This window comes from Toxotes jaculatrix, chromosome 14, assembly GCF_017976425.1.
Source record: "Toxotes jaculatrix isolate fToxJac2 chromosome 14, fToxJac2.pri, whole genome shotgun sequence".
In the NCBI taxonomy this organism is placed as follows: Eukaryota; Metazoa; Chordata; class Actinopteri; family Toxotidae; genus Toxotes; species Toxotes jaculatrix.
This window is the reverse complement of record NC_054407.1, coordinates 3,483,643-3,615,383: the sequence shown is the minus strand read 5'-3', so window position 1 is coordinate 3,615,383 and position 131,741 is coordinate 3,483,643. Positions and strand designations below refer to the sequence as shown.

General features: G+C 41.4%; 5 protein-coding genes across 7 annotated transcripts in view; 3 read left to right on the top strand and 2 right to left on the bottom strand.

Annotated features, from left to right (window-relative positions):
- Window positions 1-5,226: 5,226 nt before the first annotated feature.
- rab2a (RAB2A, member RAS oncogene family) lies at window positions 5,227-31,532 on the bottom strand. Its single transcript, XM_041055218.1, has 8 exons — window positions 31,333-31,532; window positions 20,802-20,873; window positions 20,475-20,542; window positions 17,762-17,844; window positions 16,212-16,304; window positions 15,313-15,424; window positions 9,895-9,963; window positions 5,227-7,262 (listed from the first exon to the last, which is right to left on the bottom strand). Exons 1-8 carry the CDS (start codon window positions 31,376-31,378, stop codon window positions 7,167-7,169), a joined length of 639 nt encoding a protein of 212 aa, XP_040911152.1. The 5' UTR covers window positions 31,379-31,532; the 3' UTR covers window positions 5,227-7,166.
- A 3,437-nt stretch (window positions 31,533-34,969) lies between these two features.
- ca8 (carbonic anhydrase VIII) lies at window positions 34,970-52,448 on the top strand. Its single transcript, XM_041056116.1, has 9 exons — window positions 34,970-35,307; window positions 40,200-40,391; window positions 40,600-40,724; window positions 41,934-42,029; window positions 43,389-43,451; window positions 43,602-43,650; window positions 43,945-44,057; window positions 48,027-48,221; window positions 51,223-52,448. Exons 1-8 carry the CDS (start codon window positions 35,154-35,156, stop codon window positions 48,159-48,161), a joined length of 927 nt encoding a protein of 308 aa, XP_040912050.1. The 5' UTR covers window positions 34,970-35,153; the 3' UTR covers window positions 48,162-48,221; window positions 51,223-52,448.
- A 21,226-nt stretch (window positions 52,449-73,674) lies between these two features.
- On the top strand, window positions 73,675-111,036 carry tox (thymocyte selection-associated high mobility group box). 2 transcript variants are annotated; one of them, XM_041056302.1, is made up of 11 exons: window positions 73,675-74,279; window positions 88,767-88,832; window positions 92,862-92,972; window positions 95,881-96,165; window positions 102,384-102,483; window positions 102,562-102,629; window positions 104,388-104,624; window positions 105,310-105,390; window positions 105,514-106,005; window positions 108,880-109,040; window positions 109,998-111,036. In XM_041056302.1, exons 1-11 carry the CDS (start codon window positions 74,175-74,177, stop codon window positions 110,032-110,034), a joined length of 1,743 nt encoding a protein of 580 aa, XP_040912236.1. In that variant the 5' UTR covers window positions 73,675-74,174; the 3' UTR covers window positions 110,035-111,036. The 2 variants fall into 2 exon arrangements, with proteins under 2 accessions (XP_040912236.1, XP_040912235.1); XM_041056301.1 differs by having other exon boundaries at window positions 102,384-102,629.
- A 12,283-nt stretch (window positions 111,037-123,319) lies between these two features.
- Window positions 123,320-127,115, bottom strand: cryz (crystallin, zeta (quinone reductase)). 2 transcript variants are annotated; one of them, XM_041055870.1, is made up of 8 exons: window positions 126,886-127,115; window positions 125,978-126,130; window positions 125,710-125,873; window positions 125,151-125,202; window positions 124,920-125,069; window positions 124,222-124,326; window positions 123,849-123,941; window positions 123,320-123,735 (listed from the first exon to the last, which is right to left on the bottom strand). In XM_041055870.1, the coding sequence occupies exons 1-8, from the start codon at window positions 126,991-126,993 to the stop codon at window positions 123,574-123,576; spliced, it is 987 nt and encodes a 328-aa protein (XP_040911804.1). In that variant the 5' UTR covers window positions 126,994-127,115; the 3' UTR covers window positions 123,320-123,573. The 2 variants fall into 2 exon arrangements, with proteins under 2 accessions (XP_040911804.1, XP_040911802.1); XM_041055868.1 differs by having other exon boundaries at window positions 123,849-123,944; window positions 124,225-124,326; window positions 126,886-127,114.
- A 625-nt stretch (window positions 127,116-127,740) lies between these two features.
- The window catches only part of dars2 (aspartyl-tRNA synthetase 2, mitochondrial), a 10,290-nt gene continuing 6,289 nt past the window's right edge, over window positions 127,741-131,741 (top strand). Inside the window, exons 1-10 of the mRNA XM_041055867.1 lie at window positions 127,741-128,215; window positions 128,933-129,032; window positions 129,235-129,301; window positions 129,484-129,585; window positions 129,882-129,977; window positions 130,097-130,220; window positions 130,388-130,434; window positions 130,609-130,715; window positions 131,309-131,378; window positions 131,501-131,680. Coding sequence (XP_040911801.1) covers window positions 128,041-128,215; window positions 128,933-129,032; window positions 129,235-129,301; window positions 129,484-129,585; window positions 129,882-129,977; window positions 130,097-130,220; window positions 130,388-130,434; window positions 130,609-130,715; window positions 131,309-131,378; window positions 131,501-131,680 — 1,068 coding nt within the window. The 5' untranslated portion in view covers window positions 127,741-128,040. The remainder of the gene's footprint in view (window positions 128,216-128,932; window positions 129,033-129,234; window positions 129,302-129,483; window positions 129,586-129,881; window positions 129,978-130,096; window positions 130,221-130,387; window positions 130,435-130,608; window positions 130,716-131,308; window positions 131,379-131,500; window positions 131,681-131,741) is intronic.

Here is a 131,741-nt window from a genome sequence, read left to right as displayed (position 1 = left end):
GTTCCACGACATTTCAGAGAAGTATACTAATTTTCACATTAAACTGACCACTATAGTTACTGGTTAACTTACAGTTTTTTTTAACACAAAAACATGTTAATCAGCCTGTAAAGTATGAAGCACGTAGATTAAACTAACCAACAGTATATGAAGTGAAAATTAGCTCCACAGCAAGCTACAACATTAAAATACTGCTTACATGTTAATGCAAAAGCATTATAATAAGGTGTATATATAATTATTTGCATTAACATATAATTTTGTACTAAACAAACACAAATGTCATGCCTGGAGCCTGGATGAAACGCCAATTACCACCGTCCAAAATCCGGGATAAGTTGTTTCCAGGTGTGGTGACAGCTGCTGCAGCCTCAGCGGAGAGAGGGACGGTAGTGACTTTGGCTTGTGCTCTTAAAGGGAACACAGTTCCACCACACTTTGTGTTCCCGCATGTCCACTTCAAAGATTCCTTCATTTGTGATAGCCCACCTGGAGGCAGTGGCACAGCAAGTGCATCTGGGTAGAGGCATGAAAAGGACTTTTTAGTGTTTCTAAAACACTTTCACCACCACACAAGAAGCTGTTTTCCTCTCCACTCTACTGCTGCTCAAACTCCAGCCTCTTGATGGGACTGTGACCTCTAAAGAGGGCTGTACACTCTAAGATGCAGTCAGGGGTTAGGTGCACTGGGCATCTGGCCAAGAGAGGGGAAAGAAGATAAAGAAAACAGAGGAGACAGATTCAGAGACAGAGGAAGACGTGTGCGATGGCGAGGAGGTCTGGAGAGTCTCTCTCAACCAAGAGTCTCACTATGCATGGGCTCAGTGCATGGACTCATCAGGCCTGCACTGATGGAGGTGACGTCTATATCTGCCACAACTGTGAGTCTGATTCAGACTAAACACACTCTCTCTCTGGCCTGTGCTGTGGTCTATTGCATCAAATTACTTGAAATGAAAAGTGAAAATGAAAAAAAAAAAAAAAAATTAAACTAAGCTTTGGCTGAATGTTGTTTCTGAGAAAACAACATTCTAGGCCCCCCTTTTTTTGGGTTACCACTCAAAAGTATGATTACACTGAGATTTTTTTTTGTCCTGTCTCACACTGAAACATGGTGAGATTCATTGTCTGACCTTTGCATGGTTGCCTCTGCACTAACAAAACAAATTCACTTAGATTTTCATAGATATGTCACATTGATTGTTAAACTGACCCCAGGTACAGGATATTCTGATATTCAGACATGTTTTAATGATGTGGGTAATAAGCTGACAGATGTGTGTTTAATACATTAAAATGATGTTGGTCTAATTTAGTAGTGGCAGAGTAAATGAGCAAAGCACAAAAAGTGTTGCAACTGTTCTCTGTCTGTAACACTGTTAGACAGGACATACCGCATGAGGAATACTTTTACTTCTGATATGTGAAATAAAATTTGCATATAATATTCATGTTCTTTTAAAGTGTTTTTCTCACTCTAGTTTACAATCTAAGTAGCTGGATAAGACCGTTTAATAAATTACTGGTTGTAGTCAATATTGTCTCCAGCTCAGATGTGATGGATGCTCATTTCTAACAAGCTACACAACAGCCACATTCATTCATGAGAGTTCATCTTGTGACTGAAGTCATCCAGTTATTGTTGTGATATTTCACTTAAAACCACAAACGTCAACCTCATGGTGATGGTACGGGAAAGGATCTACAGAGTCACTGGGGAACATAAACATCTCTACAAAATTTCCTGTTAATCCATTTAACAGCTGGTCCAGGCTGAAATATGTCAACAAAGTGGTGGATTGACCGGCACAGCCATTTCTGCAGCCACTATGCTAGCATGGCTAAACATCTCACCCCTGTACATGGTATCATGTTAAACAAAGCAACAGAGGTGGAGATGAAAAACAAACTTTTATCTGAGCTGATTAAGCTCTGTGAATATAACCAGGTGAGTGGGGATGAAGAAACATGTAGTCAGTTCCTGAGAATGCAGCAGACGACAAATTACTTGTCTTTTTAAGGTTTTTTTTCTCACTTTGCACCGTTTAACTGTCACAGCTCAGATAAACAGTGTTCTCAAACGCACCATTCAGAGACACTGTAAAAAAAAAAAAAAAAGTTCACACAGTTCACCTTTAGTTAAAGGTAATGCAGGCAAGGGCAGGTAAGGGAAATGTAGCGAGGTGTTTGGTGTAATAAATGGCAAAAGAAATACCGCCATAACTTCTCTGGACATCATGTAAGCTTCAAAGATGGAGTCACAAAGTCTTCACAGTGTGTTTATCAAACCTGACATTTTACAATTCTGACAACAGAGCAAGGTCAGAGCATTTCATTTTTCATTTGGACTAAAGGTGAGTTTCCCTGTATTAAATTCAGTGTAAGATGTGGTAAAGTCTTGGCGGTAAAAACAGTATAAAAGCTGTTCGTCCCTCCAGTAGAGTTGAGAGGCTTGGAGACATTTTTTACTGACAGTCAAACGATAGAAAATGGACAGTTTTCCGAGAACCAACGAAGCTAACTTCATATTACTAATTGTTTGATGATAATGGCTAGATACCACAAGAGATTTTTTTTGAGTATTCTTAGGGTTAAGATGCTTTAAATCCATGATGTTGAGATGGTCTTTAGGTTAGATAAGTGGTCTTGTGACGTGACAGTGTCTGATTAATGGAAGGAGCCACATAATCCCAACCTACTACCATACAGATGCTAACACTATCCCATTGGTAAATTTAGCTTCAATTAAAAACATAGACATTAAATTAATTGGTAGCACTTACTGGTATGCCACCCCTAACAAAAGGCTTATTTGCTGTAACTAATGGCTTCATTGCCAATAAATAATTTACTAATGTGTCATCCAGCATCAATTATATTGGTAAAGTCACTTGCAATTTTAAATGCAATGAGTCATTACTGCAGAGTTCAATAATCCATCATGTCTGATACCGTAAATGTTAATTCATTGTTAATACATGATTTCTAGTCCACATGCTCTGCGGGTTTATAGCTGTGCTGTGTGGAACAGGTCCAGCTGTGGCAGTGTCAGCTGGTCCCGCACTTTGTTCAGACTGAAATATCTCAACAAGCTTTAGATGGATTTCCCTGAAGGGTTGAACAGGTATTCATGCTTCCCAGACAATGACTGGCTTTGGTGATGCCGACTTTTCCTTCAGCTGCACCATGAGGTTCACATTCATGGCTTTGAGTGAAATGTCTCCACTGTTGGATGAATAGCCTTGACATTTGGTACAGACATTAATGTCCCCCCTCAGGGTGAGTCATAATCACTTTGGTGATGCTCTTATTTTTCATCTCGCACCATCACCGGGCCAAATTTTTAATTTCTCCAATTAATTCACACCTTGGTTTATGACAAAACTGATGACATTATTATGAGCCTCTGCGGCACGATCTGTATTAAAATGTTAGCATGCTAATAGGCCAAAATAAGATGGTGAACAAGCAGCAAGTCTACATACAGTGATGGAGGACTTCTTTTTAAGAACACCTGTACATCTGCTTATTAATGCAATATATCCAATCAACCAATCAGGTGGCAGCAGTGCAATGCATGAAATCATGCAGAACTCAAGTTGACTGTGCGAGGTTAAACCGTCCATTTTAAAGGACATTTTTCCTGATGAACTATGGGTAGCTAAAAAGCAGATGTTATACTGTTGAAGGATAAACACAAGGCAAAGGAATGTTTCTAAACCCAAGAGGCATTCTTGTAAATCTTGATCTTTAAAGAATTGGTAAATTCTTTTATAAATTAATTAATTATTAATCTTTATCAACTATTAAGCATTAATTGAAACTTATAAACCCTTTATAAAGTGTGCCATATTAGAAAGTAGTACCTAATTATCTTGACTCACTAGCTCCAGTGCTTCATGCTAACATGTTAGCATGTAATAGGCTTATAGTAGCCTCACAGCTAACTCTGTTCCATTCACTGATGTCCCAGAAATGCGGTGTATTCCTGTAAATGTAGGAATTTCATGTGGACTGTTGCTAAAAAAAAAAAAAGGGTCATGCACATACAGTGAACATGCAAACCCTCCCTGACTACTCATGAGTTACAAAATGTTTAATTCATTAAGCAGGCTCTCAGTCTGGCTGACCTTCATCGGGGAGTACAGTCTCCATGACTGCTTAAGGTCGAGCAGCACAGATCCAAGAGCGTGCAGGTCCCCCCGCCTGCTCATTTTAATGGATAAGTCAGACAGAGCAGAGCAGCATGTGGACCCATTATGATTGATTGATTTATAGACTGAAAAGTCAGCAGTGCGGGGCAGGCCCGGGTGGCAATAAACACGACAGAAAATACAAATGCAGCTTTTTTTTTTTTTTTTTTTTAAACACTGTATTTTTCCATCTCCACATAACCATCGAAATGACATGTTTAGAGTTTAGAATGTTTTATTATAGTTTATTGTGATAGCATTTTCATTTTTTCATTTTTTTATGTTTTATTTTTTCCAAAGAACAAACACAGCAAATAATGTCGAGGAGGAGAGGCAGGAAGAGAAGGGAAGAGCAAGAGAGGAGGGCCACATAGATAAGATAGATCAATCCATAGATAGATAGATAGATAGATAGATGCATCAGGTTTGGCTTGATCCTCCCCCTGTAATCCCTCTGGGTCCACACACACACACACACACACGCACACACACATACACACTTGCACTACATGTTGCTTTACAAAGAATAATCATCATCAGAATAAGATTAATAACTGTCTGAATATATCTAGGAATAGAAATTAAAAAGAAAAAAAATAAGAGAAGAACACACTGTCAAGGAAAACAGATTCACTCACACTGCTGTGAAATCCAAAAGCTCCCTACAGTTTTACAGTTAAGAGTTATCCTGGAGAGAAAACAGCTAGGATAGATAGATAGATAGAAATATATGTATGCATCATCTACGTATGCATGCATATACTGTATGCAGGCTGGGTGTGTGTGCGCATGGAGGAGATGGGAAGAAAACTTTGACGACGTGTGGGTTTGGATTCATCTGATATGCCGCAGTTCGTACTCAGAATTGAACGTAGGCCTGTTTCTATGACTTTACATGTCTCTCTAAGTGTGTTTCTATGTATGTGTAATGCATCGTCAGCTAGCTTGTTAGTGGTGAAATGCCTATCTGCAGATAAAGGGTCAGTTTGATTCATTTTGGAAGCTGTCCAAATCTCTCGGGGGGGGGGGGGTGGGTGGAGTTAAGGCAGACAGCTGATCTCAGGTCAGATCACAGGGGCTTAGTTGAATTTTTTGACTTTTTTTTTTTTCCTTTTTACTTTTTGGACAAAACACAGGTAAACAATAATTTGGCATTAAAAACAGGTACACAGCTAATATTACCACACAGTCTGAGAAAGAGAGAGAAGAAGGGGGGGGGGGGAGGGGTGAGAGGGAGGGATGAACCATAAGCAACTGAAGTAGTGAAATATGATCATAACTTTAAAATGGCGCCTATTACATCGTCGATCTGGAAGCAAAAAAGAAAACAATACGCTGCAGCAGTCGTTGACCAAGCTCTAAGCTGTATACATTATCTATCTGCCAGCTAATTCATGGTAAAAATATGAACTTGCTTAAAAGGAAGAAGCCTTGACATTTTCAGTTAGAGTCTGTTCTCCACCGGGGACCTTCAATGCCTCTGTACGGTCACGTTAACACCTTGTTATCATTCATTTTCATCATTTAAAAGAAAGGGCACCTCCAACCCTAATGTAACAGGGTGGCTCGGTACCTTTGGGTTTAAATGACAACTGTTAGAAATGGTAAAAAGCTGCTTGGAGGACCAAAACAAGCCCTGGTAAAGAAATAATTAGACCACAACAATGTGCCAAGCTCCAGCCTGAACAGCAGAAAAAAAAAATAATAAAAGCTACAGAAACCTGAAGAGCCATATATACACAGAAATATGCCTGATAAATACAGTTTACAAAAAAAAAAGGAGTTTTGATTTCCAATCTGTGTTCCTTTTTATTCATTAATTTCATAATGGCAGCCACTGCTCTCAACATCCCCTCATGTTTCTTTGACTGTCCTGCTTGTCTTTTGTATCATTTCTGAAAAGGATCTATTTTCACACTCAACAGTTTGGTCTTTTTATTCCCTCCCCAGAGACAATTTAAAACACTTTTTTTTTAAGCCACAACCAGTTTGTAGTGTTCATTAAATACAAATCATCCGCAACAAAAAAAAAAAAAAAAAGAGGACACAAAGACAGAGCAAGAACAAAGTAACATGATGAAAAATAGGGAAAGGACGCACAAAATGACACCATTTGCACATTCTTTCATGGACAGAAAACACAGAGTGACTTGAACGCCTCCTCCATCTTACAACCTGACATACTGGAATACCTATATCATCATACACACACAGGCACAGCATGAAAACTGACTCAACATGCAGAGACACGTCCTGCTGTCAACGTGCTGTGTAATTTCCTTTACAAACATGTACAAATGTGTGTACAGACACAACACAGCGCCTGCTTTATTCCATATCATCAGTTGCTCAGAGTGTGTTTAATCTCTCCCCACAATCCTGTCTCTGTCTGGACAAAGTCACCTCACCGTTACTGAAAATATAGTTGTCGTTTTGTTTTGTTTTTTATGATTTTGAGGTTCTGAATTATCCCAACATCATCCTCATGGATTAAGATACATCGATGCCTTTAAATAAAAAGATTAAAACCTGTTTATATAACCAAAACAAAAAAAAAAGTGAACTGTAAAACTTGAGAATTTAGTGGGCACATCTGCAGGTGAAGCTGACTCTATCCTCATAAGACTGCAGGAAGTCAGGCTGATTTATGAGAACACAGACTCTAGACCCCTAGGTATGGTCAAGAGACTTAGGAAAGACATGGCTGAAAGAGAGAGAGAAAAAGACACAGAGGGGGAGGGATGGATGATAGAATGGAGCGGGAGAGAGAGAGAGAGAGAGAGAGAGAGAGAGAGAGAGAGAGCGAGAGAGAGAGAGAGAGAGAGAAAGAGAGAGAGAGAGGTTAACAAACTGTTAGTGAGCCTGGACAGTTCTGTAGAAATGCAAGGAAGGGTCGGAGAGGGCGATGAGGAGGAGGAGGAGGAGGAGGAAGGGCTGGGGTTGAAGGAGGAGGAGGAGGTGTGTTTTGAGGCTTCAGCAGCAGCCCCCTCCAGCCTGTTGGCCTCCCTGGCTACCGGTCAGTGTGGAGTTGGTGGTAGGGTGCTGGGGTCCAATCTTAATACCATTAGCCTGTGTGACAGAGACAGACGGACAAAGAAAAGAGACAGAAACTGGTTAAAAAAAAAACCCAACAACAACCTCACAAATTAAAATGAAGTGAGGCGAACCTTGGCTCAGGACAGCACCATCTTAGAACAAACTGAACTCTTTTCAAAGGAACCGTTGAAGTTAGTGGATTCCACAAAGATCTTTCATGCAGGGAGTTTAAAACAGAGGAGACTAGCTGTGTCAGCTAATATGTTCTGCAGTATGAACTGCTCCACACCAGAGGCGGGCTAATTCGCTTTCTGACTGGCACTTAGCAAGTCAGTTAGCTGTGTGGCTACTGTGGCCGATTACAGCTTGTACGTTCCCATCTAGCCAGCATGTTACTGGATACCTTACTACGAGCAGGCAGACCTTTTCCACTACAGGAGCTTAATGATCTGGAACTTCAGGTGCAAGCATTGTTCTGGGCTCTGCTTTGTGTTCTGACTCTTACACCTTATATAGGCAGGAGTCATGAATAACGCCTCTTTGTTTTTGTTTTTTTTTACTTTTCATTGTTCTTTTTATGTAATTTGTATAATTTTTATTCCAAATAAATAAATAAACACAATAAAACTCAAGCTGCATTTACAAGGACAAGAAAAAAAAAATGGGATTAGAATCCCTGACTAATGAAAAACAGACTGAAGACTGCGTGTGTCATTGTTTTCATGGTGCCTGGCTCCTGCAGGGTCTTCTATTAGATCACATCATAGAGGAAGCAACAGGTGCTGCTGAGCTGCACAAAGGCAAAGGAAACACCAGCAGCACACAAGGACACGAGGAGAAAAAAAAAACAGAAAAGCACATATAAAAGAAGAGAAACAAAGAGAGAGAGAGAGGCAGGCAAGTGGGTGGTAGAGAGACACTGGTCTTTCAACTCTCTCTCCCCCTCGCTCGCCCCTTAAACAGGAGCTCTTCCTCTCTCTCTCTGTGTGTGTGTACTGCAGTGCTCACTTTCCCCTCTCTGAATTTCATCATCTCTCTCTCTCTCTCTCTCTTTCTGGCCACAGCACACTGTCAGCCTCACTCGCCCTCTCCCTCTGTATATATTTATCTCCCTCTCAGTGTAACTCCCCTGCCTTCTCTCAGTAGCAGCAGTGCCTCTGGGGAAACACTGTATGCCTTTAAATCACATTTATTGAGCTAAGGCCATGTGTGTGTCTGAGTATGTGTGTGTGTGTGAGTGTTTTCTCATAGTGGCTGCCAACATTTCTGGTGGGGCTTCCCTCCTCTCTCTCTCAGCCAGTCAGCTGATGTGGTTTGGCCTGCTGGCCGGCCCTCCCTCCGCCTCACTCTTACTAAGAACAGGAACAGTGGCTGGCTAACTCCAGTCCTGTCTGACTTACCATGAGTACTGTCTGTCTGTCTGTCTGTCTGGATCAAGGCTCAGATAGACTGTGAAACACAGGTGAACACAGGCAGATATACAGGCACACAGCTCTGTTTATAAACTCCATCAGCTGCCTGTGTGTGCTCTGTGTGTGTACGGGCTCACATTCTGGGCTGTGTGCAGACGGTCTGCGTGAACCACGACATCATTTTACATGACGCAGCTACACGGACGAGGAACAAATACTCAGTGATCAACAGGCTATCTGTTTGGACACTGCTGACTGGATAAGAGCTTTTAAAGAGGATAATCATCAGGGTGACTGGATGGTAAACTTTCAGTTCATCCACACTAAAGGCCACATCAGCCTAGACTCTTAAACTCTGAAAAACGGACATGGACAGGCCTGACTGTCTGTGTATAAGGACATATTGCACACATGTGGAAACATTTGTGTGTATGTGTGTGTGTGAGTGTGGACGAGGAGAACCGAGCTTTTTGGAAAACACCTGAATGCAGAGCCGTGATCAAATGACTAATTTGCAGCTCCTCAGCTGTTTCAAAGCTGAAACCAGAGATTTTCGCTGTGATGCACAGTTGTGTTGTTTGCTGACTAAAACAGGACAACAGGACAACAGATTCAGGCCCTCGTCTTTAAGAAAAGAACCTGAAAATGTTTGCATTTTGCAAATCTTAATCTGGAACTGGTCGGACCAACACTTATACTTGCTGACAGGCTGGGTGTCTTGGCTTTCCTGCCTGGATAACTGCTTCGCTAAGAAGAGAACCATCTGGTTGACTGGATAACAAACTTACTGAGTGGCTGAATAGGCAGCTTACAGACTGACTGGCTGACTTGTTTGTTTTCTTACCAAATGACTGAGACCTTGTGGGATGTGTGGAATTTATGAGCTGGCAGATGCTGAGAGAGAGAGAGAGAGAGAGAGAGAGAGAGAGAGAGAGAGAGAGACGGGAGGGGGGAGAGAGAAAGAGAGAGAAATAGTGTGGAGTGTGGAAAATAGAGCAGGTGAGAGGAGGTGCACAGGGAGTTTTGCTTGGCTGAAGTCAAAGGAAGCAGAAAGGAGGGTTTTTTTTCCCCTCTTTTTGAGGAGAGAGGGAGCGTGGCAAACCACACACACTGCTGGAAAAACAGCACTGAGGAGAAAGAGGAAAACAAAGGCTGGAAGAAGGGAGAAGATGGCCTAAAAAAAAAAAAAAAAAAAAGCTAGAATGGAGAGGTTTGGGGAGGAAGGAAAAAGGGAGGGGATCGGTGCATCTCACCTCATTGTTGATATCAAACACCCCCTCCTGGATCTTCTCATAGATCTCCTTGGCTGTGTTGATGAAAGCCTGAGATAGAGACAGGAAGGGAGGAAGACAGAGAAGAGTCAGTTCATATTTGTGAGCCGACTCCTGTAAATGAAACTGCTCAGCTTTTATGAAAATGTTTTTTTTTTCTTTTTTCAAAGAAAGAAGCCATGCATCATCACGTGCACGTTTCAAACACAACCAGGCTCTGACTCCCACAGTGGCTTCAGAAAGGTTCCACACCCCTTCACTTTAAACACACCTAACTTTATGTAGAGTTTATTTGAAGCAGATAAAACTGCTTTTCTGCATGTTTACACTAAATAACCACCAATGACAAACATGTTTTCAGAGGTTTTTGCACATCAACCATCCTGTTAGCTTAGTTTCCTTCAGATGTGTCTAGCCCATCTCCCTTTAGCTCTCCCTTTAGAGCTGAGTTGTACTGAAAAATGTATTTACCACACTGTAATATACCTGTGTCTGCTGTTTAAATATTAAATAATAATAATAAATAGTAATAGATCATTATTTCCAAAGCACTGTGTGAAATCTTCATATGTAAATAGTTAATGTAGTCACAATAGTGTATGGATTTCTGCAATCATGTCCATTTGACTTGAAGCTTTGACTGAGGAGACCAAAGTATTACTGGAACTGAAATGTTTTGGTATCATACCAGCAAGAATAACAGGTAGAATGTGAATCGTGATAACTTTGGTATCTGAGTCTGCTCATGACGAAGGGAACATGGATACGTATGTTAGATAACCATCGCTCTTGCATTTACTGTGAATAGAGGACATACTGGAAAGGTATGTGACAGTGAGACAGCAGTGTAATAGGGCCGTCCCCTAAAAGTCAATGAGTCAGGGCATCAGTCAAGTAGACACACAGTCCACACAGAGCAGTGCAGGAGCAACAGCACGACAGGCTGTAAACTTTACAAACCAAGTCTTGTCTTAAAATGATGAAACACTGACTGTGCGCTGACTGTGATGGAAACGGAGGGCAGCACATCACTGGACAGCGCGAGGCGGCGCAGCGTGACTCGTTTCTGTTGGCCGCTCTGATACTCTCGGCTCTGGTGTCCGGCTGACAGCGCTGTTTCATAACTGAGCTACGCCGAATTTTCCTTTCTCTGACTCGGGGCTGACACTAGTCTGCTTTCAGTGTATCGTTATTACTTGTACTAGTACATGTATTACTTATTACACGCATACATATACACCTTTTAAAATTTCACTTTTATTTTGACAAGCCCGTAATTGAGAAATGTCCTCTATCTTCTTGGAAATCCATCGCTCACTTAATGTGGAGCTGCAGGTGTTAAAATTCTGTCGAAGAAAACCACGGAGGATTTCTGCTAAATTGTATTCCTCTTCACTCTTCCTCAGTGACATCCCATTAATGTATACTGTCTCGTCCCATTATTCTGCTTCAAATAAATAAAAAAATAGATAAAGGACAGAGGATGCTCTGAAGATGCTGTTATGCTTGGACTTCAAGAGCTTTGAGAATAAAGAAATAGTCCCTTCCAAAGCTTTTACAAGTTGAGATGATTTAATTGAAGACCTTGTTAGAAGATGCACAGACCCTTTAGAACAGATCTACTTCTAGTCAACAATAGGATCTGAGCAGAACAGACACAGGGACCACACACACACACATACACACACAATATCTGTCTTCTCTCAACACAAGCACGCACACGGTTTATGGACAGCGAGTGAGGATCAAAGATGTCAGGATAAAGTGGAATTACACTCCCTGAGTAACTAGCCTATGACTGTGGTATCATTGCATCTGTCTCCAGGGACAGTCTCTTAATGATTGTGTCTCAAGGGTTTAAACTGGAGAGCAACCGGGATGATATCAACTCAGATCACACACAGTTCAGTGTAAGGAGGAACGATGTCAGAGCACATCTCAGACTTTTTAGGCCAAAAAAACATGTGTTCCTTAAGTGGAATCGTTTTGAACTGAATAAATGTCCTGAACTCATATGTGACACCCTGTCGGAAATAGACTCCTGTCCTGTTAATTCTGTCCTATTTCCTTCCTTCAACACATCACTGCATCCCTTGATCCTTCACATCCTCCTACATTTCCGTTTCTCAGTTAATTGAAATATTAAGTTCACGTGTGTGTGAGTTGTAAAAACGAACAGAAATGAAAGGAAAGGAGAGAAAACTGAAAAACAGAAGCAAAACATATGGAGAGAAAAGATCTAAGGTATACTAACAAGACGGAAAAAAAGAAGGAGAGGAGGAAAAAGAGAGTTGAGAACCAGAAAAAAGAAGAAAGAGGAGTAAAATGTAAAACAAAAAATCAGATCAGTGAAAAAATAAACAAGAACACTGTGGTGCAGAGGAGGTAAAATAAAAAAAAAGAGAAATAAAGAATCGAACAGAAATGAGTAGAGGCTGAGAACAGGATCCCAAGGAAGTAAGGAAAGAAGAAAGGATGAAGAGATGAGATGAGAAGATGCTTACAGGAATCTCTCTCTCTCTAAGGACCATCCCATCAGCCTAGTGTCCACCCACAGACCCTCACGACGAACCCAGCGCACTGATTGGCTGCCGGATGTCGCTGGAGGTAGGGTGGAGGTTATGAATATGTATGAACTATAACTGGTTGATATACTGCTGGAGAGAGGGAGATGATGGATAAGAGAGAGCAGGAGGAGGAGGGGAGGAAGAAACTGAGGGAAGAACGGGAGGGAGAACTGAATAGAAGAGGGCAGGAAGACACGGAGGAGAAAAGAGAGAAAGACACGCTGGCTAACAGGGTGGGAGGAAGATGGAGAATAGGAGGGGGGGGGGGGGTGAAGGAGGATGGGAGGGAGGTAAAGAGCAAATGATGGACGTCAAGGGACGAGGACGGATAGAGCGAGGAGAGATGAGGGGAAGGGAGGAGAGGAGCTGTATCAGGAGGATTCAGAGGACACTAATGAGACAAATTAATCATACCACACACACACACACACACACACACACACACACACACACACACACACACACACACACACACACACACACACCCCTCCCCCCTCATCTTAACCCCAGAGAGAGCTGTACTCAACAGGGGTAGGTGGGGGGTGTGTGTGTGTGTGTGATTTTGCATGATATAGGCCAGGCAAGAGGGTAGGGAAAAAACAGTGTAAAAACACACACACACACGCACACACACACACTCACACACACGTACATGCACACACACACGCACACACACACGTACACGTACACGCACACGCGCACGCGCACACACACACACGCACACACACACACACACACACACACACACACACACACTGTGGTGATCTTGGCTAGCATGCTGCGCTGTGTAGGATGGGATTATTTATGTGACTGGATAAGTGAGAAAGGGGTCCCCGAGGACAACGGCATGCATTCATTACACACAACAACACCAGGGGTGTGTCTCAGCGAGAGGCGGAGCAGTGTGCTCCCTCTGCTCACTGTGGGTCACGATGCTAATGTGACGCCGGTGAGGCTGGGGCTCCAGCAGGGTGAGCTGTGATGCTACAGGTAAACGGCCAAGTCAACAGGAGGTTTGCTCCAAGCGTGACGGTCCGTTCAGAGGGAACATACACACTTCATACACACAACGCAGAACACTACACCACAATAGGCAAGACAGCGAAAGCTACAAAAACAAGCTCTCTGTGCTCTCACGTCTGCTCTCTGTGACGTGGTGCTTGTCATCATGTGTACCGACTAATGCTTCATTCATAATACACACACAGTTTTCTGATTTCAGAAACAAACCTGTTATCAGGTCACTGAGTTTTGACGATGACAGGGAGCAGCTCAGTGGTGATAATGAGGAAGGCAGGGCCTCAGCTACCACTGAGGCAGGGCTCTGCAGGGTTCACCTCGTTAAATTTAAGACTTTTTCAGACCATTTTACAGAATCCCACAGAATGCAACTGAATTGGGCAAAATCTCACAATGTGACAGTATATAATAATGTAAATAATAAACACCTAATGATATAATTAATTAAATTGTCACATGGACCCAGATAGTAGCAAAAAAAAAAAAAATCGGCCAATGGGTTAACCAGTGAAAAATGATTCAACCATTTAAGCTCTTTTATCGACTCTTGCCCATTGTGAGATGATAAACTTTGTGCCCACTGTAGCTAGCAGGAGTGACAGTGTCGTCAAATTTCATTACCTACAGAGTAAATCTCATCAGCATCACTGAGCTAACTAGTTCCCACAATGTTTATACCAAGATCTAATAATGCTGGTGATTGGCTGTCTAATGTGACGTCACACAAACACCTCGTGGAAATCAGGTAGAAAAAACACCAGGTTACGCTCAGAGACACACGCGCGTGCGTGTTGATGTATTCTGAGAGGCTTGACTACAGTGTGTGTGTGTGTGTGCGCGTGTGTGTGTGTGTGTGGGGCACAGTAAATGTAAAAATATCTAAGCAATAAAGTGTGGCTCCACTTCATGAGGCTCAGTGTCAACAGTGTGCGATGCAGTACATTCAAAAAGGACAGTCATTTCTGCCAAGACCAGCGACACAACGGATGTGATGCAACACTTCAACGTGCATGAAATAATTTATAGAGCAGAAAGCTGCCCCGTGCTCGACCGCAAGACGTAACTGATCTCGTTCAGGAAGTGGTATTGAAGTCAAAGTACTGATACTGGTATCAAAAAGTTTTAAACAATACCCAGCATTAGAGCTAAATGCTAACACTGGCATGTTCACAAGCTCTAGATGACAGGGCCAATGACAGCTGATGTTTAGCAGGTGTAATGTTTACCATCTTAGCATGCTAACGTTTGATAATTAATACTGGACAAGCTGAAATTTGGACCTTATGTTGGCACTAGAGACACAGTCACTAGATCACTATTACTACACTCATATCAGTAGTGGATGAGAGTGACTGGAACTGACCCCATTCTGAATAAACAGCCCGTATGGGAGAATACATGGATCTAACTTAGTATCCATAACCCTCTTCAACAACTTCCTGAAGACAAAACACCATTACAGCCTCCAGAGGGCTTAAACACTTCCTGACATTAATCATTACATATTCAAAGATTTATTATAGGCTTCAGGGGATTCATTCTAAGCTTGCGTTGTGCTCTTAACAAATAGATGACTAACCCCAGTTACAGATGTCAACAGGCACTGTGACATGGCAGATAATATGTGTGAAATTCTGGTGTGGCCCTTCTTACGAGAAAAGATTTATATGTGTGGAAAAAGCTGTTAGTGTTAGCGGTGGCCTGCAGGAGCTTAAATTCAAGATATATTTTCTAACAACTTGTCACGTTTCAAATGAAGCCTGAATCAGAGTATCAAGGAAATTATTGTGTGTGTGTGTGTGAGTGGTATTACCTCCTCTACATTAGAGGCAGTCTTGGCTGAGGTCTCCATAAATATGAGGCCGTGTTCTCTGGCAAATGCTTCACCTTCTTCTTTCTTCACCTCTCTCCTTGACTCCAGGTCACTAAAACACACACATTTGTAGAAGAAGATAACTCAAGTCAGGGTCATTTAAATTTCTGTAATATAAATGACATTTTTTTTTTATCTGGTGCATTAAACCAGGATACAAGCTTCATTTCATCATGACATCAGTGGCAGCAGCAGCTAAAGATGACTCAGACTTTGTTGTTTTGACTACAGACCTATTTTCATGGGGCTCTGCCCTCTGCTGCAAGCTGGCTAACTGCTGCATGTAAAGTTAATATTGATGCTAACTAACTTTAACTAACCCTAAACACTGGTAGAGGCATGGGTCAACCTGAGAGCTGTGATATAGTTTTTCAATAATGCAGAATTAGTTTGAATCAAATATCAGTGAAGTTTGTATTGCATCAGTTATGTAACCTGAGGTAAAGTGAGAACTGTTAGTTCTGCCAATAACTCGCTGAGGTTTGTTGCAAAAGTGCAAAACTTCCTCATTTCACTTACTCACTTACAAGAATATGTATTTACCAAAATCAGAATTACAGTGACAGAGAGTAACCAGACACACTCACTTTTCGTACGCTGTCAATAACCTATAATGACAAAGCGACCGATACTGTGCTGCACAGCTTTGCGGCACAGCTGAGCTCCTTATTGAAATTCGATAAAATGATATATGTCGCTTAAATTACTGTGGAACTGTTTGATGTACTTTGAAAAACGTTGAATCATCTACACAAAATGGTCTTAAACGCCACTGACAGCTGCCACACACTGTTGATGGTACAGAGCAGGGTGCGGCCATCACTGTGTCATGATCTTACCTCTTGTTGCCAATGAGCATGATGACCATATTTGAGTTGGAATGTTGGCGAGCATCCTCTAACCAGGTCGTCAAGTGGTTGAATGTGTCCCTTCTGTTGAAACAAGAACAGATTTCTGGTTTCAGGCTGACGGCACTCACACTCATTGACATAATGCATTCCCAAGCCCCTCACCTTAACATTAATCATCACAACAAAATACCTATCCCCCACTCTAACCCTGAATTATAACCCTAAAACCAAGTCTTAAACCTCAAAAAAACGGTATCTATCTGTGGGGAATTTCCGTCCTCACTGTGACATGAGTCCCTGTGGGTTAGTATGAATTCAGGCTGAAGTCACCATTGTCCCTATTGGGATATAAAAACAAGACCTCATTGCTGTTATTACTATTTATGGTTGGGGCCTGAAATCTGCAGACCCCCAGATACCCAAACAGCTGAATTTTCACTTTTTATATGATCCAACATGCAATATAATATATTCTCATACTCAATGACACCTAATACAGAACAATCATGACTTGTTCTGTGATAGAAAAACACACCCAGGGGGTTAATAATAAAAACACTTGGAAGCACTGTGGCTGGTATGAACACACTCTAGGCTATAAGTTACAAATGTTATGAATCTCTGTCACAGTTAGCACAATGTTACTACAGTTCAGTGAAGTTTACAGTTGATGAGAATTATCACTGGCTTCTTCCTGTTCTACGCTTACTGCACTCAAGCTATGGGCCTAATGTCTAAAGTCCCTGAGGAACATGAACATACGCAAAAAAAATCTGTAGCCATCTTTTTTTCTTTTTTTTTTTTTAGCACAGGAGAAGCAGGTTGAGGAGACATTTTGACCCCATGGTAGTGTAGGACAAAAAGGTCATGGGGTCATGAAAATCATTCAGGATGGACGTCAGGGGACCACGAAGATCGATAACAAATTTCATGTCGATCTGGGCTGTGGACATCAATGTATTTTGCTCGTTGGATGGATGGAGAAACTGACCTGCTGCCAGTGGGGATTAAAACGAGAGGCAGAGAAGTGTCTGAGGTGACAAGCTGAGCAAGAGTTGGAGGATTAAACCACTGGTGCAGATTTTGTCCAGGGTGGTTTTTATTAGATATCCTAGCGACATGGCTCCAGGGATGGCAGTGTCAGTCTGCCCGGTGGTCAGACCACCACTCTGGTCCAGACTTTTTCCCAGACGGTCATGCAGCCCAGACAATGAAGCCTAATGACTTAATAATCCTCTGACTTCCTCTACTTCCTCCACCGCCAGGAGGTTCATATTTGTTGCTCTGAGTGAAATTTTTCTTTGGTGTGGATATATGCGGATTACTAAAATCTCGAAAAACTCCATGCAATATCTAATATAACCTCAAGCAGGAACTTTGCATAGATGTTAATGATACAAAAGGTGGAACTGGAGGTATCTCTAGGTTTTTAAGCCCTTGTCAGGACATAGTCTTATCATCCTAGCATCCTACTTTGCACTGTTCCTGAGCACCGCTTAGCTATTGAGTACGCAGGTGTCTGTCTGATTGGCTGTTACCTTGTGATGTCATAGACTAGCAGTGCTCCTGCAGCTCCTCTGTAGTAAGACCTGGTGATGGACCGGAACGACTCCTGACCAGCCTGCAGAAACACATACATATATTAATAAACAGAAATTGAAATCTGAATAATTGAAATGACCACGGAGAAGTGCTGATCCTTTGGTTTTCAGCCCTGGTCCTGCTGGAGTCTGAGTCTGGCTTGAAGGGCCTGATCTTTCAGTCTTATAGTACACTCTCGGTTATCTATGATTCCTGAACATGCAGTCCAGTCAGATACAGGTTCTGTACCAGTCCTGATTTTCTAGCAGAGTCCAGCTCCAGGTTTTCAGTCAGCTGGGGCGAGGACAGGACAGAGCACAGCCTGTAACTGGATACAATGGGTTCTCTCTTTCTTTCTCCATCTATCTGTCACAATTCCTTTCTTTCTCTCTGCTCATGTGTCTGCCCTCCCAGCTTCCCTATTTATAAACAACATGCTATAACATGTTACATGGATTAAACCTGTAGCATCATACATAAGTCTATTCAGCTCACCAGGTCACCTTGTACGCTCGCTCCCCTTTCTTTTATTACCCCTTCATTGTTTTACTTCCACCATCTCTTCCTTGCATCACTCATCTTTTCATTCTTTCCCTATAAATCCCTGGGCCTCCCCCCTTTCTATCACTCCTTTCACTATCTAGAATTTTTACCACACCCCTGCCACGTCCATTCATCCCCTGTCTGCAACCGATGTACTGTAACAATGTTGTCTGTGTTTCATCCAGCCCAGCGCGGAAAACAAAACAGCACTCTATCCTAGCAGCTGCAGCCCCGCTCTGCTCTGACCTCATCTGAGAAACCAGACAGACAGACAGTCAGTCAGAAACAGCCAGTCAGTGAATCACTCAGTGGACCAGGCTGCCAGTTCGTCACCCAGGAACCCAGGCTGCTGGTGAGTGAAGCAGTCAGTCGCTTAGTCAGACAACTAGTCAGCCAGTTAAAAACCTCATTTAAATGGTCAGTTAGTCAGCCAGAGGACCAGTCAGCCGGTCAGCCAGTGAACCAAACACCACATTAAATGGCCACCGGAACAGTCAGTCAGTCAGTCAGTCATTCGTGGGGCAGTCAACCAGCCAGTAATGCTATTAGTGAATAAATGATAAATAAGGGTGAAAAAGAGGGATCGCTGTGTCTGTCTGCCATCTGGCCAATGTGCTTGTGTGTAGAAACACACACACACACACACACACACACACTTATTCATATGGCATGTTCAGCCTACACAGTAATCCAACTGGTTTCTCTAAGAATTGGGTGGTGGTGGTGGTGGTGGTGGTGGTGGTGGTGTCTCAGTCACTGAGCCCTGCTGGTTGTCATTTTAACCATCTAACCTTTCAATATTTAATACCAGCAAGGTGAAGATGATTATCCAGCTGGCAGGACAGAAAACCTGCAGCAGTTTTGAGAAGCAGGACTGACATCAAGTGTTTGGGGCCTTCTTCTCTCATGCAGATTTTTCTCATGACTGTATGTGGTGCTGTGGCTCCATCTGCTGATCAGCTGGTTAACTGCACGCACACGACACCTTGCAAAGACATCTGTTCTCCAGGATAAATCCCAATGGCCAAAACGTCACATTCTTTTTCACTTTCTTCACCACTTGACTTGACCGACATTGAAAATGTCAAGGGAAGATGTAAAGTAGAATTCATACAAAGTTAGAAAAAGATCTTTTTTTTAATACCCATCGGTCTAAGACTTATTCTGCAGCATGGAAATTAGCCCAAACATACAGCCCTGAGTCATAAGGAACCATCTTCAGTGACAAGAAGAGTAAGGACTCTTGCAATAGAAGGTATAATCTCCACAGAGCCCTGTTCTCAGTCATAATTGAGTCCATCATGGGATTACATGATGAGAGAGAGAGACACAGAGACACTGAGATAGCCTAAATCCACAGAACTACTGTGGCAAGTTCTCCAAGATTCCTGGAACAACCTACCAACTGCCAAGAAGCTTGAAAATAACCTTGTGTAAGAGAACTGGTGCTGTTTTAAAGGCAGAGATTTATGTATTTTAATGTAATAAAAGCAAAAGAAATCTGATCACAAAAAAATCTGAAAAAGATAATCATCACAGACTTTAAGCTATAGGAACATTTTAACCTTTAATAAAGAATTTGTTTGGGGTTTACTTTCTAATCTAATGTGAGGACCACTATTATAAGTCTTTTTGTCATTTTATAATCCACCTCTATCTCTTACACTCATTCCAGATCCCTTGTTTATCAGTATTATTGTTAGGCTCAAATATTCATATTGAAACTCAGTACAGAATTCAGAGAGTCTGTACTAAACGGTGAGTCATGCACCGCCGTCCGTTAGGACTCAAAATCCTGCATTAGCTGAGACAGCACACACGGTGAGGATGGAAGTGAAAAGCTGGGTGAAGCTAACAGAGCAGGGAGATGGAGCAGTGGAGGAGGAGTGGGGCGATTTGCTTTTGAGTCTCATGCTGGCAGGAGGCTGTCCCTGCTACTGCTCCGCCACCAGGAGACGTTCAGGGGTAAAGGAGCAAAGCGTTGACGATCGGTGGTACCTGTCTGAAAACCCTGCAGCTGACCTATGGGCTACGGAGGAGGTGCGACAGGCGGTAATGCCATAGGAGGTCAACCCCTACCTGTACAATCAGCGTTATACAGTATGATATATACAGTAGGTATATTACCGTGTCCCAGATCTGCAGTTTGATCTGTTTGCCATCTATAGTGATCATCCTCGCTCCAAACTCCACACCTGGACACAAAGACAGAATGAGAGTTAGAGTGTGTTATTTGAAATGCTGGAATAATACAGCAACATCTAATTATTCATCGAACAACGATGTGTGATGTTTGTCCCAGCTGAGATACCATGAACTGTTCTGTGTCCTCAGCAGGTAGGAAGTAGTTTGGCCAAGATACACTTAGAGGAAGTGGTGCGTGTGTGTTTTGAAATATATTAATCATTTCTGAGGGTGTTGCATTAATGTTGTAATGATGCAGTGTGCTCTTACCAATGGTGAGGTCGTGAACTGGCTGAAACCTCTTGTCTGTGAACTGTAGTAATAGACATGACTTCCCCACACCTGAAAAACAAACACCCAACATTAAAGAGTATTACAGAGACACACACACACACACAAGCGTAAACACACTCCTGATTCATTTTCAAAGGGGTCACAAGTGCTGGGAATGAAACACCAACACACGCCAACATCATTGTAAAATCAATTAAATTTCCAGGCTCTGAGCTCCCACACAGCCCAGAGACACTCTGCTGTTTGTAAGTGACAACACTCTGCAGGAAGTTACAAATGTACAACAAGAATTATTGCCTTTTACACGTAATTAACTAAAAGTTTCATATGGGAATACTGGAGTGATCCCGTTCAAACAACCCCAGCAGGGAGCTTCCACACTACTTCTCCAACCTAGTGTGAGTCAGCTCAGTTAACTTGAACTAACTGTTAGGGAGCTAACTGACCAGCTGGCTTCTTTGGATATGAGAAGCCACTGTTGTTTTCCCAAAGGGCGCTGGTGAATCTGCTCATTACTAACACTGCTCTGAGTATGATGCAAGTCTCTCAGACGGACTAAAACTACAGCCATACCATGTGGTGGTGGTTTATTAGTTTTAGCTATTCCATTATAAAAAAAATACTGTGCTTCATTGGATTACAAAGTCAGAGGATGATGTCTGCAAACCGAATTACAGTCAAAAAACTTCAAAGCATTATGAAATTATGTGGAAATGCTATATGTCAACAGAGTCAACAGACTCCTGAGGCAGTAGATCAAAACTAGGAAGTTGTTATTTCCTTGACACGTACTAAAAACAAACACTTAGACATTAGAAACACAATGAACAGGTCTGATGCAGCAGCTCCACTGCAACTTGTTTTAACCTTAGTGTTTAGCCTTAGGCAGTGTATGCTGGCAAATTCTATACTGAACACCTATTAAAACATTTTCATTTTCAGGATGTATAATGCAATTACCCATATTTATGCTGAAATCTTACTTACTTTTTTAACAGATAAAAGATCCCTTCCTAATACAAATCCAACATAAGAGATGGGGAAACCTACAGTCTTGTACAAAGAGGGTTTCTAAAGCTCAGTCAGAAGCTATTTGGTTTCAGCACTTTAAATTAGCTTAATCAAGTGAGTATCCTCCAAAGTTACTATCTCGTTAGTGCAAAAGCAGCAGGGAGCGGAGCTGAAATGACCAGCTGAGTGACAGAAACTGGCAAATGCTTTGATAATGGATTACTTTTTGTCATTTGGTAAGCAAACATCAACACATTTTCTGGTCTCAGCTTCTAAAAGTGAGAATCTGCCCTTTTTCAGGTTTCAGGCGGCCGCCTTTGGGCCACGGCACGCTAAAAGCTCAGGTCTGGGAGAAGTTTGGAGAGGCTATGGAGAAGGATTTTTGGGCAGTCTCGAGGAAAAAAAAAAACACAAATGAGAGCTTAAACTGATAACTGGTTACAGCCATAGTAAGACGGTGTTGGCAGCACCTGAATTCATTTTGCACAACATGAAGACTGAGAATTTTGTCACCCATCTCCTACAGGAGACATGACTACAGAAAGCAATAACTGTGTTCATGCATATGTGGGCATGTGTGTGTTGTAAGGAGACAGAAAGCTGAACCTATCCTTTGGTAAACAATAGCTATAGAAGCAAGGATGCATCTATTTACACCACAAAAAGAGGTACTTCAACCCGAGGAAAAATAATAGACCAGTGATGAATTCAGCCTGTCATTGTATTTATCAGAGACTGCTGCTGAGCGCCCTGTATTCACCTCTGAGTCTAATGTACTGTAATGAGATATCTTGAGAAAGAATATTCCAGTTTCTACTTCAGAGAACATGTTTATTGTTTGTACAAACTGAAGTGAATCATCTTCACCTCAATCTCATATAAAAGTGCTTCAATTTTAAAGCTTTTAAGAAAGGCCAAGAGTGCCTCATAGACACAGCAAATTGCTATTTAATGCTTATTTTGCAGACCTGGATTGAGGGTGGGATGAACATTCAGAGACCTGAGGTTAGGGAGTGAATTTAAGTATGTGTGTGAGACGGAGAAGAGAAAAAAAGAGAAGAGGATGTAAATGAGATGGACAAAAAGAGAGACTGACAGAGATTCGACAAGGTGACAGAGAGGGACATGGTCTTCCTCCTTCATGGTTTCCAAGGGTTACCACTGCCAGGCAGTGGCGTTGCTAGGCAGGAACTGCGTGATGATGATCATAAGCGATGGATGGAAGGATGGAGGGATCAGGAGGAGGGCAGCTATGAAGGCGTGTTACAAACATGTCATTGTCACCTCCATCCATTCTGTGTGTGGGTCAACAGGCACCTGCTTACAAAACGCTCTTCTACTACCAACGTTCAACAGGAAACACAGGATATATTAAAGAATTTTCTTTGCACTTCCTATATTTTTCCAATTATCTAAATTAGTCAATACAATTAACTGATCATTCTAGCACAGCTTAACTTCCTATTTCTAGCCAAGACGTAACAGTGTGACGCCTGTGGTAAACAGCATGAGCACGCTATCTATAGCTAGCCCACAATCAAAGCCTGCTGTGCTTCAAATGGTGAGAATGGCTATAATCATAGTCAGAAATTAGAGGAGAACTGTGTGTGATATGTTACAGTCCAAGGTCTTTCCTACAGCTTCTACTTGAGGTAATAATACCTCACCATAGCAGAAGCACTTACCATGCAGAGGTAATGCAAAGTGTGGAAACAGCCGCTGGGCTATGAGAAAACAAAAAGCCAGCCAGGTGAATAGGTGGCTGGTTAGAGAACAGGTGACTAGAAGATTGACAGGTGGATTAATTTAGCTACTCTGGCTAAGGAAACACCAGATATATGATAAGATAAGATACACCTTTATTAGTCCCACAATGGGGAAATGACGTGCATACAGCTGCTACGTAACTTACTGGTATCAAAAGAGCAATGCTTGTTTTAATTACAAATTTCAGGGGAGAACGAGTCAGATGAAAAATTTAGGGCTGCAATTTAAGATTATTTTCAGTACTGACCAACCGACCAATATCACCATCCTGATAGCCCCCTAATGAGACCAACACCAATTCAAATGAATGTAGTGGTAATCAATAGTATTAAAAAAAGGACCAATTCCAAATTTAGATGGGCCACTTTAAACCCAGCAGTCAGAGGCCAAAACAAGCAGAAAGGGACTGTTCCATGTAGTTTTTAGAGAAGGCTGGAAAGTCACTGATAACAATTACTGAGGCACCAAATGAGCCTCATAATTTTCATTCATTGACTACATGCTGTTGGTTGTACTGCAGATGTGTTTGAGTGTTGAGAAGACCAATGAGATGCTGCACTGCTCTCTACAGGCAGTAACCTGAAGCTTAGCAAGGTCAGCAGATTGCACCGCAATCCCTACCGAGAAACCCAACAGGAAGTCTGTGCAGATTAATGGTCCTCGCACACTTACTACTACTGAGGTGCCTACAAGCATGGCAGCTGATCTCTAGCTATGGTACTCGAGCTGCCACGTGACAGCTGTCCCTGTGGCCACCAGTAGGGAACTACAAAAAAACACATCTTAGTGGGGCTTGCTGCATACCAGAGGTCTAAAACACTGGCAATGCAATAGTCACAATGCCCCTGGTGTGAGTCCAGCAGGGGGGTGTCTTTGTTGCATTTCCTTCCCCCTCCAATACCCTGATACCATCAGCCTTCTTTAAATGCACAGTAACACAATCTCGACCACAATATCACTGTGTAGGTAAAGCAGGTACCGCATAGTCGATGTGAGTCAGGTCATATGACGACTTCTGGGCCACACATACCACACTAGAGGCTCAGCTTAGATTTCTATTGGTTATTATTAGTGTAGTACTCTCAACAAACCACCTAACTACTCACAGTTTTGATTAACAACCTGGGTAATAAAGCTACGCCCATGACTTCATATTAATCTTGCCGAGTCGGGTTTACAAGACACTCATTTGTGCTGAAACATTCCTAAACAAAGTTAAAGATTAAACACTTGGCCAGGTTTTAAAGATAAACGTACTTGTGACACAGCTGAAAAAGATTAGTTGCTTATTCATTTAACTGACTGACAGAAACTTATTTTGATAATCAATTCCAAAGAATTGTGAGATTCCAGCTTCTTAAATGGGAGCATTTGCAGCTTGTCCGTGTTACATCATTGTAAACTGAATATACTTGGGTTTTGGGCTCTTATGCTGCAGATTAATCAGATGGAAATGAGAATAATCGTTAGTAGCAGCCCTGCTGCATGTGTATGTGTAAATGCCATCAAACACCGGTTTCCAGGATGATTTGCTCCACACACACTGTATTTCCCTTGACAACAGCTTTAACAAGTGGTTGTTGAAGTGCCATCACTACTTAAGAAGATAACAGCCAGAGACATTAAAATGAATGTATCAACAGTCCATTAGGAATACTAATGTCCATGGAAAGTGTAATTTTCTACAGATTTTCATCACACCACCACTGGACTGTAGGCTGGTGGGGATCCCTGTTGTGAAACTTCAGTTTTTTAATACAACAGTTTTAATGCTGAATATTTAATTTAAAGATGTTTAAGTATTGTTTTTATAGTTGCAATAACCTTTACATTTTTTGTAAAAAAAAAGAAATTCATCACTTGTGTGATCCACAATGTACCTCAAAGTTCTTAAAAATGGGGTTAAAGCAGACAGTATCTGAAAGTTCACCGGCCGTACAGGCAGTGTTTCATAGAACACAGTCTATTTTTGGAGGTTTAAGCATGCACAGAGACTATAATTTTCTGTTCACAGTCAGTCAATCTTTCTGCCAAACAGATCTGTGGACAGGCTGGCTTGAGGCCACTGGCTAAAGAGAAAATCCAACCTAACAATTACCCAATAATTATTTCCTGAAATTTTTCCAGTGACGTTTTGAGCTATAGGTCTGAAGAAGAGCATACAGCTCGAAACGACGCTGTGGATGCCTCATTAAACTGCGTCAGAGGGAGCTACAGTGAACAGACCTTCCTTTTCCTTTTTTTTTTTTTTTTTTTTTTTTACATTGTCATAATGACTTGCTAGCCCAAGGCCAACTGACGTCAGGACACGATCAGTATCCTAGCAACATGACTCTGCTGTAACCTTAAAACCCAACTGTCAGGGGCCGAGAGTGCAGTGCACCCCAAGAAGTTAGCATACTAGCAAAAAAGTCAAAACAGATGGATAAAAGATAAACGGTTCAAACATCCTGCCTCTGTTACTTGAAGTGGCAGTAGTATGAATGAAAACTTAACTGAACCGACTAAAAAAAAAAAAAGAAACTCGAGACTGTGACAAAAAAAAAGAAGACAATTCCAGGATAACTCTACCTGGTATGGTTTTACATGAGCCGCTACGGATCCATCGCAGCCGCTAAGGTTTCTCCACAGATATTGTTCAACAACTCCGTGAAGCCAGTCCATTTAGAGAGACACCTGATCACCAAGCATCCTGGCTGAATTGGTAAGAGTGATGCATTTCTCCAAAGAAAATTAGCAGACGTCAAATCAAGCATGTTGGTCAAGCAGTCCCATGTGTACTGTGTGGATGTATATATGGATGCATGGAGCAGTAACAATGACAGGTAGGGGGGGGTGTGGCCTGCTCAGATGTGTGAAAAAGGTAAACCCTGACATCCAGTGGACACACTGCAATATTCAGCATGAAGCTCTGGCCAGTGAGAGAGAAGTGCTATTGGGAACAATGCAATTAAACTGATACGATTTACTGAGTCCTGACATCTGAAGACACACTGTTTTAAAGTCTCTGTCAAGACAGTGGATCACACACACAAGGCCAGCTACTGCTTCACACTGATGTCCGGTGACTGTCACAAGGCAAAATCCTTGAGGGGGTGTTTGACCGTGCTGAAGTGTGCGCTTTTTTTGAAGAAGCACGTGCATCCTGTTTGAGCACCGGGGGAGGGCTGCACAGGGAGGGCGTATCTTGCAGACTACTTGACCAAAATGAACAAACTCAATTTATCCTTACAGGTTACAGACACGTGTATGGAAAATGTGTGACAAAGTGGGCGGACTTATAAGGAAGGTCTGGATGAATATCTGTGGGAGAGGGCATGTGAGGATGGAGACCCTGCACTGGGTGAAGAAACCTCTGTGTGACTGAGATCAGCAGCAGATTTTCTTTAAGGCTGCAGGGATAACTACACAAGGGCGAATTCTGGTGTCATGTGGAAAAGGAATATCCTGTTCTGTGACAGTCTGCACTCAAGAAACCTTTAGCTTTTGGAGCTACCTACTTATGTGTAGTGACATTCTCAGCTTTGACCCACACAAAAACCAAGCTCAGGAACGGAGTCAATGTGGAGAGCATCCAGATTACAGGGCTGGCAACACTGCCTCCAGAACTGTCAAAACTTCTGAAAGGCTCAGGAGCCTCATTTGAGGAAGAAGCAGCCAGTTGGTGAGTGAACGCCAAATCATTTTTGTTTGGTTGAGAATGAATTATTGTAACAATCTACACTTTTATATAGAATAGAATAGAATAGAATAGAATGCCTTTATTGTCATTATACGTAAGTACAACGAGATTAAGCCACCACCAGTATCAGTGCAAAAGCAGTGTAAAATAAGATAATAAAAGATCTGAAGTATAAAATAAAATATAATATAAACTAAAATATTTACAAAATAAACAGACAGATGTGCACATGTATTGTTTATGTATTTAAGTGTGGTGTGATACGTATGTATACCATATGTATATATATATATATTGCACATTAGTGTCGCATATAGTGTTTAACAAAAACACAGTTTGTATGAACAAATCTGGAAGATAATTGGTTGGTCGCCAATGAAGGTGTACTTGTGGTGGGTGTACACTGGACAAAAAAGGCTGGGAAACACTGCAGAAGAGAGCTACCTCTGTTTTAAAGGAATATGTCTATGCTTTAAAATTAGCAGAAAACACTGATGAAAAGGAAAATGTTGGATTATAACTTACCAGTTATAACTACTTGTCACACAGACTCACAAACTCAATGTCAGAATCTTAGAGTTAAAGAAACTGCCTGATACAAATAAAGAAAAGAGAAAAATTGATCCTGGAAAGGGGTGTTAGCCAAGATAGTTCTTCCTCTGTCCCGAAATACTGGCGGTGCATTAAACCTTTAAAAATTCCCTGACATAACTCACAGACTGCCATTGCCCTGTCTTCCTCATTCTATGAGTGCCAGCCTGAGCCAACAGGATGAATCAAATGATGGAAATTGCCTCTGCACTTCCAACTAGTCCTGTTGGACAACTAGCTAACCAGAATCACAACAGTTTATCTCTGCATCACATCACACAGACAACTGGTGTGGGCAACAGTTGTCTGTGGTGCAGATTAGGGTTAGGGTTAGGGTTAGACCGTGAGCTTGAGGGAACCTGAGGGAAGACCAAGGTCTTTATGGTGACTTCATCAGTTTCCGTTCAGCTGGAGCAGCATGGAGCTCAGACGTTTCTCTGGACAAGGCTACTGGTCTTGTAAAACAGGGATATACAATTATTTGCTTTTGGTGTACCATGGCTCAACATGGCAGTTACTAGGGTACAAACAGACACACCCGACTGAAATATGTCAAACCACTATAGGCTATGACAAACCTCAGATAATGAAGGACAGATAACATCTGGCTGTACAAAGTAACAGCCAGTGAATCTGCATTAGTCTACACAATAAGGACCTGACAGATTATATTATAATTTAGGGATGTGAAATGCCAAAATAAAAACAAATATACTTACTTAAAATACTTAAAATAATCCATCTTCAGCTAAACAACTAGTAAAACTCTGCAACGTTTCTGCAGTAACACCTCAAAAGCAAAACTAATTCAAAGTATCAATAATGATGTACTATATAAAGAGAGTCAACGCAAAAACAATTATTTTTAGTAAATTATTAGCAAACTGTAAGTATGATTAGCATTCATAAACTATTAGTTAAAAAAAATCATCAATTCAAATTTTTAAATTACCTTAATTTTAGTCCGTTTTAATGGAAAATTCCAAAGATTCAAAGATTATATGTAAAAAGTCTGGACTCTGGTTTAATGTTACGGTCCACATTTTAGGGATTAAGCTTCATCAAATCAAAGAATCAGTCCACCATTTAAGAGAACCTGACTGACTGCTTGTTCAGGTTTGAATTACCCTTAGCAAACACTAAGATAATGCCACTAAACACAATTCATCATCATCACCAGCTCTCATCATACACAGTCACATCATAACAGAATAATACTCGTATGCAAAGTCTATAGGTTTCCTGTTTCCTGCCCATCTGTATATGTATATGATATGATCTGTAAACTGACTCCTTCAGATAGCTGAGATCCTGCTGATTTGAGTCTCATCATTTTAAAATTTGCAGCATTTTCTGGCCTAATAGCTCAATTATTAATGTTTAAAATGCAGACTTTTTGCTGCTCATGTGAAAGACCTGACAGTCTGATCTGGAGGCTAACTGCAAAGAATCTGTTGCAGCTGTGAAAAAAAAAATGTTTCCTCTCACTTGTGCTTTTTCTAAGATTTTCTCTTCAACTGTGTCTTTTGGTCTAGTATGATTCACAGGCAGACGGAGCACAGCCAAACAGTGTGGGATTAGGCAGAGTAATATCAATAACTGCCTCCTCTATGCAGGAAACAAAACATTCCAAGTTCTAAAACTTTACTATAACCATGTTTTACTGATATGCAGTTAAATCCATTATTGCTCCATCCCTCACCTCAATGACAAACCCTTTCAGAAACATTTACATTGAGAACAACAAATAAGCAAGTAAACTGGGTTTGTGCTTGGTAAAATATGGGGAAAGTTGGGGAGCTTCCAGGGATCTCTGACAGAGCCACAAACACTACTCACCCAAATAAGTAAGATCCCATCGCAACAGTATAGAAACGGCTGTTTTCAATCAACAGCTGTTTCTTTCTTTCTTCCCCTCTATTCCTTCTTTCATTTCAACAAAGATAATAGGACTAACGACGTCAAAGGTTACGTGCTGTTGTAAACATGTTACATTTTCAACATTACGAAAACACATGCATATATCGACTGTTTAAGGGGCTTATGTGGTACAGTTGATTACGGAAGAGAAGGTTATAAGATTTTCTGGAAATCTACAGTGACATTTAGGTGCAGTTGTAGATGCTACTGGTCACACACTGACCACAGGGTCTCTGTGTATCATTAATAACTGGCACTGAAACTTGTTCATGTAATGATCATTTCTTTCCTGAAGATCCCTTGAGTATTTCTGGTGTAAGCATACATGTAATCAAGCTAGGAGCTTGGCTGTAGCTCTCTTCAGCAGATGCTACTAGAGATAAATAGCAACAGCAAGCAAAACATGAACCTCTTTCGCAATAACACAGAAGTAAACATGCAGCCCACCAGTGATCATTTAAGATAAATGAACACATATGCATATTGTGAATCTTTTCCCAGCATGCTTATTAACTTCTGCCATATTATTTGTTCTGGCTGTAACCTTCTGTACTAACAATGTAAAACACATCCTTAGTAATATTTTAATTATTGCTTCCTTACGTAGAAACTCTTGAAACACCAGTTTAGGTTCTGACTGTATATTTGTCCCATGTTTTTTGGTTAGGTTTCCTGTATTAAATCATCCTAACACATTTCTCACTCTGCCTCTGAGGACTGCCGTTCAGCCTGTCTGTCATTATAGTACAGCAGCATTTGAAATGCACCTGCTGCCACTCTGCAAGTTAACTGAGCAGGCCCCTCATCAGGACAGCTAGCTGCAAATAAACAGATGACAACATTAACTACTGCTCCACTGGTTTTCCCCACATGATGGCCTAGATGAAAGAAAAACCTAGAATCGTGTAATGAAATACAGACTAGAAGACTCAACAGTTCGTGCAACAGAAATCTGGCCAGAAATAAAAGCTCTACGCCATTTCAAGGAATATTGGAGGTTTTAGCCTGACGTTCTGGCCTTTTCTGACAGGACGCTTAGCTACTGTAAACTGTGTTATTTCATGGTTTGGTCACAACAAAAATAAATGAGTCTGGTGACTATCTGCCTCATGTATCAGAAGCTAATGGACCGTTGATCTGCAGTCGTGACAGCTGTTTGCTAAATATTTAGTGAAACAGCTAACGCTAGCTAGGCAGTTAGCAGGGCTTGTTAGCTGTGGCTAACACCCCCACCCTCGACGCAAACGGACAAAAGGCCCAACATACATCTGTCAGTGTCAACAACTGTAACGCCAGAGTAGTATAGGAAAAGCTTTTGTTATGGTGCCAGTGTATAGTTTTCTGTCACTGTCGGGGCATTTTAAATAGTATCCAGATTTGTTAATGTGAAGAATTGGAGCTGTCATCCCAGTTCTTGCGTCTCTGCTTTTACCACGTCATTGGACTAACCAACACTGCGGAAATGCTCCGCTAGCTACTAGCTAAGAGCTAGCTGAATGCTAACTTGCAGTGTAGCTGGCACTTGCGGCAGCTTACCCGTGTCTCCGATGATGATGTATTTGAAGAGGTACGCATACGCCATGGCCCCTGGGTTGTACAGTCAATTGTCTAGACCGTTACACCTTCGTTTAACTGACCGTGAACCGTTCGAAAAAGGTAGCTGGCAGCTTGTTAGCCTGTTTTTCTCTGTCTGTGCTGAAGAAGGAACAATAAACAGCCAAAGCCTCCGCGCTACGTCACACGGTCCGCCCTCGCCACGCTACAGTATGATGTCTTCAGGGTGTCCTCGGAAATTTTATGATACCTTTGAATGCTCCGCTCTTTACTAAATTAAATAAACGGGGGTCAGTTGGTGTGGCATTCTCTATTCGTAAGCCCAAGACCTGATCCAGAATTTTACATCATAATATCGTGTTGCCCGAACTGACAGAAAGAAAAATAGTCATAAAATTGGTAACTGTTTCAAGACCATGCTCAAGTCGTTTTGGCGGCCCCTCGTGGTTGTTCTTTGCACTCCACGTTTCAAACGTGAGGGAGGGAACTGAAATTACAAAAGCTATCCCTTCTTTCTTTCTTTCTTTCGAGTTGTGTCACAGGCTGCTGTTAAGCTCATTGTGTTACCGTACTGTTAGCCTTCATGTATTATATGGTTTATGCAAACACAGTCTCACAATTTTTATTTATTTTTTTTCTCAAACGAGAACATTGTGGACTATGTGTGCTTCACTGAGCAGGTCTGTGTGATCTGTGATCAAGGTCAATACATACATCTCCAAACTGAGAGGGGCTGGAAGAAATTTATACATGTGGCACAGCAGCAACACTTTCATTAATTATTTAACTCTTCTGATGTGGCATTGTGATCTTATGGAAGCCTCATTAACCTAAATGGCTTTTCTGCACAGCAGCTGTTACACACAGATTCCAAGTTTACACAGTGAAATAATTGGGAACAAAGCAGCTGTGATCAGGATGAGACTAGCAACATCAAACCTGTAAGCTGTATTTTCATTTTCAGTAAAAGTCCTAATATGGTTTCCTTTGGAGAACCACAAGTGTTTTTTTTTCTGGTGTGTCAAATGAACTTTTAGAGGGAGTTTTCCGTTGCGCTTCTTAAGTGCAATATTTGCAGTAGTGTTTTACTGCAAACATGGAACTTTTAACCACCTAAGTAAATAAAAAGTAAGGCAACAGATGGGCTTAATAAACAAAAAACCTATGTATAAGTTATTGTATACTGCAATAGCTTCAGTGCAAAGACATGTCTATTTTTACACATGACCAAAAAAAAAAAGTCTGCCTGTCTGAGGAGAAACTTTGTAAGTATGACTCAGCCACTGCAGAGAGGAGTTGTGGCTCTGAGAAAATCTTCTGAAATGGTTGGAGGTCTGTGTCTCAGAGAGACAGCTGTTAGAGTTTAAGGTTGTGGGTTCAGTAAGGTGAGTGTTCAGTTGGAAAGGCCTGGTTTAAGTCTCCCTTCTGTCTATTCTGCATCAAATTATTGTATCTACATCAGCTTTTCAGTCTCCTACTGACAAATCTTTAAGACACCATCTCTGTTTAAATTTAGGTTGGAGGGTTAGCCTTAGCTGAAGTTTAAAGGATGAAGCTGGCATCATTGTACCCTGTTTTTATTTATTTATTTTTTTATTGCCAACAATTCCCTTAAGGAGACCACAACCATTAATGACTTTCTCCTGCTAACAAGAACCATCTTCCACCATAGATGAAATGCTTGCCAACAATAGGCAACTGAAAGCCAGAACAAGTTTCTCTTGCTGATATTTCCATAGTGGACCTTCATCTTCTCTGACCAGTTGTCATGGTTACTACAGTGGACACTTTCCAGCCATTTCATGAACTGATCCCTCATCAAACTGCTTCAAAAGAATTTCCCCCAGGGGACGATTATTGGCCCCGTGAATCTCTATAGCTGATAAAACTGCAAAAACTGCTGATGTAGTTGAGCTGCAGTGGCTAATTGTTTCCTGTAGGGAGAGGCAAAGGGCCATATTTTGGAAGTAATAAGTTATCGTGTGTGTGTGTGTGTGTGTGTGTGTGTGTGTGTGTGTGTTGTGGTACACTCCTCATGTCTCATGTCACCAGCCATTGTGATGAAAAAGGATGTGATGCAAAAAAAAAAAAGAAATCCCTCTGTACATGCTGTGTCTCAAACTATACAATGTAGTGAAAGTAGATAATGGAAAAAAATGTCTTATAATCTATAATCTTGTAGCTAATCTAGTGCTTCTCCATTAAGACGGAAGCCAAGTGCCCTGTTGCATGATAACACATGAAACTACAGCAGGTCTGTTTCTGTGTCTGCATTTATTAAACTCCTGAAAGTACAAGTTTTGACAGATGAAAGCAGAAATCCTTCACTCGTCCTCCTACTCAAAAACATAAGAATAATAACTATTTATCTATTTTTAAATGAATATATTAGATTGTTGATAACTTCACCTGTTAATTATTCTATTTATTATTTATTATAAAGATGTCACACAAATAAAATAAACTTTATTTAGGCTTTCTTGTGGCTAACTCTAATACTTTAGAGCACTCTATAGAGTCACTGAGAGACATTTGATAAATATGGGCCCTGGCCTCTGTGTGGCTTTAGTATGTTCAGAAGTAGATCACAGACAGAGAAACAGCAGTCCATGTTCTGCTTTTAGATTCACAGTGTGGAAACAGGGGAGCTCACCTGAATTTGGATGGCTCAGAGGACAGACAGTTTCCTGATAAAGAATGTAGGGCAATTAACATCAGCTGCCTGGGGGATATGGATTAATAAAGCAAGAAATTGAGAAAGGAAGAACAATAGGGCCTGTGAACTATTTGTCCTGCTTGACTTTTTGCTGCACAGGCTTTGGTTCAAATAACCCAAATAACAAAATACATCTCGTGTTGCCTCATTCAGCGCAGTGGAAATTCAAGAACTCCGTGTGAAAGCATAACATTTTACAGTCCCTACTGAAAGTCACTGGGGTTTGATCACTGAGCGTCTTGAGAACATGTGCCAAAAGTGTGTGTGAGTGTGTTAAAGACATCTGTGAGTTTAATATCCAGTGTTTGAGTGTGTCCCTGTCCATCTTGAAGTCATCAAGGTTGGAGAACAGCCTGGCCTTTTGCTCCCTTTGTCCTGCTGCTTTCTGCCTGTTTTCTCAACCACTGCTGTTCCCTTCACCCAAGGGTGGATCTGTGGCCTCACACAGAAACACCAGCATGACCTTCCTGCCAGCATTCCAACACACACACACACACACACACACACACACACACACACACACACACACACACACACACACACACACACACACACACACACACACACACACAGAAATTATGTTACAAATCAAACTACAACAAAGAAACTAAAATAATATAATGTAAGGAAAAAATATTAAAGCTAATGATTAAAACTAAGAGGGAACACGGGGAAGAAGGGGGGTGATAAAGAAACACTGATCTGTCATTATTTGGAGGAGAGCCAGGTTGAGCAGGCACACCTGCAGTCTGCAGAGAATGAGAGTGAGAAAGAAAGGAAGACAGAGAGGAAGAGAGCAAGAGGGGAAGAGATAACAGCAGAGCACAGTGGAGAGAGAGAAGGAGGAGCAACCCAGAGAAAAGAGAAATACAGAGTCAGAGAGCTCCACACACAGCAGCCACCAGCGCTCAGAAGACAGAGCAAGACAGGACACAAGCTGACGAAGAGACACAGGGAGAAAGAGAGAGAGAACAAGACAAGAAGAAGAGAGTAAAGGGGGAAAAAAGACGAAGAGTAAAGCAAAAGTTGTGTCTTGGCTGGGAATCCATCCAGGAGGCTGCAGAGACTTCAGTTTGTGTCTGAGTGAATGGACAGAACCAGTGTGACTGGAAGTCGACTGGGAGGACAGACTGGTGTTCCAGCCACAGTGAGCAGACTGCCAAATACCATGGCTGACAACGTGAATGAGGAGTCAGACTATAACCCGGGGAAAGATGAGCTGGACTGGGGTTACGAAGAAGGTAGGTTGGTCTTCATCAGCACGTGAGGGGATGCTGGGAAAAAGGTCAGCTGGTATAAAACGCTGAGGGTTCATACGGGTGTGAAAGGTGTCTGAACCCAAGACTTCAAGCAGTTTGAGTGGTCTTCACCTACTGTCTCAGTCCGTTCATTGTTTAAGTGGAGTTTTACAGTGTTGACACATGATACAGAGCCTGGTTTTCTGCTGGCACGCTGTAAACAGTGACTGCCAAAACAAAAACTTAGCTGGACACTCAAGTAATTGTCTAGATGCAGATCACTGTAACTCAGAGCTTTTAAATGTGCTGATTTAAACATGTTGCCAAAATCAAGACATATAAAAATGTGATGGATAATGACATGAATGAATCCATTTGACAATGACAGTTCAAAGAACTTGATCTGTTATGGAATTAAAGGAGTATTCCAGCAATTTAGTACTGTACTGATGAAAAGCTTATGGTCTGGGTTCAGAGAAGTTCTTAGTTGAAGTCAGGGATCCATCATGATCATGGTGCTAATGATTCCACATTGTTAAGGTTATGTAACAATCATGGTCATGTTTAAACACTGACTGCTGATCAGAAACAGGAAATGTTTTAGTTAAATGTTAACAAACTCACCTGACACCCTCCTTTGCTCCAGTCGTAATTACAATGGCCGCTAGAGGGCTTTGTCAGTTTAACATAAACAAATCCCCTGAAACAAGGATTTCAACAAATGGAAAATGAATTCAACTTTTATTTATGGAACCACTGGTGCCTGAAACAGCTGCTAGCACTTTGCTCCTGTAGTAGACCCTTCCTTCCATGTCTCTCAGTCTCCATACTCCTACAGAGCAGGCTTCCTGTACTTACTTAATACTTAGCTTACCTGCCCATCAGTACTCTGATAGGCAGGTAAGCTAATCTTTGTGTGTGAAATTGGTGGACTGCCCCTTTAACTCACGATGAAGTCAACCCATTTTTGGGCTAAACAAGATAATTGTGAAACCTGACACCATCCAGCAGTTGTGGGCAGATTCACCTGCAGCTGATTGATTTTTTTGCTTCAATGAAATTGTTCCACAGAAGAAAAACTCTTTCTCATCTTCTTCAGTCTGCTTTGCACAGACTAATTTCAAACACTTACATTGGTTTCTGATACATTTTGCATTGTGCCAGACATTCACTGACATATGAGAAGAACATTACACTGGTTGTTCCAGCTGTGATATGATGTGACTTGTGATGTTTTAAGCTCATTTGGTTTGTATTATCTCACTCTGTCTTCCTTTTATTGCTGCCTTTACTGAGCACTGAGGGATGTACTGTGATGTTGAGCTGTAAAATTCTTTCTGTAAGTATATTAAATACTGTGTAAGGGCTTGTATGCATAACACAGACGCTAATGTCTGGTTTGCAAATACCACCAGTGTCCTGTGGAAACCTAGTCGACCAATCAGAGGAAAAGGTTGCTTGGTGCTACAAATATATAAACAATAAATTTAAAATTTTGACATTTTTAAAATTTGTTTTCATTTTTTATTTTTTTTATTTTTATTGGTTGCTCCTGTCACATCTGCAGGAAAGATTTGGGGGGATGTGTGATCAGACTCTCTGCAGGACACTCGTGATATTAGTTCTAAATTAAAGTCCATTCTAATTAGTTCTTTATTGGAACGGACTTTAATAAAAGAACTAGTTTGTATGTTGTTTCCTCACAATGTGACAAACAACATACAAACTGAAAGCTTTAACTACAATGCCAAAAATAATTTATGACTCCTCAGACCTTATAGACTATTTGTGAAAAAAAATAAGCCCACAGCAACAGGGGAGTGCTGTTGGAGAACGTTTAAATTGTATAAGCATTACAGCTTTTGGGTGAAATGTTATGAATGTGTCCATCCACTGTGGATGACCCCTGACTGACATACTGTCTATGAACAGACGTGTGCTGCACGAAAGAGTGCAGGAAAACAAACAAACAAACACACACACGCCCGACTGGTCAGGCGTCTACGGCAAAAATGTAAATGAGTTCAAAATAATCTCCTGCTGACATTATTGTGTAACTAAACATTCCTGAGAAGTTCTACTGACCATGAGACACACAAGCAGGACCAAGGTAACAATCTGTCAGTCAGCTGCATGGGGTTGATGTGACCATGGGGAGAGCAGTGCAAAAATTCTTCTCAGCGTCCCTCAATCTGTCTGCTGCCTGCTTCACTGGTTTAAAAATCCACTTCATGTCCTCTCTATACTCAAGGATTGCAGCGCTGCCTTTTTCTAAACATGGCTCCAGTGTTAATGGTCATTTTGTGAATAATATATTGTGATAAATAATCATAAAAATGACCATTAACACTGGTCCTGACCACTGCATTGTTTTGGTGCTCTGTACCAACCAACAAAAGAGGTATGGCAGGGGTCCCAGGACCAGCAGCCACCAAAAAGCTGGAACATCAAGTTAAAAAAAGTGACTGGTGAAGAACACCAGAGGAGGAGACTTAGGAAAGCAACGAGTGAGACTATGACAGAACAGAGCCTGTGGACAAAATGATTATTGACCATCTGCTGTATGTGTGAGATGGCGATGCTAGTATAGACTCAAAGCATCGGGCTGAAAACAACAACAACACTCTGAAGTTTTAAATTATTATTATTATTTCTACACTTCAAGCTACATGAGTGAGTTGACATGGACAACACAATGCTGGCACAGGAGTACGATCTTTCAGTTACATATTTAATGGCTTACATGCTATTGTCCCAAATACTGAGAATCTAAGTGAAAACTGGAACTCCCACCAGGTTCTGTCCCAGGAGTAAAAAAAACAAAAAACAAAACTTCAATCCAATTGACATTTATAACAATGCTTGTAAAAATCCAGCCTTGGAATGGAGCCTTTCCCAACAGGCAACATTTCTACATCTATCTATGTGAGGACATTCATCGGCATGCATTCCCTAGCCCCTGACCCTAACTTGATTCTAACCTGTGCCACAAAACCAAGTCTGAACCCTCAAACAGCTCTTTGTTGGTGTGACAGGCAGTGACCAGCCAAAATGTCCACAGTTTCTCAAAATGTCCTCACTCCAATGGTTTAAAACTCAAACTGGTCTTCACACTGTATGGCCATACAAGTACACACACACACATACAGAATGTTGAACAGCCTTTTATGTGTATTGTAGCTGCAGTGAACACTTGCTGCCTTTAGTAAATTGTTGTCATGGCTTTAGTTGCTGGGGAAAGAGGGAATGTGATGACCCCTCACCCCTCACCCTTCTTCTCAGCCACTATGGAGTGAATAGTCAGTCAGTGTGTTGTGTCTGTCAGTGCTGTTGTTGCAGCAGAAAGGCGTACTGTGAGGGGCTGAGCTGATGTTCTTGGAGGGATGTGGGTGCACTTGGCTTTCCTGAACATGATACTCACCAAATGTGTTCGTTTCCTCCTTTTAAAGACTCGCTGGGTTCCACACATCAAACAATGTCCTCATTGTACAGTTGTACAGAGGGACTGCGGTCAGCAAAAAGCTGAAATGAATCTAGACCAGTGTGTACCTTTGGGCGCACTTAGTATCACTTTCGCTTCTCTGTGCCACTGCAAACTACCTTCTTTTTCGCTGTTGTTTGATCCAAAATGAAGACATTATGTCTCTTACAAAGACACATGCTTGCAATGATTCTTCAAATGTTCTGGCCCAGTTAGGCTGACAGGCTGACCCTCTTTCTCTCATGTGTTTTTAAGAGCTTTAAACTTTTACCTTCTCTTCTCCCTCTTTCTGTCCCTCTACCCAACCTGAAACAGTTCACGTGTCCTTCTGAAAACCACTGTTATTCTACAGTATCTACACACACACACACACACACAGGAACTGGCCTCAATATAAATTTGTTCCTTGAGAAGAAGAAGGTTGAGGTCAATGCAGTCACTGACTGAAAAACATCATCTGTAAGTCCTGATCTTCATCATGTTAAAATCCTTCTTCCAAGGTCAGGAACTGGAATGAACTTCAATACTGTAACATTTATACCACATTAAGCTTAAATATACAAACACCAGGCATATTCAGCCAAAATAAATTTCACTTTTATTGTTGTTCTTCTCCAGTATTTGTGTCTTACTTAGTTAGATAAGAAAGAAGATAGCGGTTAATACAGCGTAGTCACAGACACCGGAGCCTTGCTTTGCTACCAACTAACAATTTAAACAATTCATGTGTGTATTTAATGTGAGATACTAAATGAGACATTGTGGTTTAACAAGAATGTCAGGGACCAAGCAGGAAGGCTGAAGGACACCAGGTGTGGAAGACAAAAAAAAAAAAGAAATGTTTTTTTTTTTTTTTCACAACTTAGCTGTGGTTAAAAAGTCACAAAGGAAAATGCAAAACTGGAAAAACTGGACCAAAAAAACAATTTCAAAGCAAGGGCTCATTCCCTTAAACTGAGGTTAACTACACAAATGACAACTTAAAGACTGAACTAAACACAACTTCCCTAACTACTGAGACAAAAGGACAGGTATGAGGTTAGCCTTATTGGACAGACAGGGGTTAGGAATACTCATTTAGCTTAACTCCACAAATTCACCTTAATACAAAAGAAAGCTTTTGATTTGTACTGAGGTTTATTGTAAATTACAGTAAAATGAATCTTTTTGAGGTTTGGACTGATGATCAGATAAAACAAAAGGTGTCACTTTGAGCTCTGGGTGATCGTAATGAGTGTAATGCAGTAATGCATGCTTAATAATGATCTATTGATATATGTTGTGGTTAAGGCAACACACGGCTGCACACTACATTCATCATTTAAACACAGATGGAGATGCTCATTAAAGGTACAGACATACATGTAATGTATGCTTTGTGTGTGTGTGTGTTTGTGCCTGCTTTCTCTCGCAGGTGTAGAGTGGGGACTCCATTTCCCAGCAGCCAACGGGGAGTACCAGTCTCCAATTAACCTAAACTCCAGGGAGGCCCAGTACGACCCGTCCCTCCTAGATGTCGGCTTATCGCCGAACTACGTGGTGTGTCGAGACTGTGAGGTCATCAACGACGGACACACTGTGCGCATCATCCTCAAGTCCAAGTCAGGTGACTACATGACAACATGTTTAGTTTTTGCTGTTAGTCACTGAGGTTTAGTGGTGAGTGAGTGACATGTGCATGCATTTGAATCAAGAAGTACTACTAAACATGTAAACATGACTCCCTCACTTTCACTTTTACCCTGACTTCTTCGATCTGCCCCCTCCTTCCTGCGTGTGCCCACAATGCTCTGGGTTTCCTGTGCTGTTGCCAGTGGTTACTGGGGGTCCACTGCCAAGTGATCATGAGTATGAGCTTCATGAGGTACGATTCCACTGGGGCAAAGAGAACCAGAGAGGATCAGAGCATACTGTCAACTTCAAGGCTTTCCCCATGGAGGTAGAGAGAGCAAGCACGCGCACACACACACACACACACACACACACACACACACACACACAAACAAGGCCATGACCATGACGAGGGGGGGGTGCACTTTCAAACCAGACCAACAGCTTCCACAAGACTAAAGAAATACAGTGTTTGTATTTAGACTTCGGGCACCATCAAATGCCCTTCAGCAGCTGTAACATCGCAGCTTGTTGAGTCCTTGAACACAAAAGCTGTTTTTTGTTTTCTAACACTTTTAACATCAGGACCTGTCTGATAAGACTGAAAACAAATTGTACATTCAAATTATTTCCACAGGTTCAGCGTGTCTGTGTGTGTTTCTACAGAACCTGCAGACCAGGTTGTGTGTCTGTACAGTGATGGTCTGACAGAGGAACAAATCAAAGCCCAATTAATGTCAATTAACTTAGTGTGTGAGGCCAGCTGTGCTGAAAGAAATACAGCAGGTCAATGCTTTGAGTAAGCTTATTCTTTTTGTTTTATGAGAGTTAGATGAGAAGATTAATGCCACTTTCATGTCTGTGCATGTGGTACAGAGCTGGAAGGAGGCGATTCAGGTAGTGAAGCATAAAGACTGGAAATATGGCCAAACAGGTAGTTCAAAAAGAAACACAGTCTAAAACCCATCTCCACTGGTTTATTTTGTCTGGTAAAGTTATGAGTTTATGTGCAGCTCACACTCAAGTATATTTCATGTTTCGGAGATGAGAGCTGCTCCAGCAAAATTAGACCTGGGGTCCTGGGTTCTTTCCTTATGCTAAGCAGGCTAAGCCCTTCGTACCTTCCTTCGTAAAAGCCAAAACAGCCACACCAGCACACTGACTTTGATGATGATCGATGCATCTTTTGTTGAGATTGTTTGTGAAGGTAAATTGTTCTATATAAAGTTTCTCTCCAGTGAAAATCTCAAATCACTGCCCTGTGGGAAGTCTGTGGGAAAACTACTGACCTTGAGGCAGAGATCACTGTTAACGAGAACAGATCTGTGGTCTGGTCTGAGACTTCCTGGTTTCAGGGCAGAGGTTTTGCACTCTTCTCTCCCCTTTCACACCAACTTGACATTAGAGCCCGACACAGAAAACCCTCCGTCACCACCAGCTGGAGGTTTCTCGCACTCTTACTCACTGCTGCTCTCGACACCTGTTCACAACAATGGCCTCTCAAATACGAGTTGTTTTGTGTTGTCTCTCTGTGCAGCTCCATCTGATTCACTGGAACAGCACTCTGTTTAACACTTTGGAGGACGCTCTGGGGAAGAAGAATGGAGTCCTCATCATAGCTCTTTTTGTGCAGGTAAACATCCACTGCGTCAAGACATACATAGCAAGACTTCATGGACAGCCAGTCATGAATCCAGCTGACATTTGGTGAGAGACAGGGTACACCCTGATCCAGTCCATCACAGGACTGACATATAGAGACAACCATTCACACCCACATTCACACCTATGGACAATTTAGAGTCACCAGTTATCTAATCTGCATGTGTTTGGACTGTGGGAGGAAGCTGGAGAACCTGGAGTGAACCCACACAGGCATAGGGAGAACATACAGACTCTGCACAGAAAAGCTATTTTCTGCCATGAGCATCTGTTCACACACATTTTTTACTGTAAAAAAACACACAAACAAAAAAAAAAAACTAATTTGTGGCAGTGCACTACAAGTAAAGTGGTGTCAGATGTGCATTCAGTCAGTTTAAGAGTGAGTGGCTCTCTGGTTTCTGTTTTCTTTATCTTGTGGAAACATGTATACACTGGTGTGTCTGGGTGATCCAACATACCATCCCACAGTCACACTAGTCCACTGAACAACAGGTTGCTGTAACACACCAGCATAATGCAGCAAAGGCAGAGAAGAAGGAGGCTACACGCTAGCTGTACTAGCTGTTTTAGGAGGGCGGGCAGGCACTCGACACCTTCCTGCCAGACCTGCACAGAGTAAAATAAACACCTCACACAGTTCAAATAAAAAATGAAAATATACAAAAAAAAAAGATTCTTATATATGACACAAAAATAGTTGTATGGATCACAGGAACATCCATATGAAAGTGTGTGGATGTGTTTTCTCGTTCATGTCCCGCATTTTTCAAAGCACTGACATTTTCAGCCTGTCAGTGGCCTCAAAGAGTTTTTCCTTCCTGGGATTGTAAGAGTTGTTATTCCAAATAAGTGAGCAGGTTCATTCCAGATTAGTTTGAACCATCCTGTGCAATAACATGAGTGTGACACGAGCTGGAAAACACCTCTGAAATTCCCAGATTCCTCTGCTTTGTGACTTCCCCAGAGGAATGATCCTCACATCCTCCCTGTGAGGAAAACTCCTAAAACTGTGGCAACCTTTCATTTATGTCATTTGAATGAAACCAATTAAACTAAAAGAGAATAAGGCTGGTCGTGCCAGCTGAGGAAAACACACCCAGTGAAAAAATAGTGGTAACATTCTGATTCTAGGTTCACCCCAGGAAGCTCTGACCTCCTGAGAACCTCAGTCTTAACACGTCAAAGTCGTGCTGCTTTTGACAGCCTCTTTAGTTTCGGCTTCCTGTTTACTTCCTGTAAAAATACAAAAGATATGAACTAAAATCTACTGAGTTCCTATCAGACAGTCACTGAAAACAATGTCTTAATCAAAATGTGTTTTTGTCAGATTGGTAAGGAGCATCTGGGTCTGAAGGCCATCACTGAAGTTCTACAGGACCTGCAGTACAAGGTGAGAGGGGAACCTGAAGGGATCACACAGATTAGGAGATAGTCTGTTGCATCACACGAGGATGAACAACAGATGTTATATGAATAATCACACTGTTAAACCAGATACAAGCTGACAATAATCACTGTTGTGCTGCTGTATTTTCATCAGGGGAAGAGCAAAATAATCCTGTGCTTCAACCCCAACACACTGTTACCTGGTGAGTTAGAAAACAATTTGATATCAAATACACAGCGAACATAAATCCTGTTGGTCTCTGTGAAGATGGTCGGAGACGTGCACATTAAAACTTTATTAACCTTATAAACTTTAATATTCTGACCACTTCAGAAGGCTGAGCTGTGGGATGGCAATCAATGAATGAATCAACAGGTCAAATTCTTCATCCATTTGTTAGTGATTGTTCATCATGTAGTTACAGCACTTTGTTTTATTTTTATTTTTTTCAGAAAAATGTAATGCTTTTTAAATGAAATGTTTAATCTTCCCACAGACCCGTTACTGAGAGACTACTGGGTGTATGAAGGATCTCTGACCACACCACCTTGCAGTGAAAATGTGACCTGGATCCTCTACCGCTACCCTCTGACCATCTCCCAGCTGCAGGTAAAACATAAATATAAAACATGTTAGGAACGTTTCAACCAGTCTGCTCGTTAAACATCGACAGGGTTACTGCTATTCTGTTCCCACCTTATCAATATATTTATATTAACAATAGATTAAATGACTACATGCAAAGTGACAGGGGTTGCTCATAGTGACTGATAGAACAGAGAATTATCTCAGACCTGTGCAGTTTGCCTCACACTGACAGAGTGTTTTAGTGAAAGTCTGAGAAACTGACTGTACACAACCTGTCCAACAACGAATGTGAGACAAGGTTAATGAGTAGCTGGAAAACATAGCGGAGTATTTAGCAGCTGAAGAGTCAGGCTGCTTTCTTTCTTTCTTTGGTGAGTGTGGAGGCCAAAGCAGGGATAAAAGGAGAGCGAACTGGACTTACTTTCATCAGGTGGACTGGCAGATGAGGCCAACTGAATGCTAATGTTGCTCTGTGTGTGCTGGATCTGTGAATAAGCATCTGCTTGTTGTCATTCTCACCATATGAACTTTACAAGGTGATGATGTGTCAGTGTTTTGTACAGTTTGTTTCACTGTAACTAAAAAAAAACTATCAAATCTATTTACCAATCAGTCTTTAGTGAAGAATATTGTAATTGTAAGAATAGTAATCATCCACATCCTGCAGCTGCTTCACAATAAAAGCATGGTTTATTAGTGAAAGTGAATCAAAAACCACTGAAAATTGCTGAAATGCCAAAACAATTCAAAACCCATGAATGAAACCATCGTTAACATGGTAAGTTAAGTTTGGGTGAGGTGTCCGAAAAGTCACAAATGCTGCTGGACATGCTGTATGCCTGTAAGCCTCAGGTCTCTCACTTGTTCTGAGTTTCAGAACAAGCTATCACATTTCAGATGTTTGCACTGAGCAGTAAAAGTGTTTGGTCAAGGATCATAAATGCTAATTACTAACCAGAGCAACAGTAAGGTCATCAACCAAAGTAGAAGGTACATTTCCTGCAGAAAATGTGTGCGAATGCTGAAATAACCTGCAAAGCAGAGCTGGAAAGGGCAGAAATCTGAAGTACACTGCCTCAAAAAGCTAAATGTTCCAGCTCATGCTTTTAAAAAGCTGGCAGCTGAAATGAGTTGGGGCTAATTGCATTAGCTAAAAAAAAAGCTGGAAAACCTGTAAAAGAAAATACTGCCCAAACTGGAAACAGACACAAAATTCTGAAAGAAGAAAAGCTTTATACTAAGATCAGACAGATGAACTGCATTGCTAAACACCATAGAAACTAAAATGCAGTGCCCTGAAGAGCTGAGCACTGAAATGTATTGTCTGAGAAGAAGGAAGCTGAACAGCAATGCACCCCTGAGACAAAATGCATTGATTATGAGCATGTTCACAGATGAAAGAAGAGAACAACACAGTGAGATAAGCTGAAGTTCAAGCGTTGTCAGCCCTGGAAGGTGCTGACGGCTCGGGAGTTTACTGAAAGTTCCTGAAGTATCAGTGTAAACTCTGACAGGAGAGTGATACTGAATAAAATGTGTAACACAGAATTTAAATCACTGCCAGAGTTCAGTGTCAAGGAAAGAGAGAGAGATGAAAAGAGCTACAGAGTGACATAAGCATGTCACATTGACACAGTGTCAATTGAAGTAGAAGATGTTAAGATGCAAAGTATAACTTGAAGTTAAAGTGGACAAATAAAATTAATTAATAGTTGTGAAGGACAGAGAGAAACAACTGGTGGATAATTTAACATTAATCCACCAATCGGAAGGCAGAACATACTGAAGGTGTCATCAGCCAATCAGAATTACCTGTGTGTAAACTGTATGTAGTATATAAAAGACTGATTATTTATTGTAGCTGCAGATTCTGTGAGTAGAGGTGTAGCCCTCTAAGAGCCAGTGGGGCCCTCAGCTAAGAGGGTAATGACTACACTCATAGAATATGGAGTTACAATGAATAACTAACACTGTACTCGGTGTAGGCTTCGCCCTCTAAGAGCTGTTTCTTTCGGGATAAAGGTGAAGCTTGATGTGGTAGTGCCCCACCAGACCACCAGAGTCCACAGGCACTAAATGCACCCATTCACCCTAACCTGTGCTCTCTGGCATTTACCCCAGGACAGGAAGCGTTTACACCCACTGCCAATCAATGAGCCAATCCCATTGCCTCTAATAGATTTAAACTTTAATTCAACCTTTGCCCGACTCGTGGCTGTCTTCAGGCAGGTTGTTCTGAAGGATGATGACAGTAATCCTCTGACATTTACCTCGGTCTTTCATCCATGCTGTCCTCTGGCCTGCTGACCCTTTGAAATGCTAACAGAGAGAAAGACGGCCTCAGGCCATGTCCATACTCTGTTAACACCGTTAACCTGATGTTAGTTTAAAAAACTGAATCGACTGATTGCCTTAAAAAATATAAGTGATTGATAGTAAATTGAATTAGTTTGAGTGAAACTGAAGTAAACTCTGAAGAGACGGGAAGTAACGTTTTAAGTTCACTACAGAAAAAGCTGAATTATTTGTACTTAAAATATTTAAGTTAAGGAAATTCAAAATGTGTCTTTACTAATAAAAGCTCAATACAAAAATGACTTAGCAGCAATAAAACAACACACTGTTGTTCACATATACAAAACATTCAATGAACCGTATCTGGCCACTGACCTTGAATTACAGAATAAGGATGAATAACAGCAGTAACTGAGGATCTTTTCTGCCGATGATTCAGTTACATTCATTTCAAAACTTCTCAACAACCACACTTTATTTCTTTCTATCTTTTGCCAATCACCGCTAAGCATGTCGGTATGTTCAGATTTGACTCATTGAGCGATGTGTTGATTCGATTGTTGCCTTCATGAGCTGTGTGTCAAAGCCTCTGCTGCAGCTCTGACTGCTGACCATCTTGATAAGCAGGTCCGATCAGCGGCCACACAACACTAACTTCCTGTTGTTGTTAGATCAGCGACACCTTTCCCTTTCACTTCAGGCGGCGTCTTTGTCTCCTGTCTCTCTGTCTGCATCAGCTCAGAGTAGAAAATAATGACAACACAATAACTACAATACTTCGAACATCACAGACAGACAACAGTGTGTACTGTTTCCGTGACCCTGTACTTATTTATGAGTATTGCAGGAGCTTGTTTTCTGTGCAGCATGTTTCAGCCGTGCTCAGTGTACACAGAAGAAGTGCTTTAAAGCAGCAGGCCCTGCATACCTCAAACATCCGGCTATTATTGAATGCTAAAAGACCCAGACTGTGTGTGTGTGTGTGTGTGTGTGTGTGTGTGTGTGTGTGTGTGTGTGTGTGTGTGTGTGTGTGTGTGTGTGTGTGTGTCATACAACAGTTGCTATGCCTGCAAGGTTTGCACTTGGACAGTGGGCTATAAATCTTTCATCACTAAGCCAATAGCATGACAGGCGGCACAGGCAGTGCTGTCATGTTTGTTTTGGCTGATGTAACCAGCCGTTGCACTGTTCATGTGTGTAGAAGTGATAGTAGCTGCTGTGGCCAGATGAAATTTTGGATTTTTTTCTGTTTTAATCTCTGTGTTCACTGAGTTTCCACAGCTATGAAACTGTTCAGCTGTCTTCAGATGATCATATTTCGTTCCCACACTGTCATTATATCATTATCAGGCCTCTCCAGCCTGGTTCCTCTTACTCAGCACTGAAAGCTTTATCACCTGAGCATTTAACAGCCTGAGGACACTATGAACGTAGAACAAAAGTTTGAAGTCACGTGGACTACTTTTATTATGTATCTATAGAGAACCAAAGGAAAAAAGCAATATGTTTAAACCACCATGTTGTCTTTTCATGCAAGGACCAATCTGTATAAAAAGAACACTGTAAAACGTTTGGTCATTGGTCCAGGGATATCAGCACTGACCTGTTTAAAGGTCTGACAGCTTTGGTGAAGCGTGTGCGGCCTTGAGATGTGGAGCTTTTGAAATGAAACCCGTTCCACTTCTGTCTCTGCAGATCGAGGAGTTTCGGAGGCTGCGCTCCCACGTGAAGGGGGCTGAGCTGCCCGAAGGGATTGATGGTATGCTGGGGGACAACTTCCGTCCCACGCAGCCACTCAGTGACCGGACGGTTCGTGCTGCCTTCCAGTGACTCTCGCTTGCCCCTTCCATCTCAGAGAAACAAAGGGACCTACAGATACAAGCACAGAAGGTAACAGTTACAGATTGAGATACAGGGCAAATTAATATTCAGTCTGGGTCATTTTGTCTCCACCTGATGAATATAGGTCCAAGATTCACTCTCTTTAAGCTCTGTTTTCTTTTGTTTTTTTTGGTCACTGTTTTAAATATTTCAGCTTTTCAACTGGAAACAGGTGACAGCATTGATAAGAGCAGTGAATGTGAATCAGTAGTGTTAATATACACTACTGATACAATACAGTAATACAACCCAAAACAATAACCTGAGGATGGTGAAGTTCTCCATACAGCTGCACAGTTGTGTGACAATTATCTGTGGGTTTGTCATTTTGAGTGACACCTTTCATTTTACACACAGCCATGTAATCTGTTGTTGATTTAAAAAAAATGTGCAGCTTTAATTATTTAGCATCTACAGCAAAGATAATTAATATAATTGCACCAGTACAAAAACATTTTCTTTACATATCACCACATATCACCCTGTTCTTTGTATTTTTAGTTAGTTCAGCACATTTGCTCACAAGGGACAGACTTTTAATGGAAGTAGGCTTTCCCTCAGGTATTTGGGTTCTCTGAAACCAGAGTATAATGGATCAAGCCCTGGAAGAACTAACCCACTTCATTTATTAATCTGGGCCTCGGCTATATACAGCACGCAGTGTATGGAGGGACGCCTGATTTAGCTCAGCAGCACTGCAGCAGGAAGACACGGGAGGAACTGTTTTAGCTCAGAGGGGACAACAAAGTTATAAAAAGACAAATAAGACTTTTATACTCAGTCCTGGCTGTGACTCTTTGACTCAGTGAAGGAACAAAACCCAAGACAAGTTCAGAATTTTTGGGGGGAAATAAAATGTTTGTGGGTTTTTGTTTCTCAGTCTTTCTCTACAATTACAGAGGAAATTACACAACTGTTTTTAAGAGTGCGCCTCTCATGATGAGTAAACTGGACCTCATGTGAAGTCAGTGGAGTTCCCCTTCACACAAATGACCTCTGTGTTGACAAGATCTGCAGAATTATTGCAGGTTTTACAATGTCAGCTGTAGAGGAAAGATCTTGTGAGTTATGTTTAGTGTGCTGGTTTTATTTGAAATTCATTGTTACACTTAAATTAATTGTTTGTGACGTCTCAACGTCAAGCTATGAACTCCCCAAACAGCGTTTACCCTCTGTCTCTTCACGAAGTGCAGGCGGATATAGTTTTCATAACTGTGATGACTCCAAATTGCCAAAGAAGGTCTGAACTGACTGGACAGAAAGATGAGAGTGACTGAAAGAAAAGACTAAAGAGGAAAAAGAGAGTGAAACGAAGAAGTGTGTTGAGAGGAGGGAGGTAGAGGGGCACTGTGGTGAAGGGAGGTGAGAGTGCCAAAGGGATGAAAAAGGAGGAGACGGAGAAAGGGCAGGAGAACAGAGAGCAGGAGAACAGAGGAGCATTGTTTATACTGTAAACGGATCCTGATCTGGTCCCACCAGGACAAACCCACCTGAGACGAGAGCTGAGAAACAAGACGCATGATACAAGAGGAGCAGAGAGCAGAGGGAGCTGGGTGGAGGTCAGACAGAAAACAGGCATGAAAGAAGTGTAAGGGTGACATTTAGTATTAGATCAAAGTCAGCTGGTGCATACAGAACAGGTACATGAAACTGAAAAATCTTCAACCACATGAAAGAAGGTTGGCAGTGTTTCATAGAAAACCTGGTTCCTTCTACCTGCATGAATCTGCTGGGACCTGCATACATGGGAATAGGAAAAATAAAGTGTCCTGAAAAGCCTGTCTTGCAACCTTGTTTTTCCATCTTCCAAAGGAAAAAAATCTTTTTTCTATGTAAATAGTAGGCATCTCCTCAGTGAGCTGGTCCCTGTTCTTCAAATGAAGCTGAATCTTTAGTCCTTTGAAGCTGCCTTAATCCCAAAACAGTATTTATGTCAACTCATTCTTATATATTTTCATGCCCTAACAATAATGCCATATTAATTCAACTTCCAGCTCAGATTTCATGTCATTTCCACACACATATTCAGGTCAGACATATGGGGTGTCACAATTGGTGTATGGAGCACAGGAAGGAGGACTCAAGGAGGCAGGCATGGGGTCAAGCTAAGAGGCAGACAGGCAGGTACGGCACGGCTAGCAGTGCAGTTAAAGCTAAAAACAGACAATAAATAAATTCAATTAGAACGATACAGATATGGAAGTGATATCTCTCCTTACATGCTAATCGCTGCAGGGATCTACATAGAAGTTACATGCCCTGGGTGCGTCACATTAAAATTTTACATATAATTAACATAAAACATGTTGATGTAACATTAGATGGAAAATCACAGTTGAAGTCCACTTCAGCAGCCACCTTGTGGTGCCAACCAGCATAGCAGTGATTGGCGGCCCCCTGAGAACCCTACAGTGTGATTTGTAATCAGCTGCTGATGGCGTATACTGAGGGAAAATTTGGAGAATGTTTAAAGGCATCAAAAATTGAATACTGCCCAACACTGATGAGGACTTAGGGTGGATTGAGGAGCGGCTTTTAATGGGTCCTTTTGGAATGTAAGTAGATATATAGATATTTTTAATCTATACTGCACATTTGATATGTTTACTGTCAGCTCAAAGGAATAATTCTAATCATTCTTCAGTGAAAGAGTGCATGACATATTACTCCTACACTAACAAAGGATTAATGTGGGACAGAATTTCAGCTCATTTTCAGCCCAGTTCATCTCATTTAATAGATTTTACATGGCACTGCACATGGACGAGTCATCATCCTTTACAGAGCAGCATGAACATGTTTCTCTGAAGTCACTCTGTTGCAGTTGAACCTTTTCCAATCTGAGGTTAGCTGCAAATCTGTAAAACGTACAAATGCAACACACCGTGCTCAATACAGCTCTCTCTCCTCTCAGTGTTCCCCCTCTCTCTGAAGTTTCACTCAGCTGCAGAGCACATCTGGTCTCTCCGTTTCTTTCCTGGTCCTCTGATCCATATATCTTTCTTTACAGGGCAGAAGAAAGACGAGGTTTGAAGAGAGGAATGGAAATAGAAGGAGGGAGGGGAACTTGATGTGGTTGTAGATCAGCTGCAGGCTGAAGGTGGACAAAGAAACCATTGATAGCTCAACTTCACTTCATGTGCTTTTGTTTGTCTGTGTCTGTCTGTCTGTCTGTCTGTCTGTGTGTGTCTGTGTGTGTGTAGGTGTGTTGTTCTTCATTTTCTGCACAGCCTCTGTCTCTCTCATTCTCACTGGATGTGTTTTTGTGAGTTTAACATCTTCAGTGTGTTACCATGTTACTGTGCATTGTATGTGTGTGTGCATGTGTCCTGATTAGATGATAGGAGGCTTTATGACCAGACCGTCTCTACTGTCAAAACAAGAGGAAACACAAACCACAGATGTACCTCTACACACACACACACACACACACACACACACACACACACATATGCTGACGAATGAGTGAGTTTTACAGCAGTGAACTCAGACATTATAAAGTCTTTGTTTCATACCCTGTGGACCATAATTATGAGCAGAAAACCATCACGCCAGCCTCCTAGTTGTTGGTACATTGTGGGAACTTCTCACTGGAAGCTCCCACTCAATGAAAAGAACGTCTCAACAAATGTGGGAAAATGGTTGCAAAGCCACCATCACACATCTTGTGTCTTCTCTTGTATCCATTATTGTTCTCTGTGTTGCTTGCTTGTTCATCACTGTCACTGTGTTGACAGTCAAATCCAAACTGTCTCGGAAACTTTGGACATTTCATATCTTGTGGTCATTAAGCATAAGTTCTCCTGTTGACTCCTGACTCCTGACATTTTTCCCTTCAAACTTAGTTAAGATACAAACAGCATGTTGACAACATCAACATATATATTTATAGTGGCTTCATCCTTTTGGACCCTTAGGTGAGGTTCACTCGTTTGTATTTCCTTTTTAAAAGAATAATATAGAGAATTCTTTTTTCAAAATGTTGAGCTTCAGCAGCTTTATCACAAAGTTATCAGCGTTTCTGCATCAGCCATCAGTGGAACACTACTCTCACCACTCCCTTCAGATTGTTTTGGGGGACAGGGAGGACTACAGGCACTGCTATGGTGTGTGTGTGTTTGTGTGTGTATGTATGTGTGTGTGTTAGTACTGTGTCTGACAAACTGAGCTGAAATAAACTGAAAACTGATGACTGTTACTGTAAAGCACCAATAAACTACAACACTGACTTACCAAGCCTCTGAATTTAAATGGTGTTTTTGTTTCTGCACTAAATCAAAGGTAAAGTAACCTGACTTCCTTCAACACCAGCCAGTACTGGGATTAAAGGACGAAGGTATTCAAATTTTTTTTTTTTTTTTTTTTACTGTCATTTTTTTTTGCTGTCCATATATCCTTACATATCTTATTCCATGGCTACAGAGCTCCACTGTTGTCCAAAAACAAATAAAAACATGACTGGGTGACATGTTCCTTTGTTACCTTAAACACACGCAGGAGTAGTAGTTTATTTTGATTCAGTCACACACACACACACACACACGCACACACACACTGTCCGGCTGCCCCAAAGCACTCACCACAACACCAAATGTGTTTTAATCCACAGCTGAAAATAGTCCCTAACAAGTGCAACAATTATTAACAATTTATTTTATTTTATTTATTTTTTTAAATTACATTTCACACACACACACACACACTGAGGAAGTCACAGTTTTGAGAGACAGACTAACACACTGTTGGCCTTTTCATTGAATTACTTGACAAAGGAAAATACGTAACGACACTGTCCTGATCCCTGAGTAAATATGGAGGATCAGCTGATTTGAATACAGTACGTGTTCTGTTCAGTATAGAAAACAAACGCACCTCAGGCTTCTTCAAACATCTGAAGCCAAATTCTGGTAGATTTATCAAGGTGTGGTTGTTTGGTGTCAGGGCGACTCAAGCTGATACTCTGTTTGATCTACTGGGACAAAGTCACTGTTGGTGTCAGATGTCCTCTGCTCCGTTACAGTCCACAGACAGCTTCACTCAGGCGTCACACAGATGCACACAGATCTCAGCACTTCACTCGAAAGTTTGATTTGCTTGTGTTTGATGCTTCAGAATTTTTTAGGCTCTCTTTGGATCCAAACCCCATCAGGATAAAAAAAAAAAATGATGTGATTGTGATTGTTAGTGCAGGATCACATCCCCACAGGCCTTGTTGTTTCCCGGGGGCATCTTTCTCCTTTGTACTGTGGAACAATTCCAGCTAATTTCCTCCCTAAACCCCCCAAACCCTAAATCCTCTAAGCTTCCATATCATCAGTTTGAAGTAATAGTACTGCTTCCTCAATGTCATAACTGTAGTGGTTTATTTGATCTGATTGGTTTAAAGACATTAAAGTTTTGGTAGTTATACTAAACATATTTCACACATGTGGCTTTATTTCAAACATATATTTTATTGAACTGACCTCCTACACCAAAACTCTCAGCTTATATCTCCATCCTCTTCACTGTGGTTTCATGAATTCAACTTGTAACGTTCTGGAGAAACAGTGTGCTGCCCTCAGCTGTTAGAAACCAGCCATTACAGAAGCCCAAAGGAAATGTTGTCCTGTCACTGATAATCACTGCTATACCCAGTCTTACAAACCCAGATTCAGATACTTTTGTTGTAGAGGTAGCTGGTTGTGTTATAAACCTTTTCCACCCACAAACAGATGTTGAATCACTTAGTGAAGGGGCTAATAGATGTTTTTTTTTTAGATACTGGGGCCCTCAGGGAGAGCTGATGTAGACCAGAATGCTTTGTTGAATGGGGTCCATATCTTGAGGGATTGGACATCTATGGGATGTGTACATGTACAGTGCTTTGCAAATTTATTAGACCACCTATCATAAAGATGAGACAACATTAATATTTTAGAAATCTTTCAAAAACTTGTTTAAAACTAAAAGTGTTATTATTTGGCAAATAACAAACAGAAACTACTAAACTTTTCTACACATAATAACTGAAAAAAAAAAATCAGCATGACATTCAACCACTAAAACTATTTTTTTTTTGTTCAGGAATGCTGTAAAATCCCTATAATTTGACATCTTAATCAAGAAATAATAATGTGCTTTACTATTTTTATTAGTTTTTTTGTTAAACAGTAAATCTGAAAATTAATGGATGATTATAATAATTATATTTTAGATTAAATATATAATTTTGGTTAAAGAGCTTCTACATACTGGTGTATTAACCATTACAGAAATATAAGAAATGATTTTGGTCATTAATTTAAGGCAGCTGTGGCATAAACCTTACATTGAGTGGTGGTCTATTAAATTTATTAAGCACTGTACCTGTGGGTAAAGGTTGCAGGGTGGAGCCCACTGAACAATGTGAACTCAAGATGTTATATTCTTGTCGTGGATGAGAATCCAGGGTAATCTTTCCTGAATGTTACAGGCCCAGTAATATTGGGTCAGGTGTGGAGAACTTGGTCCCCCACAGTATTTTAGGGAGTTATATCACAGCTTTTCTGAGCCACACAGGCAACTCCAAATTAAAGAGGAAATCAGTCTGTCAAAGTCTGTGATTAGTTTTTTCCTCAGGAGGATGGAGATGTGCTGAGCAGAAGAATAAGAAAACCAGCATTTTAATCAGGCCCAGCTGACCGGCCATCTGGACCATCTTTTGAGGATTGTGTTGTGTCCTTCAACAAGGGAAATACTAATGACGGGAGAAGGATGAAGAGAACAACACACAGCCTTCACCTTCAAAAAACAGACATATTTCCAAGTGTGAACACACTCAGTAGTCTCAGGTTTATCAGTTATCAGTACTAGTGCATCTTTTCCACTTCTCATTTTAACTCAGTTATCCACCTGTGGGATGTGCCGTAGGACTTCGGTGCATTGTGGACTGGGCGGGAGTCACCCCTGTGACCTGGACCTGGACCCAGATAAGCGACAGATGATGACATGACATGAACTCAGTTATCACACAACGTCTAGATCAGGGGTGGGCAAACTGTTCCACAGAGGGCCGGTGTGGCTGCAGGTTTTTGTTCCAACCAATGAAGAGCACACAGTGTGACCAATCAACTGTCTGAAGACTGAGATCAGTTGATTAAATGATTCAAGTCTGGTGTGCTGCTGCTTGGTTGGAACAAAAACCTGCAGCCACACCGGCCCTTTGTGGAACAGTTTGCCCACCCCTGGGCTAGATCATGAGATACATTTGAAGTTATTTTTGACATCATATAAATTAGGCTCTTACAGGAACAAATTAAGCTCTTGAACCTTACAGGACACATAAATGGAACAGTGATTGACAGTGACTGGTCTTAAATGCCAGTGATGGCAGCTACACAGTGGGACATGAGGTCTCCAGCAGCTGGGTTACACATCATCTCAGATGGTCACAAAGTGCCTGTAGATCCAAGACATTATCAACAAATCAGTGAGCAGTGAAGCTGCACAGACGAAGGTCTGTATCATCCATCTGTATTCCTCTTTTTGGTGTCACTGGCTGCATGGTCTCAACAGCGACCAGTACTAATAAACATCTACAGCGAAAAAATAAGATCACATGACTGTGACTTCACATGAGATGAATTATTTTTGTGTAAAAATAAACTACTCTTCTCTGTCACACACTCAGTCTTGTGAAAAGTTTGAGAAAATTTGAGGTGAATGTGTCATCCAGAAATCTGATGACAAAAATCCATTGATGGCCGTTCGCTGGAACTCTTTCTGGATATTTCTGGATATTGAATTCAATACTATATAAAACTCTTCACCAAAAACATCCAGAATTTTTAAGACTTTTGCACACAGAGATAGTGTGTATGCACAGAGGTTACTGGGCCAGTGCATAATAATCTGAACCATGAAACAAGATTTCTACTGAAACCAAAATTATGCTGGACAGAAAGACAATATTCCCATTGTACCCTACAGAGGCAGGATTTGCAAATAATAAATTGGAAGAGGAAAGTGAGGAGGAAAAAGTTACTGTGCATGAAAACACATCCAGCTGTGCAGCTTAAGGTTGAGCCTGGGTCCACACCCCAGACGTGGAGGTGGTGGAGAAGAGTGGGCGTCCACACACCTCATTGCAATTTCCCTCCATCTGAACACATCTATAAATCCCTGATGAACAGACTTCCTCCCCTCGGCTCTGAGGGCGGTTCAGACAGGGAGCAGACTTGTGATAGGCCAGCACCCTTCCTAAAGGTTTGGGGGTGCCCCAAAGCTAATTTAAGACCAGGTGCTGACTGTAAACATGATGAGGTGACAATAAAAATATACACGGTGGCCCACAGCTGGCACAAAAACCCAGCTGTGTGGTGACGACCACAGGCCTGTTGTTTTTCACATGTGGCAGGGACCATAGTCTATGAAGACCTGCTACTGCTCCTTACTCCAATCCATTTCCCCTGAACACAACTCCTGTCTGCTTCATCTCTGGGCCAGGGAGAGAGATGTGGACATTTACCAGACAGACAGAGTCATGAAGGACACTTTGGCCAGGTGGTGATGTAAACAGGAGAGTTAAACAAATGAGTTAAACAACTCATTTAAAGCTCATGATGTAATTTAATAAGCCTCAACTTTGACCTTAATGTAGCTGACCCTCACCTCTGAAAGGTCAGAGGTCAGAGGTAAGGGTCCACCACATAAAGCAGCCTTTCAATTCTTGCTTGAGATTCAGTTTCTTGCTCGGGGACATGTCGGCAGCACCTCTGGTCCTCTGTCCCTGTGATCCTGAACAGCCGGTCTGTATTAAACAAAACCTCAACACAGGTGAGACTCCTCAAGATTTTTCATTTGCACTGCTGTTGATTTCTACACTGTATGTGGCTGCCTTACAGTTTATAGTACAGTAGAGTAAGTGTCTCTTGATAGCAGATGCAAACTGCAGCAAATGTCCATCTCACCAAAGCATGACGTCTTTGCATTTGAGACTTTAATTTTTACATATATGTAATGTATTTCCAAAGACACATCAGAATGGTTTGAGAGGTTGAGCGGAAACTGGTGAACGCTCCTCATCCTACTGTTTTTATTTTTTATTACCCTGAAGGAGCTAGATGAGGGGAGCAGGGAGCTGCAGGAGGAGCACCTCCAGAAAATACTGGATAAGTTGGACAGGGTGGTGGAGGCTGAGGGAGCAGGCAGACACCAGGAGCTGGCATGGATGACATGGACTTTGATACAATAGATTGCCACTGACACTACACTCTTCCACCACTAGGTGTCTCTGTAAGACTGTGAACAGTAGAAACAGACGGCTGTAAAGAGGTATGAAGAGTGTGACACAGGTAGTGTGGTAGTGACTCCAGTGAGCTAGAAACCAAACCTGACTCTGTCCAAACTAAAATCCACATACCAGCACCTCTAAGAGGGTCTTTACAGGTGATGTTAATGTTGTCATTTTGTTCATTTGATCAAATGACCAGTACTGACACTTTTTGTTCATTCTGGTATTCTGGACCAGCAGTCCTCATTAGGACCATGGTCCTTATGAGGTAAAACACCATTTTCGACTTGTTATCATTCTTTAATTTGTTATAATAATTAGAATATTTTTTTCTCCTCTGTTTTTTCACCTCCCCCACAATGATTTGTTGTTGCTTCTCTTTGGATTGAACTGCCAGCCTTCTGATCATAAGCCTGATTTTGTCCCAGCAGGTTTCAGTGAATGTTTATTCCACTCAGAGGTACCTTACCTTTTGTGCCATTGAGCCATGCAGATTTTTTTTTTTTTTTTTTTTAGGTTTTATTTCCCCAGGGCTTGCCACCCCAAAGCAGCGGAGGCAAATGGTTACTGTGGATAATCCACAGACCTCACCGTCAGCCCTTTTTTATTGGTACTACTGTGTAACAAAAATACAGCCACTATAAAAACTGCTGTCAGTGGGTCATCCAGAGTAACAGGGACATGGAGATGTTGTTGATCTCAGACACAGACATCTCAAAACCCAAACAGATAAAAACCAAAACCAGTGACCAATGAGCTGGTCCTTTAGTATGTTGCAGGACAGTACATGTCTCATATAGAGTCAGATTTTTTTTAACCTGCATGTTCTTATTTTAGATAACACACACACAAGCACACACATGCCTGCTCGATCTCCTCGTGTGAGAAAATATAAAGCTCCAGATACAAAGAAAGAGGGTAGAAGAGTGAGAGGGGGACAAAGAGAAAGAAGCCATTTTTTTCTCCTCGTTTCTTTGGGCAGATGTGTAGTGGAGTAGTATTCAACCTGCGTATGGCCTCTCAGTGTGTTTTAACACAAGGAAGAAAAGGGTTGGACGACAAAGAAAGCAAAAGGTTTGGGGTGATGAAAATATGCATGAAATGACAGTTGCTGAAAAAAATCAGGCTAAAGCACTGATGTGATGTGCTTTTTTGTTTTGTTTGGGGGTTTTTTTGTGTCTGAGGAGCCCATTTGAAACAGATCAGGTTAGGAGACCTCTGGGAAAAACACAACAACAGCTTGATGCACATTTTTCCACAGTGACTGTTAAAATAATGATAGTAACAGCTTGGTGTAATGACACTAGAAAATGGGATTTCATTTCTTTCATTTCAAATATTATAGCTGGCATGGAGCAATAGTCACATGTAGGATGAGGCCTCCAGCCCACATGTTGACTAAGACGAGACATTGCAGAGGTGCCGGAGGATCATGTGACTGTGTCTGTTTTTATCTCAGGGTTCATCCTGTGCTCAGACACAATGAGAATGAAAATATGGACAAACTCTCCCAAAGGTGTTCAGCTGTGTTGAAATCTGGAGACCACAGTGGCCACAGCATATGATTCACTCATCAAACGGTTCAGTGAGCCCTCGTGTCCTGTGGATGGAGACACTGTGATCCTGGAGGAGACCCCTCCCATCAGGACAGACATGTTTCATCACATGGTTAAAGGTGATCACTGACAAAGCATGAAATCAGAGGTCAGGTGATCACACAGATTGTAAACAAGCCAAGATTTTATTACCATTGCACATCATCTGTACATCCACAGGCACATTTATGCAGAATGAACACAGATTTTTTATTTTTTTTGAAACCTGTGTTTTCTTATTCTGTTTTAACAGAGTCTCTGTATCCTCTTGTGCTAAGGCCAGTTAAAAACAAAGCATTTGGTCTTTGCATATAGAACGGGGAAATGAGATCCAATCACAAGTGTCCACTGGAGACGCACGTGGAGACGCATTTTAATGCCAGGAATGAACTTACGTACTTAGAGATGTTGACCAGTGACCAGATCACCCAAGACGCACAGGAACTGTACCCAGTAATCTGAACCAGCTGTCCTCCCTCCATGATTACTGGGCTGCCACTAAAGATCAGATGTCGCTTAATTTCCTCCATGTAAACCCTGATAAAACAGAAATTCTTTAAATTGGACCTGGTAACTTTATTTGATTATTAGTCCCTTTCACTCAAAACTACCACCAAGAATCTTGGTACCACCTTAAACAGTATGTGACTTCTTCTTCCTGCTGCTTCAGCTGCATAGGTGATCGCTCCTTCACTGTTTTAGCCCCAGCCCTCTGGAAGCACCTTCTCCTTTCTATCAGATTTGCTGAATCTTTATGCAGTTTTAGGAGGCTTCTAAAAACCCATCTTTATAGGTGAGCTGAGGATGTTGCAGGTTTAATTATCCTCAGTCATGTGTATTGTAATCTTATTTCTGCGGACATTTGTGGTATACCCAAAGAAAATGTGGTGATACATCTGTCAGCTGTTTATTCTGAACATGAATACATGCATGTATGTATATTTCCATGTAGGTCTAGTATTTTTTTGGAAACAACCTGTCTGATCACCTGACTGCTTGTGTTTCTTGACCCATCATACTTCTTTTTAAATGCCACTAGGTTCCCAGATTTCAGTCATCAACTTAATAAATACACAAATCATAACCAAGCTGTGATAAACCAGAATTATCCACCTGTACCTGAATTTGTATTATTAAGGTCACACAGATCTATGATACACTCACATTGTTCCATGTTCAGATATTCAGTGCTCCCTGGATGGATGGATGGATGGATGGATGGATGGATGGATGGATGGATTCTTAGCTTCTTCTCGTTTCTCAAATCAGTGATATTACAACCTCTGGGACTTCTTAGTGGTGTGTGCATATTTCCCACAAACCTTCAGTCCTTCTGCCATCTGTCATCATCAGAAACACTGAAGGATTTAGCCTCAGTTGTGCTGGGAGAGCAGCTCCCTCGTCCCGCTGTGTGTCATAACACGTCTCTCTCTGACATGGTGAAATATAAAGTCATATACTGTACAGTGTAGTGGCCCATAGGGCTGTGTAGTTGTTGTGTCTTTTCACTGTAATCACATTATGGTGATGAAAATAAACACTGTGAAATGACTTTTTTTTTAATCTTGTTTTATCCTTTGATGTTGTGTTTTATTTTATGTGGGGTTTTATGTTCTTTCAGTTTCCTGTTTGTCTCATATTCATCTACACTTACAGTATCTTTACTGTGCTCACCATGGCATTTAAGTGCATTTGAATTGATTTCAGAGAGAAAGAGAGGAGAGGAGAGGAGAGGAGAAGAGAGGAAGGAGAGAGAGGGAGGGAGAGGGAGAGGGGAGAAGGGGGGATGGGAGAATGTTGCCATGACAACTGCCATAATAATCATCCTAATGATTGATGTGCTGCGCTCCATTTCTCCCTGTTTGGACTCTCTCTGCTTTTCTCTTTTTTTTCTTTCAGTCTGTCCCTGTGTGTCTGTCTGTCTGTCTGTCTGCTTTAGCCCCTGTTTTTCTGTGTTTGTGCTGTTTTAACAGGAGGAATCACGGTGATGAACAAACAAGAAAATGTTAACTGGCAAATCTGCGTTAAAATCTTGGTGGCACAAGAAAAGATTTTTTAAAGAGAATTTCTACTTGTGGGTAGAATGAAGAGAAGAGAAGAGAAGAGAAGAGAAGAGAAGAGAAGAGAAGAGAAGAGATGATTTAATATGAAGGGATGTGGCCTGTTTAGGAGCCTGAATCAATCTCTCTGTGTCATTGTATTAGACCATTCAGGCGTTTTGTGTGTGTGTGTGTGTACGTGTGTGTGTGTGTATGTGTGTGTGGGTGTGTGTACAGTGTCATAACAGATAACCATGCAATATACTACACAAAAATTGCTCCATAAATGTTAACATGGATTACTTTAGTGGCCCAGTCTGGGGCAGTGTTCACAGCCAGACACATGATTTCAGACTTCAAACTGGAAAAACATGCAACTCAAAAAAAAAACAAAAAAAACAAAACATTGTGTGTCTGCAGCTGAATCTGCTGTTTCCTGCACACGGTGGAGCAGATGTGGCCTTTTACTGGATGACATCTTTTTAATATGTTGGATTTTTTAAGGTAACAGACACCTGCCTCAGCTCGCTGGCAGAAATATTTTCACTGATTTATTTATTTATTTATTTTTTAATCAAATAAATGTGTCTAATTTCACTCTATAACTGAAATTAGGAGTTTAAGGTTTTGTATCTCTGGAGAATTTGCTTTACATAGTATCACAATTAACAGATAAAACAAGTTTATTACTGAAGATTCACACCTTATTTTCTCTCATTATCTATAACATCACAGATTGGCACAATGTCCTCCGTGTCCTCATTCGTTTTATAGGATATTTTAACCTTATACATTAAGTCCCTGCTCTTCTCCACTGCCCTTTCTGAGAGAATTAACCTGCTGTATGTATTTATGTCTCAGCATGAAGCTCATTAACCTTTTCCTGACCCCAAAACATCAGCCTACCATTCTCACGTTCCTGACTTTGAGTTCAGTCCTTCCACCATGAGCTTCTCAATTATTTATTCCTCTTCTTTATAAAACACCTCTCTCCAGAAACCTTTTCTGGTTTTGCCTCTGCTGTTCTCTTTTAACTTTATTTTTCCAATGTCATCACCTGCTAACTTTACCTGCATTCTGCATGTAGCACACAAACATGAGTGGTATCAGTCTTCTCCTCTCACTCTCACTGAGCTTATTCCCCAGACTGTCACACTACTTCCAAACTGCTGACACAAAGCTGGGAGGACACAGCTGTCTGCAATTTAACTGTGCACTGTGGCATAAAGATGTCACACATGCAGGTGTGCGTATACAGTGAGAGCTGGCTACACAGCAGAATTTCATAACATGCAGTATGTTTGTGTTCAGTTATTGAGGAAATACAGCTCATCATTCAAAACATTTATTAACTCCTATAACACTGTCACTCTCAGGACGGACAGTTACAGATAGTCTTTTTGATTCCATGCATTATTCTTACAAGTCAAAACCTGGTGCCTACATCACCCACAATGCAAGCTGACCAAGTTCAGTTGGGCATGTTCTGCTAGCAGTGGCCTAGTAGTAGCTTTTTTTTTACACAGATAGACATTTCTACTGTGAAATGACCAGAACTGTTGTGTGCTCATGGTAACAGTTCATAACTTTTCTGCTTGACAATGCCAACAAAGTTTTTCCACTGCACAGAGAGTGACCAAGCTCTGATGACCGGCTCAGGGCTGTGAGGCAATGTTGGCATAGTGGTTGTAGTATTGCAGGACCATGTGATGCACGTGTCCTGAAATTATATTTCCCCAAACACGGTCATTAGAAAAGGAATGGCTGTAAAATGATGAATGCACTTTTCTGAAAGTCAGTAAAACCCGAATGTCTCTTTGTATAATCAGAAATAAAGAGCACTTTTGTGGATTCTATTAATAGAAAATTAAAATAAAAACAGTTTGAAGACATCGCCTGAGGCTGTGGAAAACTGTGCTGAGGCATTTTTCAAAAGAAAAAAAAAAATACTAAAATTGATCATTAGTTGCAACCCTGCACCAAAGGTCATCACAAAACCTCCAATCGAAACCTGACAAGTTCGTGCAGGAACCAAAATGAAGTGACTGAACTGCAGTACTACACCCGAGTGTGTGCTCTTGTTTCAGTGACTTTATTTTTTCTCCTACTGCAAATGAGTTCCAATACTCTTAATATACACTGATCAGCCATAACAACAATGATCGGTGTATACTGCCCCATGTGTCTATCACAGTGCTCTCTGTAGTCCTCTCTCTCTCTCTCTCTCTCTCTCTCTCTCTCTCTCTCTCTCTCTCTCTCTCTCTCTCTGTGTGTGTATGCTTTATGGGTATGAATGATGTGAGAAAAAAGAATATAATTCATTAAGTCAAATAAAAATATATAAAGAACAAGAAAATGGCAAAAAAACATGTTTGCAAGTCTCTCTCTCTCTTTCTCTCTGTATGTCTCTCTGTGTGTGTGTGTGTGTGTGTGTGTGTGTGTGTGTGTGTGTGTGTGTGTGTGTGTGTGTGTGTGTGTGTGTGTGTGTGTGTGTGTGTAGGCCAACCTGTCAAAGCGGAGTAGACCTCATCGTCACATTGTTGCCTATAGAAACTGACAGGCTGTCAGCAACACTATCTCTCCTCTCACCCTCTCTCTCTCTCTCTCTCTCTCTCTCACACACACACACACACACACACACACACACACACACACACACACACACACACACACACACACACACAGGATTAGTCAAACAATGTATTATTTGATTCCTGTATTTTCATGTTCTACTGTCTGTCAGGGCCTGTGGTGTGTGGTCAGTGAGAGGCTGGAGTCTCCTCCACTGCGTTAATCTCAAAAATCAGATTCTGAGAAGAGTCTAACAGATCCTCCTGCCCCTGAGTCACTAATCAAGGCAGAGCTGTGAGCACATTTCTTCTTATAGATACTCCTTTAAGCTACATATTAAGCAGCTTGTAAAAAAAAACTAACGATGAAGAACTAAAGATTAGATTGAGTTTTTAATTAAAATTCTTAAAAACCGTCCTCCCTCTGCTTGTTGATGTCAGCCATTCATATAAGGTCATAGAACAAAATTATGTAAATACACTGTTGCCCATAAAGTTGGAATAGAATATATTTTACCTCTTCTCATGAAATGATTGTGACAATGGGATTTAGTCTTGATAGATAAAGTGTATATCTTCTCAAAACTTTATTGATCAGTCTCTTCCAGTGTGATTACTGATGTGTATAAATAGGAATAAAAAGAGGAAGAAACAAAATTATTCCAACTTTATAAGCAACAGTGCGGTCACAATCTTCATTTCCCAGGAATCAGCGGATCCCAAAGTCTTCTCCTGAATTATGTATAGGAACTTTTATGAATGTTTCACCTCCTGTGCGTTGGCTAGTCTTCAGGAAGTGAAATTACTGCTGCATAATCTGCTTGTGTATAAATGTTTTTGGTTGTTTTTGTTTTAGAACCTAATGTGTTTGTCTCATGGAGTCATTATTTCTCAGACTGGTCTTAGTCATTTTATATAGATAGCTATTGGATTGTTATAGTATAAAAAAGTCTCAAGTTGTGTTTGTTTTATTTGACAGCATGAAAAATCCCTTTCCTGATTTACACTGCAGTGAGCTTTTCACTCTGATAACGTGATGTCTTGAGGCATTTATTGTTGTGTTTTCTGTACCTGTCATTGTTCCTTATAATCTTGTCCAGAACAGTCTTGTGTAAAATCTGTTGCAAAGCTTTAAGCTTTGTGCTTACGATGCAGTTTTCAGTACTGCTTCAAATTTGAAATGTCACTTGGTCGCTCCCGACCTTAATGTTGATGTGTTTACTGAACAGCAGGGACTTAAAGCTTAAATCTGGGACTTCTTCCAGCTAAAACAATGTCATTCTGTGAGATTTAGAGAAAACTTGGTCTCAAATCCGGGGGAAAAAACAAAAAACCTGCTTGGGTATTAAAATGTTGCTTAAACACTGACTGGTGCTTTGAAGTACTGTATGTATGACACCAGCTTTCTCCAGCTGAGCCACTTCAAACCCAGTGAGGAGAGCTCAGACACAACAGCAGAGATTTCTGTGAAATGACTGAAATTGCTGTAATTTCAAAATTGTGTGTTCATGGTAACAGCCATGTCTTTTCATACCAGAGTCACTGCACATAAAACCAAGACCAAGCCCTGAAGAACAGCTCAGGGCTATGAGGTGATGTTGGCACAGGGGCCATACTCAGACTCATACTCCAGTTTCTGATGGTTGATAGAAGTTGTGTTGCATCCGCTTTAGGGATGTTTTGCCACAGCAATCATAGCTGGACCTGATGGTTTGGACCACTTCATGGCCAGGGGCCATCCACTGGTCAAGTGCATCTGGGACCCACTGGGACCTGCAGATGGTGTTAGGTGGTCTCATAGGCCTGCTGGACAGGGGCCTATGAGATACCATCCACTGACACAGAACTAGACATGGCAATTAAAGGTATCTGCTGGGACCTATGAGATACCATCCACTGACACAGAACTAGACATGGCAATTAAAGGTATCTGCTGGGACCTGGGGCTGACACCGGGTGATAGTGTCATCACCTGGTGTGGTAGGTTTGTGTCCTCAGGACCTATAGGCCTGTGGTGCCCAACCTGTGGGACAGCCTTCACTTCAAGTTAACCAGTTGCAGCACCCATTAGAGGGTGGAGTACATACTTTGGTATACGTTACTGAGCTCCAAAGGGAGACAATGACACGTAGGCTCAACCAATCCTGCCACACTGATGTGTGTTTCTTTGACAGGACAGGCTTTCATCAGTGCCAGCTGATCAACAAAGCACATTCTAATTGAAAAGTGACAGAAACAGTCCATAAATTACATTCAACCTATGTGTTACCATACGACAAGCACAACAATACAATGTTAACACCATAGACAACAACACAAAAACCTCTTCACCTGCCAACTTGTTCATTCTACTTATTTGTTTGTTTGTTTGTTAATTTACTTACTGACTGATCTTCATTCTTATTCAGTTATGTTCTGTTGTATATTATCCAGCTCTTCACAGCATCTGGAGCCATTTCTGAACAATGAAGGCAACTAGGACTGGGCTGTGGGCTGTGGCAGGTGGGGGAGGGTGTGGGGGGGACGGGGCTGCTCTGGGACCGTGTGGTGTCAGAGGACTTGGTCACACTCACAGCACCTAAATTAAACCTTCAACCACCTTCAGGTAGAAGGTTGCTGTTCAGACCTAAGATTGGGGATCGGACCTGCAAAGGCCCAGTGGCCTCCTACAGGCCTGGGTGTGACCTAAAGCGAGGGAGGGGGAGAGAAAGAAAAGAGAGAGAAGAAAGATGCTGTTATTCATAAAGAAACTGTTCTGTTCTGTAACCCTTATTTGGCCCATCTTTGATCATAGTGCCATTGTATTAGACCATTGTGCCGGAGTCTGTGTGTCTGCATGTGTGTGCATGCATTCGTACAGTAGCATAATAAATAGCCCAGTATGAAATAATGATGAGACTGGGTGTAAAACAGTGAAAGCAGGGAAAAATAGGCCTGAATGATGCATCAACCCTCAGCTAAAAATGTGCAAATGAATTCAATGGACTTGACACTCATTGAATATGAGACTGTCAGATCAGGGGAGCTGTGTGTGTGTGTGTGTGTGTTAGATAAAAAAATAAAAAAGCAGAAATGAGAGATGGTGAGAGAAGGACTGGATGTGTTGGTTTGTACAGGGTTCATAAAAGTTAATAATAAATCAGTGTTTGTCTGGATTTTTTTTCATCGTGGCTGGAGCTTCTCCTTTTCTCCTCATGTTGAAAGCTCCCCACCTGTTTTCTCTTTTCTTTTCCTTTCCTAAATTGAACTGTTGACAGTTGTAGACAACGGGGCTGGTATTACGAATCAAATACAGTCAGAACTGCACGTGAATGTGTACATATAAAACACTTGTTTATAATGTCATCACTCAAAGAATAATTCTGGTTTATTACAACTTGGGTCCAGGATCAGTTACAACAGAGCTATCACCATGACAACCAAACAACTTCCAGCCTCTGTGGACGACTGTGAGATGTGGCTGAAAGCTCCAGAAACAGCTAATAAGAGGACTTTGGGTTAAAGGAACAGTTTCACATTTTGGGAACGTTTTGTTAAATGAGAATACTGATGCCACTCTCATGTTTGTTCTCTTTATGTTTGGAAACTTTTTTTTTTTTTATGAGAAAGAATTCACTTTTTGTACATCTAAAAATCACCCTTGTTTCTTTAAGACTATTCACACCTTCAAAATGACAAAGTAAGGATGTTTTTTCACCAATGGGGAACTTTTGTTGTGGTCTGTGGGCTAAAATCAAACATATAAATACAGAAACACACTAAAGGTCAGGCTACACTCTATTTACATCAGAGCATGGCCATAGAGGATCCCACAGTGGGTTTGGCCCCAGCTGAAATCTGCTGTGCCTGCCTGATTCATAAAGTGACAGTTGAAACAAAAGCCTCATTCGTAAAATGTATATTTCAGGTCCCTGAGATTTTATTTTATAGACACATTAATAACTGGAATTCATAGAGGGAGAGACGACGGCTATAATAGCTTCAGTATTAGAGACAGTGAGGGGAAACAGTGGCTACATGAGACTTGAGATGTAAGTGTACTCAACACTCACCGAAAAGAAGTCTCTGAACTATGTTTACTACTGTGTACACGAAACATGAGCTCATTCACAGCCTGTGGTCCAGTTCTCCTCTCAGAAGGTTACTGACAAACCGATAACATCACTTCCTCTTCATTAAGATGAGTTATGCACAGACACAGAGGGAATGAGAGAAATTATTGAGGCTTTTATGAAAAAATCAAGGAAATGACTGATAATATATGGATGTACATATAAATGCATATAATATAACATGCACCAGACATATGAAATGATGAGTATTCATCAACCACTGTGAGGATAGAGAGGGGGCATGGACTACATCCTTGATGCTCCCAGTCTCTTCAGCTGCATATATACACTCAGCAAGCACTTTATTAGGAACACCATACTAATAAGGGGTATTAGCCACCAGCTGTTTAATGTAATGTCACCAACTTGAGAAACTTGTTAATCAAAAATATGTTCTGTATTTGGATGGAAACACGACCAGTGAGTGAGCACATATAACACCAGGACCTTGAAACTGAAGCTGCTAAATGGAAGTCAGCCATCAATCATTTGATTATTTACACCTGTGCTCTTTCTGCTGAGAGATGTCTGAATGTTTGTAGAAAAAAAAAAAAAAAGCCTATTAACAGACTGTTTGTTGCTCACCTATCCAAACTCAGTGGGGGCAGACTGGCTAGATAACGTTAAAACCACCAAATGGACTCATGGCTGATCCTTCAGTTGACCGACTCACCGGGAAACTCCAGCTGCACCAGATGGCCAAGTTTATCCCCATCAGTGGCTCTGGCTGAAGTAAAGGAAGCATTAGCCCACCTCTCCACATAACCTCAGCTGCTTACTGTAAGTCAAATTAATAACATAACCATGCAAAGACTCAACTATGTCTCAGTTTCACTATTCGCTGCAGATATTATGACTTGTCACAGCAAAGAAAGCACAGACATAGCTAACAACCGGGCTGGCTCACTTCTTTACTGTACTATACTGTACTATACTGTACCTGCTGCATCGCAGAAACATACCAGTAAACATCTTTCTTTAAATGTATATTCATGACTTTAGCCAGTAATATATGCTTTGTGGTCATTCTGTCTTCCAATTAGATGCTGGCAACGTATAAGAAGCCAAAGATGAGCCAAGAAACATACTTAGACAACGGATCATAAATTCTCATCTTTCATCTCAACTCTTTTAGTTATTTTAGTAAACAGACAAAAAATTTGAATCCTAGAATTATCTCATGGGCGCAGTGGTGCAGTGGTTAGCACTGTCGCCTCACAGCACATAGGGTCTGAGACACCAGAGGCACGCAGGCTACGGTTAACTGGAGACTCTAAATTGTTTATTGGTGTGAATATGAACTGTTGTTTTTCCCTATATCTCAGCCCTGTGACTGGTTTGGGCGAACCACACCTCTCTCAGGGTTGGAAGGATTGGCTCAAGCCCCCAGGTGACCCTGAAAATGATAAAGAATATGCATGATGAAAGAATGAATTTTCCGATTTCCGTAATTCCCCTCGAATGGAGATGGAAGCTGAGCAAATGTAGAAGAAGGTGCACTGGGGCACTGTTTTTATATATTGTGATGTGAAGTTGTTTTGAATCCTACTAAGTATTTTACTGGTGGTCATTACAACTTCATGCCGCCAAATGTTGTTCAACCCCACAGAACTTTATTCTAATATCTAGTGGAGAGATCAGAGTTTTCGAGGATACCACATCTATCAGGCTGAATTTTACGGTTAAGTGTCCATAGAACACAACACATAAGATTTCTGTCTGATGGAACGGTGAAGTCGTAACATAAAGTCCTGGGCTTTGACTGTTTCACAGTGTAATAACTATATAGCTTCAATAAAGAAGGAATTAAGTTGATTCATTATAAATATGGCACTGTCAGGCAGCATGGAAATAACATTAACAATAGAATAGATTAAAGAGTAACTTTTAAAAAAGGAACTATTAAAGGAAAACTAGAGAGGGATGAACAGCATCCAAAAGACTGACAGACTGACTTTCACCCTAATTAAAGCCTTTGATGGGATTTTTTCCACGTTACCACACTACTGACTGTTCTGGTGGCAGCAGAAATTCCATTAACACAACATATACTTACATAAGATATTGCAAATACAAATGTAACAAGGCTCATTACAGTACCACACATTTCCAAATGATCCACACTGAAACACAAGAACTCCAAGAACTCTGGATTACAGCCATTTCCAGGCTTTGAATCACTCAAACATATGATTTCTATTGTCCTAAATTACATTTCTCCACTTCTGGAACTGTTCCTTTTTGTCATACAAGGTAAACATTAGAAAAATCTTGACATATTTCATAATATTTCATCCTTTTTTCTACCCAACAGTTCATTTGATGAGCTGGTTTTTGCTGATTTCTTCCTGTTTTTGCGTCCTCTATTTGCTCTGCTTCTCTACTGGAAAGCTGTAATTCCTAAAGGGCCGGCTGTTTTTACCTAGGAGTGGATTGCTGTGCTATGAATCTATAATGTAATCCCCCGACATGAAGAGAGACACACACCATTCAAATGCTGGAGTACATATCTATATATCCATTTCAACCTATCAGAGATGTTGGCTGGGTGCATGCATGGAAATCCGAGAACTATATGTGAGAGGGAGAGTGTGTTTATATATACATATATAAACTGTGTGTAGACAAGTGTTCGAGTGTATATGTGTATTTGATGGGTTTAGTATATGTGTGCATGTGGTTTAGTGTGTGTACACTCTGTGTGTGTGTCTGTGTAGTTTTATAGAGAGGAACTGTGTGTGGGGGAGGAGAATGTGGAAGTGAATTATGCCTTTTTTCAGAGGGGAGGGGTGCATATATGTATGTGTGTATGTGGGGGATGGGCGAATTGCACACTGTATGTATGTTCACTAAGTATGTGTGGGTTGGTTTGTAGTGTGTATGTGTGTGTGAGAGATAAAGAATGTTTGAGAATGCATGAAATAGAGAAAAAGCATTTTGTGATACCCTAAGCTCTGAAGTCTACATTTTTATGTACCCGTGTGCGCATGCGCATATTTCCTAAACGTGTGTGTTTGTGTCATTTACATATGCGTGTATGTATGGAAATGTTTCCATATAGCGTATGATTATGTGTGTGTGTCTGCAGGTACTTTACATGTGCGATTGGATTTTATATTTGAAATGCAGGTGTGACCATCTATTCAAGTGCACTGTATGTGTGTGAACCAGCGAGGTGTGCACATCTGTGTGTGTGTGTCGGAGTGTGTGTGTGTGTGTGTGGATGGAAGAGCATCTCTTTGTTTATGTGCATCAGCGTGCATGTGTTTATTTGCAGATAATGGAAATGTGCTCTTCTGTCATTAGACAGACAGAAAACAACATTCAGTCTGTTTGGGTTTGTACTGAATGTCCTTCTTCTTCATCTATTTTATTTACTGTATTTCCATCCTATTAAAAATCAGTCACAGGTTCTCATGTTCTCTAAACTCAGTCAGATGTTTTAAATGTCTTTTAAATTGTGAAGCTCTTTATTCTTTTTTTCAGAAATTGAATTGAGGTCTGTAGTATAACTAATTAGATTTAAATGAGCTGGAGGGAATGTAAAAAACAAAATCAACAAAGGGATTCACATCAAACAGAGTTGACCATATAACTGTAATTTTGCTAGGATCAAACAGGACTATATTTGCTGTTCTATGTGAACAGAAAATAAAGTCTTTTGCATCATAACTTATACATTTTACACTGACAGAAGCAACAGCAGTGGTTTGAGTCGAATCAGCACAATCTAGATCAAATGTAAGAAAGCGCATTAAGACATTATTGATACAAAGGGTCAGACCATGCTTAAGAACAACCAGTTTGCACTCTTTGAAATAGCCTCTAAAAAATAGCCTCTAAAAAGTGCCACACTGGGAGGTAGAGTGGAAACCACATAGAAGGAGGGACACAAATAGTCAATAATCATTAATGATCATTTAAATGGCAGCTCACATTTTTGGACTTAGGAAGGCATTAACAGTTTTACACCCTGACGTGACAGAAACAGTTATGTAACTAAATAATTAGAGAGAGGTTCAAACCCCGGCTCCTCTCTCCACTGGTCAATCAGCTTGTTGGTTTGGGAACATTATGGAAGTTGCTGGACACAGGGGGTTTCCAAACCTGCTTGGCCATACCAGAAGAGTATATGTATGTACAATTGCAGCTTACATGCAAAACACCAAAGCACTGACTGCCAAGTGGTCCTGAATAAGGATGTCCACTGCAGGTACCAATGGACACAACTGAAGCTGGTTATTCTTTAATTTTCACCACTTCCTGAACCCAGCTCTGCACACAGAGTTTCCAGGATGTGGTGAACAGTGTTTACAAGCTGCTTTTTGATCAGAGGAGGAATAGTACATGTATAGTGGGCAACAGTGGGTAAATGGGCAGGTGTTTGAGTACCACAGCCTCCTAGAGGACACAGGAATCTCAAGGTAAACATACATAGATAAGATAAATACAAGACACAGCTCAACTGTTTAATCACGCCTAAAGACAGACATAGTGGACGACAAGGAATCAACCTCTTTACTGCTGGCACACCCATTTCACTTTGTCTAGTTGAGGAGGTAGAACAAATGACAACCTAGTGGTGGTGGACTGAAGAGAACCATGGACATACTTTACCAACACCAATAAGACTGCCCACACCACAAGCCTGCATTCACGGCAGCAGAATGTAGTTGGCTATCCACGTATCCACCCCCCAACAGGACACAGCACTGGGGAACTCCAGCTTGATGGACAGATGGGTCTTCAGCAGGCTCTTCAGTGCTCTGTGCTCCCTTCAGCTCTCAAAAACCAAAAACAGAAAGCTGGAAGCTGCTGGCAGACTGATGGCAGACTCCAATGTCACAACCCAAACCAAGGTCAGCTCGGACAGGAGAAAGAGAGAAGGAGAGAGAGAGAGATTTGATTTTTAGAACAGTTTTGTTTATCAATAAACAAAATAAATATATATATAAATATATATATAAATATATATAAATATATATATATATATATATATATATATATATATATATATATATATATATAATATATATATATATATATATATATATATATATATATATATATATATATATATATATATATATTTATTTATACATATATATATGTATGTATGTGTATGTATGTATATGTATATGTACCCCTGCCCTCCCTTCCAGCTTTGGCAGGTAAAGTGTACTTTGTGCCACTTTATTAGGAATTTATTAGGCTGGAAATCTAATGACAGTTCAAACTGTGCAAAGAACTGTTGCCCTAGGGAAATTATTATTATTTACCACAATATGTTCTAATTTGTTTGAATCACAATTTTATTTAGGAATATGAACCATGCACAACATGAAAGAAATCTTTTAAGGCTTTAGAACTAAAGTATGCCACAATGACCTCCTACAAAACAGAACAAGAAATGCTGGACCCACTTATATTGTTCTGATTTTATTCATTTAAAAAAACGATCTTTTATTTATATATATTACCCATTCACTGACACAAATTACGTTCACCCAGGCCACAGAGACACCTGACTGGACCTCTAGACGGAGCACATCCTGCTGTTCAGCTCCTCCGGATCCATGTCACGGTAGAAAGACATAGACAGTGCCGGCTAATGTCAAAACTACTCCGGGTCACTGAAGAGGATTCTGAAGCTGTAATATTATAAACAGCACCCTGCTATCGTTTGTGGTTAGTGTAATGAACAGCTCAACGTTTGGATAAGTTGTGCCTGCCTTGTTCTTTTCAAGCGCTTCCGTTTTCCTCCTGACAGCATCCGGGCTTTTATTTTGTCAGAAAACGTACATCCGAGTCCGTTGCTGTCTGGTGCCAGCTTGACGGAGGAGCTCTTTGTATGCCTGGTCCGCGAGGTACCGCAGCACCGAGCAGACGCGCGGCAGCAGCAGCAGCAGCAGCGGACTAACACAGAAGCACAGAGTCCCAGCCGGGGACAGACAGGGTCCAACAACGTTCCCCTGTCCGAACCACGCACCGCGACTGGATACAGACGACGGTAAAAGGAAGGAAACCGACGCTTTTATGTTTTTTTTATAGCACACCTCTGCCCTTTAACGCCGTTTAACGTCAGGTATCAAAGAAGTGCGTTCATCGGGAAGTTTGCCACTCAGAGCAGCGGTCAGTGGAGCATGAAAGCCGGCGTGGAGAGAAGAATATCTGCCTAAACTTCTCTGACTCTTAAAGCTTGGTTTGTACCAACTTCACCGACTCATCTACTTCAGACCTGTGTTTGTTTTACTGGATCCTGGTTGTTTCACGCACAGGGACTCGATAAAGACCTTACAACTTAAAAAAAAAAAAAAAAGAGGAGAGAGAAAGGACAGAGAAGAAAGAAACTCGAAGAAGAGGACAGGGGGAGAAGTGGCTATATTTTCAGCCATGGATGTTACAGTTTACCCGCCTCCTCCTCAGCCTCTGGCCGTGTCAAACCATACCAGGCTTGGGCAGCTCTCCTACCCCGACCCGGCCTTTGGGACCAACAAGGTAAGGAAGGAGAGATAGAGACTAAGTCTGTTTTCCTATTGCCTAGAGATGAAAGTCACCTTTGTGTTACCTCAACAGTTTCTCTTCCCTGTCTATTCATCTATCTCGCCCTGCCAATTAAGCGGTAATTAATTGCTTTATTAGGCTACAGTTAATTAACGCAGCTATTGAGGGTAACTACATTCCCTCGGTAGCTGCTGCTCATTTCTTTTGATCATATGCAAACTATAGGTGAAACACAGACTGTCATTTTATTCTCAGGTTGTTGTCAGTGATTTAATGACACCTTTAATTAAAACTTACTGCTGGTAATTGACAGGAAGTTAAGTTTAAATATGCCAAGTACAAACAGAAGAGTTATGGTAAGATGGTACAGTAAAAGTGAGAAGAACATGCACTGCTGTATTTTTGGTATGCATCAAATAGTTTATCTTCACTGGGATCCACAGTAGTAGCTCTCATTTCTATTCTGTGATAGTCAGTGTCTGGGAAGCTCTGTTGTCTTTCTACCTCCAGAGCAAGGTCAGGGTCAGATTCACTACAGACACCCAGACTTTGGTAGGGATCCGAAGTCTTGCAGTATCTTAAACAGGATGGAGGAGTCCTCCATATGTATATATATCAATGTCTATTTATCTATCTATCTATGAGACTGTCCTGCTGTTAAAAAAAAAAAAAACACAAGCCCACTGGTCATCTGTGCTAGCACCTTATTACTTAGTTACTTTTATTGTTAGGCGGCCTCTAGTGGCCGTAGTAATTATGACCGGAGCAAAGGAGGAAGTCGTAGTAGAATATAGTCCAACAAAGTCCAGGAGGAGGGTTGGGTCAATAAAACAACAGGACTTTCACACAGGAGACCGCTGTTCATTTCCCACGAGAAACACAGTTTCCTTTATTTTCCATGACCACAACCTTAACCACAGGTTTGTTACTGTAGCTATGACGACAGAGGTCCTCTAACCTCAGGGAAGTATTTATTTGAACCCAGGCCGTCATCTTTTCCTAAACCTAACCATGTACTTTTTGTGCCTAAGCCTGACCAAACCTTGGACCGTTCCACAGCCTTAACCACACGTTTATTATTGTTACCATGATGATGAAGGTCCAGTACACCTGCCGCTGGTACGCTCCCACGGGTCGTATCCAAGATTAGGGACAAGTGACCTATATGGTAGTTTGAGTCGAAGGTCTGTCTATCTACTGATCTATTGATCTATTGATCTATGTCTGTATGCAGAGGGGTGTTTTTTCAGAGTAAGATGTCTGGATACCTTAAGACACACATGTCTGACACACACACATCAGTCAGACCCTGCTCATTTGACAGCTCGAAATTGCTTAATTATTTAATTAGGTGCAGCTGATGAGCGCATCTAGTAGAGTTAAAGACAATTAACCGTTCTTTGGTCCTAAAACAATAAAATGGAACATGTGCATTTTGTCTTTTCATATTCACAAATTTACTAGTTTCTTGTAAAAATAATAATAAAACATATTTATTTAACAACAATGTATTTACACATTCTCACACAGAAGGTTAGAGGTTTGTACAAACAGGGAGGTGAACTAAAATAGTATCATACAATATCTATGTAAAAAGCTCTTCTGACTGTACAAATGTGTTGTGGTTTTATTATGAAGGATTATTATAAATATACGGTACCCGGGGGATCACCAGAAGCATACCTGTGACCTGCTGTAGGATAATTACCATCATTTAAGACTCCAATTCCACTCTGTTCTGACTGCAGTGACTTACTGAACTCCTTTTCACCGCTTTCTGTTCATTGACTCGCTGCTTTAAATCCTAAACTGCTCTGTCATATACTTAATGGTCTGAGTAATATCAGAATATCCTGCCATCAGTGATTGACTGTTGTACAACTTTGCGATTGATTGAGATATTCACAGGCTGGTTGTCTGAGCCTTCCCTGCCAGCTCGCATTTACTAACCATTTCCTCACTGACGTACTGACAGGCAGGTTTTCCTCTGTTTAACTTCCCAGCAACAGCGTGGTGTTGTGGTTACAAAAAAAAAACAAAAAAAAAACACAACAACTTTGCTTTACCCAAATATCCTGGGTTCAACTCTCTGCTAGCAGGTGTCTGCCTAAGTGCCAACATTGTACTGGCTTTTCCTCCATCCATGTTCCAACTACTGTTTTATCACATATAAAACAGTAGTTATCTGTGTGCCTAAAGAAAGGTCTAAAACTCTCATGTTCAACAGTGTAGTATACAAAGTAAGCAGAGGTGCTACAGCTGTAAAAAAAAATAAAGTGTGGAGAGACAGTACCAGCAAAAAAATAAATCTTCAACAATTCAAGTGACAGTGCCACTCCAGAGATGCTGTTTGATTGGTGTTCAAAGGTGCCCAAGAGTTAATTCTTTTTACACTAATTGGAAAAACAGTACGCTTTGACAGTTATTATACTGTGTACAGTAACTCATATGCTTATATGCTCTGTAGCTGACTGTGACATCTGATCTCAGTACGTGCCGACTGGGCATGAACAGGGTGTCACATTAATGCCTTCATTAGCTAGATTATAGTTATTTACTGTGTTGTATTTTACTGCCCGTATCACAGCACATGGTAATTTAGTGAACTGACTGCAGAGTAAACCAACCTGATGCCTTTAAGCTCAGAAAAGTGTACCAATGCTCTGCACACAGAATCATATTATAAGGCTCTGTGTTGTCGTCTGTGTGCGTATTTGTTTCAGAAAGAGAGAGGCTGTGGATGTGAAGAGAGAGAGAGAGAGAGGGAGAGAGAGGGAGCTGTGGTTGGGGGTAGGGACTGGAGAGAGGCAGTGGGAGGGTTGTTGGGGGTAGGGATGATGTAGATGAGAGAGAGAGTGACAGAGAGAGGGAGAGAGAGAGAGAGAGAAGGAGTGTAGTGGGGGTGGGGCCGGGGCCGCGAAGGTTTGCGCTATATTTCTCTCTGTGTGTCTTTTGATTCACAGCTCTGTCAGCCTGATAGAAGAGATCATATTACTGTGCTGGCGAACAGAAAGAGGGAGAGAGGGAAAATAGAGATGGAGGGTATATAAAAAGGGTTAGAGATTATATGTGTGTGTGTGTGAGAGAGAGGGAGAGAGGCATGTCCAACACATGTGTTCATGTAAAGATGTGATACCAGTAGTGGTCTACATTTTTCCGTTTCAGCTCGATAGAGAAATGACAGTGGCTTCAGAAAGTATTCAGATGCTTTCAGTTTCTACTCACTTTGCTGCGTTATAGATTTCATTATGAAAGGATATAACTGGATAAAATTGCCCATCAGTTTTTTTTTAAATGTTGCAAATTTATTAAAAATCAGAAAACTGGATCCTCTGTCATTTACAGGAAGCTTTCAGTATCTTTAAATGCCCCGCCCCGGCAGCATTTACAGCTTTCAGTTTTCTTGGTTAAGATTTGAGCAGTTCATCCCATTCTTCCAGTCAGATCATCTTAGACTCAGACTCAGACTTAGACTCCATCAGACTGGGTGGGAAGCGTCTGTGAATTGCCATCTTCAGGTCTTTCCACAGATGTCATGAGTCTGGACTTGTGACACCACTTGTGACCAGGCTGTGCTGTGACTTTTACTCAAAGTGTCTTCCTTCTAGTCACTCTACCAATTTATGGAGTGATGCTGAGGTTCCCCTTATCTCTGCAGACGACTTCTGAGGCGCTGTTGGAGTCCTTCTTGTCCTCCTTGCTTGGTTGCTCAGTTTGGCTGGACTGCCAGCTCTCGGAAGAGTCCCACTGGTTCCAGACTTCTTCCATTTCACCGAGCTCCTGGGAGCACTCAGACCTTTAGAGATGGTTTATACCTTTGCCCTGATCTTCTTGCTTTGCCAGAGGTTTATTGCTGAAGTCTTCAGAGAGTTACCTGGACTTGATGGCTAGTTTTCTGTTGTGCAGTGTGAACTGTGGGACGTTATATACACAAGTGTGCGTCTTTCTAAACTACATCCAATCAGTTCAGGTTGCCAGAGGTGAATTCCAATCAGGTAAACAGGATGCTCCTGACCACAGTCTGGAGGGGCCACAGCAAAGCCTCTGTTGTTTTGATCCATTTAAAATGAAATCTACAGCATAGTATATTATGTTGTGTGTAAAAACGGAAGAAGTGTGAATACTCTGTATAATCTGAAGCCACTGCATCTGTTTAATTACCTCTGAAAATACAATATTTCACTGCACATTGTGCTTGTGATTAGGAGCTATGATGAGAAGTCTAACATTAATTACATTCTTTAGCATTGTGGATACACTTTGAATCACAAAGTATTCACTGTTTTCTTTCCCCCCCAGAAGCACATTTTATATTATTTCTATCAGTCTTATAACAATCACATAATTCAGGTGTCACAGTCCTGATCTTCATTCACCGACCGTCCACCGTAGAAAAACACACTGCTGCAACACATAAAAACATGAAACGTTTGATGGTTCCAGCCTCTTAAACATGAGAATGTGATGCTTTTCACTGTCTTAACATTATGATAAACTGAATATCTTGTTGATGTACAAGTCAGGACACTTGATAACATCACAGGCGGCTGAAAGAAACTGTAATGACCCAGCTTTCTGATGCTTTATGGACCAAGTGATTAATCAGTTCATTGAGAAAATAATCTGCAGATTAATCAGTGATGAAAGTGATGAAGATAATTTGTTAGGAGCAGCTCTACTTATTAGTAGTATATAAATGTAATTTGCAGGAGACAGGCTTAAGGAAATTATGTTTTGTGTAGAACAGAAAACATGCAGCTTTGGCTTCACTCAGAAGATATTTTTTTTCATCCATTTTCAGAGAATTTGAATTTGACATGAAAAAAATGAACCTTGTCTTCTTCTGTAATGATTTGGCGCTACAAAAATAAAATTGACTTTCTTTTCTTGAGAGCCTCTCAGGGCGACGCAGACCCAACGATTTGTGCTGCTTTGATATGTTTTACCAATCAGATGCTCTAAGCTGCTGTGATTTGGTAAAGGCTGTGGTTGTAGTTGGTTTCAGGGTCTACCGGTCCAGGTGAACAAGAGAGAAGGCCCGTCAACTCAACCCAGTGTAAGAAAGTATGGAGTGAAGTCATAGTGTGAGATGGTAGTGAACGTGGTGGTAGGTCTGTCAGGGACCACAGGCTTTGTTGAGTAAAATAACTTTGTAAATCAATCAAATATAAATTATTATCCCTGCTGTTTTACAGTGTCAGTTGGTTAAAACACATTTTGTATATGTTCATTTCTGTAAATAGGTTTTTTTTTGTTCTAATGGATCAGTTAGTGATTTCTAGCTTTTAGTCTTAAAAGGTTCCACTTCAGCCTTTGTGTTATTTATAACAGGATTTGAATAATACACTCATGATTGACATCAGCTGGATTGTACCCTAAATGACAGATGGTTGTGCATATTTTTACTGCTACAACAATGTGAGCAGGACAGATTTATTCTCTGTTTCTTTTCTTTTTTTACCGCCATTGTTAACAAAGCAGCAACGTACTCCAGTCAGCCACAGCATGGAAACCAGTTACAGGTTTCAATGTTGTGGCTGATCCGTGTATCATCAAGTGTCTCTGTGTCCAGCAGCCAGCTCAGTGTCTCTGTTTAGTCACGTGACGTGGCTTAATGGATGAACAGAGGTGAACGAACAGTGCTGAGCTCTGATTGGGTGACGGTGAGCGTCCGCATGACATGAATACGAGCAAGTTCATCTGGACCAGGAGTGAAAAAGCTGTAACTTTTCAGTGCCACTACGTGACTTTAGCATCTGTATGAAGTTATACACGTATTTGTGGTGCAGCCATTTAAATGATTAAAAAAAGAGAAATGTGATGGGAAGGAGAGGAAGGGTAGGGTGCAAGAGCGACAGGGAGATGGAGAGAGAGAGAGAGAGGGAGAGAGGTCCTAATGTAAACATGATGATTGTGAAAGCCGGGTGAGGTATTTCTAAAGCAAATAGAGAGGAAGAGAGAACGGGGGGGGGGGGAGAAGTCGGCCTTAGTAAAGAACAGAGCAACAAAGAAAATGCACAGGGGGACAGGATGAGATTTTAAAAATGTAGAGAAGCAGAGAGAGACAGAAATGAAAGTGAGACATAGCAAATAGGACAAAATTAATCAGGAGCACTGAGGACTGTCATGTGATCTGGCACTCAGAACTTGATATAGGATCCACAGTGGGGTCAAGAGGCCACAAAGCCGTGATCTGAAGTCACGTAAATCACAGTATTAGCTCAGTCAGTGTGCTGGTTTTAATGCTGTGGCTGACTGGTGTAAACTCGTGGCTCTGCTGTGGTATCATCACCATCGTTGTTTTAAAAGTGTGCTGGTTTCAGTTTAATGGGAAAGACCCAGCGAGCGTGGTGCAGCGCAGAAGCAAAGTTCGCTTCATTTCCTTCAGGACGCTTGTGATTTGCGTCTCAAAGCTCAGGGCCAAGAAAAAAGGGAAATGTTGAGAGCTGGGACACTTTAAATACAAGGGAATTATTGCAGTATTCACCTGTAACCATAGTTACTTGATGAAAAAACACAGCCGTTCTAAAACGTCCTCTAGATGTTTGCCACACAAAGATCACAGTACTGATGTTATTGGTATATATTATAGAATATAGCTTCCCCTCTGAAAGTAAGCCCAGAGAACGGAGAACATTTAACTGGAATCCAGCTTACAGATACGGAAAAAAAAAAAGTGCTTGTCATGAAGTCTGAAGTTGTTTACACAGTATTTGCTAAAAAAGAAAATAAGCTACTAGCTTGCAAACATTGATCCACGTACAGCAACAAGAAAGAAGTGCAGGGTCAGTGTAGCATGATTTGTTTTACCGTCCATTTGGTGGATCTTTACCAGGGTACAGGCTTGACAACAAGCCAACACAAACTTTACATTCAAAAAGTGTATTACTACAAACTACAAAAAAAAAGGTTGGCAAAATTATGTTATTACGGATAAAAAAATAATATTCCAGACAACTATTAATATAGTATTCTATTCTTGACGTTCTCTTGCTCTGCTCATTTGGAAACTCTTTGCGAACACTGCTGCTGCTCAGATAGCATTTCACAAACCCCCCCTCCTCCGACCCAGAGTCCACCCGTGGGCTGTGATTCTGAGTCACCTTGGGGGGACAGTTTATTATCATCACATTCTCCTCGGTGATGGGCTTCATGCGTATGTGCAAGGTACAATCTCCATGTTCTTGTAATAATAAATCTGCTCCATAGGAGTCGGCTGAGTTGAATTATGTGATTGCTGGCAACTGGCCATGGCATAAACAGGATGCTCCACTCTGCTGTGCAGAATAATTCACTCTGCACCAAAAACCCTCACGGCAATATTATCGTTTTTAAAGAGCCATTTTAGTCAGTCAGGATTACAGACGTTAATTAGAATGGATTTGTCAGTATATTTAAAATGGGCTGTCATGTTTATTCACTAACACAGTCAGCTTATCTGCTTAAAGGCTTCTTGTGATATATCAGCAGTATTTTTGGTAATTCAGTCACATCTATTTAAAAAGATTTACAGCACATCTACAGTTATCTCATTATCTTATCCGCTGGCCTCATTCCAGTGTTTCTTTTTTTTCTTCTCCTGTATTACATACTGCTATTGTCTCCTCCTACAGTTTTTCTAACGAGCCAAAGTGTCGGCATCTCCTCTAATTATCCGTCAGAACACAACCAGTCAATCTGTCTGTCCGTCTGTCCGTGTTGGCCGTCGTTCCTGCCACAGAACATCTCGCCAGACTCCCCTCAGCTCCCACCCATCCCCGATGCTCACTGATGATTGTGTGACTTGTAGCACTGTTGCTTGTATGTTGATGTGGCTGAAGGTGTTTCAGTTGGTTGAATCATGGGGACGGAGCGATGAGGGACTCCTGGTTGATGGTGGTTGGGGGGAGGGATGCCAAATGGAACAGATGGGCGGAAATAGAGCACTGCCAGAAGAGACTAATTATCAGGATTTCGTTTCCAAAACAAACATATTGCAATCAAATCGCATACTGCAATCATTGCTGCATTGTTTTGTGTGTATGTGTGTGTACTATATTAGTGACTATGGCTTGGATCAGTTAACTTGTGGTGGAGGAGATTGGATCAGTTCCTGAGGCATTATTCAGGAGCTGTTGCAGTTTTTTTTTGTTTTTTTTTTTGCGCTCGGCTTTTGTTCCCCATCGTACCGTCATAGATGTTGTGAAGTGCTAATTACTGTGGGTAGATTGAAATAAATTTGTCACAATTGAAATGTGCAAACTTGTGTGTGTTGACCCCTGTTTTTCTGTCTGCTATTATAAACTATTTTTGACTTTAAAGAAAGTTTTCGGCTGCACCTGTTCAGTATATATAGTGGGAACTGTAAGATTTTACAAAGATCTCTCTCATCCTACAAAGATCATTTTGGTATTCTTATCTTAAACCTCTTTTACCTTTTTCAAGTTGAAGACAGCATTTGTTTTTAAGACCAAACCATCTGTTTATTTGGAAGTGTCCATTTGTGATCACCAGCATAATTTACCTGCAGTGAAACTTCAAGACTCTGCTCTCGGAGATTAACGGACTAAAAGAAAAGTTTAGCAGTGTCAGTGTTCATAGAGGGGAACCTAAAACCCTTCAACTGCCAACACTGTGTCATCTGAGCAGCTCTTTGCTGTGACAGGAATAAAGAGAAAATGGTTTGACATTAAGTTGTAAACTAAAAAAAAAAAAAAAGTCTTGTTACATCAAAGCATGAGTCAAAGCAGGAAAATGTAACGTGTGCTGAGCTGCAACAACTGCGGCTTCTGCAGCCACCAATGGTAATCACAGGATGCTGGCTCATTCAGTTCTGTTGGGCTCCGAGTCACAGTCTCACACATTATCTCAATACAAACCTGCAATTGTGCTGTCCTCCCATGTCCAGTCCTGTGCCAGGTTGGGTACTAGCCCACAAAAAGTATGTGTAATGGGTAAAAAATATATTTATATTAACTGACAGGTACTGACATGGGGAGAAATGGACTGAATGTGAACGGGCAGAGGGTGAAATAAACATAAGTAAACATGAGAATAAACAAGGCGGTTCAGGTCCCGAGCTTTGTGGATGCAGGGTGAGTTTTTTTCAAGCTGCCTCACAGTGCACAGACCATTGCAGGCTGTAAACTTTACAAACCAAGTCTTGTCTTAAAATGACTGAACCTCAGAAATAAATGTGACGGAAGTAGAGATGGGTAATGGAAAGGAGGGAGGGCGACACAACGGCGGACAACGCGAGGCAGTGCAGCACGAATCATTTCTGTCGGCTGCTCCGGTACTCTCAGCTCTGGTGTTTGGCTGACAGTGCTGTCAGCAGCCCGGCAGGAGAGACGCTCAGCAGTGTGGTAGGATTTCATAACTCAGCTGTGACCAAGACACAAACTTTTTACTCACTCTGACTGTGTGGATAGCTTCTCAGATGATGACCACTTTTGTGTTATCACCTGGGGCTTTTACTTAAGTGAAGGATTTGAATACTTCTTCCACCACTGAAAGTCACACAATAAGCAGCAACTCCTGTGTCCTGCGAGGTATAATTACTGTTTTTGTCAATGGAGTCTGGTGGCTTCAAACATAGTGATATGAAGACAGTTTCTGGTTAAATAAAAAGGGTCTTACTCATTAATAAAAAGGTCTTTCTCTGCAGGAATCCTATCTTTAAATTTGTCAGACAGTTATAATAACAATCTAAAACTGTCAATGGCAGAAACAAGCACTTTTCGTGGACGTACTTTGACTCAGACAAATGCAGCGTTTGACTACGCTGCAGCAGCCGTTTAGCAGTTTCCCGGTGTAACCTCTTTGCTTAACAGTGGACCAATTTCAAAGGTTTTTGTCCCTATCGATCATTTGCACACCCAAAACATGGGACAATAAGGCCCAGGTTAAAAAAATCCCAGTTATCCTTCAACTAGGTCAGTTTAACATTTTCAAAACTCTGAACTATTTAACTATTTAGTTCAGCTAACTTAAACTGAAGGCAGCAGGGAAACTTAAGTTTAACACACTTAAAATGATTTGCAGTGTACAGGATCGGGGTCAATACAGTTTAGTCAGTATAACTTGCTTTATATTGTTGTCATGGATACAGAGATAAGACAGATAAACAGTTGCTAAGCTGAACCACAGCTATGTGAATCTCTTTCTCTCTCTGAAACACACACACACACTGTCCTTCTCATCTGTTTCTCACTGTAAAAACCTGTAAGTTAATTTATGTTCCCTGATGCAGATTAGAGTCAGTGGAAACCCAGTCAGTTCACAAGTGACGATACGTGAATACGTAAGCACCAGACATTTAACAGTGTCTGTCGGGCACATTTACTCACAGGTAGCATCACACCCTGAGGAGACGTCGTGTTTCCATCCGTAACACTGGTTTTTAGCTGAGGACACTGTGCTGATAGAGCTGTTGACTGCAGAGCCTCCATTACAGTACATTTATTTGAATATTAGCCTCCTGTGAAGCATCTGTAAGTCAGAAAGTTTCATGAGAATTGTCAATCCAAATTTAAAATTTCAACATTGAGGTCGGATATTTCTTTTTCATGACTCTTTGCTATCTTTGGTATCTCACTGGCAGTTTTTTTTCACTTTATAATAAAGATCTTCAGATTAAATACTAAGTGATTTACATTGCTTTTGTATTTTTTTTTTTTAAAGCGTGAATGATCCTTCCAATTTAGTTAAAGAGGAAATTAGCTGACATTCAGGACTGAGGGAAGTGGAATAAAGTCACTCTCCTCCATTTTACATCTCCCCCCTTTTACTCAGTATCACTCTCTCTCCCTTTTAATTCCCTTCTTTACCTTTTTCTCCATCCTCTTATCAACTGTACATGTAATTTCTCCCAGCCCCTCCTTCTTTCTCTTCCTCTCTCAATTCCCCTTTTTCTCAATACACTGTATTTCTCTCCTTTCCTTTGTCCTTGTCTGTCATCCTAATAGTCTTTCTCCCCCTTTCTTCCCCCTTCCTCCACCCTGATCCACTTAGCTGGCTGCTTGTTATTCAAACCTTTGCTTTACCCACACTAACACACACACACACACACACACACACACACACACACACAGAAATGAAGAGAGGAAGCAGCCAGGGGAGAGAGAGAGAGAGAGAGAGAGAGAGGCATGAAGTGGGAGAGGGGGGTAATTTGGTTTGACTACAAACCTTGCCATCCTTTTAAGTTCTCTTACTGTAAGGTTGGAGATACACACACACACACACACACACACAGGTACAGAAGAAGAGAGGAGAAGCCTATTTCACTGCAGATGTGTCACGTTTCTATCATTATCTTGTATAATAGTTTAACCTTGAAACAAATATATGTAAAAAGTGTGTAATTTGTCTGTTTTGGAACTTTTGTCAGCACATTTAAGGTCAACAACAAAATAAATGAATAAGTAAAATCAACATCTTTTCTCAGAAAAGCCCAGACATGATGATAAAAGGGGTTTTTCCTGTGTCAGAGTGAAGCTAAGATTGATTTGTTAAATGGAAAATAAATTTGATCATAACTAAGCAGATGAGAATTGTCGTAATGCCTCTGTGATGGAAAATATGAGGCCACGGTTTTTAGGTGTTACAGTTTTGAAAATGTGAAGCGCTTGTGTTTGCAAGGTGGAAAAAGTAAATATCAGACAGAAGACGTTTGCGTGCATCACACTAGAGCTCGGCGAAGACGCCATCCATCACATCGCACGTTTGCTATGTGTCTTTTTGTTCATGCACATCAAACTAAATCCCATTCACCTCCATTATGGTGAGTTTTCAGAGATTGATATCTTCAGCTTCCCAGTTTCACCTCTGGTTTGTAGGACCATGTTAGTCACTGAGCTTAAGATCTACATTTGATTTTAGTTTGAGGTGATATTTGTCAGATTAGATCTAAAATATACAAATTTGTTGTTTATGTCACCTTTATGTTTGAAGTTTTTGTGACTCACCCTTATTGATGCAAAATGTAAAACCTCAGAATTGAACTTGATGCATCATCTGTGGTCTCTGGGGCGTCAAATAGATATCGAATGATATCAAATAATAGAAAATTGGCTGAAATGGAAATAAGAGTCTACTTCAAGATATTCTGCTGTTGGTAGATGAGGTATGTCAGATAAATCAAAAGAAAAGGGATTTTAGTAGCACAGTGACAAGAGCAGACAAAGAAGATACTTAGTAATTGCAAATATAATCATATGCCAGATTTATTCCGGTTGTTTGTTTGTTTGCTCCCATGATAAATGCAAAAGCAATAAGAAAAAAGAAAAGTTGTGTGACATCCTGTCAAATGTTCATATAGAAATAACAGACTACGTCTAATGTCTCTATTCTTAATTATAGAGCTTCAGCTAATGTCTCATCATTATTATTGTTGTCATAATGATATATATTATATTCAGCTCTGAGACTTCTGGACTATTTAAACTTATCAAAAGAAGTTTGATAAGTTTTGATGAACAGTTCTTATTCTTAAGTCTGTGAGTAGGGCTGATGGGTGCTACCAGTATGGGTAATTCATTTCCATATCAGGCTATATTAATATTTTATATATTATTGTTTCTTTAGTTTACATCATATTACATTCATCCTATTATTGTGTTGTGCAAGTGTGTCTGTGTGTGAAGCGTGTCACATTTCAGGCCTTGTCAAAGGTAAATGGAAGAAGTGGATTTGGCAGTGAGGTCGTCTGCTCTTCTCTTCCTCTGCTCCGTTTGGTCTGAATAACTTTGTTAGCTCCCAGAGAGTAAGACCGACAGACAGATGAGACGGAGAGATGGAAATTTCATCCTCTGCTCTCACCGTTCTTGTTACTGTTGTTTTTTTTTCTCACATGTGGAACTGTTCCATGTACAGCATTTAAAATTAACTGCTAATTCTATAAGCTAACAAACTGTGTGTGTGTGTGTGTGTGTGTGTGTGTGTGTGTGTGTGTGTGTGTGTGTGTGTGTGTGTGTGTGTGTGTGTGTGTGTGTGTGTGTGTGTGTGCACGCGTTAGGTCCATCATGACACTGTTTTGGCTTTCTGTTGACTCTGTAAACTTACACCTCATTTGCATAATACCCAACAGCTGGCGAATGGATAAGGCAGTTACACCTGTCTGTCCACCTGTCTGTCCACCTGTCTGTCCACCTGTGTGTGTGTGTGTGTTTCTATGTATTTGAGTGAGTGTGAGTCAGTGTGTATGTGCACATAAGACAGTGCTTTACTCGCGCCCACCTGTTCAAATGTTCTTGTGCGTGTATGTTTGTCAACCAAGACAATGCCTGTGTACCCAGGACATCATTGTTATTTGAATATGTTTTATGGATTCAAATAATTTGTTTTGCCAGTGTGGGATGTAGGGCTTGGCCAGTAATGGTTACAGCAGCTGGCCCTTTAAGAGGATTGTAGAAGGGTTAATGGTGTAAACTGAAAATCACAAATGAAGCAGTGAAAAAAAAAAAAAGATTTGATTTGTGGCACAGAATTGAAACAGGAAGCTGGAGAGAAGGTGGAATGAAGGAGCAGGTGAAAGGAAAGGAGGTTTGTTTGCTTTTGAAGGACGACTTCAGAAAGTGAACTATTCAGTGTAAGTGAGTGAAGTTCTCAGATCTGTTGGTAAAGTGTTTAAAACTACACAGCAGCCTGAAGTCTGTGCTGACAGCGAGAGGCAGAGGGACGGCTGTCTCATGAATGGGTCCTACGCAGGTCGAACACAGCTTGGACAGACCTGCGTCATACGTGGGCCTGATGTCTGACGGTGGTGTTAGACAGAAAAGAGAAAACAGGAACAGGAGTCAGTTAATTAGTTGGGTTTATAAACCTTTCTGATGTCCAGTGATTTATAATACGGGTGGAGACCCTGTGATGTGTGGGATGTGTTGTTTAATTCTCTCTGTGATTCCAGCTGGACTTTGTTTAGCTGCACAGTATCCTCTAAACCTGTCAGTGTTTTTATCAGCCTGATCGGACACAGTCATTTATTAATTACCTACGGTCCCCACACAGCACTGGGACTGTTGTAAGTGGGTAGGGTTTCACAGGAAATGCAACACAGCAAAACCTGACTACTAAACAATAGTGGATCCTGACATCTGAGATTCTATAAATACTGTAAAGCTTCATTTGACTAATAGACAGTATAAAATAACCTCATCTCATCTAACCCAATAACCCATAATGTCAAAGTAAAAACAAGTTTTTAGAAATGTTTTCAAATTTATAAAAAAAAAAAAAACATCTAAAACTCCAATCTCAAAAGTAATCCGACCGTTTCGCTGTGGCCCTCCAGACTGTGGTCTGTTCACAGCATTTTACCACGTCTCTCTCAGGCCACAAGCAGGATTTTCAGAGTCTGAAGGAGATGGCACACAGAGAGTGGACTGGCTGCTCCCCAGCAATCTGTTTCCTCCATCTCCACTTATTGTCTCTTTGCTGACTGTTCTGTTTGCTGTGTTTTATAGTTTATTGACATTGTTGCTCTTGCTTTTTTGTTCCCTCCAGCTGGATGGGGACACCATGTTCCTGGGTATGCCAGACGCAGGCCTTGACTTTGCCTCAACCAATCAGGTTAGTGTTTATATGTGTGTATTGTTCATTTGTGTATGTGTGTGTGAGTGAGAGAGAGAGAGAAGTTGTTTCTCTGACATTTCCTTGTTTCTAATTGCATTGAACTATTTTCTAAATAGAACAAACAACTTGTTAAAGTGTTTCCACAGTAACTTTGGATGTTTCTACATTTTTTACCCATTAACATGTAAATGTGAAGCAACTTGTTACAGGTATAAACTTACATACATGTCTGGTGCGCATAAAAATACACAAATGAGCTACCTGATTTAATTTGCAAACAGTCATCACATTCGTACATGCATGTCAAATCAGTTTTTTCACACTCGTGATTTTAACAGTACCTTCCTAATTCCTTTCTAATGTCTTTTTGTTAATGTGGTTAAGGTGTTTAATCCCTGCAGAAGAGAGGGAAATGAGTCCATTAGCAGGGAATGGTTTCCAGTATCTGTTAGCATTTAGCTCTTAACAACCTGTTGTATTTAGGAAAACTCTTTAGCAGAGCCCTGCTTAAAGTACAGATATTCAGCTACACTGTACCCTGCAAGGTATCAGTGGAAGGGAGAAAAGAAATGTTGCTGTTATTCCCCTGTTCATATAAGTTTACACTGTAATGCATGAATGATATTATTTCACAGCAGATTTTTGTTGATGCGTGCTTTAAGACCATTTGATCATTCCCCACTGTGACTTTGAGCTGACCTTTAGCTATTTCAATCTTCACAGTTATTTCCAGTTGCATCAAACAAACTTTTCCTCTCTTCCTTTTCCACAAATCAATATCACTTACTGCACTCAACCTGAGGCACAGAGAGCACTGCAATGATTTTCTGTCTCCAGGCTTTCTTTTTTCTTATCACAAACGGTGAAAGGCTGTAACGCTGTGTAGCATTATCCAGCACTGTTACTCATCAGATGCAATTCTGATATTAAAAATTGTTTCTTCATTTAGGATGTTTGCATAAAGACCTTGAAACATTCAGTGAACTAAGGCCTTTAGCCTTCAGCAGCAGTCAAGACACAAATTCTAAAAATGTTTTTCTGATTGAATCCTATGTTATTTACTCTTCAAAAACACAGTTTGAATTATGCTCTTTATTCTATATTATGTTATTAGATTTGAATTCTTTGATGATGAACTCAAATGTGATTTCTGGAATTTGATTATTCTATTTTATTGTCCTCTGACCACTAATCGTCTGCTGCACACTGGCCAGTATGTCAGTCAGAAATCATATCTGTAACTCTGCCGCGCTGTGGTCAGACTGCCAGAGTCTCTGCAGCTGTAACTCTGTCTTTTCAATATAAACTTCAACAAAGTAAAGAATATTCACTAATCCTAAAGAAGAATGAGTTTTCACCAGCTGGGTTTTGTAGCAGCAGGACTTCACTGTCCCTGACTGCCTGGATTTAAACACTGCAACACTTTAGTGATAGCAGCTATGAAGAACGAGAAGGAATGAGCCTGGCCTGTGACTGACACGTTGACTTCACTGTGTTTAAAATGTCACACCATCTCAGAATTGGGCTGCAGTTATTGATTTTCATGAATGGTTGTTCTGTTGACTCTTTTTTTTTTAATGAAATAGTCGATTGTTCATTCTGTAATAATGCTATACATTTTTTTTTGTCTGACCATTCAAATCCCAATTCAATCTACAATGATATAAAACAGAGAAAGTCAGATTCTTATATGTTTTATTCAAACACGAACAAGGTCAGAGTTATTGTAATGGTTGATATTTATCTGATCAAACCTTTTTCATCATTATATATGTGTGTGTGTGTGTGCAATGGAAAATGTGTAGTAATGGACTGATGATGGAAGATCTCCTTTACAGAACACACACACACACACACACAGTTATACTGTATATGTGGATAGCACTGCATTCAGCATGTCATTTCCAGAGGCCTAGTGAAGCCTCTAGAGAGTGAGATGTTGTGTTTGTTAGTACAGAATTACCTCACCACCAAGCAAAGCCCGTATTAATATGAAACAGCACTGGAGATACATTATTCATCGAGCACAATATAGAGAATATTGTGTGATATAGGAACCTCTGATGTGATGTTTTATTCACAGTGATATGCCATAAGAAGATGAGGAGGGGTGTGTGGAACAGGGATGTATGGCTCTATCAGCACCAGGGCTTCCACAGAGTCAGAGGTGGTTGTGTGTTAAAGCTGGAGCACGGAGGCAGAAAGGGGGTGGGGGAGGGGGGGTTGCCGTACTCTGAAAAGTGCAAAGGTTCAGTGGAACAATAAGTGTACCATTGGCTTGGCTCTTTAAAACCCATTTGAAACATTAGATGTTACTTGGGACCTGATAAAACAGTGAGATCTATTGTGCTTCCTGAATGCATCCATTTTCAAACAAAGTCACTATATCAACTCAACAGTATGTCCCTGGAAATAAATGTAAAATCTAAATTAGTCACAGTTAGTTTTCCTTTGTCATTCTCCCTCTTGCTGCTCACGTGGATTCACTGCTGGGCAAGTAGCACTGTTAGAGGGAAAATATCATTTACCTGTATGTTTAAGCTCATTTAACAGATGTTTTGATAAGTTACTGGATTTTATTGCAGATACAGTAACTTTATACGGTAGTTGTTGTCCACACCATATCAAATCTGCTTGTGTCACTCATTGGTCTCTTCAAGTGCCGAAAAAGTGGTCCTGGTCCTTTTAAATTTAAAACTGTGATAAAAGTGAAATAACTGTAGAAAGTAATGTTGATCAGCTCATCTAGCTCTCTGCAAGAAACCAAAATAACGATATTGCCCAAAATATCAAACTGTTCTTTTAATCAGTGTAGTGTCTGTCCAGCTTTATAGATCTGCCCAGTGGTTGTGGTGGTACTGGGAGGCTTCAAGGATTCAAGGATTCAAGGGCTTTATTGTCTTTATTGCCAACACACCTTTCCTGGCTTGATGAGTGATGACATTATATTAAGACACTATAAGTGTAGCAATGGCCCAGTTTTGCAGTTGATATGTTATGAAAGTATTTGGGTGTTACTTTCTTTACAATGACTTTGTTAAATTTCCCAGTATCAGCGGCCTCCGGGTGCACGGTGTCCTCCTTGTTGATCATCTCATACAGCTGGCACATGATCATCAGGTACTCCAGGGCAGGGGAACAGAAGGATTTGATGGTGTCCGCAGTCACACCAAGACTCAGTGATCATCAAGCATACGCCAGCCGATTTGCTTTTCCCTGGTAGAGCTAGTGGTCTGTCTGTGTGATGCGCAGAGAAACCTGGCCGCTCTATAGCGTGGTCCAGTACCTCGTCTGACGTCCATGTTTGTGTGCAGCCGTGTTTGCGGTCAACCGCCCCCGATGAATGGGATCGTGTCCAGGTTACCAAATGAAGTGTCTTTATCAGATGCCAGGTCAGGGTTATAAAAGTCGGGCTTTGTGTGGGAAATGGCCGACCCTATGTCCCACGGTGTTTGGCAGTTGTACACCAAACTTGTGTCATTAAATAGCAAAACAGAAGTAAGACAGATTAAGGGCCATAATTCATTCAGACGGGTCGCTAAGTAGTAGTTGTTGGTGAGGATTAGTGGAACCAATTATACAGTGATGGTGGCTGGACATCTGAGCTGGCCTGGCACTCAGACGAAGTTGCCTAAAAAGCCAGCTGGACCAGCAACTGTTGCTTAACCTGAGGAAAAATGTTCAGATATAAGGCCAGGTCAGTATCTGCTCTTTGCTTGGTTGAGAATAGGAGTCAAGAACACTTTGAAACCAGCTCAGAGAGTAGAAATTTTCTGGTTTACTAGTAAAACTAGTGGACTGACTCATTAAACCTTTGGCAAATTTAACTGCGTATTAATAACTGTCAAATGTGTGTGTGTGTGTGTGCGAGCAGGGGCTTGTGGAGAGTCTCTCTCACTCTCTCTATCCCTGTCTCCCTGTTGCTTTTGTCCGTGCCCCTCTTCCTGATGTTTTTATTTGACCTCTGACCTTTTCCTGACTTCTGGGCCCATTTTGAACCTTTGTCTTTTGCGATTCTTCCCACAGTTTCGTGTGCCACAGCCCCCTCACCCTCTCAGCAAGGTGTCGCCACCAAACCAGGCCTCGCAGCACTGGAGGAGGGACACACACATGACCGACACACACCGTCTGCCTTGGGTAAACACACGCTCACATGTACACACACACACACATACACACACCTATAGGAAAGGAGAAGTAACAGCATCAGTAGTTTAGACGTCCATGTCTGCCATCTATAGGCAAGGACAATGTGAGCTTCTGTGACTTTGACTCTGTGCCATCCTGCTGGCACTGGGTGTCACAGCTACAGCTTTGTTCCTCTAATAGCTGTTTGTGTTTGTTTTAAAGGAGCATCCACTGATTTAACACCGCCCCACTACAACACCTGTTGGACTCAGAGTGGACAGTTAATACCAGACATATCATGTTTTCAATTCCACACATTCTTCTTCATTGTCAAAACCTGGTACCCACCTTTCCCACAACTACTACTTTGAAACCTTAAATTTACCCTTAGTAGACATTTGACCACATTCTCCTATTAAAACAGGTGTTGATGGTCACACTTTATTCATATCCAAAGGCTATATGTGCTTTTACATACAGCATTAGAGGTGTGGGGTACTCTGGTAGCTCACCTGGTTGAGCACGGACCATCAACACAGAGTCTTTGCTGCAGCAACCAGGGTTTGAATCCAGCTCGTTCATCTCATTTACCCTCTCTCTCTCTCTCTCTCTCCTCTGTTGCTATCAAATAAAAGCAAAAATGTCCCAGAGTTTTATATTTTAAAAAAAACACACGGAGTTGTGAGAAGTGTGTTTGCAATGTTAACACAACATGTGTGTGTGTGAAAGAACTTAATTCTGACTACATTCGTCTTTCCAGAAGCTCCCAGTTCACAGGGAACAGGCCATTGTACTGACATGAATGGAGGAGCGGAGAGAGAGAGGGAGAGAGAGAAAGGAGTAATTTATGCAGAACTTGAAGAAATGATAGAGAGAGCGGACAAGGGAGGGAGAGCGAGAGAGAGCGGCAGACAGAAAACAGACAGGCAGTGTAATTTATGCAGAGCTATGTGCTTCAACGGGACACGGCGTGAAAGAGTAGGGCCATGAAACAGACTGTTGGACTCTGAAAAACACAGTGCAGTATGATGTTGGCTGAAAAACACACGTAGTAGGAAAAAATATGATCAAACATGGCGAGAATTCACATTTTGTGACCGTGTGACTTGATGAATGACTTTAGAAAGACACTGAATGACTAGATTCTTGATTGTAGAACGGGACGGGACAGGAAGAGAAGTCGGTGGGTGACTAGTAAGAATGAAAACAAAGAAACGACTTTTAGTGACATAGTAATATTGTGATATCTATTTATACACGTGCTAATTTTAGATCTCAATTAGGGACGTCAATCATTCATTTTTTATTGATTAACTGAAATTTATTTTTTAATTTTAATTTAATTTAATTTTTTTTTTGTTTTAGACCCTGGACTGTGTGTGGAGATATGTATTGAAATATCTAAGAGACAGAAATACACACTCCTGCTACAGTGTGTGTATTAATGGTAACAAAGGAACATGTCAGTGCAACAGTGTGGATTGCTTTTTGATAGTTTTTGGACAACAACGCAGCTCTGTGACACACAGGAATAAGACATGTCTACTCTCTTCACTCATCTTTGCCAAATAAAACCATAAAAACACAACATGCAGGAGGGTCGTTTTGTATTTGAATGCATCTCACCACTCCACCAGGTTGTAACCCGGTAACCTTGGTGTGGTGCCAGTTTCAGGGACAGTGACACCATGGTAAATTGTTGAAAGCCTGCCTAAATGAAATGAGGTACCTTTTTTTTTTTTTTTTGCCTCTGTGTATATTTGGGAGATGAAAAGGAAATGCAGGGAGGTATTTTCACCGTTCGGATACGAGGTGTCTTATCATTTTCTTTATCTACTATTGCACATTTCTGTTCTCTGTTTCCCACATTTTTAGTTCAAAGTGGTGAAACTTTTAGCTCAAATGGTGGTTTACCACAGTGGCTGTTGATTTCATAGCGAGCGCGTGCATCATATAACTCACAGCTCATCGCTAAGATCGCAGGTCACACAACTCATAATGCAACACTGCATCGGGGTGTGAGGTAGATCAGAAAGGAGTGACAGAGAATGAAAGAGTGAGAGAGATGAAAAAGAAATTGAGGATGAGATCAGGAGAGTGAGAGAGAGCAAAAGAGGAGTGGAGGGCGACGGCTGGTGAGAAATGAAGAGCAAAAGAGTGTGGCCAGCCAAGCAGAAAAGGCTGTCAGTCTCTATAAAAGATCTCCTCTGTCAGATTAGTATGAGAGGGCTTCTCCAACACTGCCTCTCTCTCTTTCCGCCCTTGTGTCTCTCACTTTTCTCTCACTCTGTTTTCCTCTCCACGTCCTCCTCTCGTTTGTCTTTGCTTTCAGAATAATTCATTATCATATACGGGGCCGCTCCTGGTTTTCTTTTTTGCATGTCAGATTAGCACTGATGTATTTTTACACACAAAGAGCCGCCTGTGAGTATTCTCCCAAGCAAATGGGACTTGTACATATAAATTAGTGTGTTGTTCTGCTGCTGAATGAGCGAGTATTTGTTCACAAGGCTTTCTTTCAGACTGGGAATATCATTAGTGATAATTAGGCTGTGATAGGAGCTCAGACTGAGGGAAAATGACTGCATGACACAACAGAGCTGTAGTTCGTGGATTCAACAGTCTGAGGTAATAGTGACGGGTGGTTTTTCCACCTCTTCCATCTATTGTCTCTGACAGTAATGTTTCAGGATATTTTGGTCTCTTATAGTCCTCTATGTAATTCTTTTTTTTCTCACTCTCCCCATCCACCCCAGCTCGAAATGCTCCAAATTACAATATGTCAGCTTCCCCAGACTCTGTCCCATACTGCATCAGTTACAAAAAGAAAAGTGAACAGGATTTAAAATACTGTCATGGGATCTAAAAAGCATAGTTTTGTATGTGTCTTTAATCGTGTCTGTCTGTTTCTCTTTAGTCATACTCAGTGGGTGGTTTGGGTGACGAGGACTTCAACATCCCACCCATCACTCCCCCCACCCTGCCAGAGCACATGCTGCCTCCCCATCTCCCTCATGATTCCCCCTCTGGACCGTACCACCCTCTGGACCCTCCCTCCAACTCAGCTCCACACCACCTCTACCAGCTGCAGGGCATGGATCTGCCCGGCATGCCTGGTAGCCAAGATGGAGCAACTATGTTGAACCAAGATGGTGGCACCTTCAGCCCAGATGGTGGCCCCATGACCAGTACCCTGTCTGTGGTGAGTAGTCGTAAAGAAATCACATATATTTAAAATAAAATAAAGGAGAGATCTTCACGTAAAACTACCCATAATTAAAGATTGAATAAATAAAATTCATAAAATCTGAAACTTTTTTTAAAAAAATATCATAAATTTACATCTACTCCTTCTCCTTCGTTGAAAAAAAATCTATGAAATCTATGAAATGTAAATATGGCTCATTTCAAAAGTCCATCTTCACTGAAAAGTCCACTGTCAGAGTAGGTTGCTTGGAGGCGTCGTAGTTTCCATCTTTGTGTAAGTTGCATATTCGGCCATGTCTGGCGACCACAGCGGCTGTGATGTTTCAAATCCTGCTCGCACATACCTGTGTCAAACTGAGACCTGAGGTCAGCACAGAGAAACTTTCCACTTTCTACAGATGAATGTAAAAAGTTTTTTAGTGTCAAACTCTGTGTGGACATCATCCTGCACAGCAAGGGGCAAAAATCAAAAGAGAAGTAATAAGAAGAAAAACAGCATTTGAGTGGAGGGGGGCTTAAAAAGAAAAGGAACGTTGTCCTTTTGTTTTCAGACTCGAGCAGAGTCTGTACACGGCCCCACAGTTCTTAGCTGTGGTTCAATCAGGTAACATACAGTAAGTGACCTGTGTGGATTGACCATGGGTGTTTAGCAGCTTTTAATTCTAGATAATAATAGAAAGTGCCAGTCTTTGTCGGTGTTGTAATAAGAACTGATACATCAAAAAACAAAAAATTCAAACGTCTTCAATCAAAATACAAACATTTCAAACCACAGAATGTTTGAAATAAATCTATTTCATTTGCTTTGTCTTTGATTAATTTGTCTCTTTATTTAATTTATCATCATCATCATCATTATTATTATTTATTTCATTCTATTTTACAGTGATTGGAAAATTACTTTCAATAAAATTAGACAAAATACAATTACACAATAGACAAGAAATACATTTTCAATAAGTTTCCTCAAATTTTCAAAATAGTGTTGAGTGTATTTGGATGGTGTTACTCCAAAGAGAGCAGCTCCTTCATTGACTTTTGTATAGTTGTCATTTCGTGTCATGTATTTACTGAGGGGAAAATTGACTGAGCTTCTAGTGTTTTCACTAACACTATATTTCAGTCTTAAACTGCGTGTTTCTCTGCACACAACCATCCTGCCCGACCATCTAAGGTCACGGCTGGTACTCAAAAACTCCAACCATAAAACTCAAACCAGTGCTGCTGTATGATCCACTGCTGCAGCGCTGCTGTCCCTCTCGTAGTTTTAGTGCTACCACAGACGACAGCGTGTTGAGACACATTTGGTTTGACTGTTATTGCTTGGAGCGTACTGTGCGTATGTAAAGACAGCAGAGAGGTACATTAAGCTGCTCTCCAACAGAGAGGAAACTACATGCTTTAAAAAGAACTTGTGCTTGGTACTCAAAAGATTTATTTGAATTTTTGTTCAAACATACTTTGACTTTACTTATTGGAAGAAGATTTAGGATCTGAGTAAGTCTTAAGATGTGAACTGACAGCCAACAGATATATACTATAATGACATGCTTTCATATTTTATTCAGTTTAACTCTGAAATAGGATATTACCCGGGGCAGTGTTATTTGAAAGCCAATCATGGCAGCTGGTCGATGTGACATTTGCCTCATATTTTAAGTCTTCATTTCACAGTAAAGTGAAAATCTTGCTTTTAGCTGTGACATTTAGATGTGGCTGACTGTGTCATACAGTAAAAGAAGAAAAAAAATAATAAAAGCTAGACCTGAGACTCGCAGTTACTTCAACTGTCAGAAACTCGCTCTTCAGTGGGGTGACAGAGGTGTATATGTGTCAGTATCTGTAATAAAGATTTCTCTCATTTTATTAAGAGTGAAACTTTTCCCCCTCCCACTCACACTCATCTGTCAGTCTTTCTGTCGGTTCTCCATCTCCATATTAAATCTACCTGCTGTAAAGTGTCAGTTTGAAACCTTGTGACTGTAGCTGAATTAAAATGACTGTTAAACTCTTTAACATAGACTGTTTTTTTAATAACTTTTAATTAAATTCAGAATTTTTTTTTTTTACCTCTGACTGTGACTAACCTGTCCTTTAAGTGTGTACGAGTGGAGGTAATGATTTTAGTGACCTGAAGGGAAGAGCTTATTTTCCATCTTTGTCTGTCTCAGCCCTACCTTTGTCTCTTTCTCCTTCTCTGTAGCTCGCCTTTATATTCTCATACTAACATACGTTTACTGCCAGTCCATGAATTATGGTTGCTTAGCAACCACGCCTGGCTCAGCCTAAACGGGTTGGGTGGGGGGGTATGAAGATTCAAGTTAATGTATGTGTGTGTATTATTCTTAGAGGAGCCGACTACTGGCAGCTGATATTGAGATCTGCATTGATCTATTTTTTTCTTCTTCCGTCTGATTGAAGGTCAACTGGCTAAAATTATTGAGTTAGAAATTTTGTGTTTTGCTGTGATTGGTTCAGACTGGGCAGTTTTTTTTCTTCTGTATATCAGGTGTTGATGTAGAATAATAGTCATTCAACCTGTAGTTATGTCACAGGATGTTTTCTAATCTAAACATGCTGCGGTGTTGGGTTAAACTTTCCGACAGTAACAACGAAAGTTTGTTTGAAACAAACACAACAACTGAGTATTTGCATGAGCACTGGTATGGATGAACAGAGGGAAAGACACCACCCTTCAGAAATGCTACATCAAGAGAAAACCCGAGGAGTGTTATGATATTTACCGTTAGACTACCGTTAGAGGGTTTTCTAGCAGGGCAGCTTTATGAAAGTATTTGATTTACAGGACTTTTGTCAGTGTGATAAAACACTTTGAGTTTGAGTTTGTTTAATATAGTGGATCAGCCAAAAACAGAAATTGCTGTCTCTTTTTTTTTTTTAATTATCATCTTATTCATTATCTTTGTGGAGATAAAAACATTTTCACTGGAAAATAATGAAATAGCACATAGAAAAAACAAAAAAACAAAACATTTTTCCTGAAAGTGTTTGAGGTGTAATAAATTTGAAAGTCGGCTGGTTCAGTTAATACTGATCCATCCTTTATTTTGAGTTGAATGACGACCAGAAATAACCAGAAACAGTTGATTTACACAGGTTTTTTTTTAACTTTTTGGTAATATTTGGCAAAAGTGCAGAATTGTATCACTTTAATTTACTTTAATAACAGCGCATTACCAACACGTGCATGTTTTTTCTGTAGTTTAGATGAAAGATTCATGCTTTGGTTAGCACATGTTCTTGTGCAACAGTAAACAAAAAAAAATTAAATTGCGAGCTCTGATTTTCCCGACTGTGCTAAAAGCAAGACCTGATCGTGATTTTGTTGCTGTGCATTTCATATTGAAATCTCATCATTAACCACACCTGTGTGAAGATGTGAGCCTCCTCGTGACATGACTCAGTCTTTATTTAGCTATCAGGGGCTCTCCCTCTCTTATTCCTTCAGGCCATCAACAGAAATGGTTTTCTGACCCCCAAAAGGAAATTTCCGATTGATATTATTTCCATTGTTGATGCGTCTGGTTCCGAAAGTATATTTGAATTGCGATAATGTTGTGCTCTATATGGTGTCGTGTGACCTTGTTGCCTTTAATTCCTGTAAAATGCCAGTGATGCTACCAGCCAAACCACTGAAATTAGAGCTGAAATACCGCCTTTCCATTCTTCACATTTTCCCCTTCATTTTCCTTTAGATTTTAATTTTGTTAAGTACATTTTTTTTTATTATTCATAGTATTATCCTGAGCCAGGCACTTCAATTATACCATTCGTAGATTCATATTAATAATATAAGAATGTGTAACGTAGAATGTAATCATATATAATAATTTTTAGTCATTAAATTAAATTTGTACAAACATTTTTCCAGAGTACATGTTCAGCAAAAACAAAAACACCTTGGTCCTCAGATTTCTGAAGCAACTTCTTTGAAATTGTTTCATGTGCATGAGCTGAATAAAAGTTTTCTGGAAGGTTATGACCATAGAATATTTTGGCTGTTGACTAGTATGATGTTTACTGACGCCCCGTCCCAACCAATGCCAAACCACCGCTATTATTTTTCAGCATGTCTACCAGCAAGTACATCAATGTGAAACCTCTTCCCATGTTAGAGAAATGTCACTCTGAGTTCCATCTAAATACCACAGCAGCATTTAGAGCCTGCTGCCGGTAACTGAGTTCAGGTAATGTGTTCCCAGGAGGGGCCACGGTGTACCATACCACATCCGTTATTATTCAGTGCTTACTAAGAGGAAACTCTAAATACGCGCCATCAACCCAGTCCCATCTTCGTTTTTGCAATAATAGGTGTCAAAGTTCCCTTGCTGAGGGTGTTAGCAGTGATAACTTTTGTTTTCCTGAGAAATGGACAGAGTATCTCTGATGACTAAGTCACTCTGAGACTGCTCACATTTTGGTAATGCCAGCTGACTGAGCCACACTGCACAGTGGGTCACAGATAAGGCTTGTGAAAAGGAAAGACACCCAAACATGCCATGAAATAACAATTCCACCATTTATACTGTTAAAACTGCTTTGTTGCGTCTTGCTTCATGGTGCTGAAGCTACAGCTTTTACCAAGATGTATTTGATTGTTTATGGACAGATTCAGGCATGTTCATATATTATATGTGAGATTTATTCAAGATTCCCTCCATTGTCTCTTGGGAGACGATTATTTTGAGAGACAACAGTGCACAATGAAACATTATGCATTCAGCTGGGTTTTCCCTTGGTTTCTGGAGGGTATAGGCGCTGTGGTGACATGGGGTGTGAGGGTGTGGGGGTGTAATGAACACTTAATTGTCTCGTCCTCAAATATAAGATGACACCCCCCCCCCCCCCCCCCCACACACACACACACACACACACACACCTTTTCAAACCTAATTTCCAGATAAATATCATCTTACACTCGGCCTTTCTCAGCAGAGTGGTTGAAATCTCACAGCTTATTTTTTGTTTCCATTCATTCAGCTTAGTTTAGGCGCCGAGTCTAAGTGTTATATAACGGCAGGGAAAACCCTGTTCATGACACAGGTGTGACAGTAAAGCTGTGGACAGGTCTGTTTGCTCACTTTATATCTTGAAGCAAACAGCTCTCTGACAAATTACTGAGGACCTGGATGAGTATGGGAATAAACGAGTCCTAATGTGTATTCAGTCCTGCACCTGTGGACACCATAACATTTTCTCCAGATCAAGTTATGTAGCAACTTCTCTGGACTGTGGCAAATGGAGTTTAAAATCTCTATTGATGTATTTACACATGAGTAGGAATTGATGTTTTAAATGACTTCTGATCCCGTCTTCTCTCTGACCTGTATTGCCGGTTGCCATGGTTACTATCAGATTTCATTATTAGTGAATCCTGGACTGCTGCACACTGTACAAATCCTATCAAGCGAAGGCAGACTCAGTTTCAGAGCCCAAGTAGGTCTGTTACATGAACACGTTATGTAGCTCAGATAGTGTTTCAGCACACCGTCTGTTCAGCCAAGTGTGGAAGCTAAGACACAGGCCTGATTTGAAAGCAAACTGCGACCTGTTTTAATCACATTTTAAGCAGCAGTTGACTTTTTTTTTGACCATTTGGGACAAGTGATAAATACAACATTGGAATATTTTCACCTTATGAAGTTACATGAACTTGTTAGCGAGTATTTGCTGAAACATTATTTTTATTTAGTAGTTATGTTGAGTTATATAAATTCTCCTTTTAAGCTTGTTTTGTTCTCTACCAGCTCCCAGGGGGAATCCTTTAGCTCTTTAGCTGCTAAATGCTTTATATGCATTATATTATTGATCCATAACTAATATAAAATTATTGATCGGTGCAGCTTTAAATAAGTAGCTAGACAGAGCAAGCAGAGTTGTTCTGCTAACGGATGTGGACTCTGCCTTATCGCCTTAGTCATAAAAGAATTATGTTATTAATATGCATTTACAAGTATCCACTGGTTTGTATGACAGACACAAGTAATGATACTTGTACACTGTGCAGTTCACCATGGACGTGATGTGAGGAACTGACACCAGAACTTTACTGCACAATACACTTTTTACTACACCTCTGGCTATGGAGAAATAAAAGTAATTTCACACAGGAATATTGTGTAGATGTTGGTTGAACGGCCATCAAGTCACCAAACTCATTCACTGTCATTATCGCTCGTTGTCTTTGCACAGATGCAGCAGATGGTGAACTCCGATTCTCGCTTCACCAGCAGCCAACAGCCAATTGAAGCAGCTCTTGGACCCAGGAGCCAATCGGGCATGAGTCAGCAAAGTCAGTTGTCCACCATCAACCAGTCTCAGATAGGGCTGAGTGGGAACTCTGTTACCCATAATTCTCCTTCACCTCCAGAAAGTAAATCCGCCACGCCATCTCCCTCCAGTTCGGCACATGAGGACGAGAACGATGATGGACTCAGGGTAAAACACGCACGCGCACTCACGCAAACACACACATGCACACAAACACACACATACACATGCTTGTTTCTGTTCGTTACTGAGTCATATCTATGCTGCAATAACCATTTGTGTTCTATTGTGTGTGTGTGTGTGTGTGTGTGTGTGTGTGTGTGTACAGTGAAGAGTTGTTATGTTAATGTTATGTGTCATAATAGACCCATTCTCCCCGCATATCAACTAGATGGAAATCAGCTCCCTCACTGTTCAGTGTCTCACACTGAAACAAGCTCTCTGCACCAAACTGACTGCTCATGTTCTGTGGAAATGAAACCATCACTGTACTGTCGACTAATACACTCAGTAGTCAGATTATTAGGAACACATGGCTAAAACTAATACAGCAGTCCTGCAATAAATCTTTGGCTTTTGTTCACCGCTTGCATTGTGTTAGGTTGGCAGGCGTTCCTGTTATTTTGTCCATCCCTTTCAAATTGCAGCCTCCAGAATGATCATAGAGTTGAATCAACAACTCAGTAACACAGTTTGAACAAGACCCAAACATTATAGTCTTCATGGATAGATGGATTGACACAGCTGGCTGCAGGGAGACAATAAGGGACAATAAATTAGATATACATTATTCCAGTGACTAAAAGATGGATATCTAGTTGATAGATGTCAAAGTCAGATGGACTTAGACCATGTCTACAGAGGACACATTTCAGTCGTCCATCTGACAAAACAGAGATGCTTTTAAATGTTTCATTTTTAATCAGCACAGATGTCAGTAATGCTTTATTTTACAGGTCTGTTATTTCCTAATCATGTCTTGAAAGCTTCCTGTTAACAACTCTGTAATTTGCTTCTAATTACAGGGCAAAATTATGGCAATTTCTTTTTGTCAAATTAAGTTTAAATCAGTTATTCATGTAAGAAAAAACATGCTACACTAAAATGCATTCATCAGTCAGGAGCTTTGTTCTTGCTTGTTTATAGACAAATTTCACATTTCTGCCTGTTAGCCTGACCTGCTGTGCACTGACTTAGGGCTTTTAATTGGAATTAATTAATTAGTAATTAAGCGCACCAGTTGAACATGTCTCTTTTACTGGCATTGAGAACCTAATTACATGGTTCATTTGAGAAAACATCCTATTAAACTGTTAGGAAATGATTTAATTGAATCTAAAGGATCATAAAATAAAGTGTTACCACCAGCTGCCCAAAGGCTTTCACTTGATTCATTGCTTATACTCATACATGTCATTTCAGACTTCTGTATTTTATCTGTCAGTGCCAGAAGAGCTACATTCACGTAGTTGGTGTATTGGGTTGTGAATGCAGTGTAGACTCTGACAGAGGCCACTGATATGCTCCTGTTGCCGTGGTGTGGAGACACCATTTGTTCATGGTGTGGATGATTTTTTTACTGCTCATCTGAGAGGTTTCATGAGCTCTGCTGACTGCAGGGGAGTTTCCCCACAGCTCATCTCTGTGGTTGACTTGTACAGTAGCTTGACATTAAACAAGAACGGTTGAAGTCACACTTTAGTCATGTGAAAGTCATCAAAGACAGTGGTGTGAATTGTTAAAATGCCAGGCTGAGGCAAAACAAGGGAAATTGACTCCTAAAAAAATCTATATTTTTTTTTAAACTATACAACACGCTTACTGTCAACCGTGTTATTTTAATACCACCATTTTAGCTTTTTATACATTTTGCAACAAAACCTAAACCTCCCAGTGTCTCACTCAACCTCCTTCTTGTCTTCTTAGCATGGTAGTGGAGCGGAGAAGCGTCCAGCAACGGTGGACATCTCCAAGAAGCCGAAAACACCAAAGAAGAAGAAGCGAAAGGACCCCAATGAGCCAGTGAAACCAGTGTCTGCCTATGCCTTGTTCTTCAGGGACACCCAAGCCAACATCAAGGCCCAGAACCCCAACGCCACCTTTGGGGAGGTGTCAAAGATTGTGGCCTCCATGTGGGATGGTCTGGGAGAGGAACAGAAACAGGTAGATCCTTTTCATCTAGTACCATCATCAGGTCAGGTTTTCAGTTTGTCCAACACTTGGAAAATGTGGTGACCAAATACATAAAACTATTTCTTATTTCGAATGTGATTCCTCATTGAACCCCTCTCATTATATGTCCATTAGCCACAGCTTTACTTGGTGTTTAATTAGCTTAGAGTCGTAACTTGCTAACACTCAAAACTAAGGGGGTGAATTTGCTGAACATTTTTCCTGCTTTCACAGTGTTAACATGCTGACATGAGCACTTTCCTTAAAGCAAAGCTGTGCCTACGTACAGCCTCGCGGAGCCGCCAGCATGGCCGCAGACAGTGGGAAGAAAGAACATGTTTACTCTCGTCACTAAACCGTGAGGGAAACAAATGCAGCCTCGGTGATATCAGGGATTTGTAACAGGAAACATCAAGTTCAGACTCAGAGAAGAAGAGTTGAAGTAGATGCCTTGGAAATTCATGATCATGGTTGTGTGTTCTGAGATGAATGAGTCAGATGAGGAAAAATGATGAGCCACGTGATGCTTAAACCTGATATGCTGAAGGTTTCTCACACTAATAAAAAGCGTTTCCACACTAATGAGGTGCTGCTGATCGAATTCATTTGTAGATGTTGTTTTTTCCATGTACTGTAAACAGGCTGATAAATCAGTACTAAAACGTTTGTGTTTCAGGTGTACAAGAAGAAGACAGAGACGGCTAAGAAGGAGTATCTGAAACAACTGGCTGCCTACAGAGCCAGCCTGGTCTCACAGGTACACACACACACACACACACAGATAGTTCAGTTTACTGGTATTAAAGTGATGCCTTGCAGGAGTAAGGGAGTCTGGAAGCCTGCAAACTGATTTTCTGTCGTTCTTTTCCTCCATCTCCAGAGTTACAATGACCCATCTGAAATGAAGCTGCCCCACTCCTCGTCCTCCTCGTCCTCCTCTACCTCCATGTTTACACCCAAACCTTCAGTCTACCCTGGTCACCCAGGCCAGCACCCTTCCTCCAGCTCACTCGCCCACCCTCACCAACTCCCTCCCTCCCAGCACCCGGGCATGTACATGCAGTACCCTCACCCGTCCCATCCTTCCCACTCCTCAAGCCCGGGCCTCGGGCCCCACCTGTCCCCTCCTCACACCCAGATGCACCCTCAGCTCCAGGCTCTGTCCTCCAGAGGGACCGTGCCACGTCCCAGCATCCCCCACCAGGGGGGTCTGTCCCTTGGCAGCGTGGTGACAGCATCCACCCCTCCTCTCCAGGTCACCCCTCCCCTCCACAGCCAGGCACACCTGGGAGGACTGCACAGTCCGCACCATCAGCACCAGCAGCTCGGTGGACACTCAATGGGAATGAGTCACTCCCCTGCCATCTCTCAGGTCAGTGCCTGTGTGACTCTGTGCTGGTTTCATCTGTGTGATGTGTTTTGGATAAAACTTGCAACCTGTCATATTTACCATAGTGGCTGCTAAACACAACATGCTATGAAACATGCTGCATATGTCAAGCCCTCCTTATTCAGCAACCACAGGAGAAAAGACTTGTCATGTTATATTTTACAGCATTCTGAGTTTGACATTTTAGTCGACACAGGGTCTTCATCAGGTCAGAGATAAGGAGAAACTGACCATTTATCCAGAACTTTAACTTTGACCCAATTTAAGATCCTGCATATAAATTCTGTGCTGTTCACTACACTCTTATCTTTATTCTATACTGCTTTTACTGTGAGTAGTGTATACACTGCTGCTTTACAATATCAAGACGTGATGCAGTGCACCTTCAGGTGTCAGTCAAACTGCGAAACAGCCACTGCGAGTTGAAACAAGAGAAAACAAAATGGTTTCCCAAAGATTTAATACGTTTTCAGTTTTTAATCATCATTTCCTGGTGCATTGTAGTACAATGCTTTTACTCAGAAATCAAGCTTTTTTTTCTTCATATGCACTCTGACTTTTTGTATACTTCATTTTGTCACACCTCCAGTGTGAACACTTAGAAATGGGACTGGGGACAGAGGTAGATTTCTCATCTGTAGTCTTCATGTTGTCCTTCCCTCTAAGGGTCATCAGACAGTCTCTTTCATGCACACTCAGTCTGCCCATTTCCTCCAGGTAACTCACTTATTTTAGAAGCTACACAGAGGTGGATGGAGATGGATGAATGTATGAGCAGAGGAGACAAAACACACGCACACACACAGTGGAAATGAGGTGGATGCTACAGTGAGAGGAAACGCATCCGCATTTCCTTGCGGGCCTGAGTGCTTAATATAATAGGACTGTGTTGGAATTAAGTTAAATAAAAACTGATGTGGTTAGAAATTAATCCAGCTTCTCCTAATTATTCATCTGAATTATTATTTAGTGGAAACACTATGGAAGTCATAAAGTAATGTTTGTCATAGGAAAACTTCTTATGGAAAATTAATTTTTAATCACACACGTCAAGTTTTGAATTTTGGTCTGTTTTCTCTACTTCAGTCTGTCTCCGTCTTCCTGTCTCTCACATTATACTGTCAGTCAGTCAGTCAGTCAGTCGATCAGCTCCTCTGCCTCTTCCTTCTCTTCTGTCGATATTTATTCTGTCAAAACAGGAGGAAAAGAAAGACTAGCGGCTGTGAAAGGATTATAAATATGAACTTGTGTTAAGTCCAGAGTGAGACAGTATGATAGAGGGTCTCCTCCAAAGAGTTAAAAAAAGAAAGATGGAGGGGGGATGGATTGCCACTGAGTCTCACTTCCCATTTTATCCCCCTTTTTATAGTGCACTTTTAAATCTCACACTCCCATAATCCCCTTTCTTTCTCCTCCATTTTGCATATTCTTAGCAAAAAAGAGAAAGAGAAAACCAAGAAAAGAAAAGTGAAGAAAAAAGCAGAGAGGACACAGTGACAGAGCTCCTAACTTTTTCTTTTTTTTTCTCTCTAAGTGAAGAGTGGGAAATGATGGGGGAAGGGAGAGAGAGAGGGAGAGAGGAGAGAGAGAGAGAGAGACAAAAGAGGCAGATGGGGTCTTTGTGAAGGAGTGAAGGAGAAGAATTTGCTAAACAATGGATGAATAGGTGAGGTAGAGGGGGAGAGGGGGAGGAGAAGGGGGAGAACCCAACCACCTGCTGTCCTCCTCTTTCACTCACAACACTGAGATTAACTTCCCTTTCAGACTCTCTCTGTCTCTCTGTCTGTCTCTCTCTCTCTCTCTTTCTCCCACACACACACACACACACCACACACACACACACACACACACACACACACACACACACACACACACACACACACACACTCCTGCACTTTTTTGACACTGCTCTCAGTCATTTTTCCCTGTTTCCATCTCCTCTGGTTAGAAACAGGCTCACCTTCGCTCCCCTCTCCTCCTCCTCCTCCTCCTCCTCCTCTGCTTCCTCCTCTCCTCTTACCTTTTCATCTTCACATTTCCTCAGTTTACCTCCTCCCTCCTGGCAATTACTCTGTAATTACTGCTGGTGAACCCACCACTGCTCTGTTTCCTTTCCACTTCAGCTGGATTCATGGCTTCATCCATATCCCTGTTCATTAGAAACCATGTAAAGAAGTGCAGGAGGTTGGTTTGTTAAAAAAAAACAAAAAAAAACCCATCAGCTGCCTATAGACTGATCCACAGACGTAAATAAGCTGTTACTGCAAACACCTCTCACACAGACAAATGCAGTAACACTTGCAGACATTTTCTTCTTTCTTACTTTCAAAGTCTCACACTTTGATTACAAAATATGACAAATTAGCTGTTAACAGTTCTTTTTTTTTGCAACGTACACATGGAAAATGCAACTGTCACTGGAAAACTTTGATAGTGAAACAAAAAAAGAAAAAAGTTGTTTGCTCTGTAATGGCTCTGAGAACAACTGATTGTGGGTGGGATTTGCGTTATTGTTTAAGAACAGACAGACGTTGATCGTTATGCAGTGAGTTTTTCACAGTTTTTTTCATAAAGTGCCACAGAAATAAAGAGAGCTAGAGAGAGCAGCAAACGCATCTTGCTGTGCCACTGCAGCTGATATCACACACACAGGTGTGTATCAGCAACAGGAATGTGATCTGTCTGAATGTTCCCAGCTTGTGTTAGGTAACACACATCTGTACACGTCTGACCAGTCGTCCTCTTTCATTAGCGTTTTTCTCCTCTCAGCGTATTTTCACAGTCTGCAGACATGTTGTATATAAACCCAGATTTTTCTCCTTCCAGCCAAATCATTCAATTTCTTTTTATTTCCAGGGCTACCTCCCCTCCCTCCAGTCTGACTACCAGCCAATAGGAGGAGGTATGCTTAATGGCGGAGCAGTGATGTCATCATCAGTGGACTACCACCAGCTGGGCCGACACACACCAAATCACCACCCCTCACTGGACTGGAGCACTGATTACCATGGCAACGGGTAGGTAGCAGTCTTTGACTAACGCGAGTTTTTAAAGAGAAACTTAACACCCCCTGAAAATCCTGTTGACCTCCAGTAGCTGCAGTGATGCACAGGTGTGTGTGAAATTTCCACCGGAGAGTGCAGCAACACACTGCTGTGCAGTCTAAAGACTGCTCTATAAGAAGCATCTCAAGTCCAGTAAAGCTGAGTTATTGAATTACACATACACTCCGTTTGTTGGGTAGAGCAGCCTGTGATACAACAGTCCTGTGGTAAATGCTCCTTCGTTAAAGTTAGAATGTTCAGCGTTTGAAATGTTGATGCATATGAATATTTCTCCATACTGACAGATGCTTCTTTTATTTTGTCCTTTATTTTTATATCAGTGACAGCAGGCTCTTTACCTTCTCATCCTTGTCCCATACTGTAGTACAAATACAGCAGTCAGCTGTCAGCAGTCTGGGCAGGAGGATGAAGGATTGGCAACATGCAGCTAAGAGTAATAGATGTAGTAGAAATACTGTTTCTGTTTGTAACAGAGTAAGTATAGTATACAATGTTACCTGGTTTTACAGTGTCTGAGGCAAATTTACAACATTACTACGACTCACTCAGTCACTCTCCACTGCCTCTGCTACCTGTGCTGAAGCCTCGCCGAGCTAACGTCAAGTTAGCCGTTCATACAGCTCAGAAAAAAGATATGGCAGACGTGTGGGGGGGGTGGAAGTGTCACGTTAAGACGGTGTTTCTCTTTAAAGGGTAGCTGGACCGAAGCTTTCCATATTTGATATATGAAATTTCTATGCCAAATTTCAAAGTGAGTGTTTCCCTCTGAATTATTTACTCTTGTGTAGAAAAGCTGTGGAAGTTCAGGATACTACAACAGATAAACAACAGATAAACAAAGCAAAAATGTTAGCATTGTTATATTTCCTGATTAACTGATTGTTCCATCTCTCTCCTCTCCACTTCCAGAGGAGCTCAGAGAGACAAAACTCTGTATCTGAGCTAATCTCAGGACGCACCTCAACCAAGCCCTTGAACTGCCACACCATGTGAACCTCCAGCCTCACCTCTACATGAACACAAGCCAGCCGAGTCCAGCCCTCTCCTGGGGGAGGGGGGTGCGCAACCAAGCAAAAGCTTAAGCAACAGGACAAAAGGACGCTGTTAGGAACTGTCAACAACATCAAGTTATTGGCTGATTCTCCTGATGGTTCACTGCATAAGACACGCTATGATTTGAATTGAAAATGTGTGTACCAGTGAGGAGAGGTGGGCAGGTACTGCTCTGTGAACCACACTGATAGATGGACTGTATATACTCCAAAAAGGATACTCTGTCCGATTTCCTGTTAGCCCCTAAAAATTTCAGATCTAGTTTCTCATTTTGTAAAAATGGTGTTTACCATCATTTCCAAAAGGCTCCGAAGAGCATGTGTAAATTGCTGTAACATAATTTTAGTGCTGTCGATTTAAAACCAACTGATTTTTTTTTTTTTTGACCTCATATGTATCCTTTGAGGACTAAAGCCAGAGGACCGCAGCACACAGGTGAAGGGTTAATGACCAAATACAACTGACTGTGTTTCCCCTCTGGTTCTTTAATTGTATGAATACAAGCCTTTGGTTTGATGCCGTATGGACCGAGGTCCAACACACTGTCTGTGGAGACAAAAAAAAAAAAAACAAAGAACGTAATGAGTCTGAGTCTGAAGAAGCAGAAGCAGTGGTGAGCGCAGTGATGACTGAATTCACACTGCTTTATTCGGCTAACGACAAACACACGACAGAGGTGAACCAGAACCTGAAGCTGTTTGTTGGTGCCTCTTTAACCAAACGCTGACTGTGAATAATTGCTTCTGATAAAAAGAACTTTCATTGTTCTCTGGCAGTGAGGCTCAGATCTGCAGGGTAGAAATCCAATGTATTTTAGTCCTTGAAATAATGAAATGTCAAACAGTTTTTTGTTTAAAAAAAAAAAAAAAAAAGGAACAAAAATACTCCTTTGTACGATGACAGCTCCTCCTCCTGGCATATGTTTGTTGATAATATTGATTTGGATCCAAACTGTGTGTGTGAGTGTGTGAAGTGTTAATGAGAAAGAGTGGCTGATTGGGTTGCATGGTCTCTTTTGTCATCTCTGTTTCTCTGTGCTGAGAGGCTATTTAAGAAACTATAACTATTGCTGGGTTTACTATGTTTCAATGTTTTTTTTAAATCAATTCAAGTTTTGTTTTAGTGTTAATGATGATGATAATGATGATGAGAGACTTATCTCTCGCCCTGTATCTCTTTGTATTACTGTGTTTTGTTTTGTTTTGTTTTGTTTTGTTTTGTTTTGTTTTTTTTTGGCAGATGAAAGGACTCTGGGCAACAACGACCATGAAGATTTTTTTATTTTTAGATTCTAATAATGTGTTTGAGAATAAAGTCAGTGCTGCATTCATGTGCAGTCATTACTCCAAAAACCTGCCTCTCTCTCGTTTATTTCGGAACAATTCGTGACAGCTGCTTTAATTAACTGCACATTATAGCGTCAGGTCAAAATGATAATGTGTCCAGTACTTTACCTTATGACCAAATACCTGCAGAACTAATGACATTCCATTCAAGATGGTGAACGTGGTAAACTGTACACCCCACCTGTGAAACATCCGCATGTTGGTGGTGTTATTTTGAGCATGATTGCATGCAGCCATTAGCATTTAGCTCAAAGTGTCACTGTGCCTGAGAGCAGTCTAACAGAGGCGCTAACATAGCTGTAAACTCTTGGTCTGGTTTTGACTGTGATTTGTAAAATTAGCTTTAAATCTGAGTCACAGAGATAAGCATCTGATTTACTGACAGATAAATACCAGATGGAAACACAGAAGGTTGTTAACAACACTGATTGCTTTTTTGAAGGTGATCCAGATTCCTCAAAGAAAAGAAAAATGTCTGCTGCACAATAGAAATATTTTCCAAGTTGTTAATCTGTTTCCCTACATAGTACAAACAAATGTAAATATGTAATATGTCAGTTAAACACTGTAACTTCCATACTTTATTATGTCCTTCCAATTGGTACAAAAAGCAAAAAGTATAAAACTACTATTGATCATGGAAATATCACTGAAAGCAGTGTCAAAGGCTTCACTATTCAATGTGGTTTATATTAAGAGTGAAAGAAATTTGTGATGTAAGATGAATTGTTCACACACTCAGAGCATGATCACATAACTCTGCAGTTTCATGTACATACCCTGCACCAAACAACAGACAGATGAATTTAGCATCTATATGATGAACATAGTGGAGCCTTTAGCAACCAAAGAGCCAGATAGTTTTCTCAGGCACTGGTGGAGACCAAAAACAGAGCTAAAAGGAGAGTGAACAATGGTCAGAAACTCCAAATCAGTGCTGATGTTGCTCTGTGTCTGCTGGATGTCTAAATCCAGCTTGTTATTGAGCTTTCATACCAAGTGGTCAAGAAAAAAAAGCTGTTTTTCTGTGGACAAATATAAGTGATAAAACCTTAACATTTAGATTCATGTCATACACTTAGTTTTTTCACTCCAATATAATGATACATGAGAAACTCAAACTAAGGATTATTTAGTCAAAACACTTGGCTCTAGACATAGACCTTCAAACACTAGTTAATAGTTACATTCCTTCTCTTCTAGTAAGAAGATGAAGAGCAATTATGAAGCACTGATATTGTGTTGAAACAACAGGACCAGTTGTTTCCTCAGAGTAATCCTCATCATGACCATGTATATGATTAATAATCAATGGTGAGGGGATACTTAAAGTTCTGACATGTGGATGACTCACAGTGTATATATATATATATACAGTGGGTACAGAAAGTATTCAGACCCCCTTAAATTTTTCACTCTTTGTTATATTGCGGTCATTTGCTAAAATCATTTAAGTTCATTTTTTTCCTTATTAATGTACACACAGCACCCCATATTGACAGAGAAAGATGAAATTGTTGAAATTTTTGCAGATTTATTAAAAAAGAAAAACTGAAATATCACACAGCCATAAGTATTCAGACCCTTTGCTGTGACCCTCATATATTTAACTCAGGTGCTGTCCATTTCTTCTGATCATCCTTGAGATAGTTCTACACCTTCATTGGAGTCCAGCTGTGTTTGATTATACTGATTGGACTTGATTAGGAAGGCCACACACCTGTCTATATAAGACCTTCCAGCTCACAGTGCATGTCAGAGCAAATGAGAATCATGAGGTCAAAGGAACTGCCTGAAGAGCTCAGAGACAGAATTGTGGCAAGGCACAGATCTGGCCAAGGTTGCAAAAAAATTTCTGCTGCACTTAAGGTTCTTAAGAGCACAGTGACCTCCATAATCCTTAAATGGAAGACGTTTGGGACGACCAGAACCCTTCCTAGAGCTAGAAGAACCCAAAGATCACTGTGGCTGAGCTCCAGCGATGCAGTCAGGGGATGGGAGAAAGTTCTAGAAAGTCAGCCAACACTGCAGCCCTCCACCAGTCGGGGCTTTATGGCAGAGTGGCCAGACGGAAGCCTCTCCTCAGTGCAAGACACATGAAAGCCTGCATGGAGTTTGCTAAGAACACCTGAAGGACTCCAAGATGGTGAGACAACAAAGGAGTGGGTTCAGGACAACTCCGTGACTGTTCTTGATTGGCCCAGCCAGAGCCCTGACTTAAACCCAATTGAGCATCTTTGGAGAGACCTAAAAATGGCTGTCCACTAATGTTCACCATCCAACCTGACAGAACTGGAGAGGATCTACAAGGAGGAATGGCAGAGGATCCCCAAAATCCAGCTGTGAAAAACTTATTGCATCATTCCCAAAAAGACTCATGGCTGTATTAGCTCAAAAGGGTGCTTCTGCTCAGTGCTTCACTGAGCAAAGGGTCTGAATACTTATGGCCGTGTGATGTTTCAGTTTTTCTTTTTTTAATAAATCTGCAAAAATGTCAACAATTTCGTCTTTCTCTGTCAATATGGGGTGCTGTGTGTACATTAATGAGGGAAAAAATGAACTTAAATGATTTGAGCAAATGGCTGCAATATAACAAAGAGTGAAAAATTTAAGGGGGTCTGAATACTTTCCGTACCCACTGTGTGTGTGTGTGTGTGTGTGTGTGTGTGTGTGTGTGTGTGTGTGTGTGTGTGTGTGTGTGTGTGTGTGTGTGTGTGTGTCAGTAGAAACAAGCCCACAGCAATGTGGAGGTAAATGAGAGCCATAACACACTCTCTCTCTCACACACACACCAGGCATTTCTTCTCTTGCATTTGCATCTCACACACACATGCCTGGGGATACAGTTACATTAGTGCAAACAATAAAAGGTGTTGGTGGTGTTGCCCAGGTGTCGGTGCAGGCTGATCAGTTTGTAGTATTCTCTTTCTTTTTAATGTTGCTTATACAGCTTCTCCAACAAGAGAGAATCCCATACCCTTTTTGAGTGACACCATGAGCAGTAGTTAAACATAATCCTGAACTGTTGACAAAAACCTCAAGCACCATGAGATATGATGGTTTTCTGCTTTTCCCCAGTGGCAGCTGTGCACACTTGATATTTTGGAAGATGAGATAGCAGGTGTCAAACAGTGGTTTGACTGTTTTCTCAACCATTTTTCAAAATAACATATTTATGAGTTTTATGTATTCCACAGATCTGTGAGTCAGATCATGTACAACATGCAATGTTCAATAACAAATAGAGCTCTTCTAATTTTATCCCTGCCATGAATCCACAGCTTACTTCAAGAAGCTGCTTGTCTCAGGTCAGCTGGTACACACTGCCCTCTGATGGCAACAACACAGAGCTGCATGCAGTTCCTTTTCTTTGTTCACTCATGAGTACACTCCTCAAATGCATCTGTGGGTCATTTGAAATTCAACACAACTCACATGAGATGCCCTGGGTCGCTATAACCGTAGTTTAAGCCAAAATTTCCAAACATGATTCAAGGGAAAACAATAGCATGTGACAAAATCAAATGCCTGAATAACAAGCAACTGGGGGGAAACTGGAAACTGTGGTAAAGGCTGTAAAGCTTCACTAATCAGTGTTAACAATAGAAAAAAATGACTTTGTGTAACATACTTGTGGTGATGAACCCACAGTGAGTAATCACCTGACTCTGCAGTTCCCCTCAGCTCTGTGTAGCGTTTTGGCCTCTTTCAGCTCATTGTTTTGGTTTCGCAACCTGCAGCTTCACTGTTTTGATTCCCTCTCACTGCACTTATCAACCTTGTCTCCAGCTGTATGAGCAGCTGTTATAAACCCACTGTACACTTCCTGGCCAACATCACAACAGCAGACAGACCAAGTCAGCAACCAGCTAATAAACAAAACAAAGCATTTGACTGCTAAATTATTTTTGCTTACTGTCTCCTGGATGTGGAAAGAGGCAGCTGTTTGCTAACATTTACATTAACATGTACTGAGTGATGTCACTTGGCAGATGCTTTCATCCAGAGCAGAGAAAAAAAATCACTTTCCATCTGACACAAGCCCCAGGTTTGCAAGAACATGAAGAAACATATAAGTGCACATCAAATAACTTTTTTTGTTGTTTTTTTTTTAGACAGAGCAAGAGCAGAACCGTGCAATGGAGAAATGAAAGGAGAGAGACCCTTGCTGTCTTGAGCTACCGAGACAGGGTCTCTTCAAATTTGGCAACTCATTCCACCACTGACAGAGTACACAGGAGAGGAGATTGATTTTCGATTGATACATAGAAATTTGGTCTGCCTCCAAGTGGCCAAAAAATAGTTTATTAATGCAGGTTAAAGTTGTCTCCTATCATCATCAAATCACTGATGGATTCCTGTACTGAGTTCTACATGTGTGAGATTTGATGGGAAATCCGCATGAATGTTTTATGACATATAAAAGTAAGAGAGCTGTTCTTGAATACTTCTCAACATGAAATAATAAGGCCTCGGAGAAAAGTGCTCTCAACTCTGAGAATCAGCTCATAACTTGGTGTGAAATATCTCCTCCATGATCTTATTTAATTCTAGTAAAGATATAGAATTGATTTGACTAGTATTAGATGATGCTTGAAATAATACACATCGATCGGTAAAGGCTGGGCAGTAACAGACTCAGGTGGAGACAGTGATAAGACAATGGTTGGGTGAGTGTAAACCTGACCCTCTGCGGTCAGCGTTTATAGGTCACAGCAGTGTGACCAGTGAAACCCAACACACTACAAACAGCTGTCTCTGTGCCAAAACCGAAACCCAACAACACACTAATGATGGACATGTGCTTCTCTGAAGCTACACACAACCATCTCAGCAGACCTATGTAAAGAAGGGTGTTATGGGTAAACATAGGTCACAGAGGTTCAGAGAGAGATGACGTTCACACCTCCCAAATCTCAACAACAAGGAGTCAGACTTGTGCCTCAAGCAAACTGATTGGTTGATTCAGCTCCTGTCAGGATGTGGGTTTCAGAGAGAGATGAAAACATAAACGTACCACAGACCAGTATTTAAAAGAAACACACACACGCACGTCTCCATCACATCACGTGATCTTCAGCAGATGGAATTTTCTTATAAAATATTTCAAAAGATTGGTGGTTAATGAAGAAATTTTAAAAAAGAATGTGTTTTCCTAAGTAAACTAAGTCATGTGGTATGCAGATGTTCCAGGTGACAGAGCTGAAACTTACTTTGAAACTCAAAAATAACAGCAACAGGTTTTCAGTTTGTTTATGATTATAAAAGTAAAACCACATCAAACATCTGTAAAACACCTAGAAATTACAAATGACATTATGCTGCTGCAATATCATGTTAGGAACATACAAGTATGAGAGCATCAGTGTCAGCAGCAGGGTTCAGTACGACATGCTTTCAAACTTTACATGAAAAAAATGCTTCTTCTGACCTTTTTTGAAAAACGTCCAGTCCATAAAACTACTGTGGCTTCAGAAAGTATTGAGACCCCTTCACTTGTCCCACACTATATTGAGTTGTAGATTTAACTTTAAATGGATACAACCAAGAAACCAAGAAACATGTAAACATATGGGAAACAAAACTTCAGCAGTCCTCTGCAGAGATGGGAGAACCTGCTGGATGGACGACCACGTCAGTATCACTCCCATCGATCAGTGGCAGAGTGGACTGATGGAGTGAGTAAAAGTCATGAGAGTGAGTAAAAGTCATGTGACAGCCTGCTTGGAGCTTGAAAGCTAATATTAGCGTATTTTCCTTTCCAGTGCAGTGGGTGGTCGGCTGGACGTCTTCTCAGGAAGCACCAGCCTCAGCTTCCTCCTCGGGGAGGAGCCTCCCTCCTCTGACACGTACTCCTGTTGCAGCAGTGCAGCATCTGCTGCAGAAGCTGCAGCAGCACCGTCTGTGGAGGACTCACTCTGTGCAGACACACCGGGCACAGAGACACCTGATATAGACACATTTGCTGCCTGCATGCTGTCTCCAGACACCCCCACCGTTGGTCCTTCAGTTTGAACCACACCCCCGGCTAACATATTGACTGTTGACCCACCAGGTACACGCCTAGTCCCTGTCTGACTGTCATTGTTTGACACATTGTCCACAGTAGTCACTGGTCCCAGTGCCTGAGAGGCTACCCCAGACAAACCATCTGTACTTGGAGGTGCCTGAGCCTGGACAGGGAGGCTCTCCTTGGTCTGAGGTGCTTGAGATTCTGTGGGCGGCTGGTGTAGTCCTTCCCCAGCCTGAAGGCCTGGTCCCTGGGCTGGATCGTGCTTCAGTCTAGCGACAAGAGTAGAGCTGTCAGGAGGCAGCTGGCTCTGAGACAGGGACTGGATGGGTGCAGGATTAATGGCAGGATTTGGTGCTGAGTTTGGTGCAAGTCCTGCAGCTTGGGAGTTATGAAGAGGAGCTGTTTGTATTGCACCTGCTTGCGGAGGGTTAGCATGTACAGTGTTAGCCAGAAGAGAAGTAGCAGAAGACATGAGGCCTACCCCAGTCTGCCTCCTGAAGTTGTCTAGGGCACCACTGGAAGCCAAGCTGGGCCCACCAATTGTTATGCCAGGTGCAATGGAATTAGATGGTCCATTGGGGAACAGTGCATTAGATCCTGGGGCCATGGTGTTGAGTAGAATATTCCCTCCTTGAAGAGACAGGCTGCTGCCAGTTAGTTGCGGGCCAGCTGAGCCCAGCAGAGACAGGTTGGTAGTGTGATTCCTGTCAGTGGCAGAGAGGGAGAAAGGATGAGTACCTGTCAGAGTTAATCCACCTCTCTTATACTGAAAACTCCCACCCTGTGAGTGTTGTCCCTGCCCAGTGGCAGCAGCAGAGGTCGACTGATCAGCAGCACTGGTGGTCTCAGTAGGCTGGGAACTGTCTGGGTGTGTGTTCTCTTCCTGACCACCTTGCTCACTTTCCGAAGTAGTTTTTTTCTGCTTAGAGGTCGTCTTGGCTTCTCCTTCTCCTCTGTCCTCTTTGTTTCTCCTCTCTTCCTCTGAAGAGCCTTTACTCTTGGTGGATTTCTTCATTTTCTCGCTGCTTCCCTTTGTTTTCTTGCCAGAATTTTCTTTCCCTTCCTTCCCTTCTCTTTCTTTTCCATCCTGCCTTTTCTCTTTAATTTTCTTGGAGCTGCTTTTGTCCAGGTGGCCCTGCTCACTTTTCCTCTTAGGATGGACCTTGCTTTTTCGTAGAGGGCTCAAGTTCAGTTTCACCTTCAGTGGCCGACTGGGTTGGACTGCAGCTTTGTGTCTCCTTTTTCCTCCTTTCTCCTTGTCTCTGGATGTCCTCGCCTTCTCCTCCCTCTTGTCCTCACCATTTCTTTGCACAAAGGTTCTCAGACTCTCCAGATCAAATGTTACGTTTCTTGATCCTCTCCTCACCTCTGTGCCTTTCGCCGTGTCAAACTGGTTGTGGTTAACAGTCCTCTCCTTGTCAGTCATTCTGTGTTGTGGAGGGAAGCTGTCAAATAGAGCAGAGTCTCTCATGTTGGTGTGAATCCTCCCTGGTCTCATGCTCTGCTCTGGTGGTCTGTAGGTCCTGTGGCAGCTCTCACAGTGTAAAGCCTCATGCCCACTACCCTTACCTTCCACATAAGTCCTGTAGCTGTCCATGTCTCTGCCTGTCTTATAAGCTGACAGGGTGTCTGGTCTCTCACTGAAGGGTTCTCTCCGTGGATGAGAGGAAGCGTTGGAGTTGCCAAGAAAAAGAGGTTTGTTAGGAATGTCCCTGCTCAGGATTCCCTGCTGAGTCCCGGGCTTTCTCCTGTCCTCCTCTGCCATCAACCACAGTCTCCTCTTCTCTCTTCCCTCCTCTGCCTCCATCTCTCTGCTTATCCTGTTGTTCCATCTCATCGGATTTGGCCCCATCCCTCTCTGTCCTTCGGTGCCACAGTCCGGGCATCTAAAATGGCTGCCGTCCTCTTCCGCTCTGGACCTAAACTGGCCATTATGGTTTTCTAACCTTGTATCCAGCATCATGGAATTCCTGTCCAATGGCTGACTGTTACTGCTTTGCCAGAAAACATCGCTCCTCTTCTCCCCAACATCTGGGTGGCTGACATGGTTGGTGATCACTGTCGTGTTTCCCTCCTCTTCCTCTTTCTCTCTTTTATTCTCTTTTAATTTCTTCCTGCGAGACACTTTATAGTAAATCAGAACTACCAGCAGGGTCAAAGCAACTCCACCTACAGCACAGCAGGACAGGAAGGGGTTTAAATAGTGGACACTAAGACAAACAGAAACTGTTCTGGTATACATGCACAGTTCTATACTGATAAACTGTAATTATAATGTGTAATCATAATAAGTAATGATCACATAATTAGTTTCAAATGTAGACTTTGTGTTTGCACTGATGTAACTGTATAGAGTCTAATTCTCTTTAACTTTTCCTGTGACAGCCTTACTGTTTTTCTTCTCACCTATAAAGCAGATGACTGCAGTGATGGCCAGGTCTCGGGTGTACGACTGTGGCATCACACTGCCTCTTGTCTCCGTCTGCAATGTTCTGATTGGATGGGACAGAGTCGGCCTCAGTCAGCTCCAGCTCTGTGGTTACAGCTGGGTTGTCAGTCCCCACACACTCCATCCTGTGACTGTTACAGAGGGTGAGAAGGCAGCATGACTACATGGCAAAATGACTACTTCTCAAAATCCTTTTTACTGCTCAGTATAATCACCTCAGATTAATTACTATACCTGTGTCATCAACAAATATAATTACTCCAATTTTTCTATGATATAACATAATGTTTTCTGCCTCCTCTGAATTCAATCCTGGGATAATTTGTATTCAACAATTTAAATATGTTTCTACTCTGTTTTTATTTCTTCATTTATTTAAATTTGGTAGTTCCCGAACAACTGAGGCTGCACTGTTAATGTGCTCAGGTTGAGGAGGAGCTTCTGCACCTCGTCTGGTTCTTGTATGAGGGCGGACAGGAAGACAGCCAGATCCAACAGCCGGCAGGACCAGCTCCATGAGTTATCGTCCAGGCTGAGGTTTGTCAGCCAGCTGAGGTAGGAGGAAGCTTCAACAGGAGCAGAACTCAAATGGTTTTTGGAAACATGGAGTCTGAAGGCCCCGCCAGCCCACGGAAGCTAAGACCACAGGACAGAATCATACTGCATGAACTCTTTTTTTTTATCTTTTCTGTGAAAGAAAAACATACATAAATGCATAGAAACCTTTAAATACATAATAACCTGTTTCTGTTAAGTTAGATCTAACAGATCCAAACTCTTCAGATCTCTAAGGTCATTCATTGCAGTATATGTGAGGGAAAAAAAACCACACCTGTCTTTTCCTGAGTAATAGGGTGTGCATCTACAGTATGTGTGTTACCAAGATTGTGAGCCAGTCTGTGGCAGACGACAACATCCTCAGAACAAACCACACAGGAAGCAGGGCATGATGGGACAGGGGGACACAGGTGGGGCTCTGATGACTGACAGCAGCAACATCCACAAAATACCTGCTGACAAATTCACATTTTGCTTAAAATAAAAGTGTATGAAAATGATATGTTACATTCTGCTGTATGTGGGATGGAGATTGCTGTTACTTTATTAACCTTATTAACCTACGGTCTTATTTTAACCTGCAGTAACTGCAGACAGGTTGTAATTCATTTCAGTGGCAACAGGAATCCACAGTGCATCATACTTACTGGTCATGTGTTACAGTAGAGACAACATGGTGATGAGGTAGCATGTCTTCCATAGGGCTGTAAACCAACAGAGCTTCATCACTGTCATCATCATCATTTACTGGGTCTATTAAAACATATCATTACATGACTGTAAATTTTTGTGACAAACTGCATATTAAAGTATATTAAATAAAGTATATTAAATGTATTCATATAGTATAGTATCATGTCATCATCTAATGTTTGCTTAAGCCCCCCCCCCCCCCCCCCCCCCCCAAAAAAAAAGTATGTGGAGATTCACTGACATAGGCCCCTCCCTCATTAGTGTAGTCACTGTCAGATCATTGTGTGTATGTGCGTGTGTGTGCGTGTATGTGGTATCATCAGAGGAGGTTCAGGTCGTCCCCAGAGGATGCTGATGGATGACAGCCAGACGCTGCAGCTGAATGAGGCCTATCACGTTTCTGCTGAAGCTCTTTTCCTAATGGCCTTTCCTCTGGTGTGTTGTCCTCTGTTATGTTGTCCATGTTTCCATGTTACAAACCAAGTAGACAGAACAGAACAGACCAACCAAAGAACTGCTCCATTACAGAGTGTGATGGTCTTCTATCCTTACACGCTTCTATCTATTTCAGCTTCACCTCACAAGAAAAGCAGTTTGGTGTTTGTTGCTGCGTACTGAGCACAGAGAGCTCCACTAGCTGAAGCTGAGTCACACTACATCCACATGATAGAAACGTAGCTGCTGGATGTGTAATTAGCTCATTCCTTGCTCACACGCAAGCCAAAGGTATTTGATCAGCTCATTGCATGTCAGAGTCTGTTTCTGTTTTAGAGTTTTATGCCCCCTAGTGGTAAAAAAAAAAGACTGTATGTAGCTTTAAGCTCAACATGCACATAATATCAACAGAAATGTTAAGGTATATATCAGCATTGTATATACAGGACCCAGCTAAATGCACAGTTATAAATTATTATTATTATTATTTTTATGGTGCATGATACCAGACAAACTTCTCACAAAGTAATTGCAGCACAGACGACCCAGGGTCTCAGAGAGTCTGGGGTAGTTTCCTGCTTTTGCCGGTAATCCAGCCTTGGTTTCCTTGTCAATTACATCACTCACTTAATGAACCACTTAACGGACCACTAACTCACCTCAGTCATTTTCAATAGTGTGTGTGCTTCAGTGTCCCATTACTGTGTGGTCTACAAGGTGTTGTAGTCATGTCATGTTTCCCTGTTAGCGCCCCCATTATCAAAATGTTCCTCCACCCTGTGAATCAGACTCACTGAAGCCATAGTTCCCATGGTACCCACAGCTGATTAACAATCTCTTTCTTAATATTTCTAAATACACCACAGAGAGCAGTAAACCTTTGTTTAAGGAAGTTTTCTCTGAAACCTCACTGACTTGCTTTAAATCAGCTGCCTTGCTTTAGTTTCTGAACATCCACATGCTTCCTCCTAAACCAAACAAATAACAGTTAGTGCAGGATCATTACCTGTTGATAAGAACCCAGAGGTCCACCCCCATTGAGGACGTGGTACACTCCACTCACAACATAATCCATCAGAATGACCTGTAGCTCTGTGTCGACTGTCTGCTGTTTAAATTCGTAGCTCCATCATTAGCTGGTTGCCACGGTGGTGTAGCAGGTACTGTGTATATGAGTGTGTCTAGCTTAGGTTACCTGGCCGTGTCTGGAGCATGCTCAGTAGAGCTGGCTGTCACCTGAGAGGCACAGATGTCACGTCTGACTCACTGTCCAGAAATGAGCCTTGAACTTTAGTCTTTTTATCTGAATTCTTTTCTTCCCTAAATATCAGTACTGCCACAAAAAACTCACTAATATTTGTTTTAAATTTTATTTTCATTCATGATTTACTGTTTTCATTTATTTTGCTTGCAATGTGAGGATATTGTACGTATGCATGGTTCCTGTCTTCTTTAACCATGGTAACTGTACACAAAGATGGTGATGGGCATAGCTATCAGACTAAAATGTCACTGACTAAAACTAACAATAAAATGACTAAAATCTGCATGGCAGATGTCATTTAACTTACAAAGGCAGCTAAAGTAGACCAGCTAACTAGTCTTGTACTGTGTGAAAAGCAAAGTGATGAGTCCAAGATGAATAAGTGGAGAATACAACAGTCACTGAAACGTTTCACATCGTTGAGCATTATTTATTAAAAATGAATGGATGAATACAGATTGTCACAGTGTTGGTCATTTAATCATAATTGGCTTTGTTGCTTGTTCGACTTGAGAAATCATCCTGAACATCAGTGAGCACATTTGTATTGTTGTTAAAAAGAACTTCACAGATCATTCTCAGCAATCACTTCAATTTAAAGTCTGCCACAGTTTTTTGCTTGTTGTAGCAGACCCTTATAAACTTGATTCGTGACTTGTGATATGGTAGTGGCATCACATGGTCAAGACTATCTTCCCAGCAGCCCCGGGGGACTCAATAATGTCATGGTGGGCCTGGGCGGCCTTGTCGAGCGGATACTGGGAACCGACGACTGGACGCAGCCAACCAGCTTCCATCCCTGTGTAGAGCAACGCTGCACTTTCCTTCTTCTCTTCCTGACGGGGGAGGAGGAGGGAGAGAAGTGATGTGTAAAAAGTGTGTGTAGGCTTTGAGTGTGTGTGTGTGTGTGTGTGTAAAATATGGCATGTGCAATGTCAATGCTTTGTACCGGTGTAGAAAAGAAAAGAGCCACTCCCACGATGCTACTCTCTTTAGCCATTGTGTCTCTGGGGTTGATCTCTATGGGGCCCCTGGAGCCAACAATCTAAAGAGGAAGAGGAAAGCAGAGGTAAGAGACATGAAGGTGACTGCAGGTCTCCCTGGACCCTGCATCTTGTTTTGATGTCTGACGCTACGTAATATGAAAGTGCAGAGGGAAGAGAAACAGAGCAGGACAAACCGGCACTGAAACACACTGCGGTTGTGTAACCTCTGTGTTGTTGTAAGTTCTCACATCAGACATGTGAGGATAGAAATCTGAGCTCCACTGCAGAGACAGTGCTGTAGTACAGAGCTATAGGCCTGCAGACTGTGGACCCACTGACCGTAACACGTCCTCCATAGGCCAGCATCTGGAGGTCTTTACTCAGGTTGACATTTGACAGCATCTCCACGATCACGTCTATGCCTCTGCCGTCTGTGGCTTCCTGGAACAAACAAACACACAGTCCATGTAACCAAACAGGCTAAAACACAGAGATGCACAATCTCTTTTTTTTTTTTTTAATTCATTCATCTGGGCCTCTTCTTCTTCTGCAACTTCCTACTGATTTTCCTCCTCAGACTTTGTTCAGGGTCAGTGGTGGAGATCAAACACAGGTTACGTTTTATTATTTTCTTAATTCAGGTACGTGGTCAAAATATGTTATTTTCTTAGCAGCCAAACTTCCGGCTCAGTTCTCTACATCCAGCTGTTCTCAGCTGCTGTTTATACTCATCACGCTAACGTCTACCAGACAATCTCTAGCAGCTTCTGGTCTATGCACAGCCCACTTCCACTATAAATCCAGATACAGGGCTGTGTCTGAAATCACTGGCTCTTTACTGTATTAGTGCTCTATTTATATTCTCTGCCATTTCATTAGAGTGTCTGAACTCTGAGTGTGGACATTCACCAGCTGCACTGTGTTCTCAAAAACACCACTGAATGAGAAATGTAGTGTCCACAGCATGGACAGTACTTTCTGCTTCAGTGTTTAAAAGGTGTCTTCCTGCAGGGTGTGTGTGTGTGTGTGTTTACCATGATCTTATCTGTGTAGCCCTCTTCTCTGTGGTTAAAGGCCATGTGAGCTCCATTGTTGAGAACCAGCTTCAATCCCTCTGGTGTCCCTGCTGTTCCCAGCACCCTGAGACCCAGAGCGCAGGACAGCTGGCATGCTGCCACACCCACCTACACACACACAATTAGCATGTAGAAAGGATTTAAAACATTTAGATTTTGTTTAAGGTAATGAGAAAAAAAGCCTCTCACCCCTCCACTGGCTCCATGGATGAGCACGGTCTCTCCAGCCTTAGCATGGGCTCTGCAACACATGACACAGCACATTGAAACACACTTTAAATCATATCATCATATTAATTTCCTTTAACAGCCGGGCACTCAAGTTTTTTTTTTTTTTTTGGAAAAGGAGTAAAAGGTGCACTTGTTGGGGACTATTTTCAGCCGTGGATTAATATTGAAATGTTAAGGTTGCATCATGAGCGTGTGCTGACGTTTATTTTTGCTGACATTTCCCTCAGCTTTGTATTCTGAGCTTTTTGTATTTTTTTACGACAGTATGCTGTAGAGAGGATTAAGGCAAAGAAACAAAATTGTAGATGAGCAGAGAAAAAAATCAGAGTATGCAAATGAAATAGTTTTTGAACACAAATGATGAATTCTGAGGGAAAAAGCAAAGTGAAAGAATGGAGGATCTGAGCCTGTGACACCTCACATGCTCCTGTTCATTCACGTTAATCACCTGCATGGTGCTTCCTGAACTTTTTTTTTTTTTTTGCATTTGCAGCCTGTTACAGGGACCAGGTCTTACTTGTGAACCAGAGCTCTGTAGGCAGTGAAGTAGGGGATCCCTATGGCTGCTCCCTGTGTGAAATCTAAAGCGTTGGGCAGTTTGTGGACACAGTCTTCAGCTGCCACAGTGAACTCTGCATAAGCTCCGGTCTCTGCGGCTGTGGTGAAAACACGATCTCCTGCCTGGAAAACACACACACACACATATATAAAATAGATGGATATGAGGAAATTAATATCGAACATATCCACTGTTAAGTCTCAGCCACACCGCCTCCTCCTCAGACCTTGACTGAAACGACTCCCTCTCCAACTGTTTCCACCACTCCGGCTGCGTCAGTGCCTGGTGTGTACGGCAGGGTGGGTTTACGGGCGTATGTCCCGGCCCGGATGTAAGTCTCCACAGGGTTGACTCCACAGGCGTGGACACGGATCAACACCTACAGCAGAGACACATGATGGACGAGGAGTGACAAGTCAGACAAGATGGCTGGAAACAAAGATGTGATCAGTTTTATACAGATACACACATACACATCACTGTTTATGGTGACAGGTCAAACAACACACCAACAGACACAACAATGATCAACCATTAACTCATTGTATGTATTTTAAACTGTTTCAAACCGGTTTCTTTATGACTCCATGACATACTGCCTCCACTGCACATTAAATAGTATAAGATGCATCAGTTTAAAGTGAGAAACTATCCTTTCCCCTTTTTCCATTCATTTCCTGTTGCTTGTCCGGGTCGCAGGGGGGCAGCAGTCTAACCGGGGCTGCCCAAGCGTCCCTCTCTCCCGTCACCTCCTCCAGCTCTTCCGTGGGGGACTCCGGGGAGCCCCCAAGTCAGACGAGCGATATGATCTCGCTCTACCTCGGGATCTCCCGTCTCCCCCCCGGCTTGGACATGCCTGAACCACCTCCGCTCTCTCCTATCGCTGCAGAGGAGTATCGGTATGACGCCCTGAAGTGGGCGGTACTTTGCGCGGTGCAGACCTTTGACCTAACTCCCAGACCTGCAGACAGGTCTTCATATACACACTATACTGCAGACTGAGGAGGTGTTAAACGTGCTATTTACACAAAATGCCACTGTGACTTTACAGCGACAGGCAGCTTTGCTCTTTAACCCACTGCTGAACTTCCACCTGTGACCCTGCGTGCACGCGTTCAGCAGCTGCTGCCTCACCTGTCTGTGTCCAGGCTGCGGGACTGGGACGTCTGAGCTCAGTCTGAGGACAGACGGAGCTCCAAACTCACTCACTCTGATGGCTCTCATCAGCCTGCAGCCCGACATGTCTGCAAATGGTGAAGGCAACAGCGACAAATACTTCCCGAGAAAGTCTACCCGCTCTACAGTCCGGTTAGAGGAGCACCAGCGCCACCAGCTGCACCGGGGTAGTGAACAGCTGACTGGATAGACTCAGCTGAGAGACCACAACACCTCCCAGAGGACCTGCAGACATAAACAGAAAAATAAGGTCACAGTTCTCTGATTTACAGCCCGACTTTATATTATTGTTCTGTTTTTTACACCAATAAATTATTATTATAATAATAGTTAATGTTGTTATTGTTATTTTAAACATATAATTATTATATGTTTAATTAGCTTTCTCTGTTGCACCGGTCATGCTCTTAAATCTGCCGAAAATTCCCAAAACTCCAAAAATCGAATCAAACTTGTTTTTTTGAAAAGACGTGGGTACAGCAAGCATTTCATGTGCAGGAGTAGCAGTGGTGAATATTTAAAAGTTTGTCGTAGACCTAAAAAAAACTTGTAGTTTTTGAAAATACATTGTTGTTTTATGTTTTATTTTAAAAAATACATGTATAAAGTAAATGTATTTTAGTTTTGCAAATGTAAAAAGTATAAAAAGTTAAATATTTTTATTTACTCGCGTACGATGGCGCCAGTGACCTAACACCAATCGTTTGTCGATTCAAATCGATTATGTTGCAGATTGACTACTTCTGTCTTAAAAAAAAAAAAAAAAAAAAAAAAAGGATGACGGCACATCCGGTTACGTATCGCTGATTCCTATGTGAATGGATTGGCCCGGACCAGTCAGGACCGCCGAAAAATGCGGAAGTAAGACCAGATAAGGTGACAGCGGAGGATTTCTTATCTAACCCACACATCTTGACCCGGTCTGTCGGGTCTGGTCCCCGGTGTGAGTCCGCTCGTGTTGAATAATGGTGTACATTAGTACACCTTTGTGCATTAGTCTTTCTCAGGCTGAGACCGGCTCCCATGCGAGTCAGTGAGACATAGACACTCTCTGTGGACAGCTCTTTGACTTTTCCAGCCTCACATCAGCCCGGTGCCTCACTTTGTGTCAGCATGGCAACAAAAAGCAGGCTCTTTCTGCAGAGAGTCCTCACTGAGCTCAGAGCCCACTCGGTCCGGTATCGGAGCCCAGCTTCGACCTTAGGTGAAGGACGCGTCCTGTGGAGACCACATGTCAGACAGCTGAGCTGCTCCTACACCCTCTGCAGGTCTGAGCCTCCCCTCACAGGTACCTTCAGTCATCACAGGGATCGATTAGTCGAGGTCTGTTCAGTTGATTATGGTTTTGCCTTTGGACAGTGTCTCACATTAGGGTTCATCCAGTCCGTCTGCAGGTCCCTGAAAAGGCTTAAAGTGGATTCAGTTCAGTTTAATAAATCTGAGTCCGAGTCTGAGTACAAGTCTTTATATGGTCTTAAATATAAATTTGTGAGGTCTTAATTGCCACAAACATTTTATCTAATTTATCCATGTTTCCATCGCTTAATGTCAAAGTGGGTCAAGCTCACGTGTGTAAATGAAGTCCATATTCTTGATGTTACAGATCTTTAAACCTAACACTGAACCTTCACACTGTCTTTTGTTTTAGATGGCAAACTCAAATAACCATCTTTAATTACCTGTTTTTTTTCTTTCTTATTAAGTGAGGAAAACAAAAAATGCGTTGTATGGTTTTATAGAGTGTAGCAGGAATAATAAGGACAATTTTGACTTGATAGATTTTATTATAACTATGGTTACATTTTTATTCATAAATGTTAATTCTCAAATTAACTGTTTTTTTCATTGTCTGGCAATGGAAATAAAAAAAATCTGTGTCTTACAGTGCAAACAGAGAAAATGTTTAGTGTGTGTGTCTTATACTATTTAGTTATTTAGTATTTATACTAAATGTTATTACGCACTAATATATTCTTTTTTTTCTGGGTTTTTCTTTGGTTCTCAGGTCCCAGCAGTTTGTCATTAAGGAGTCACACCTGTGGAGAACTGAGACCAGATCATGTGGGAGACACAGTCACTCTGTGTGGTTGGGTCCAGTACCTCAGGTACGACTCTGTCACTGGAGCAGGCACAGTGGCGCTTTGAGCTAAGTGCTAACGCGCTAGTGTTAAGCAGGTGTAATGTTTACCATGTTGTAGGTCAGTCCACGTTTTCTTGGACAGTGTTGGTTGTTTGACTCCCATGAGGCCTTAGGAAAAGTTGTGTTATAACTTTTCTTTTCTTTCTTTTCGTTTCTGCGTCCAACAGACAAGACCTGTTTGTCATCTTGAGAGATTTCAGTGGCTTGACTCAAATTGTAATTCCTCAAGAAGAGGTAAGGATGAAAACAACTCAATGCCACAATACATTTGCATGCACTCATGACTTTTACAGTTAATAATAAAGATAATAATAATAATAATACAGAGCTGTTGATGATAATGTAAAACAGGAAAATAATATAAAGGTTTGTTGTAAATCACTGAAAGTTTTACTTTACTTTTTTCTCTGTTTAAGTCTGCAGGTAATTTGAAAGCAGTGCTGTGTGATCTCACCGCTGAGTCTGTCATCAAGGTCACAGGAACTGTCAGACGACGACCAGACGGACAGGAGAACAAGGTGTGACGATGACTGGCTGTTAAAAAGGACATTCTGCATAAACCACAGAGTCCTAACTGCTAAACCATACGGGAATACACAGGGAGGGAGAAATTTCAACAGCGTCTTCAGTAAACACCTTTAATCACAACAAGGATTTAATCACTGAATTCATCTGACAAAATTTCATCCAATTCAAATGACTCTATGCAGCACTGTAAAGCAGGATTTTCAGGCTGTCCTTCTAACATTTGGTGGTTAAACAAGCCATCGATCAGCGCTTTGTCTTCTCAGTGTGTGTGTGTTCTGACCAACAGGGGATGCCGACAGGAGAAATAGAAGTCCTGGCTGAGAACGTGGAGGTTTTCAACGTGAGCCGCAAATTACCTTTTGAGATTAAAGACTTTGTCAAAGTAAGTGGCTGATGCACGAGCACCGTTTCACTAATGCTCTGAGCGAGTGACAGGATTTCAGATGATCAGTAATCATGATCGATTGTGTTATTGCTTTGTGTGTGTTTGTGTTGGGACAGAAATCGGAGTCTTTGCGGATGCAGTATCGTTACCTGGACCTGAGGTCCTCTCAGATGCAGAAGAACCTCAGACTGCGATCTCAGCTGGTGATGAAGATGAGAGAGTACCTCTGTAATGTACATGGTATGAAGAGTGAGATTCATTTTCAGTGCTTGCTCAGTCTTTTTAGCAGTAAAACCCACACAAATGCCAGACGACGACAACAACAGGAACCAGGAGCAGGATCCAGTCCCTTCTTCCTGTATCATGCCTGATTTTCTCAGTGTCTGATTTTTTTTTCTTATTTGCAGGTTTTGTTGATGTGGAAACTCCTACTTTGTTTAAAAGAACACCAGGGGTAAGAAGGTCCACTGAAAGTCTTTCAAACTCAGTTAATCCCCTCAGTCCCCATTTTTTCAGATGATCACATTATTTACCTACAACATAAACAGTTGTGGTTGGATTTTTATGTTGTAACTCTTTTTGTAAGACTAACTGAAGTCCAGATGTTGTATACTCTTTTGTGTTCCAGGGAGCCAAAGAGTTTGTGGTTCCTTCCAGGGAGCCGGGCCGGTTCTTTTCCCTGCCCCAGAGTCCACAGCAGTTTAAACAGCTTCTGATGGTGGCAGGTATAGACAGGTGAGTCCAGACTGGAGCACAAGAAAACAGAATGTTTTTTCTACTGGTTGCCCAACTGAGGGTTGTATGTCTACAGAAAGGCCAATACCCAACTGATGATGCACTTCACACAGTAGTAGCTAAACATATTCCTGTCCTCTGGTGATTTAAAGTGGTATTTGGTTGGTGTAGGACCTGCGTGTCAGACAGGACCTACATCAGGGGCTGAACCTCTTTATGTGATCTTGGCGCTCTGGCTCTGTCACTCGTCACTGTTCTGTCAAATATACAGGATGTTTATGGTCTGTACAGATAGAGAGAACGAAGCAGAATTCTGTTTTCCTGGCCGTATGTAAGCAACAGGTTGTTGTTTGAGGAAAAAAGTTGTTGAACTGTGGAGCGCCCTCCCTCTGGGACTGAGAACCAGAAGCTCTCTTTGTATTTTTAAAAACAAAGCAAAGACCTGTCTTTTTAACTTGGCTTTTCATTTGGGGTACCTTATATCAAATTTTTTGACTTTTGTTTTTAATCGTGTCTGTAAAGAACTTTGGCCCACGTCTCTTTACACAGTCTTGGATAATTCTTGTCTCTCTCCTCTGTTGATGCTGTGGCAGGTACTTCCAGGTGGCTCGGTGCTACAGAGATGAAGGCTCCAAACCAGACCGGCAGCCTGAGTTCACCCAGGTAAGACAGGGACAAGGGTCTTTTTCTTTTGGCCTAGGTGCTGAATAGATTTGGTTTGGACTCTTCTAGCTACTTCATAATCAGTGTTATCTGAATGGTTATCTTCTCGTTATGTCTCCCAGGTAGACATAGAGATGTCTTTTGTGGACCAGGCAGGTATCATGTCCCTCGTGGAGGGTTTGTTACAGCACTCCTGGCCTGCAGAGAAAGGCCCCATTAAGGTTCCTTTCCAAACCATGACGTACGAAGAGGCCATGAGGGACTATGGTGTGGACAAACCTGACACTAGATTCAGTATGAAGGTGGGTGACTGCTGGTTGTTTGAGGGTTTTTTTTTGTTTTGGATTGACAGGATATCAGACA

Excerpts from the sequence above, each read along its gene's own strand:
- rab2a (XM_041055218.1), bottom strand. The coding sequence starts at position 31,378 with ATGGCGTATGCGTACCTCTTCAAATACATCATCATCGGAGACACGG. Across the intron at positions 20,874-31,332 it reads CATCATCATCGGAGACACGG|GTGTGGGGAAGTCATGTCTA; the intron begins GTAAGCTGCCGC and ends TTTGTTTTTCAG. Across the intron at positions 20,543-20,801 it reads AGTTCACGACCTCACCATTG|GTGTGGAGTTTGGAGCGAGG; the intron begins GTAAGAGCACAC and ends CTTTGTGTCCAG.
- ca8 (XM_041056116.1), top strand. The coding sequence starts at position 35,154 with ATGGACAGAACCAGTGTGACTGGAAGTCGACTGGGAGGACAGACTGGT. Across the intron at positions 40,392-40,599 it reads CATCCTCAAGTCCAAGTCAG|TGGTTACTGGGGGTCCACTG; the intron begins GTGACTACATGA and ends TGCTGTTGCCAG. Across the intron at positions 43,651-43,944 it reads CCCCAACACACTGTTACCTG|ACCCGTTACTGAGAGACTAC; the intron begins GTGAGTTAGAAA and ends ATCTTCCCACAG.
- tox (XM_041056301.1), top strand. The coding sequence starts at position 74,175 with ATGGATGTTACAGTTTACCCGCCTCCTCCTCAGCCTCTGGCCGTGTCA. Across the intron at positions 92,973-95,880 it reads ACACACACCGTCTGCCTTGG|TCATACTCAGTGGGTGGTTT; the intron begins GTAAACACACGC and ends GTTTCTCTTTAG. Across the intron at positions 106,006-108,879 it reads ACTCCCCTGCCATCTCTCAG|GGCTACCTCCCCTCCCTCCA; the intron begins GTCAGTGCCTGT and ends TTTTATTTCCAG.
- cryz (XM_041055870.1), bottom strand. The coding sequence starts at position 126,993 with ATGTCGGGCTGCAGGCTGATGAGAGCCATCAGAGTGAGTGAGTTTGGA. Across the intron at positions 126,131-126,885 it reads CGCAGCCTGGACACAGACAG|GTGTTGATCCGTGTCCACGC; the intron begins GTGAGGCAGCAG and ends TCTCTGCTGTAG. Across the intron at positions 124,327-124,919 it reads GCTACACAGATAAGATCATG|GAAGCCACAGACGGCAGAGG; the intron begins GTAAACACACAC and ends TGTTTGTTCCAG.